Here is a 126,452-nt window from a genome sequence, read left to right as displayed (position 1 = left end):
GAGAGAGAGAGAGAGAGAGAGAGGAGAGAGAGAGAGGAGAGAGAGAGAGAGAGAGAGAGAGAGAGAGAGAGAGAGGAGGAGAGAGAGAGAGAGGAGAGGAGAGGAGAGAGAGAGAGAGAGAAGAGGGAGGGAGAGAGCCCCGATCGCGTGCTGAGTGCTCAGTGGTGACGGTTTGAGCCGAGGAGCCTGCCCTTGCGCCGTCTGTTCTGTCGCGATGGTTTTCTGGCGCGAACAAAGCACAATGGAGCTGTCATTCGGAGGAGAGTCTCGCTCCGTGACACCGCTATGGTGATTGGCGGTGACCGTCAGTCGGGGCTCTCCGGCCAATTTTCACACTCCTCCGCTCCAACCGTAATCAGATCAGTTACATAAGTGGTGCCTTTTCCACTTCAGAATCTAAAAAGCTCCGGCTATGCGAGCCACTCCGTTTTTTTTTCTGTCCATTGTATTATAATGCCAATGTCGGTTTGATCTCCTATTTATTCGAAATATCTTTTCGATTCATCGAAGGATTCGCCTTCGGTTCAGCGACTCCGGTGGCTTCCGCTGTTCATTCAGAGCCCAGCGTGGCTGGAACTGCCTGCCGTTCACTGCCTGAGCCTGCAATGACCGCCTGGCGAGCGGATTCAGCCACTTATGGACGCGTAATGTGCACTCACTCATTGTGCAGCGTGCAGTGTGCAATGTGCACGTAGCTATATAGGCTGCACGGATCGAACTGAGTCTTCCTTTTTGTTATGGTTGACAAAGCTCTCTGTGACTTGCGAGCAGGTTTTTTTCCGACGATGACCAACTTCACTGCGCAATTGCTCGTTATTTCGTAGCTGTCAGCATTTTTACACACTTGTCTCGCGTCATTAGGTTGCCTATTTGCTCAACTGTAAACGGTTAACCAATATTTTCACAGGGATTTAAGTGATTAAATTTCGCACGGCATGCTCCACTATAAGTCAATCGTTACAATGTTTTAGGATCGTTCAGGATGCCATATATCGCTCTTGTTTTCATATTTTTTGATTGACCTGCTCCGACCTACGACCAACTTTCTCAGCGGCAGTGGCAGTCCAGTCCCGTCTGTAAAGGCACAGGTGTGGTTCCACTGTCTAAGACCGTATTGTTTGGTGCGAATGTATGGAAATTGAGATAGATGCTCTATGCCCAGCAGTTCCATTGTGCTGTCGGAAGAAGCCAACAGTTCAGATGTTCCTTCGGTCATTGTGTGACTAGCGCTGTGGTCCTCCGCGTCGCACAGCTGGCTGATGTCAATGTTCCTGTTCTATCGCGTATTCATCCACTAACCATTCCACTATTGTTTTTCCGTCATTCCAACAGCGCCGCTTGGGCAGCTCCTGACTGGCAGCTGCCCCTGAGCTCGCCTCCTGCCTTAGGACACTGACCGTGTCATCGTGCCCTGCCAGTACTCTTCCTGTTTGTATGGAGAGCAGGTCTCACCGTGACCCGAACTTGTCTGGAATGAGTCTGCCTTCCTTCCTGAAGCTGAAGAGTGCTAGCCAAGCTGGCCTTCTTTGGTGGTCTTTATCCGATGAATCCGGAGAAATTCTTCGCCAGCGTCTTTCTTTGATGTTCGACGTTTCGAGGCGATTTGTGCTGTTGGTTTTGATTGATCTATCCTTAATAGAATCCATACTGCGATGTTAGGCGAAGTTCTGACCGGTTTGATGAATTCTTCAAACGTTTATCGGTCGTTGATAAAATTATTTAATGGCATGCAGGTATTTGGCCAATGTAGACTGTCCAATGTTCATGCGCTCATGGACGACAGCGGACAGTTCTTTGTCTGGGTATGTTAACTGTCATGATAAGACAAGCTCGACGTTTTGCGGACATCTCTGTGCTTTTCAGCGTGACATCGCTAATCGCTTTAATTATTTCCCTTAACGATGCACATACATCGTTCGAAGATCCGGTGCTGGGGCGAACATCAAAAACCGACATGCCTTGTAGTGCCTCTCTAGCGTCAGGAAGGTCGCGCCGCAGTGGATCGGAATGGCAATTCGCAAACGCATTAGTGATGTAGCTGAGCAGAAAGTTGCCGAACCTATCGCCAGTTTTGTCCGATATTTGACGGAATCCGCATCGGGTGTCGTGTACTGATATGATTTATGGTTGTAAGTCACACAGTCTATACGGCTGGACGAACGGAGTACAGCGCCATGGTCCGGGCTGGATGTATGTACGGTCCCGACCGGACGAGACCGAATGAATGCGGTTTCCGGTGCCACCGAGCATCAAGAACGGCACTCCAGTCGTTCTTGCACACACGATTTACTCGCCACGCTACGTGTGAATTTAGTGAACGTGCTGCACCGTGGCTGTCATAGTCCCTCTGTCGGGTGTCTGCACAGTGGGGAACAGCCCGGTTTGGCCATCACGGCCCGACGGCCACTCGGCGCCGCAAACGGCCGTTTGATGGCAGTTAGACCGGCCTTATTTGGTGTTTACGGCCGGTTGCTGCCAATGCCTGGCGGTGACCGTCTCGGTGGAGCTGGCGGCTGGAGCTGCATGCAGCGCTGGTAGCTAGTATGTAGCTGGTAGCTGGTAGCTGCGACTGTGCAGCGCGTGCAAGCTGGTAGCTGGTAGCTGCGCGGCTGTGCATCGCGTGGATTGGCCACGGGATAGGCTGAGGTCTCTGCCGCCTCTGAGGCCTCTGGGGCAGACTATGCTGTTCCGGGAAGAAATGGTCCAAGGGGGCTGGGGGTGGGGGATAGCTGGATGGAGCGTGAATGCCTACTGTTAACAGACCCTATCAATATAGATAGTAGTGTAGGATATGATGGTAAAAGCGCCTCTTGTTGAAGTTGCTGAGTTTACTTTGTAATCCAACTGTCCATTCCTATAATGTTGCGCCCCGCCTACCAGGCCATAGCTTCTACTCTACACCCGAGCACTGCGGAATAATACCAGACCTTTCTGTTGTAGAAATAGTTTTAAGTGTAGGCGATGCAGGGAACGCTGATGCCCTTTGTAGCACATGCCATTTCATTGATCATAAAATATCTGCTCTCTTGTTAGCCTCAATATATGTAGTTAGGCCAACAGTTATGAGCTAACCTCATACGTCTCTCTACCTTTTGCTGCCAAGCAATGCCAATATTGTTGACCCAGTGTCGAACTGTGCCAGCAGTCCGCTATCAATGACCCGGTCTCTGTTTCCAGGTTTGAAGGGCGAGCGTGGACCCCCGGGACCCCCGGTAAGTCCATTGACAGCTGTATATAAAGCGCCAATGACTGACGGTATCATATGTCGTCCCTCCCATTCAGACCCGCCGCTGCGTCCCCGCCGTCCTCTGCTCTCCTTCCCACGGACCGCTGCTGACGGCAGTCGTTACCCGCGTATGGCCCGACGTCACGAGACTCATTGTCCCGGAGTCACGTGCGCACCCCGCTCTACAGGGTCGGATGTCGGCGACCACCCAGAGCGGGGGAGGGGCCTTTGCTGGGTGTGGGATGAATGGAGCCAAGCCGGCCTGCTCTGGGGTAGTGGAGTGCGGAAAACCCAGGGGTCAAAATTAAGCTTGGGCTTCGTCCGCCGTCATGGCATTGTAGATATAGAGTGTACCGTCACTTTGTGATGCTTACCGTGTGTTCGTGATACCGTCACGCCGTTGTTCCGTGATAGTATGGCAGCGTAATTGGCTGACACCATGACATGTGATATCGTGATACCGAAACATTGTTATACCGCGAGGTCATGATGCTTTGATACCTTGATGCTGTCACACCGTGATAACGCGGCACTGTTCTATCATGACACTATGATACCGTCATGACTGACGATACTAGGTACCATGACACTACCCTACCACAATATTGTGTTACTTTGCTTTGTACTTTACTTTTTACTTGATAAAACTTGTATCTCTCTATTTTACTAAGAAAGCTGCTTTTCTTGATACTTTACTTTGTACCTACCACAATACTTTGTGGTAGCATCATTCAGTTATCACATTATACCGTGATACCGTGATAACGTAATATCGTGATATGTAACACCGTGATGGTACCTACGATGTGACTCTGATATCGTGATATGGGACACCCTGATATCGTTACGCCGTACCTAATATCGTGATAACGTTTATCGTAAAATTATGACATTGACATCGTGGCACAATGACATCTTTATACCGCGACATTAGACATTATGGTATAGTAAATCATGACATTACCATACCGAGTCATGAGACGGTAATATCGTGACTCTCATATCGTAACCCCCGTGATACCGCAATATCGTAATTTCGTGGCCCGTCTCTGATTGGTTGCAGGGTCCTCCGGGCGAGTCGATAGTGGGCGCCAGGGGCCCAGAGGGCCCGCGGGGGCCGCCGGGGCCCCCCGGCCCTCCCGGCCGAGAAGGGTCCGGCTTCGGCGATGACGAGGTAAGCGATTTAGAATTAGTTTAGCGGTGAGAACTGAGAGGTGCTACAGGTTAGGTACTGTGTGGGCTCTGTGCGTCTTTTCAGGTCAAAGATTAGGCCATTTAAGCGATTATTATCCAGTTGCTAAACGACACTTGCTTCAATGAGACAAGTTAAAAGACCTGATGAGCCCCTGTCAAATTTGAAGACGGTTCGCTTTGTGTTTCGTTTCTCATTTTTATCCATAATCGCTATCTCACTTCATCAACCTGTACAGCTGACACACAGTAAACCATGACCACGTGGTAGCTGGTTTTATTGTGCTTCTGTGCCCTCCACGGCCTCCTCGCCCCGTCCCGTCCTGGACCTCCCGTCCTCCAGGGCTGGCACTGCGCAGCCGCCCCGTTTCCCCTTCCTCTCCAGCCGAGCTGGGTTTGTGCTGGGGCGCGTCTAATGTCCCGTCTGAATGGCATCCACACGCCACGGTCGGGCGCAGGGGCCGCTGGTTTTCGGGGGGTCTATCGCCGCCCGCGGCCACCCACCCGCCCGGCCACCCAAGCTGCTGCAGCGGGGCCCATGGTGACGCCGGACCCGCCCCCACGGGCCTGTGGCGGGGGCACTCCTGGGAGAGAACGCCTGGGGATGGGCGGAGGGGTGTGACGTTTATTGAAATAACCTCGCGGTGGTGGGCGTTGTTGGTTTGTTCCGAAAGTATCATAAATAGCGTAGTCTATCACCCTTTGTTGGCGCCCACAGGGTACATTCCAGTTCGAAGATGCATGTGATCGCATGGCAAGAAATATGCATGTATAGGCGGTTGTCATGCACTAAAATTTGTAGAATATTGAAATAATGCTTGTTTTATTACTTGTGACCAACATGTGATCTTTGGTGACTCCAATCGTCCTGTGTACGGCAAAACTTGGTCTGTTCGAGTTTAAATGCAATCTGTGTGAGTCCAGACTCGGTCCGTGTGCGTCCAAACTCTGCCGGATGTGCGCTAAGTGGAGGATGACGGGCCTTATGATGGTTTTACGGCCCCACGGGGCCAGTGGCGTGGAGACGGGCTTTAACAGCCCCCGAAAAAAATGTAGACATCTGCCCTTCTCAACCAAAGTGGTATATATCTCTCCTCAGATCTTATCTGGATTTCCTCCATTAGACTGTACGTGCAGTATTTGATTTATAGTGGAAGCGATCCACATAGTGCGTCCTGACGGACGTGTTGAAAAATCCGGTTCTAAGAATGACGCTTGTGACACGGCGCTATTACAAGTGAAGTGTGAACATTGAACAACTTTTAGAAATCGGACCTTAGAGACACTGAAAGTGATAATGAAAAACTGGGGAAATTAATGCTGCACTCTGACACAGAGAATATATCTTTCGAATTGGCAGTAGTGATAACCAAATTTGGTTGCGTACCTTCGCAATGATGCCTTCATGCATTATCCGCACTTTGCATACGTCATTTACTTGCTGTGCTATAGAAACCCCGTCTCATGGGGATACGGTTTTCAACGACGGTACAGTTTACCAGCGAGCTCCGGCGGCATTTTTCTAGGTTAGTTGTGTTTATGCTGCCCATGAAATAGTGAGGTCGGATTTTCATGGTAGTCGGTGTCAAAACGCATTTGTCGTATGTCTGTTTAGAGTTGTCTAGACGATATAGCTGCTCAGGGAGCACAAGCACATCCAAAGTATTGCCTAAACGACCTACTTTGTGTATATATAGTCCACCAGTAAACATAGAGCGATCGGCTGTTCCTCTCACAATGTTCCGTGAAATCCTACCAGGTCATTCCACACATACCAGGCCATTCCAGGAGCACTTATCTATGTGAATGATCAACCATGGACGGCCGTGAAGCCGGTGAACTATGCTGCTAAAACGACCCAAAGTTGCATGCAAAAGTACAGTTATCTGTTATCAAAGTGCGTGTTACACACATGGCATCGTCACTCGTCAGTAATGTACGTTACCAGCCCACGGGACAGTGTGTGCGTGGCATGCTTTGAGTCTGAGCGAAAGGTGATGTAGCTATTTTTCTGTTCAAAATATATCAGCTGTTAACTCTTTGATGATGTCCTCACCAAAGTGCTTCGTGCACCTGTCTCAGGACGTTATTGCGACTGTTTATACATAGTGATCTATTCTTAATCTGTATATGTTAACCGACACTCCGATGTCGTTCGTGTTTCTATACCTGTCCACAGTGTGCCGCTGTATTGACCTCTGACCCCTGTCTGGGCCGCCTGTGCTGACCTCTGACCCCTGACCTGTTTGTTTGCCCCGGCAGAGTTTCCTGGCGCGCTCGGGTCTAACCGGGCCGCCGGGCCCACCTGGCCAGTGTTCCTGTAACGTCTCCCAGGTGGCGGCTCTGCTGTCCACCTACGAGTCAGTGCGCGGACCCGAGGGGCCGCCGGGACGCGACGGCGCGCCCGGCATGGCCGGCACCTCGGTCAGTATACCGGGGCGGCGGAACAGCGCCCTTTGGTAGATCACAGAGTTCAGCTGTACTCTGGTGACCGCACCATTCTTCGGTGTAATTTACTTCCCATGCTATGTGAAGACTGACCTGACGCGTCTCATCACACATGCGATTGTTCTTTACAAGCTTTTTATTCGCTCTTATCTTATCTCTTCTACTATGCGATATATTTCGCTTTGCCTTTCTTGCAAGTGTGCTGTATGTGTCACGTATGTCCATCCCCTCCCCAGGGTATGCCCGGTCCCCGCGGAGAGAGAGGACCGGAGGGCCCCATCGGCCTGAAGGGAGAGCGGGGAGACGCCGGACCCAGAGGAGCTGAGGGTCTTCAGGGGCTCAAAGGTAAATGCGTCTACCAACGCGGCGAGAGACACAGCTAGGCTTGCGAATGTATGAAGATTAGAGGACTTAAGGAGTTGAGCTGAGCCAGATGGATATCACAGTGCTTGCTGTTTTACTGTTGATTTATTTGTTGAATGTCGATCGGTGTCCGCGAGCTCCCTCACCTGTGCTGAATTCGCGAGCGCCCCGACTGTCGTGTGTTCGCGACCTCCTCCCCTGTCTGGTGACATGAGGTGCCGTGGGCTATCCTGTGTACCCTCCCCCTCCCCCCACTGTCCTGTGCTCGCGAGCGCCCCCGACTGCCCGCTGACGGATGTGCACCGCGTTTGTGTCAGGCGAGCCGGGTATGGACGGTGTACCGGGGTCTCCGGGTCTGCCAGGACCCCCTGGACCCCCCGGACTGGGCATCGGCAGCATGACGGCGGGCTTCGACGTGAGTACTGCGTCGGTAAAACTGGCAGGATCTGATATAATGGGACAAAGGAGGGCTGAGTTTACATTCACTGCGAGGGCTGTGAATGTAAACGAGTACAGCCAAAGTTACTTTGCTACTTTGTCCAAGGGTTACGTATGCTATTGGTGAGTCCTCTGACCTTGCATCTGATAAGTTTGGCTGAAGATAATCATTGTTTGCCCATTTTCAAGCGGCCATGGGGATCAAGAAGCATATTTAAGGTAAGCAGTGTAATTGTTCAAGGCTCAAGATTGTTTACGAATATCCAATCCTCTTCAAGTGGGTCTGGCGTTACCACGATATCACAGTGTCATAGCACCATTTATCTTTTGTGGGATGCACGCTGCACATTCCCCACAGCTGAGGCTCTAGCATTTGATGATTTGGGTTGCCGGTGTGACACACTGATTGCTGTCCTGTGTTGCCCCTTTGGTGACGCGTCTGTCTCTGTATTTACAGGCGGATGACGAGGAGATGTTTGGTTACGGCGGCAGCGGCAGTGGAGCCGGCTTTGGCAGGATCGGAGCCCCAGGACCCCCCGGTGAGCAGCATTGGCCACTGTGCCCCAGCACTGGAACGAACAACGAAGACTGGACGCTGCACACTTGACAAACGATTTGGCCGTGTAGAGATTAACCCTGAACACATAACCCTCGATAACGGTCTTTGGTCTATGCTTATGAAAGTCGGACGATTGCTGCGTTATTCGCTTTATTGCTGATGTTCCGCTGATAGCTTCGAAACTTCGGAGGTACCATATACCTACATATAAATGTACAATATAAATGTAGCCTGCTCCCTGACCCTGACGTCTCCCTGAAGACTGTTTGTTAGGTACTGGCTGACAGTTTCTTTTCATCGGGTAGCACGGATGTCTCGATTTTTTCATTGCCAAACAAATCGATCATTGTGTTCACACCCGCTACGTCTTTCAGCTATTAAATTAACCCGGCGGCCGCTGGGCCTCCGCGCCACCCGCCGGCCGCTGGGGGGGGGGATGGGGGCCCCCTTTACTTCTGCGACGATATCGTCGCAACGCGAAGAGATAGAGAAACGAAACACATCTTCCTGAATACCTAGCCGAGGTTGTGTCCAAATTTGGTGTCGATCCCATTTGAAATGACGTCACAGTGACGTCATAAGTGAAATTCTAGATTTGCGACTCTCATATTCCTCACGATACATCAGATATGTATATGGGACCGAATATAAAGGGTCGATTATTGGCCAGAAACTAGATGGAAGTGTAGTTAGATGTTTTAGGATGACAGCAGGTGCTGTCTAGTTCATTTACAGTTGAGTTTCATGCTCAGCGTCATCAGAAACGGTCCATATCGGAAAACGACAAAACTTTATGACGTCACTGTGACGTCAGCTTAGGTACTACAACCACCAAACTTTCCTCAAACATTGCCTAGGTATTCATTTGAAGCTATGCCAAGTTTCACGTTCGTAGCTCATCAGGTTTCGGAGATATTTCACAAAACGGAAAGGGGGCAACTTTATGCCCCCCCCCCCCCCCCAGCGGCTCGTGGGTTATATCTGTTGAATCCCACCTCTTCATGCACTGCGCAGGATCTTTGGCTCTATTCTTGCTTAGACACTGAGTTGACCTGCGCTGTGACCCTGCAGGTCCGGCTGGCCTGGACGGCATGCCGGGGGCGCCGGGCCTGATGGGCCTTCCGGGAGTCAAAGGAGACCGCGGAGCCACCGGAGCCACCGGGGAAAAGGGAGACAGGGTAAGTGGCGGGGGGATATAGGGTGAATGGCGGGGGAGACAGGGGAATGGCTGGGAAGGTAGGGTGAGTGGCGGGGGAGGGGGAGATAGGGTGAGTGGCAGGGGAGACCGGGAGAGTGACATGGGGGAGACAGGGTGAGTGACATGTAAAGGGATAGAGTGGTGGGACTGATCTCCAGTGAATCTCCAGTTATCAGCTGGAGTGACCGAGTGGATTGATTTATCGTAATTTATCAAATATAGATCGTTGTATAACGATGGCGATTTGAAGTAGTGTGCGTATGCGAGATGTGATTTCTTTGGCTGAAGATCGTCCATTGCTGACTTATTTTATCTCCCCTCTTCTACCTATAATCTCTCAGGGCCACGACGGCAGTCAGGGCCCTCCTGGCTTCAAAGGCGAGCCTGGTGAACCGGGTCGCGACGGCCGGCCGGGGGAGCCCGGCCCCAGCGGGTCACAGGGCGAAAGAGGTGAGAGAGACACACGACCCAGCGCGGCCTGCGCGGGACGACTGAAAGGAACAAATGGTGCGCCACCGGTTCTGAAATGACTTTCAAAGTCCCAGGGACCTGTTTTTCGCATTTCTTTAGTTTCATTGAATGTTGTACACATTTATTCAAAGAACATAATTTTCATAATAGAAATCGCTCTTTCCCAAATAAGACCTCCCTGAGATGCTTCCAGGTGCATACGAACATCAATTTCGACCACGAGTACCCATCCGTTATCAGTCTGACAAGCGGTCACTTCTGTAACCCTCTGACCGACTGAGGTCTCACTGCAGGTCCCGCCGGCCCGCCCGGCCCGCCGGGCCCGGCCGTGCCCCACGCGGCCGAGTGGGGCTGGGGGGATGAGGACGATGTCAGTGGCTCCGGCTCCGGCCACCGGCCACTGCCAGGTGAGTGGCGATGCAGGATGTGACAAACAATGAAATATCAGTATTGGTGACCTTTACATCATCAGTCAGTAGATAGGATTTTATAATTCTTGTATTGCACCAAGTTTTATAAGCTTCCGACAGCATCCGGTTGCTCAATGCGAATTCCGCTTCCGGTTGAAATAGAATGTCTTTGATCTTCTCGTAATATGCCTTGTATGCCAGATGACATCAGAGGTCAGCACAGAACAGCGTGTAGCCGCTCCTGACCTGTCCCATACAGCGTGTAACTGCTCTTGACCGGCCCCCTGCACCGTCTCAGGGCTGTCCAGTGTCGGTCCCATACTTGCAGTGTGTGATCGCTCCTGAACTGCCCTCTGTTGTCTGAGGACTGCGGCCAGTGTCGGCCCCGGTACAGTGTAACTGCTCCTGACCTGTCCAATACAGCGTGTAACTGATCATGTCCTGTCCCCTTCTGTGTGTGCCGCACAGAGGTGACCAGTGTCGGTGTCATACAGCGTGTCACTGCTCCTGACTCTGCCCTCTATCGTCTCAGGCCTGGCCAGTGTGGGTCCACCGGGCGCGCCGGGACCAGCCGGACCGCAGGGTCCGCCCGGACCGCCCGGTCCGCCCGGTCAGGGTCTGCCTGGTCCGGCCGGTATCGACGGCACGCCGGGTCTGCCCGGACCGGAGGGTCCGCCGGGACCACAGGGACCGCCCGGTCCTCCCGGCTCCGGGGAGGGCGGCGCGGGCATCAAGGTAAGGCGACACGGGGGGGGGGCAGGTTCGGGGGACGGGGGCGACTGTGTCTAGTTGTTGCATTGAAAGTGTGGTGCACTGTGAGTCTAAGTGCGCTCGAAACGCTATGTTCCTTGAGATAACCAGACTTTTTCAATAATGAAGTTTACAAACAGGTGTCAGCTGTTTACCACGCACACTGGAGAAACTGGTTGTGATGTTACCATATTGGTAATGTATACTTTTGTAAGGCAAGGGGGTGTGTGTTCTCTTTGGTATGTCGAGCGACGAGGGATATTACTGTGAGTTGTCTGATGTGTGATCTGTGATCATGATGTGATGTAATGTGATGAGTTGATCTGTGAGATGACCGTATACCCTCACCCCTATGAGTTGGCTGAGCTCTGTGAGATAATTATGCTCTGTGGGCTGAGTCACAATCACTGTGGGTTGATGGTGGCTCACCGTTAAGTAACTGTGATCTCACCACTGTGAGTGCGTTTACTGAGATCTGTGAGGTAACTGTGTGCTCTCCCCGCCGTGAGCGGGCTGAGTTCTGTGAGATGACCATGTGCTCTTCCCTCTCTGTCAGGGTGAGAAGGGAGACCGTGGCAGGCCCGGCCGGCCCGGCCGACCCGGTCCCATCGGAGAGCTCGGCATGCCCGGATGGCCGGTACGTAGTTATACCGCCTCGGGGCTGACCCCGGCCACCGACTGCGCATTGTGGCGCTCACTTCAGTCTGACGGATTTGTATATAAGCCAGTAAAATATCTAGAGAGGAAAATTAATTATCCGCTCTCATTAGATCTGTGATTTATATAGCCCCTGCAATTTTAACTCGGTATGTTGACTTTGTAACGGTATTTTCTTGTATGTTTCTCATGATATTTATCACAAAGCTCTCTCCCATACACACGCACGCAGTCAAGACGCAAAAAGGTAAGTATGCGAACAATTACTTGATAACCCTTAAACGACGAGAAGTCTCAGTACATAGCACTGTATCATGACAAACAATTAATTTATGTATTCGTGCGCTTAGTGCAGACCAGGCACATCTACCTCTGTCTATGAATGCAGTCGCTTAGAAACGTGCTTCTTGTGTGCGATATTTGTCTGACGAGTTTCTGTTCGTTCCAGGGTCGCCGAGGAGAGAAGGGCGTTGGTCTGCCGGGGCCCAAGGGAGAGCCGGGCGTAAGTACGACGACGATAGCGCCTATGTCCATTTCGTGTGCATTTCGCTGGTTAAGAGAAGCTTGGAGCAATTTATGGAGCTGTGGTATGCTGGAACGTCTTGGTCGGGGCTGCTGAACTGGCCAGTCATGACACCTGCGACTGATTGTCACCCGATATCTGTCTCAGGACTGCGGCTGTCTGGATGGCGGCGGCGGTGGCGGTGGAACGCGGGTGATCCCCCTGCCGGGACCCGCCGGTCCTCCCGGGCCCAAGGTACGGTGGTGGGCATGCAGGCTGAACGGCCAGACTGCGCCACTGCTGCAGTGTTAGGCCGACCGAGTCCGTTCGGCAGCGTTTAGTGATGTTACTGGCTACTGCAATGTTGAGCCTGATGAACCCGTTCGGCCGCGTATGGTGACCCATCATTGTCGCCGAACAGGCACGCGATACTAACCGCCGGCGTGTTCCCGCAGGGTGAGCCGGGGTCTCCGGGCCTGTCCATTGAAGGTCGACCGGGCCCCGCTGGCGAGAGCGGGCCGCCTGGCTTCGGACGACAGGGGCCCCCCGGTCGGCCCGGTATCGGAGTGCCAGGTATGTACGGGTGGCGACGGAGAACTCAGCTGGGCCCTGGGCACTGCAGTCTGCTGGCACATTACAACCGCGCTGTGGATATAGCGGCTGTAGTATGGGCAATAACTGCTGCGAGTAACAATGCAAAATGGAACTAACAGATCGATAATAGTCGAGTATCTGCATTGAAACTCAAAAATGAAACAAAAGAACTAGCAGTTTTGTATGGTACCTATGTGTCGTATCAGTAACAAAACATAACAAGTCGTGTTAAAAAAAAATGCTTAAAACACATAATGTAACTTATAATCACACAGACTGCATGATTTAAAGGGCATTTAATGACAGGATGATAGTGAGTCCGCCTTCACTAAGCACACTCTAAGCTAAGGGTCATTCGGAGCTATCTGTAACAATTGCATGATGCAGATAAAATTCGTCTTCGGATCCGTATCGAAAGGCGGGATTCCTTCACTATTGGGGGCATTTATAAAAACATGCTAATGAACGTTTGAAGTGTATTTGAGCGGTGTCTCGCATCTGCGCGTTGCCCATGCAAATGCGCATTGCACATGTGCTTTCTTGCGCAAATGTGGTGTGTGCAGCGTTTAATGTGTTTATAAGAATTACTCCGTTACGCTGTCTCATATTGCGGTGTTATTACACGCTCACAAGGATACCGACGCAGGCCAGTCAGCTCCATCACCGAGCTGCGCAACACGCTCGGAAGGGGTAGGTGCCGCCCGTGTCTGCCAGGGGAGGGGTGTGTGGTAGTTCCCTGGACCCTCACCGTGCTGGATAACTGACCTAACGACCGGTGTCTGCCCGGGACGGGGTGTGGTAGCTCCCTGGACCCTCACCCTGTGTCCGTGCTGGAGAACTGACCTGGAGAGCTGACCTCGCCCAGCTGCGCTACCTGTCCGGGCGGGAGGGTGGCAGTGCCGTTCTCACAGTCGCTGAGAATCTTGTCGATCTGCATGTCGTCATATTTGTCCTCGAGACATCCTAAATGTTATTATCATGGCGTGATGTCGTGAAATGTAGTCTTATAGTCGAAATTACCAAATCGTCTGTTTTATTTGGCGGTGTGGATGTACTTAATGCTGACTAACCTTTTATTTCTTTTTAAGCTTCTATGACGTCAATTTTGTCCTCGTTACGTTTCACATCATTACATGAATATCCGTTCCCACATAATTAATGGAAATGATGTGGGAAAGTATGCCTGTCAATCAGACCCCAGTTGTTTAAGTGCTTATTCGTAGGTCCAGTGTTTGAGTGCTGATTCGTAGGTGCAGAAGCAGGCGGGTTTGAGCCTTTTCGGTGCTCGGTATTTGCTACTTGTTGATGAGAAAGGTCTCGAATAGCAGCTGCATTTTGATGGCTTCTGACAATGTCTGTTCGTTCAGGCGGCCGGAGAAGAGGTAACGTATGAAAGCATAGGAAACAACGTCTAAAAGTTGTATAAACAACGAACCTCACCCAACGAACTGTCAACTATCAAATGTTGTTGCATGCACACGGTATAACTCGAACAAGTATTCAAGACGGGGCCGTTATGTCGTTTGGCTGGTATATCGAATTTCGAAGCTGTGATGAGCTATGTGCCAACTGACCGGAGCGGATTAGCAGTTCCGGGAGGAGCCCGTCGTTACCTATGACTATCTGCAATGCCAGTGTCTTAAACTTCTGCTGATCCATCCATAGCTACTGCTGCTGCTGCTGCTGGTGGTGACATCTGGTGGCGACCTTTGCAGGTCCGCCCGGCCCGCCGGGGCCGCCAGGCAAGCCGGCTCCTGTCGACAGCATCGGCGGACGGGAGCAGTATTCTTCTTCGCCGTCGGGGCCCCAGATTGTGCCCGGGGCAGTGACGTTCCCCGACACAGCAGCCATGCTGAGGGTAAGAGACCGAGCCGCCGAGGCATAAGGGATGCCTCGATACCCCCTGGGAGTGCATTGTGCATCATCGCAACGCTTGACATGGTCTATGTTTCCGCTGATAGATGTGAAAGCAATGCTAAAACGTGACGATAGCACCCTTGCAAGCTGTTTGTTCAGTCACTCAGTTGTGTGTCTTCCTGTAGTGATTTGTGAAAAGGTCATAAATGTTGACCTTTGCGTCTTTGACATTGGTACATAATCTTTTATAATCTACTGACGCAGCTGTTACCTATAACCTTCTAATGTATTCAAATCATTTGATCTGACGTGGTTATGAACTGTGACCTACTGGCGTGACTTTAACCATGTGACCTACTGACGGGCTCTTGCCCTGTGACCAGACGCTGCCGGTTTATGTGACCCACTAAAGCGGTCATGACATTTGACCTGCAGAGGTCGGAGGTCAGTCCGGTGGGCACTCTGGCGTTCATCATGGACGAGGAAGCCCTGCTGGTGCGCGTCTCCTCCGGGTGGCAGTACGTCTCGGTAAGTGCTGTCAGCGTTGGGGAAAGCTCATTCAAGCATACTTGATTTCCAAGGAAATTTACAATGACAATAGCCTACGAGGACCGCGTCTTGGTTGAAATAAATGTCTCGACGACGTACAGTTTGCTGTAGAGACCGAAGGCTGACTCTCAATGTAACACTAGTGGCACTAGCACTAGCACTCCTGCGCTTTTTTAAGTCGGTATGCCTGTATGTCCCGGTACCCGGTCGCTGTATGCCGGTGCTGCCACCTCTGACGGTGTCGCCGTGTCTGCAGCTGGGCTCTGTGGTGGCGTTCCAGCCGACGGAGGCGCCCACCACCACCACCCAGTCGCCGGCCTACAACCACAACTTCCAGTCGGACAACCAGGTGGCCAGCGACGGGCCCAGCGTGAGTTCCGCAGCGACCGCCGCTAGTCGGCGGCGCTAGTGGGCCGTCCTGTGGGCTATTACTGACGATAGATGGCTTCGGAGGACTGTAAGGGTCACCGCGCTGAATCTAGCTCATTTTTAGCGTTTGAACGTATTTTTCGAGTGTATGGCATCGGGTCGTATGTGTGCGTTTTTTACCAATGGCATCAATCGTATGACTAAACATACGTGAAAGGTGGCCGAAATCCTACATTTTGCGATATGTGAAAATAACAATGCAGTTATATCGCTAATATATGTTGTACCCTCACAGGGCTTTCCAAGCAGGGTAAGTTGGATTGAACTGTACAAGTGTACCGTAATGCAGAGCAACCTTAGTGCCTAGTGGTATTCAATATAAATGTTTTCTGAATCGTTCCCGTGAACTCGAAGGATTTTTTTCTCTCAAGTGGAGTGTTTTGTCTTCTTTCTTTTTTGTTGCATAACGCTGACTGTCAGTATTATATATAATTTGTACCCACCATATGCACATTTCTCATGTCATCCACGTAAGCCTGGCTAGGTTAGACGTTCCCATCATGACTAAGCCCCACTCTCCCTGTATGACTGACCGCCTGTCTCCGTCAGTTGCGGCTGGCTGCACTCAACGAGCCCTACCACGGCGACAAGATGGGACTGCGCGGCTTCGACTACGAGTGCTACCGGCAGGCGCGGCGGGCCAACTACCGCGGCACGTTCCGCGCGCTGCTCTCGTCGCGGACGCAGAACCTGGACAGCATCGTGGGCCCCGATTACCGAGCCCTGCCGGTGGTCAACACCAACGTGAGGACGGGGGAAGACTGGGTGGAGCTGTGAGGGATGCTCAGTGGGAACGGATTGAGTGGGTGGGACACAAAGGAGTTCAAGGGACACAAAAGACCTGCGAAGGTTGAAAGGAGGGATGTTAAATATGCTAGCATCGGAGATTGACATTCGATGCTTTGATTGCCCGTTTAGCTACAATGGAACAGGTAGGTGGAAAGAAAAGAGGAATGTTCATGCCACAGGCTAATGCTGTAAGAATGCTCACCACTCTTTTCAATTTCAGGGTGACTTGCTCTTCACGAGCTGGAAGGGCATTTTCAGCGGTGACGGCGGCATGTTCGCACACAACAAGCCGAACATCTTCAGCTTCGACGGAAAGAACGTTCTACGCGACAATACCTGGTAAACTGCCGCTGTCCCCTCGTATCTGACATTTTCAGGAATTCAGGAGAAATATTTGCACATTGTCATCACCTTTCGTGCAATAATTCGTGTTAACGTCATTACCAGCCCCACCTCTTATCAATTTAACATGTTACGACTCATTACTCAGACCTGTTCTCTGAACGCACTGCTCGACATTTCACGGTGCCCGTTGATTGCCTTCACGAATTCTTCTTTGATCAAATAATAGCCCTTCGCTAGCGTCTATTCGGTGCCGGTGCCCTGACCCCTCCCCCTCATTCGTACGCGCACAGGCCGCAGAAGATCGTGTTGCACGGCGCCAGAGCGCTCTGACCGCCCCCCCCCCCCCCCCCGCCTCCACGCACACAGGCCGCAGAAGATCGTGTGGCACGGCGCCACGCAGTACGGCGAGCGCAACATGGACGCCTACTGCGACGCCTGGCACTCGTCCTCGTCCAGCAAAGAGGGTATGGCCAGCAGCCTGCTCAAGGCGCGCCTGCTGCAGCAGGACAAGTACGCCTGCAACAACCGCTTCGTCGTGCTCTGCGTCGAGGTGGCCACCAGCCGGCGGCGCTCGCGGCGCAGCGTCGACGACACCAGCGAGCTTCTGACCGAGGAGCAGTACGCCGAGATGCTGCTCGAGTTTGATGCCAACGCGCACCTGTAGACGGTGGCCCTGGCTCTGTCTGCTGGCCGGGAGATGACGCCCTCCGAGTGAGCGCAGTCAGGCGGGCGATAGGTGACTGGTGACGTGGTATTAGTGATGTGACGTCATATGGAAAACATTGCGTCAGGAAGTAGCCCATGATACGCACCGTGCAGAAGTCCCAACGCAGGTGCGTGACATGTTTCAGTTTTCCTTTCTTGTAATCTCAAGACTGTTGTAATCTCAAGATACGGTTTGTTCTGACCTTTCCATCATGATTCTCCTTTCCCTTACTCTTTGTCTGCACGTCAACTGCATCTTTCTCCCCCTTCGCCTCCCTTTTAACCTCCTCTTTTCTCGTTCCGTTCTCTTTTCTTTCCCTCTTCCTGTTCAGTCTTTGTGATTTTGCGGTCCTTCGCGGGCCCCGTGGTCATAGAACGGTGCGAACGGGTCGGAGGAAGTCAGCGATCGTCCCGATGGCAATAACTCGGGACGCAGCGCACACTCGGACGTCTGCTTGAGGATCTTCTGTTTGGCTGGCGCTGTGTGTTTGCTGCCACTGCGCGTGGCCGTGGGTGAGCCGGACCGAGAGTTAGGCCAGGCCGGAGGGCCCGGCGGCCACCCGCGTTTTGTTCGGCAGGGCGTGTGTATGATCACTGCCAGCGCTTGTCAAGGTTGGTTTCTTTTCTGGGTGGGGTCGACAGGCCGCATTCCATGAATACGTAACACGTGATATGGCTCTCCGTGCGCGTCAGTTTGCTTTGCAGTGAAACGCTCCGTTTAGAACGGTGTGGTCTTTTGTTTACATTTGTGATAATTTATAACGCTTTTAGACTCCTTGAATATGTTTTTACCATTTCATTAGCTATTGCAAGCCCGAGCTTTGTGGGAGTGGTTTTATTTGATAAGATTCACCATTATTAGCGTTGTCCGTCATTGCGGTTTGCTGCAGTCATGATACGGTATGCTTGTGCCAAACTTAATTCGCTAGTCGTTTAAAGCGATTTTAGACATAAAAAACACAAAGTGCACCCGGAACTTTGCCTAATGTATTCGCTTGTTATGTGGCAGCTAGCAGCCCACAGAAATTTGAATAATCGCATTAAAAGCATCGGTAAGTCGCACCAGATGGAGGCGGAAACAGGCGCAGTGATGCGGTCGTATGGACGTTCTTCCATTCTGCGCCGGGTGTATTAGAGTTACGCTTGTACTTGTTTGTGCGTATGTGTGCGTGTGTTCTTTCCACATAATTGCGTAGAATGTTCAGCTTCGCTTCGCGTTTTGTGAAAATAAAATTAGCTAAATGTGTGATGTATTACGTTGTGTCGAAAGCCTTCCCGTTCAACCCGATAAATGCACGACTGATTGACCAGTTTTAACGTCTGACATGACAATGATGGTCCATCAAGACTGACAATGATAGAATAATCTGCTATTTATTAAAAAGCATGACGCATAAGTTAACATAGTCGTATTAGCAGCTCGTAAATGTTATCAGTGTGGGCAGGTAGTTGATACGAAACATCAGAGAGAACATGTGGCTGACAAATCAAACACAACAGTTCAACGATTCACCAATCATTTCGGTAAACAGAACGTGCGACTTTTTTCAACGTCTTATCAATCTAGAGTGGGTATGTACCGGTTCAGAGTGTCTTGTATCAGTCAGAGGCTAGCATGTTACAATTGTCCCAACAAGAATATGGCTGGTCATACATAAATCTACATGGGATGCATTTCTGTTAACTTTTGGATGCATGCATTCTTATAAAACAACGAAATCCTAAACACTCAATGAACTCACCACCTCCAACGACTGAGGGGCACATCTGAGATATCTAATTAACAGCATCAATCGACATTTTCAGAAACTCTTAACTTACTTCATACCCTGTTCATTTGTTCAACACTCCTCGTAGATAGAACTTATTCGTGGAATAAGCGACTGTTAAAATACAATCATCCTTAACGGAATTCGATAAGAAAACATTCGATCACAAGGAGCTTAGTTTTGTTTCTAAAAAGGTAGCTACATAGCGGCGAGATAAAAACCTAACACACCAGTGAACAGCAATAAGCACAAGCTTTCAGGTAACAACGTGCAGGCCAGTTAGTTGCCGTTTCACAAAGATGGAAGTTGTGATGCGATAGTAACAGAAACAGAAGACATGGTTACATAATAACATGTCACCATGTATCGCTTGTTTTGATATTACTACATCATGCGCTCTGCTCGCTGCTGAGAACAGCAGTGTTTCTCTCACCGTTATGTTCCCGAGATAATTTTCGGTCAAATATCAACACAAAATTTCGTTTCTTTTATCGGCTAAATGCACGCACTCTCAGACCAAGATTGCCAGTTTTGACACGACTGCTGGAAGGCGCCTTACTACAAAAAACGATCCTAGAAAACAACTAAGCGAAAACAATCCAGGTCCAGACTGCTGGATGCGAACGTACCACCTATCTTTATACCCGAACGTGTTTATCACAGCTCCATTGGTTGCAAAAGGAATGCGCAGTGCACTCACATTTTCATCAGCTATCTAAGCCTCGCGTCTTGCAGCTGGCATAGATGCCTACTTTATCAAAAGTACTTTCTGGAGTTACGATGCAAAGTTTCACCACTGGAAAAGCGTCATGGGTGCTGATGTATGTTAGCAAGGTTTCATATTATATCGGCAGCAACTTACATTTTACCACATTTAATCACAAATACTTACACTTTAGTATAGTTTTAAGCTGACATTAAAATACTAAATGAACTCCATTCGCTGTACCTGGATCTGTCCAGGAACTAGGTACAGCCAGAGTTCAGAGTTCACTGTGTGCAATAGAAATATCGCAATTTAACCATTCATTCAATGTACCCGAGCAATCAGTTTTGACAGGATCTGCCATCGCGATCGCTTACCACTAAAACAAACAAAAACGGATTTCCTGCATGCTTTCATAATTCTGTAGCAGCCTGCAGAATTTCATTAACGTTTCGCTCGACATCAAAATCCATCGCCCGTAATGGCACCAACAGTCCAGCTCTGACAACCCTGGTTTCCCGCATCAATCTATCAACTCCCCATTATGCCTGTACCCTGCATTAATGCTTCTTCTGCTCCAGCATCTCCTTGAACATGGCCATTCCCTCGGCGTTGCACTCCTGGTAGTAGGGCAGCGTCTGCTGCAGCCGCGTCTTCCAGGTGTGCAGGCGCTGGTAGGACTCGGTGCGGTAGTTGAACGCCTCCAGCCGGGAGACAGTAGCCAGCAGCGCCAGGTCGGCCAGGCTCAGCCGGTGGCCCACCACGAACTCGCCGCCAGACTCCTCCAGGAAGCGGTCCAGGTAGTCGAGCGACTGCTTCAGCACGTTGGCCTTGGCTTCGTCCGGCGCCGAGCCGCGGTGTATCACCGGGTCCTGGAAACGGAGGGATGGGACGCGTCAGGGCTAGACATGGCACCAGGACCTGGAGGCGGAGAGACGGGATGCGTCAGCGACAGACATGGCACCGGGTCCTGGAAGTGGAGAGATGGGGCGCGTCAGGAATGGACAATGGGACATGGCACCGGCTCCTGGAGGTGGTGAGGTGGGACGCGTCAGGGATGGACAATGGGACAAGTGGCACCGGGTCCTTGAGGCGGCGAGGTGGGGCGCGTCAGGGATGGACATGGAGGCGTCAGCACAAGGCAGGAAGCGTCAGCGACAGCGACAGACTTTTATTCCAAAGTGTCACTGACAAGACAGCCCACAGGACTCAAATGCAAACCCGTCTGACGCTATCATACAGTAATAGGTATAGCATTTTGTCCGACTATACCTTAACGGATCAGATCACTTTTTGCACGCAGAGCACGCTAAAAGGCACACCACCTTTTCGGCATAGAGGGCCTCTGTTTGCGATAGCGTGTATCGGTGTTGCAAGTGGCGTCTTGAAAAGATTCGTTAAGAAGTGGGATTGTTGAACCTTCTACAGTCAAAGGTTACAAGCTACTTAACGTAGCATCTCTGTGCAACTGACGAACACAAGAAACCATGTAAAATTCCGTGCTAAACCATGTTTGTGCACCTGTCTCACGCCTAACAATAAATAGTCAGAAGTGTATGAGCAAAACAATATTCACTGGTTTCTCTGTTCCCATTTCGGGATTATGCGGGAAGCAACTAGGAAGCTTCACGAGGGTGCGACTTTTGTATTGGTTCAGCCCGGACTTTTTATTCTTCCTCTGAAGACAGTAAACCAATGTTGTTTGTTGCCTCGGCTGTTGCGGGTAACAAGTCCTTCGGCTTCATCAGAAAGGAGACCAATGGGATCAATTTCTATTTCAAATCCACGTGACTTTCCCTTCCAGTTCCAACACAAGTGCATATAGTGGCATCGAAAACTCTGTCATTCTGTGCGGCCGTCTGAAGTTTTCTATCCGACTCGTCTTGGGGGAGGGGGGGGGGGGTCAGGTCCAGCGGACTACCGAGTGCCAGGTTTCAGCGGGGCCATGTACTGCGTTTCGGGTGCTGTATCAGTGCCTCGTGGCTGACGGCACGATCCCGGGCTCGCGAGATGCCCCATTGGTATGCAGCAATCTGCTTGGAACGCGGTTTGCAAATGAGCTGTTTTGTGAGTCTAATGCGGCGTCTGCCTCATGGACGAGAGCTGGAGGCAGCATGAGCCGACACTTGTATAGGGAAGGAGTTGCGCTTTCAGAGCGTACGTCGACGTCCTTCGTTTATTTCAGGAACTTTGACACCGTTGGACGATATTCGATATCACCAAATGAAACGATTCGCTACAAATTTTCAATTAAAATAATAGTAGAAAGATTTAGAGGAATATGAAGCCTTTCGCTATACAACATATAGAGCTATCATCTCTGAGTATGCAAGCTGGGACGTTAGTGGTAGACACAAATGTCACAATTTTACATGTCCCGGACTTATCCCGATTACAATAATCACGCCCGATAACAAACTTCTTTGAGCTAACGAGCAGCCCCATGTGCCTGGATAGACGACCACTGTTTGGGATTGAAATCTGAACGGCAGCAGCAAACACATGCAGCGAAGTGGACTGGCAAGCAATTGGCAACGAAGCTGGCAAACGGCTCTACTCTACTGCCACTACTGCTGTCGCGAAATCGTAGCGTAAGTCGAATATGAATGCACGGAGACTGATTTTACGTTCTGCTAATTCAATGACAAATATCAAATTACATAGGTATATTTAGTTCTCTGAAATAAACAGAGATACCCCATCTCAGCGCCCTTGCATCCGACAGGGAATAGGATGCATACTGCACTGTGTTGTCTTGACTCACAAAGTAGTCGAGGATGGCCCTGTTGAGCGTGCCGAGGTCGAACTGCAGCAGACGGTCGATGGTGGCGCGTCGCTGGTGGTCGGCCGCCGGGTACAGGTGGTCGAACGCCGGCCTGCCGTACACCGCCACCAGGTACTGCATGATGGCCCGACTGTGGATACAGAGATACAGGGACTTAGGAATAGGTACTGCATGATGGCCCGACTGTGGATACAGAGATACAGAGACTTAGGTACTGCATGATGGCCCGACTGTGGATAGACAGACACATGGTGGCCCGGGTGTGAATAGAAGACACGGACAGGACACTGTATGACACACAAACATAGGTACTGCATGATGTACGGCTGTGGACAGACAGGCAGACACGGGTGCACTCTGTAGTGACACACTTGACACACAAACACAGGTATTGCATTATCCCGACTGTGGACAGACAGACACAGGTACTGCATGATGACCCGGCTGTGGATAGAAGACACAGGTACCTACTGCATGATAGCCCGACTGAATAACGTAGACAACACAAGGCAGCAAACTGTATTAGCGTGACACCACACACCGTAGCAATGTGCGTTGTGCAATGCCTCTAAGTGACCATCTGAGCTGAGATAGGCGAACTGGGGTCCCTTGCTCACAATTACCGGTTTCGGCATCCGCAACATCGAGAAATGCCTTAAATCGAAAATATTGAATCTCAAAGTTACAGCACTTGGATTCAGAGGGGATAATGCATCTGAATGTCCCCTCTGACTTTGTGACGTCAGGGCAGATCTAGCGATTTTTAAATCTGATGTTAAAAGACAATTGTTGCTGTGGTGGTACATACTGCTTTGCACGCAACATCTGCTGCACTTTTAGGATGCCAAATTATTGCTTCCAAATGACGTTATAGGAATAGCGGAGGTCCCAAAAAATAAACAAAAGTTAAAGTGTAATACATTGACAGCAGGTGAATATTTTTCGGTGAAATTTTGTAGATATTCGTTTTTGCTCTTTCTGAACCGAGCGACATCATTTTTATGCCAATTCATCAACTTTTTTGAAGGTGGAAAGGTCCCTTTGACAGGCAATGGCACCACACCATATTATGTCTCACGGCTGTCAAATTTCCACAAGCAGAGCGATGACATGCATCGTGTATAAAATGTTGCTTTGTTAGTGCATCCTATGCTTCTATAAGATAGGGCGACCACTCCAAAATTTCAATTATTTGTTAGGTAGTTTTTTATTAAGACTAGAAGTTGAAGTTGTAAGTTGAAGGACACTTCCGGATGCTATATCTGGATGGTTCTGGATGAAGCCGTTGTAGCGCAGTGCAGTAGAGTGGATTCGTTGATATATTCAACTGTTATATCAACGGTCACAGCAGCAGACCAAGACGCTAGGCATTCCTTGCGTCAATAAATACCTATATGTAGATTGGACATTCACCACTAGGAGAAAAATAAACTGGTCAGAAAAGGCATTGACCGGATGTTCTCAAAATATACACGGAGACAGCATTGCGGCAGAGTGATGGGCACTGAGAAATTGGCTGCTATGCTCTGTTGCTGCCCGTTAACCCGCGCCCCGCTGGGCTATTCAGCCATACGCGCCCTGCTGGGGGCGGGGGGCAGATTCTGCCCCCCCCCCTGTCTAACTTCCGAACCGATGGTCGTAGAAAGACGGGGAAAACGGCAATCGAAAGCTCTCAACAAGGCGGATCTTAAGAGCCCAATTTTTTTTGCTTAAGTAGGTCAGAGGTCAGGTCAAGGTCAGGTCAAGGGTACAAAATGCAAGTTTCTACAGTATCGGCCTTGCACCGTAGTTGCCGAAGAATGGACTGAGACTGATTGCCCAAAACGTGTTCTTAGACTACCAAGACAATATTCGTTGCACACAATGTCATTCAAAGGTCAAGGTCAAGGTCAGGTCAGGTCAGGTCAGGTCACCAAAAACAAAATATAGAAAAGGGCATGTGCGACACATGTTTTATGGGTCATTTTACTCATGGAATTCAATAGGCACACTCAATAAGTGATATGGACCACCTCTGGATGAATTTCAGGTCGAGTTCAGGTCAAGGTCAGGTCAAGTGAGGTCAAATTTTGAAGTTGGTTGTTAAGGCCTAAAAAGGTGTCTATCCGATGCAGTTTTTCACGGCGAATCGAATGGTGCTTTTTTTGTTTCCGTACGAGGTCTAGAACTTCCAAAAAAAATCATTTTTCAAAAAATTTGTGTGTCGTGACGTCATAAAATTTTGAATAACTCCCACATTTTTGAACCGATTCTTCCCAAAATTGGTATGTAGGTGCACATAGACCACTTCTTTGACATATATTCCGGTTTTTTCGATAAACTCAAAATTTTGGATTTTATAAATATTTTCCCAAAAAAGTCAGTTTATTGGAAAAATTTTGGCCAAAATCCAAAATTTTCAAAAAACCGAGATAGCCATTTGATAGACAAAGTAGAATCACGTATAACCTTTTTTGTTACGTCTTGATTCCTTTAAAAATGAAGAAGTTAGCGGCGTTTGAAATTTTGCCGTTTTTGAGGCGAAAATGGCGAACATGACGTCACTAAAACGTCAATTTCTCAAAAATTTTCCGACGGATTTCGCTCAAATTTTCAGGGAACGTGTCAAATTGATGTATGATAAGGTACTGAAAGTTTGACGTCGCTGGCGTAACGCGTTTAGAAGGTATTGGCGAAAAACGGGAGGGGGGCAGATTCTGCCCCCCCCCCAGCGGGGCGCGGGTTAAGGCCTAGCCCATCCCAGGAAACTGCAATTAACAAAAACCTACCTGCCTACAAGCTTCATTTTACAAGAACATCAAAGAATAGAATTAACACCTTCAACTTTTCTTCAACGAAAAACAAAGAACAGCATCAAACTTTTCATCTGCCACCCATGAGATTCAGCGTCGATCAGCGAGCAGGAAGACACATCTCAGGTTGGTATACACTGTACAGTAGGTCTATTAAAAAAGTCCCCCGCACCAGTGGGCGCTGCCTCCGCTGAGCCGAACCCCCGTCTGCCCGTCCCATATCGCGCCGGGCTCAGGTCAGGTAGGGTCAGCGGGACCGCTCGGTCCGGCCCGCGGGCGGTGGACGGGCGGCCGGTAACGCTTTCCGCCAGCGAGCTGTAGAATCCAACAAACGGGACGGCCACCACTCAGCGCAGCGAAACCGGTGTTAAAGAATGGCAGTAGATGTTAATTGCCGCAATGATTATGAGATAGTCATTGCTAGCTCGTGCCCCACAGAAATGCCTAGACTCTCACGCCCTGTTGGAGGGGAAATGGGGATTGAGCATCATACTTATAACTCAGATTTGGGCATTTCAGTGGTATTCAAAGTAGCGTCAAAAGTAGCAAAAAGAAGAAAAAATACTTCAGCCAATTTTAGATCGGGTCAGAGCCAGAGGTCATGTCACCAGAGGTCATCGATGGTAAAATTTTGCTTGGACAGGGTGCGTTGCGCACACCGGTGCATTGGGTTTCCAATTTCCATGGAAACATCAACAGACTCGGAAGCTCGCAACGCTAGCGTGGAGCCGAATTCATATCAACCGCCGCAACAATGCAGCAGCGCAGCGCAGCGTGCTGCAGCGCGGGGCCGTGAAACGCCGCCCAGGGCTATCCATGTGTCAGGGCACTCCAACCCACGTGATGGGCTCGGCCCCAGCGGAGCATGAGGCCCAGGACTCCCGCCCAGAGCCATGTCCCCCCGCCCTCTAATTCCTGTCATCCTTCCCACTCTGAAATCAACGGAAGAGCCTAACCTAACACAACAATCAGCTCGTTTACCGCTATGTCTGAATAACATTGTCAGATTTAATTAAGGTCAACGGCTTAGCATGAACAACAACTGCCACCATCGGTATTATGAGGAAACCAATTGTTTTTCCACAAGAACGTACAAGTTTTTAGCTTAAAACTTGCATGAAATTAATTTTACCAGCCTCGTGTTCCTCTTATCAAAACGCTTCGAATGAATCACAAGTTGATCTTTAAACGTCATTTGAAAAATTTGGCCTATGTTCAAAGACATGACCTGACCAGAAATGGTCATGATGCATAGCAGGATATTAGATCCGATTCGTATCGTGGAACTTTACAAACACTTCAGATGATTTCATAACTTAAGCATGTCTATCAAAAATAATTATTACATGGCTCGTATGTAAGCTGCAGGTGTGTGATCATGCTTACGAGTATGTTGAACGCAACTGATAATGTTCTGTAGGCCACAATTTCTATATTTAATTTATCCTCCCGGATTTCATATTTTTATTAATGACGATGACGATATAATTGACGATTGTAAATGATCAGACATGATTGAGTTTTATTCACGATCGATGGCAACACAAGTCAAATTCCTAAAACCAGACGTTTCGAAAAGCTCTGGAAAGAGAAAAGCTCTGGAAGCAGCTCACATCTGTTTCCAAGATACAGTGAACGAAAAACCTGGATTCTTTACCTGGGCAAAAGCGGCTGCAATGATGGCACTAGGAAACAAAACGTAAACGATTTCTAAACGAAAGGTGATTGGCGAACTTTGAAAGACTCTGAGAAAAGGCGAGCGAATTAAACGTTCCGACATTTACATTGTGACCTGTAGGTACATTCATTATATAATTTAATTTTCAGCATATCAAAAGAACGCGACAAGAACAATAGCGTGATGAATGCTGTTCTCAATTTAGGTTTTTAATGTTGAACCAAAGAATGCATTTCGAAACCTGTGCCCGATGTGTCGACTTCGAACGATTTATACCGATTGTTTTTGATACTATGTGTTTTTAATTTAATTAATCACTAGTGTCCACTGACGAAGGCACCCTGTGGCCGAAACGTCTGGTTTTAGGAATTTGACTTGTGTTGCCATCGATCGTGAATAAAACTCAATAATTGACGATGTCGAGAAAAAACGCTTAGGAGATTTAACAGATACGTTCAGTATAAGGAAGGGTCAAGGGTGCTGGATTCCTTCCGTCCTTGCTATCCTAGGGAAAAACCAATCCGCATCGCCCCTAGTCTTCATGCTTCCCTCTCTGGACTGGAGGTCACCCCACCAGCCAACCTGTAGTTGATGTCAGATCCATTCCAGGACACATAGTATCCTCTTCGGGTGACCGTTTGGGAGACGGCCGGACCGTCCCAACAGGGCAATCTGGTCCCACGGGAAAAGTCTCGCTTCTGCAGATCACTGTCGCTGGCTCGCACAACCCAATTACTACACCAGAGCATAGTTAAATGTCATAGCTCTGCAAGGGCCTTTTCAGACCGAAAAAGATGGCTCCTAACAAACAAACAATTTTCTTATTCCGTATTGTATCCCATCAAGCACCACATGTTTTAAGAGTGTTTATTATGCGTTCCGTCCAAAAAAGCGCATCAGTTCAATTTTCTCCCATTGACTTGAGCGATCTCAAAATTGACCCGGCCTTTCTGTCAGCAATGTCAAACTTGCAAAGTAAACGTTTCAAATACATATTCTGTTGCCCATTGAAATCGCTGAAAGTTCTAAAGCGATCGGTTAGTCGGTATACATATGAAGAGCATAGGAACTTTCCTTGAGGGAAGGTCACTTGACGTAACCTGGTGTTATGACCTTGAATTGAAAGACTTGGGAGGAGAAAAATGGGTCATTTGAAATATTTAAATGCTAGATTTTAACAATAATTGCAAACTATCCCGGCCAAATAGTGAGTGAGAATGGAGCGATTCCCCAACCCCATGTTTAGCTACTATAATTGAGCTAGCTGCTAGAGCCTCGCGGAAAAAAACGAGCGCTTGCGTCGTTAGGTGATGCAGCAACTGGTACCCCATTTTAAAATATCAGTGACTCCTTTGGGCAGGTCAAGGGCCCCAAGGCATTGGATCGGTTTTTGGTAAATAGATTCGCAAAAATGGTCGCAGTATCGTCATTTCGATACAATCGTGTTTTCTGTTCTCAGACGCGTCAATTTATATGCTTTTTTGCTCAGGTGAAGCAGTTTAGGATGTTTACCTCAGGTCAATGTCATGTTACGGCAACACAGGTCACGAAGCTGTTGAAAGGAGGACATGTTGCATAACATTTGAGTCGGCAAGTCTTACAAGTCCATTGATGGCTGTCCCGACTGGCTAGCTCATTTTGATCGGGAGTTATTGACAAAGCACTCCTATGAGCCTAGTTACGTCATAAATGACGTCACGCAAGGTGAACAATGCAAAAGTGAAGCATTAGACCTTGCCAAGAATGTAGGAAGCACGATTTCATGTGCTTGAGGTATAGTTTCAGATCATTTCCGACGGCAAATTAATAGTTAACATATTTCCCCATTATGCTTATATGACACTAAGTGCATTGCGGATTTGCATCATTTTATAACCGACAATCATGCAGAGGTTTACTTAACCCTCGCCGGACCTATTGGTTTTCTACATACGCGCCGGCCGAGGGGGGAGGAGGCGGGTACGACCCCCCCCCCCCTCACCGTTTCGCCCCTGGTGGAGCTAGCGCGTCGCGGAAAAAACGAGCGTGTGCGCCGTTACGAGACGCAGAGATTGGTACCCGATTTTAAGGTCCTAGTTCAACCGGTGACCTCTGAGATCAGGTCAAGTGCCCCAAGGTACGGTTCAGTTTTGTTGAATAACTTCGCAATAAACGGATGCAGAGCCGAGATTTTGGCAGCATCGTGTTTGCCTCGGTCAGGCGCGTCGAATGATATACTTTTTGTTTGGGTCAGGTCAACTTAGAGTGTTGACCTCAGGTCACGGTCAGGTCAGCGCCCCCAGGTCACGAAGTTGGTCGAAAGAGGTCATGTCGCATATCATTCGATTTGGCAGGTCTTCCTGAGTCCATTGGTGGCTTTCCCGACTCGCTAGCTCAATTTGATCGGGAGTTATTGACGAAAATCTAATATGACCTTGATGACGTCATAAATGACGTCACGCAAGGTCAACATTGCAAAAGTGACGCATCTAACCTTGCAAGGAGTGCATCAAATCACGATTATGTGTGCTTGAGATAGTTGGAGATTGTTCCCGGCGCCAGAATAGCAATTTTCATTTTTCCCCATTGACTTATAATGACCTGACAGGTCATTATGACTTATAATGACCTGACTTGTCGGCTGTCAGGTCATTGACTTAAATGACCTGACCTCATATGACCGTTAGGAAAAAACCGAGATATTCAAGTTGTGGGACTCGTAATGGATACTACATAGATCTTGCAGGTTTCATTTCCCTGTGAAAGCTCCTCTGGCAGTGAGGGCGTTGCGAAGTTGCGACATCTGAAGACCGTGCAGAGGTTTACTTATGACGTCATAGGTCAGTGACCTGACCTGACCCGAAAATGCGGTTGGTGTCAAAAGATCCGGCTTGAATCAAGGGTCAGGTATGCCACGTTTTAGCTCTCTACCGCCAGCGTGTTTGGAGCTATCGCGAAAAAACCCTATGGGGGGGGGGCGGCACCCGCCCCCCCCCCTCGGCCGGCGAGGGTTAAGACGTCATAGTTAAGTGACCTGACTTGAAAACGTGGCTGATGTCAAATGATCCGGCTTGAATCAAATGTGAGGCATATGAAATGTCAGTCTTCTATCATCAGTGTGCTTTGAGCTACCGCAAAAAATACATGGTGGCGGCATCCACCCCTTCTTTTCGGCCGGCGAGGGTTAAATCTCGCTTCGAATTATTGCAGATAATGATGCGACCGAAAACAAAGCATTTATCTGTGTCTAGAACGGCCGCTGACTTGTTGGACAAGACCCCCAATCTTAATTCGCTAGATGGGAATAAAATACTCGGTATGTGATACATATATACCCCTCGATTTGCCCTCGCGCTAAGTCTTATTCTAATCATCACTGTGGCTTTTTTATCCGAGATGATGTCGCCGCTAAACGGGTTGTTTTGTTTGCTTGCTTGCGTTGAATGGTATGTAGTCATTACGGATTATTGAAGGATTATGATAAAATAGGAATGTGGCAAGGGAGGATATGCACTGAAGGTGTTTAATTTAGATCACAAAGGCATCATTTCCCGCATCGTGCAGAGTCACTATCTTCACCTCCTCTGCACTGCGGCATCTCTGCGCCCCACACGCGGCATCCTCACTCCACAGCCGGCCGCCGCCAACTGACCCACTCGCCGGGCGCCGCGACCTGACCCGTGTCGCTGCCGCGGTCTGCGCAATAGAGTCGGGGCTGGAATCCGGGGGTTCGGCCGGCCGGCCGCCTCTGGAGCGGGGGACTTTTTTAGTAGACCTACTGTACACCCTCCCAGAACAAAACCCGAGCGATCCGTGCAACAACCCGCAAACCGGGACGCTGGACGGTCCGTAAATCAACCACACACTGCGTGGTGCTTTGGGAGGGAATCGGCTCACCACGACTCTCTGACTCACTCAGTCTGACTCACTCTGACTCGGACTGACTCGCCCTAACTGACTCATTCCGACCATTTCATGCAGCCCGACCCCTCACATGTGCCGACGAACCCTCTATGGGTTTGGCTGCAGGACCTTCGGCTTCGTCCGTGTTTTGTTGTCGACACTGAGGGACATGGCTGCACAGAACCGATGTTGAAGTTTTTATAACGCTTGATCGGGTTCCCATATCATGGTTCATACTTCATAGCTATGAGCACCTGCAAAGTGCAATCTCAGCGTTTTTCCTTTCTAATGTTTGTTTATTGTTTATTTTTAACAGTGTTAAGCCTGGATCACAAATACTGTCGTCCGTATTCCACGCCCTTCTTGGGGTCGATCCTAGATTTAAGCGTCATGATACCAGACATCTGAACGCTTTCTTCCAAGTCGGCTCATGGACTACGTACATGATAAGGACTATGGAGCATATTGTAAAAACATTACAGAATGGCGATAGATGTGATTTTTGTGATTTTTTTTTTTTAATTGAAAGATATGTTACTAAAGGCTGCGGCCCATAAGCACCTCTTTCTAGCAGATCCGCGAAAAAAATTGAGTCATGTTTGTCGCCGGTCCCGTAGCTCAGTTGGTAGAGCGTTGGACTCCGCGTGGTGAGAGCACGCGTTCCCGGTTATAACAGCCTGGGTTCGAAGCGCGACGGGCGCTCGACATTTATGGGCCTCCTGACAGGTATGGTTGCGGTTGGTGGCAGGCCGTAGCCAGGCGAAGTCAGTGAGGGGACCGGCCGTGCGCGGCTATGTGCGCACGTTAAACTTTGGACTCTAAATTCTGCCATAGAACTGGAATTGCGCGATCGGAGGGTAGAGGGCAGGGTCACCGCAACAAGCTTCGCTTAGCGGTGGCTCTGTCCTTGTGAATCCTTCCTATCAAAAGTTTCGGACTAAATTTATATATAAAAAAAATGTTTAACCGATGAAGCAGGGCGCTGGCTGATGTACCTATGCAAGTAAGTAACCGAAAAGGCAAGTACGAGTGACGTAACAACAAACAATAACAAAGTGCACAGTACACAACTTGCATATTTCCGACCATCGCTGTCTGCTTTGGATAGTGAGGAGGGGGAGGGACGGGAGGGTGCAGAATGTACCTCGATTGTCACCCCGGGAGCCGCCGTTTGATTGTTATTTCACGCCACCCTCCCATGCACACCCCGGCTGTTCGGCCCCGCCCGGTGGGGGTGACGGCGGCGACACGTCCCAGACGCGTCTGTCAATCTCTCGGGGCTGCCGACTGACCGCTGGGGTCGCCGGGTTCAGTGTTCAGCGCTGGACCACCAGGTCCAGGGCTGGGTCCAGGCTAGAGATGTCAATCGGATACCAACTTTTGTCTTTTTGGTATACCGATAACAAACCGATACTAACTTGGTATTTGGTATTTCCCGTAGCTCAGTTGGTTAGAGCGTTGGACTCCGCGTGGTGAGAGCACGCGTTCCCGGTTATGACAGTCCGGGTTCGAAGCGCGACGGGCGTTCGATATTTATGGGCCTCCTGACAGGTATGGTTGCGGTTGGTGGCAGGCCGTAGCCAGGCGAAGTCAGCGAGGGGACCGGCCGTGCGCGGCTTTGTGCGCACGTTAAACTTTGGACTCTAAATTCTGCCATAGAATCGGAATTGCGCGATCGGAGGGTAGAGGGCAGGGTCATCGCAACAAGCTTCGCTTAGCGGTGGCTCTGTCCTTGTGAATCCTTCCCATCAAAAGGTTCGGACTAAATTTATAAAAAAAAAATTCAATCCTATTCCTAATGTGTTTGGTATTTTGTTGGTATCTTTAACCCTCACTAATATAAGCGAAATTGGTAAAAGGTTGCTATTTCCCTCATGTTCCCGAGTCGATTTGGTTTCGGTATTTCGCCACGGTTTTGGTTGGTATTTGGTTTGGTATCGGTATTCCAATTGTCCGTAATTCACGTCACTAGTCCAGGCTCACCGCCGCCACACACACCGGCCGCGGTCCCGGCCACGGGGAGCCACGGAGATGGAAAGGAAGCTCACTTTTTCTGCTCAACCAATACACAAATCGGATGGCAATAAGTGTGCGAATGAATGAATGTTATATGTGCAGTTTCATTGTGCATTGGGTTCCTTAGGAAAGCTGCGTCCTACGGTCCTACCTGGGCGAAGCCCGCGGGCAATATTCTTGCAAACAACACAGCTCTTGTTGCTTCTCTTTTTAATGTCACCTTCCCAAATATTGATTCGGGGATGCACACATATGTTGTGAGTAGTGATGTTCGGTCTGTTCGGTGCCCCTGGAACAGACCGCTTCACTGTGCCGCGAGGCCGGGTCGCTCAGTTACTGCGGGAGCTGTCCCCGCACAAGGCCTGTGGCCCAGACGGCCTTAGCGCTCGCATTCTGCGTGAATGTGCTGATGAGGTAGCCGTCCCACTTGAAATCATTTGTGAGATGTCTGTTTCTTGTGGGTACTTCCCATCCTATTGGAGACAGGCTAATGTTGTTAGCATTCATAAGAAAGGTTCCAAGAAAATCCCTGACAATTACCGACCCGTTTCCTTGCTCTCAATTTGCTCAAAAGTCCTAGAGAAGGTAGTTTTGGAGAACCTCCTGCCGGTCTGTCTTCCTGCCATCCCCGCCAACCAGCATGGATTCCTGCCAGGCCGCTCATGTGTCACTAACCTGTCCTGCTTCCTTGATCACTGCTGGTCTTCCATTTCCAAAGGTAAACAGACAGATGCCATTTACACCGACTTTTCGTCCGCCTTCACGTCTGTAAACCATGTCCTACTTCTTCATAAACTCCGCTCATCCTTTCACATCACTGGCACTGCTCACTCCTGGCTTACATCCTATCTCAGCGATCGCATGCAGCGCGTTGTATTGAACGGCAAGCATTCGGCGTGGACTGCTGTGCAGTCAGGCGTGCCCGAAGGCAGCATTTTGGGACCTTTGTTGTTCGCGTGCTTTGTTGCTGACATCCCGAAGTGTATGGAGACTGGCTGCCTGTTATATGCAGATGATGTCAAGCTGTTTCACCGAGTGGGGTCCGATGATGATGTTGCTTTACTTCAGGCGGACTTAGACAAGCTTCACGACTGGTGTAAAACATGGAAACTAAAACTCAATCCGGTTAAATGTCAAACGATCACTTTCACCCTTAGGACAACTCCCATTCAGTCGACATACAGAGTTAATGGTCATGTGCTTAATCGTTGTCAGGAGGTGCGCGATTTAGGCATCCTTTTGGACGCTAGGCTTACGTTTTCGCAGCATGTTGATACCACCATACGGAAATGTAACAAGATGTTAGGCCTAATAATGCGCAGTGTACAGTTGCCTCGATGTCCCCGGCGGGTCAAATTCAATCGAACTGCGCTGCTTGCCGCCTACAAAGCTCACGTCCGCTCAATTGCTGAGTACGGCAGCGTTGTCTGGAGCGGTGCAGCAAAGACCCATCTTGTGCGGCTCGAGCGAATGCAGCATCGTTTTTTGATGTGGCTGGCATCAAACTCCGACGGAGACGGCTCCAGTCTTGATTACGTGTGTCTCCTGAACCGCTTTGGTTTGTGCTCGATTAAGTCCCGCTTTGTACAGACCGATCTTTCATTTCTAGTCAATGTGTATCGCAATAGGATTGACTGCCCTTACCTGATGGCAATCTTCGGACTAGCAGTCCCCAACAGACGCTCTCGACAGACAGGGCTGTTCCACGTACCTTTCGGTCGCGTGAACACTGTGAAGTCAGGGTTCACTGTCCGTATCCCTGTGCTATGTAACCGCTTCTTGCAACATACACCCACCGCTGACATGTTGGCATCATCGTGCTCCGTTTTATCGGACATCCGTGAGTTTGCTCGTTCTCAGGGAACGTACATGTAATGTGTTGTCATCGTTGTGTGCATGTGTTGTGTTGTGTTACCAAGTTTAAATTGACTGCCACTGTAAATGGGCTGCAAGGCCTGTAGTCGGTTAATGCAAATACAGAATACAGAATACAGAACACAGAATGTTCAAAGTCTCCGTTTGCTGTCTACAGAATATCCTAGAGAGAGGAAACAGTTGTTCTGCTACCAGATAGGTACCAATTTCTGTTGATTTAGTACACCACCATATTGTGCAATGCGGCGTTCACGCGTATCACCTCACCGAATGGGAAAGTGACGTCTGGTGGAGCGCACACACAGTGCGGAGGAGTGGTGGCACTGGCGAAAGGTAGCCGCTGGTCAACAGCCACCTCCATGGCCACCCGTCCCCGCCTCTAGCAGCCTGTCACCGCTCTTATCAACCTGTACCCGCCTTCTCCCGCCTATACTCGCCACTGCAGCCGTCTGTCCCCGCCTTTGCCAGCTCATCCCCGCCCCTAGCCGTCTGTCCCCGCCTCTAGCCGCTGGTTCCGCCTCTGCCCTGTCCCCGCCTTCTCCTGCATATCTTTATCATTGCAGCCGCCTGTCCCCGCCTTTAGCAGCCTGTCCTCTAGCCGCCAGTCCCCGCCTTCTCCCGCCTGTCCTTGCCACTGCAGCCGCCTCTCCCACTCCCCGCAAGCTCGACTTGATCCAGGCCAGTGTCGAGGTCTGAAGCCTGACTATACTCATCTTCCCATTCATGATACAGCAGACGGTAGCGCCTACGGCACTGTCCCACCACCAGCACCAGGACTGGCACTAGCACCAGCACTGATACCGACCCCAGCACTGATACCGACACCAGCACCAGCACCGATACCAACACCAGCGCACCCCACTGCAGGCGCGCTACCCGGAAACCTGCTCAATATTCATGCGACAGGACGCCGGAGCCCGACCGTCCGAGCCTGGCTTTCTAAATGGAGGAGTGGCTGGCTCTGCGGCCAGCGCCTGGTGATGAGGCCGTTTATCAGTCGGACTGGCCTTCGACCCGCCAGACAGACCCAGTTGCATCATTCTGATGCACACCATCGCACTGTAGGGCGTTCAAGAAGTACTTTGATATTGACAAATGTTGCAAGTGAATATGTGATTTTTAATTATTGCCTCTTAGGTTGATGTTATGCACCTGAAAGTGCGGAAACTGTTGGTTAGTTACGCAAAGTGAGCAGCGTTAAGCGCACTGCGCTCGATCTGAGCTCCACGCAGCTGAGTCGGCGATCCTGACAGGATCGCTGTGGCGTGGTGGGGGGCGAGACCGCGGCTCCAGCCACCACGGCATGGACACGTGGTTAACCGGTGGAGAAGCTACTGGGCTGTGTTACCACCCCACTGCTGCTGGTCGTTAAGTCAGCCTCAGCTGGTACAGCTGGTATAGCTGGTATAGCTGTCCACAGAGGGGTGGTCGTGTTCGAGAAACCCGAGACTGGAGAGAGAGAGAGAGAGAGAGAGAGAGAGAGAGAGAGAGAGAGAGAGAGAGAGAGAGAGAGAGAGAGAGAGAGAGAGAGAGAGAGAGAGTCACTCACTGTGCAGAGCAGGTGCTGGTGTTCCGCCCCCCCCCCCCCCAGTATACGGAACAGGTGCTGGTTGTCTGTCCCTTAGTATACAGAACAGGTGCCTTGTCTGTCCCTCACCATTCACTGCATTTGACGGGTGAGCATCGTCCGTACCTCACTGTACGGGAGCGGTACTAAGCGTCAGTCCCTCACTAAACAGAACAGGCGCCGGTATTCACTCCCTCACTATACAGAACAGGCGCCGGTGTTCATTCCCTTACATACTATACAGAACAGGCTCCGGTGTGCATTCCCTTACATACTATACAGAACAGGCTCCGGTGTGCATTCCCTCACTATACAGAACAGGTGCTGCCGGTGCCGGTGTTCATTCCCTCACTATACAGAACAGGTGCCGGTATTCATTCCCTCACTACACAGAACAGGTGCCGGTATTCGTTCCCTCACTATACAGAACAGGTGCCGGTATTCATTCCCTCACTACACAGAACAGGTGCCGGTATTCGTTCCCTCACTATACAGAACAGGTGCCGGTATTCATTCCCTCACTACATAGAACAGGTGCCGGTATTCATTCCCTTACTATACAGAACAGGTGCTGCCGCTGGTCGTCCTTGCCTCGTCAAAGGCCGGGACTGGTCGTCAGCGGCCGCAGGCGCCCCTCGATACGGCACTATTGGCGCCCCCAGCAGCGCCCCTCGATACGGCACTATTGGCGCCCCCAGCAGCACCTGTGGCGAACCAGAACCGAACGAATCACGCTGAGACGTGACAGCTAATTAATAATGGAAATATAACTTTGAAGATAAACGACGCCTCGGCGCGGCTGTGGGGAATAATCGCACATTCCCTAAATGGTGCGACCATTAGGTCTGGCGGCCGTCGCGCGGCCGGCGTGTGGCGGCACCGCGCAGCCCATATCCATACAATGACGGCGCCGCGGCCGCGTGCCACCGCCGAGGTGAACAGCCCGTCCGAAGGCCGACCCGTTGGCGTGTGCATGGAGGGCTGCTCAGACGGACACTCGGCACCGCTCTCCGCCTGTCCATGGCAACATCCGGCCGTGCATTAGCCCGGGCAGAGACGTCAGTGGACTATCGGCGCGTTCGGTATGGGGAGCGCCAGGCAAGGAGAGGGCGATGAAGGACCCGTGCGGCTGTGCTGGCCCGGTGTGGGATAAATGGATGGCCATTGAAATTACGGACCGAAAGGCCGAAACTAGATTTCGTTTTCAATTAGAGTGAAAACAGTAGTAGTTTTTGTTCCTCATTCATAGCGATTCCCGTTCTCCGACGGCTTTTACGTTTCACATCCGCAAGTCGCAACATTTTAGTTCACTTTTTACCAAGAAAAAATGCACCCAACTCTTCTTCAATTTGTTTCCGGCCCAATCAATACCACACCACCCATGACTGGCAGCAATGACACTGGAACTGAACGGTGAACGCCCCTCGTGCCCTGGTGCCGTTCCGCGCTGTCCAGGTACCGCGGCCCCGCAGCCGTGTGCAGGCAGCTCGGGCGGCGCGGCGCGAGCGGCCAGGGACGCGTGTCGTCGCCAATCGGACCGCCATCGAGGCTGGCCACGGTGCATTCCAGCGGCTTTGGCGCCGCGGCGCGAGCTTTGCCTGCGCCGCGCTGGAATTTCCCGGTCGGTATACATACATTGAGGGGCACACGAGCAGAGGCCAGGAGGTGGCGCACACAAACCTATCCACAGGTTAGGTAGGTCCGAAAGCTGAAAATATCAACGATTTTTTTGGGAAAAGCAAGTGGTTAACCCACGAGCCGCCGCGCTGGGGGGCATAAAGTTACCCCCCTCTACGTTTTGTGAAATATCTCCGAAACCTGATGAGCTACGAACGTGAAACTTAGCATAGCTTCAAATGAATACCTAGGCAATGTTTGAGGAAAGTTTGGTGGTTGCAGCACCTAAGATGACGTCACAGTGACGTCATAAAGTTTTGCCGTTTTCCGATATGGACCGTTTCTGACGACGCTGAGCATGAAACTAACTGTTAATGAACTAGACAGCACCTGCTGTCATCCTAAAACATTTAACTACACTTCCATCTAGTTTCTGACCAATAATCGGTCCTTTATATTCGGTCCCATATATCTGATGTGTCGTGAGGAATATGAGAGTCGCAAATCTATAATTTCACTTATGACGTCACTGTGACGTCATTTCAAATGGGATCAACACCAAATTTAGACACAACCTCGGCTAGGTATTCAGAAAGATGTGTGCAAAGTTTCGCTTCTCTATCTCTTCGCGTTGCGATGATATCGTCGCAGAAGTAAAGGGGGGCAACTATATGCCCCCCCCCCCCAGCGGCCGGCGGGTGGCGCGGAGGCCCAGCGGCCGCCGGGTTAAATGGAACTTGGCTTGCCGTATAGTAGTTTTAAAGCTTTTCAGTACAAAATAAAATGACAAAATAATACAAAGCATGCTAGTTTAAAGAATTTCCAATGACACTATAATTCAACATCAAGCGCATCTTTCGACTGTTATTTATGTCCGTCAATTCACTTCTTGTCTTTTTCTGCACAGCGAAATATCCAAAACTACTTTGGAAAGTGCGTCGTACCGCCGAAGTTATAAACGTTGTTTCATTTTCTCTTCTTATCTTCTCCTTTCTAAATATATTCAGCGTTACTGTTAATTGTTATGTTTGTCACACGTAAAAAATAGAACTGAACTTAACTCCGCCACTGAAGTCGGATGGATGCGCTGATGTACAATTCAGCCAGATATTCATCAGTGACCGATCAGGCACTGCTCACTCACTGGCTCCGGTCAGCCATCAGTCGCCTGTATGGCGGACACCGCCAGACCCGCCAGAACTGAGGATTTATCACCGTATCGGTAATCGACGTGTAACGCCGACTGGGAAATGACTCGGTGGAGTCATACATAAACATTCGCTCGCCGGCCATGGGTTTGTGCGTGAGGCGAGAGTCTCGATTCCTCGCCGAGAATAGAATGTCTATCTACCAAACACCGTCAGGTTTTCTACTTTCGCCGCGGGCGGCAGTGTGCGTAATGTGAATATTTGACTGCGATGGGCTATATATGCTGACTAAATGAAAAGTTTTCGCGTCGTATGTATATGAGGGATGTGGTCGGATCCAGGTGGGGGCCGCTGCAGGTCACTGACCCGTCTTCGCTGAGGGCTGACCGGAAGACGAGACTGCTGCCGCGGATAGCGTACGGGTGCCGTAGAATGACTAGAGGTTAGTAGAAATATTGTTTATGTTTGTTTCATCCTTATCACAAGCAAGGTAGATACGTGAAGGGTGACGCCATCAGATCCTCCAGCATAACGGGCTCCTAGGAGCCCATTTTGAGCAGTTTCATGGCGCTAATCGAGACAGAACGTGTCCGGTGTCCATTGGCTGGGAGCAGGTTGTGCTTCTAGTGAAGAAGGCACTCTTTTCCATTTTGTCCACCTAAATTGCTCCGGGGAGCGGAGACATAAATTGTTCCCATCTTTGCGAGTGCATTCGCAAAAGTCCACTTGAATACTCATGAACCTCATACTGACTCCAGAGTCTTTAATATGCGACATGAGCCGAAAAAGAATATCAAAAAATGATTGATCATCTATTTTAATCAATTATCAATATGAAGAGGCAAGGCAATATCAAAACGAAGTTTTATCAAACATTTACGACATATTCTCTGTAGATTCCGAAATATACTACTGTCACATGGCATGGGGCATATGCTGTTTGATTTTGATGTTCACATTGATAATCAATCGATGCAGGGGTCACCAAGGTTGGCATACCAGAGGCATTATATCGTCCATGGTCCTTGGAATCTATGTAAACATTGCCAAACCAACAGTTCCAGAAAGGCATCAAGCACCATATGTGCATCTGCATATGCTCCACTTCTGCATATGCATCGTGCAATGCGCATATGAAGGAAGATAGAGATGAATCATGAGGAATGAATCATAAAACCACCAAAAACTACAGGTTTCAAGCTCTGCAGTCATACTACGACCGTCATTAGATTAGACTCTACTTTTTCACATTCCAGGCGAGTTCCAGGGGCGCAGTAGCAGATGTTCAGGAGCGGATCGGTACGTGCCACTGCTTCTGCCGGTACACTGTGCAGTGTGCAGGATCGCGAGGTTGTGCAGTGTGCAGTATCTTGTCGCTAGCCGCCTGCAGAGTTATCAGCATCCCAGTAGCACTCTGTGAACCATCATTGACATCGAGGGATGTCGGCGCCGCCGCTATCCCCGGCCCCCTGGACCAACTCCTGCCACCCGGGACTCTGAGTCACCCGCTGCCCGACTCGCTCGGACTCCGAGTCACCACTCCCCGCCTGAAGTCGGCAGCCGTGACTCCGGAGTCCTTGACAGGCGGGCGCGCGGCGGGCGCCGGGGGGCTGCAGTCGGGCGGCATCCATCACCGGACGCCTGCTGCCAGCGCGAGCGGCCGCTCCTCGCGGCGCGGTCGGTCCCTGCACGGCTGCGGGCGACAGCCTTCAGCGGGCAGCACCGCGCCGGCATGCCACAGCCGCGCCCTCAGCGCCGGGCTATACACTGGCTAACAGAGGCTGAACAGTCTGTGATTGTATATTGAGTTTAGTTTGTGTGAATGTCAATCTTGATTTTACGGGTTAAGCTATAACCAACGAAGAATTGCTAATGATGAATGGTTTTGGAGTATTTCACTGCAACATAGTCAAGATGTTGCATTGAAACTGAGACACATCAAAGTGATCGAGTATTATTAACTAGAATTGCCGTCAGTGCCAACAAACAGCATACGTTTTAGATCTGGGGACACTTGACACAAGGTAATTTCATCCTAACTAGGGAGATACTTTACGTTTAGATGTTTTGTTGGGGTCATGTTTCAGAGTGTTTTTGACTTCTATAGTTTTCTAGCCAGGTGAATGTAGAGTTAGATCACCACGTGCTAAATGAAAGAGGGTTAAGTCCAAGAGCCGAGAGGAACAGCAGGTCCCTGCTCTACTGCTGCTGGTAGAACACAATGTCAGGTGCAGCCCAAGTGAATGGCGCCAACCGCCAGGGGACCCAGGGTGTACGAGAGCTTATCAAAACCATCAGAGTGGCCTAGTTTGATCGTTAGTGAGATCCAAGGCCAGGTCATCAAAGGTCATCAAACGTCAAAAACCGAGTTGCCAACGGCACAACGATCACTACTTTACCGTAGTGTGACAAAGAAACGTTGTATTAAATGGAAACAGCTCTCCTCTGTAAAAGCTTGTGGATTAATCGTGCGCCAGGGTAAGTTCTGATTTGCGCACTCTCCCGTGCGCCTCAAAATCCCCCGCGCAACTCCAAGTCCCCCCGTGCGTCTCATCGCCCAGCGTGGGGGCCCGAGGGGCCCTTGCCAACCTCTCGGTGCCCAGTGCCCTTTGAGCCTCTCCGTGCGGCCTGCGGCCCATCGCGCCTCTCCCTGCCGTCTGCGTCCCATCGCGCCTCTCCGAGCTGCCGTCGGCAGTGCGCGCGCCGCGCCGCGCGGCGCCGATGGTGCGCCGCTGAGCTGAGGGCGGCGCCGAGGTCAGGCGCCGCGGTCGACTGTGTATATTGATGTAGTGCCACTCTCGGCAGCCCAAGGCCATTGCTTGCCATGCACAGAGCTCGTGTAAATAAGCCGGTGGCGACAAGTCCGTCGCGCTGCCGGCTGAATCAATGTTTGCTGAGGAGACACAGTGTCCCGAGGACGCCCGGTTGGCGAGGTGGGGACAGGAGGGGAGGGGAGAACAAATGGACTCCGATCGGACCACCAGAGCCCGGGTGATAGGACGCCCTGGACCGCTTACACCACGCTAGATACGCATGTGAAAGCGAGCCGAACTCTCTTGAGTGCTGGTTCAACAGCTAGTGGAAGGGTAAGTGTGTGACTGTGTGAACTGCGAGCGACGCGACTGTGTGAACTGCGAGCGACGCCTTCCGTGTCGACAATGGAGCAAAGCACCGAAAGTAATGAAGTGAGAAAGTGGGCCCCCCAGAAGGGATTTCACAGATTACCCTGAAATCATGATTGTGGATGAGAGATATGGTGGTAATTAGATAGCGTGCGATATTTATTGCTCCCTTCACTCCAACCGCAGAAGTGTCATCATTCAAACGGAAAAATAAACGATTTTAGGCACTCTCCAGTATGTTTATTGTTAAAAGCAGCACAGTATGTTTGGAACGAAAAAAAAAACTTATAAAGCGAAACTCCTCAGCTAAAATAAATGCCCTGCGCACGAATCCTTTCAAACACTCAAACTACGGGATATAACAAGTTTGGGAGTGACGCTCCTATATGTATCTCAGCGTCAATTTAGGCGCTTTTACGCATAACAGTCGACCTGGCACGCGGCTTCAACACTCTCCATCCCCCTCCCCCATCCATTGCCGTGCTGGCGGTGGAAGTCGCGGCGGATGATGAAAGGGCGAACCGCCGCGCCGCCGAGTGCCGTCGCTGATTGGACCATTGTCCGCCAATCTTTCTCTACTTGCCGTCGTGACCCGAGCCCACACGGCAGCAAAGCAGAAAAAGACAGACGGCTTTAGGTCTGCGATGGACCACTCTCCTCTTGGAAGCCCGTCTCCTTCGACCCCACCTGATGCAACGTCCGAACATTCAACGTCCAGCACTCGGAGACGAATGTATGACTATCAAGAGGCTGTTGGCCTTGGTGGCACCTGTCTACCGGCAGCGGGCATCTGACAACCCAGAGGGTATGAGATCCAGAGATCCCACGAGCACACCACTCGTTAGTCGTTTTGACAGGGTCCCGGAGGTCAGGTGGAAGGTCTGGTCGCGGCAGTGGACGGGCACTCACTCTTTCAGAAAGAACGCTACTACCTCAACGGTCACCACAACGAAAAGTGTCCTCATCAACCTCACCACGAGGGCTATTCCACCAAGGTATCTTTCGCGCATCAACCCAGGAGTTATCGACCGATTCCAGCACTGCTGCAGTTCGCCTCCGCCTGTTCTGTTGCCGCCTCCGCCTTCGCCCATTCCGCAACCACCGCCGCCTCCGCCCGTCCTGCCGCCTCCGCCCGTCGCCGCCGCCGCCTCCAAGGTCCGTCGTTTGCAGGCATCCCTGTGACGGCGTTCATTAGGCATGCAGCTCAGGTGGCAGCCATGTCCGCCTCGGCTCCAGGTGCGCCGACCTTGGCGTCTCATTCGCACGCATGTACAATGCGCCGCCGCTGGGCGGAGTCGCGCGGCCGCGGAGGCGGCGGCCGTGCAGCGAGCGGCGCGCGTGTGCGCGCGGCCGCACCTTCCGTCAGCCGCTCTGAGGCGAGCCGAATGTGGGGTCATGGCCGCTCGGCGTCCCAAGAGGCCGGATCCTGTTCGAAGGACAGGGCACATCTGGGTACATCTGGGCCCGCCCCGGGTACAGCGCGACACTCCCTGGGTGCGCCCCAAGCACAATTGACTGCGATATATCTCAGCTATCACACCACCTCCATCACTCAGGACCACTGCGCCTTTTATGCATAGTCAAAGCGAGCGGCTTAAATGCGCTCAGGATGTGAATGCAACGGCTGCAGCTGCGACAACGGCTGGGGTTGTAACTTTGGCTGGGCGGGAACTGCGGCTTAGACTGTGACTGTGGCTGTGACAGAGCTGCACTTACGACCGCAGTTGATATCGAACGCTATTGTCCTCACACAGACCCCACACGTTTTACCTAATGAGTCCATCAGACGTTTGACTAGATGAGACAGCGATACTGCACGCGGCACAGAGACCAAGGGAATGCATCACACCTGACATTAACACGGTAACCTGAGCCAGCCACAGGCACAGCGCGAATACATCTGAAACTGATACGACACACAGCCACAGACAGTGAGCGACTGCACCTGACATTGATACTGCAGGAAGACACGAGCATCCAGCGACAACATCGCACGGCGATACTGCAACGCAGAAGGCGTTGAACAATAAAACGTAATAATAAACGTTTTAACGTTTTTGCCCAAGTCCATTTACTATGGGCAAGTGGACTTTGGGAAACGGCCCCAATATTCCCGAACTTGCAAGACGAATGCACTGATCCCGACCACAAACCCCTCAAAAACTGAACTACTTAAACTACTACTAAAACTGAAGCATTACCCATAACTACTACACCAATTTCAAAACAAGTCTATTTTGACTCACTTGAAGATTACAACCACTTTCAGGACAACTTTGGCCCTCGCATCATTTCACTCACGGTGTTACTACACTGGACGAGCGAAGAGGAAGGAAGTCGTTGAGCGACAAATGGTTTATGAAGAGCCAATTGCTGCAGATTTTACGACCGACGCGTGCCTGCGGAACACAGCAGCAGTAAACCGGGGCGGGTGCGGTGTATCTCTGGCCCTGAGGGAGGCTGTGGGTGGGAGAATGCAGGCAGAGGGGTAGCAGCCAGGGAGTGACAGCGGGCACTGAGGCGGCACACAGCAGAGACGACAGTCGATAGGGAGGCAATGGCACAGGAGGCAAGATGGAACGGCTCATTGATTCACACCAATGATGCAGGGTGCAGGGTTAATCGTGGAGCTTTCACGGTCACGAAGAACACTGCGCACAAAGCACACAAAACAAAACATCTTCACCGGCACTTATTGAACGATATACGCCAACATTCATCGTGAAGAGTAACACATAACATATACCACCCAAATACCACCTAGCAAACGGACACTCAACACCTCATTTCGAAACGCACCAATTGCAAACAATCACAATCACCGATGCATAACTCACAAACACCACTCGGAATATATCCAGTGCGAGCAACACTACACTACAATCACAAAAACACTGAAAACACCTCCCCACCATATACCCCACCTAACAAAAACAACACACAAACACCCCAGCACAAGATACCACACATACTTTCCAAACTCTACAATTCCCCGCTTTTCACCAAAATCCGCCCAGTCGGATGTCCTGAAGCGCTGCGGGGCCCACTGGGGCCGACTCGGTGCCCGCACTGACTGCCCGGACCGGCGCCACCCTGCCGCAGCGGAGGTCGGACGTCGAATGTGCGGCGGCCGAGGGCGCGGCCGGCGGCCGGGGCCCCGCGCCTCACTCCCGCCCGCCCGCCCGGCGGCATGACAGCAGCGGCGGCGGTAGCGGCAGCGGCGGCGGTAGCGGTTAGTGCGGCCGGAGAAGTGCGGCAGGGGTCCAGCAGGGGTTCAGTTCAGCAGGAGCCGTAAATAAAAAACATGCCCCAGGTCACAATTCATAATTGCTAATTCCCTGGTTGTGAATGTTAAACGTCCCATGCTTGGGAGTCCTCTCAAGCCCCTGTATATACCTGTCCATGGAGGTGGTGAAACTGCTGGAGGAGGAAGTACCTCTATGCAGCAAGAGAAGTGAGTAGTGAATATTGTGAAATCAGGAAGTGTTCCCATACTAGTTTTATGTAAATTATGGGTGGGCGTTTTTTAATCCGCGCCCCACTGGGGGGGGGGGGGGGCTATTCATATTTCCGTGACCTGTGATGACCTGACGGCTGACCCTGACCTGAAAATCAAAGTACAAGTTTGGTACCCTCAGGATATCTAAAGCATCTGTTCACGAGTGTGTAAACCAAAAATCAGACTGATCTGACTAGTAAGACGGCGGCCAGAGCCCAAAATGTGAACAAGCCAAAATGCTAATATTTTTTTACTTTGACCTGACCTGTGACGTCATCGGTGACCTCGAGGTCAATGAAATTAGGTTTCGCTAGAGTTTTTCCGGGGATATCAGACGCCGTTTGAATTTTGACGATCGGCCCAGCAGTTTCGGAGTTAGGAGGGGGCTATGAAGAGCCCCCCCCCCCCCCCCAGTAGGGCGCGTTATACGCAGACCCCAGTGAGGCGCGGGTTAAAGAGCATTTTCCATGTTGGAACAGTGGATACTAAGGTTAACTGTTCCTGTCCTGTTCTTTTTAGTGATGGTGAAGTCATTGTTAGATTCCAGACAGGGATGGGTTTTCATTTTTTTTTTTTGCTCTCAATGTTTTGTCCCTTTAGTTTTTTTTCAGGGAGTTAGCCTGAACCTTATGAATGGAAGCCGGAAGGATTTACAAGGACAGAGCCCCCCCCCCCCCCGCCCCCTCCCGGCTAAACAGCTTGCTGCGTTGGCCGTGCCATGCCATCTACTCTCTGATCGCGCAATTGCTGGTCTATAGCAGAACTTTAAGTCCGAATTCCGAAATAGTAAACACACTCATGGCCGCGTGTGTATACGGCCGGACTTTGGTTTGGTTATACGGTGGTACTTTGGTTAAAAAGTCGGGAGTCGGGACGCGACCGACTCCCGACTCCGCAGCCTTGCTTGTAACTTTATACCTGTTGGCTCATTAAATCCATTTTTGTCATGTTGTCCTTATTTTCCAGTGTGTCCTCATCTGCAATTCCTGTACCTACCTCCTCATGGAGGTGGTGAAAGTGCTGCAGGACAAGGCATCTCTGCGCAGCAGAGGTGAGTCGTTAGCACCATGTGATCATGACCTCAAGCAGGTGGACTGTTCTAAAACTGATTGTTCTCTGGGTAATAGGCATTGCATTTAATTGCGACACATGTTGCTGGTAAATGCTCACTGTTATATGCTTGAAACACTACTTATTGCTCGTTTTTAACTTTATTTCCTAAACAGCACTGATCTTTTTTGTGCTCTGATACTAATGTCATTACGAACTCCCCAGCTCGCTTCCTGAGAGTAACGATCCTGATGATCCTCCACCTACCGAAGCGGAGCAACCCAGCAGTGGCAATGGAGGCGTTGGATTCCTTGCAGGTACTGTCTCTTCCCCTCCCCAGCCCAGCCACCAGTACTATATTTGCACTAATGCGAATGAAGCCCACCTGTCAAACCCCCGTGTTAATAAAAATAATTACACGTGTCAACCCATCGACGTGTTAAGTAATCGAGTGGTATCAGTTTAAAGTTTTGACATTCAGAAATATATACTGACGGTTCCCAGCTAGATCATCCTTATTAAAGCCCTAATGTAGAGTCTGCCGTCTGCCGAACGCATCGTCTGTACCCTTAGGGCAAGTGTGCCCGCCGGTACATCGAGCATCGATTGCCGATTGCGCGTTATGTCTTGTGCCCTAGCTTGCGCGTTATATGTGCTTTCTAAATATATAGGCCCGGAGCCGAGATGGTTCCAAGGCCCCACGAGCGGTTAGCCTAAGCCGCGCCGAACCGCTAGAGATCATAGATGGACTGAGGGTTGTTTTTAATGTATTTTATCCTGTATTGCTTGCATCGGTTTTTAAAATGCCATGTTTGCGTTTGTGTCTCCCCCATACCATTACCCACGGTCAATAAACGAATGAACGAATGAATGAATGAATGAATGAATGAATGAATGAATGAATGAATGAATGAATGAATGAATGAATGAATGAATGCGAAAAACCACAGGGGAATCCTTTGGGCCCACCCTCCAACGGGTCGCGGGTTAACATGATTTCAAAAAGAAAAAAGTGATGCTCAAAACCAGTCCAAGATGTCGAGATCGAAAAAATGTTGATCGCGAATGCTGTGGAGGGATGGCGGAATCGCTAGTGAAGGACTTCCAACGTACGGCTTACGTTATCGGAAAGACGAAGATGCAGCTGCTGCCTCCTGCCAGCTCCTGCACAAAGTGACCCAGACGCCCGTTCCAATCAAGCGGCCAGGTTTGAAGGAGAAAAAAAAAACGAGATGTCACATCAGAAGCACATCAGAAGCACTGCAGAATTTCGCTACGCTTCCGGCATTAGAAAGCCTCTACGGTACATCGTGACTAGACGAGAAGGCAATCGATTTGCTTTGTTCGCCGCTGGTTACCCCATGTCTAGTGCTCCAACGCATTTCGGTAGACCACACGTTCCTAATTGTGCCCACCTTCGATCCACCTAAGCCCTCGCGAGAAGGCTCCTACATGATAAACTATTTCGCTTCTACCCGAAAACAGCGTCGGTAGACTGGCCGCGCTTTGTGGTCTTGCAGTACACGAGAAGGATAGTACGTATGTGCACACGAATTCCCTGTCGGGGCTCCGGAGGACAAAGACGTCACTGCAGCGCGGCAGCTGATTCGGGAAGCAAGCGGCCGACCGAGGCCCTGTCCGACAGGACTGGACTGCAGATGGCGGCTGGTGGTTCCCAGCTCCATGCCCAAACAGGACGGGAATTCATGTGGCACGCGCATGCTGGCATGCAGAAAAAAACGCTGCTGCGGGCGCAAGGTGCCATAACGGCGATATGCGGAAAAGGGTCGCATATTGTTAATTCCAAACTTTGGACCATTTTGATCCGTCAATTATTGAGGCACTGGGAGTGGGACAAAAAGCTTGTGTCAGGTCTTCGGCAGGGCATCATATTTTCAATCATTGTGTATATGCATTGCGGTGCCAAATATATTCACATCCACATGCGTAAGTTTATATACACATGGGGCTGTAGATGCAACCCCTGTCAAAGCACAACCCCAATAGATATAGATGCAACCCCTAGAAACAATAAATACAAAAAACCAAAACCTAAAAACTTGGCACTGCCCTTCCAAGTCTGGTGCTTCTCCGTGGCTGCGTTCGTGCACTCTGCGGCTCACCGCCTCGCCCTTGGCCACACTAGCTGCTGTCACTCCGAAGCTGAAGAGCGCTGTGGGAGAGGCATCAGGAGTGATTGAGTTCATCCGAGGTTCACCCAAGCGTTTGGCCATGCTCGAAAAAGAGCAGGAGGAAGCACAGGCCTGCTCCTTCTGCAAAACCCGGTGGACATGCAACGAGAGAAGTCTTCATTCTCCCGTGTCCAACTGGTCTCCGATCATGGCCACACTGGCGGCCATCGAACAGGACCCAGCCATGCCCACGGAGCCAGCCGCCTAAGCCCGTGACTACAAGCGCGCCATGGAGGACTTTAAGTTTTTCTTTCTCGTCCGTCTCGGCCTGCGGTTGTACCAGCTGGTGACGCCCACAATCAGAGCCATCCAGGCCAAGGGGCAGCATCGGCGAGGTCCTCAAGAAAGTGGAGCTCCTGAAGACAGCAGAGCTGGCCCAGAGTCAGAACGTGCCGTTCCGACAGCTGTGGCTCGACTGTGTGGCGGAGGCGGAGGAGCTGAGCCCGGAGGAGCCCCGTCTCAAGCGGGCCATCAGGAAGCCGGCCAAGCTGCGGGAGACCGGAGATGTCAGCCAGCCGAAAACGCCAGAAGATGCCTAACGGTCGCGGCTATGGATGGGCTGGCTACCTCCCCCATCACGGTTTCTTTGATGGAGATGACGCGGTCCTGCGAGGAGTGGAGGCGGCACTGGCGAGACGTGGCGGAGGGACGACGGGTGGATCGGGTTGACCTCGACCTGCACTTCATGCATGACATGGGTCGGAGGCCTGCCACGCTGCAGCAACCCGCAAAGATGCTTCCAGAGCTGGAAGATCTGATCCCGGAGGCGGCCCAGCTGGTGCAACTGGCGTTGACCACGCCAGTCACAAGCTGCATGGCAGAACGGTCGTTGGGTCGTTCAGTCTGATGAGACGACTGGAAATTTCTCTCCGCACATCTACCGGCCAGGCTCGTTTTAACCATCTGGCGATCTGTGCAACGTACGGACGCGAGCTGCTGGCGCTGAACCGCAGTGTTCTGATGCGCGAGTTTGTGAGCACGAGTGCTCAGCGCCTAAACGTGTTGGGTACCTGTGGTGCGAGCGGCCGCCCCGACCGCCAGCGCCCAGCCTAGTCTTTTTTTCGGGTGTTTCTTGTTCATCCCCTGCAGCGGGCGCTAAACCGCAGCGCCCTGATGGCTCGATGAGCGAGTTTGTGAGCACCGAGTAGGAGCATTCAACGTCTTAAAGTTTCGGCACGGTGAGAGTGGCCGCTTCAACCGCCAGCCTGGTCCTTTTTTTATCGAAAGTTTGATTTATTCCTGAGTGGACGCGGCCGTGGTGATAACCTTTCTGTAATCTGTATTTCTGCCATTTGGCAATCGGCTTTCATGAATACATGTAATGATTGATGTGACTTATTATTATGCTGTTCGAAATACTGAATATGAAAAGCTGAATGGGACTAAAAAAAACAAGATTACCTATTACGAGCGCACTATATTGAAGTCGACATAAAAGAAAACTAATGAGCCAAATGAATGTAAGCTAGTTCTCATTTCTGGCTTACGTTCTCTTCCGAGGCTCCAACGGAAGCAAAGTGCAACTCCAATCTGTGAAAAAGTTATTCCCTTGTTCACAGCTCTTCTGGACTCGAAAGCGCTTCAGTCACCCACTTGATGCTTGATGAGGGGATGAAAATTGACTCTTGATCTTGTTCAGCCGCATGAATGCCTCTTCCATAGGGCAAAACAACGATATGCCCGTGGTATGATGAAATTTACATACATGCCACTAAGCAACCAACTGTTGGAACTTCATCAATTTAAGTTTTCACGACGGAATAGCGGGTACCTAACAGCTATCTGTTTGGTCCGTTGATGCTTCAGGAATTTTAGTAGATCTTTATAGTAGGTTTTCCACCTTTCCAAGGAGTGAGCCGCTACTTTGCTGTTTTTCTACTAAATATTACATAAATTTATTTCCTCTAAAGGTTTACCACTCACGTTAACCTAAGTCGTAAGCACTTTTATAAAATTCTCACATCTGTATAATGCTAGTACACTGGTTAGAAAATATACTGAGCTGCCAGCTGCGGGTGACCGAGCTCTCCCAATTCCACGCTGGCTTGGCCATAGGCGCGGGAGCCGGGGGGCAGTGGGGGCAGCTTGCCCCCCCCCCCCCCCCAACTGTGGGGCCGTGGGGGCGGTGCCCCCACAGCTTTGAGACGGAATACCACACTTTTTTGCAATTGCTTTTTTGTTGAAAAAGCCGAGGGGTGAAAAATAAGTGGCCTAAAACCGGTGAGAAAACTAGATTTGGGGGTACCCTAGGTTGATCTCTATTATGGTGTGCCCCCCCCCCCCCCAGTCGGAAAGTAGTTCCTGCGCCCCTGGGCTTGGCTTTGGAACCACAGCAGACGGCGGAGGTCTGAATGTCACTGCTAAGGCGGCGGCGGATTTGTTATGCCCAGGCGCCACCAGGGTGCGCGCAGTGTCGGGCCGGTGAAACAGAAGCCGGGTACCTACTAGTAGTATCTACTAGTAGTAGGTAGTTGCCAGACTGATTTGATCCCTCATAGTCGAAAGATGGGCTACTAGAACGAGCAATTGATTTGTTTGTAAACAAATAAGCGAGTTGATGGCGGAAATCGCCCGGATTATAACTTTTAAAAATAATTTGAAGGCAAAAAGACTTCAATTGTAAGAATTCTAAGGCCTAAATGGTTGGTACTTTCCAGGTATCAAATAGGTTCCACCGAGAAAGTCCCATCGTGAAAGTGGCCAATATGAACGAACAAAACGACAACCATGCCCCAGCCCGAACAGTTCCCTGAGTTGTCCCTGGTCTGGACCAAACTGACAACGGATCCGCCAAAATTGTCGCCGTACGAAGTTTCCATGCGTCCCTGCGAAGGGCTATAAGAGGCTGCAAGACCCTCCTGGACTCCACAGGACACACTGCGGATTGGACTTCTCAGGCGACCATGCGAACTGCCTCCACACGACCTGCGGGGTCTGCGGGCACCGCTGCTGTGCCAGACAGATGACTAATAAACACACCGCCACGGTGTTTGGTCGGGGCGGAGAGCTGCCACCGCCGTCCTTGGCCGGTCATCAAACCCAGGCGCCGGCCCTGGGCAGCTCATTGGACCCAACTGTTCAGATTGGGCGTCCGATTGGCCACCACATCCAGATGGTGAATTACATACATCAATTGAAGCGAGGTATCGTACGTCTTTGAGATTGCCCAGAGACGTACGCGTTTATTAAATATGACAAGCGGACTGCGCGTTATATAAGTTCAATGATGTTTGATGCAGCGATTCAAGTTTCCTTGTTTCCGGCCGAACAAGGTGATTTTGGGCCTTTGGAAGAAGAGACGAGACATTTGCAAACGGCTCACCGGTCAAAAGCACCATGGTAACATGGTTCATACCATTTCGACATTATTCAGTGTAACGTCGTATAGAGCGTATAGAGGTGGCTGAGGCCCCAATCCGAATGGGGCAGTCACCTCACCAACTGCACCATGGGAAAGGCTGCTGTCTGCTGTCCAATCTACACTGACGAGCAGCCTGTCACAAAAAGACAGGGTTTCTAAGATGGGTGTGGATATGATTCCTATAGATCTGGCACAAGGCCCTATATAGAAGGTATGCTCATTAGGCCGAAGCAGCGATTTCCGTGACGTCACAGGTACGAAGGGTCGGACGGCTGTAATGCAATCCTATGGAAAATGACCCAACTTTAGGGCTCTCCCACATAGCTGACAAACTCGACACTAAGGTAAAAATTATATCACATAAAACCTCGAATCAAGACGAACAAGAAACCTATCTGACGTTTTTACGTATTACTAACGGCTTAGACTCTATTCAAGTATATTCAGAGCTCTGCATTACCTCACTTTTTCTGCCGTCAATGCCACTACAAATGTCTAGTCGGCGCACGTGCGCTTGTCGAGCGGGGACCACCAGTCGGGCGATTCAGAGCTGCCGCCCAATCAGAACGCCGCAATGCCGTGACGTCATTGGTCGCACACGACACGTTACGGAGATAGGGATGAGACAGCCCTGGATCTGGCACGTGGATAGTCATCTGAATAGATGTTGACCTGTTACGCCACAAGAACCAATCAAAAGACACCTGAATCGTATAGAACGGAATGCTGCATTGTGAATATTGGAGTAGCTGTGGGGGCATCTCACATTCTCACACAGCCACACAAACCTCGTTGACATTTTTATTTGACCTATGACGTCACAGACGTATAAAGATGAAATAGTAATGGTTTACGATGACGGAAACGTTGAGTATCCATGACAGGTTGGATGATGATGTAAATAATAAACCAAATTATTACAAATGCATTCAAATATATTCAAAAAGACACACAAAGCTTTCGGTTCATGGAACCTTGATCACTGTGTAAATGAAACATTTCATGATGACGTGATGACGGAACCATTTCATCACTCGTATAAACGACTCTGGTCATGTCAAAGAGAAGGTCATGCCCATATTTAGTCAGGGAGAGAAGGAAGGAAAAGTATCATAGACATTACCCTAGACTAATTGCTAGTATAAATGCTGAAAATAATGTGTCGTCATCATAGTCGCTATATTTGTAGTCTTTTAAAAGGCTATATCTCTGGCAGTTTTCGAGACATTTTGTTGATTTTTGGCATGTGTTAAGGCAATAAGATGCTTTCTGTCATGCATTCACTTTTAATTCTTGTAGTGCTCTTTGTATGTAAGGCATGTAGGTGATTGGTAAATTCCTTTTTAATGACCTCCTTACAAATTATTTATGTTTTTGATGTATTTAGCTTGATACAAATTTTCGGCCACGGGCCTTGATCACATATCAGTTTAAACACAGACACGAAAAACACACAGACACCAATGCAGTTACAGTTTTGCCAGTTTTTTTTCTTTCAGTTTCTGTACAACTTCGCGTGATAAAAAAGCACAATATACCTACAGTTCTAAGGAATATGTTAGATGGGCCCAATAAAAACGATCATAGACAACCTAATAGGTCAAAAATTAACTTTAAATTCGTTTTCGTATTCGATTCATTCATCTACTTTTCAACGTTCACTCATGTACATGCACATAAAACCCGATAACTACATAATGTACCACGATGATACATTTCGATTCAGTTGCGGCTTTAGCTTTCGGATTTGTAGCGACTCACTTATCTTTCGGTGTGGATGGTCGCCGGTTTTTTGAATGATTTCCACCGTTAGAGGAATTTCACCCCTTTGAAGTTCTAATTCTCTGTGAGCCGATCTAAAGTGATCACCAATGGGTGTGTCTCGGGTCTTGTTCTTGGCGCTTACGACATGCTCATTAAAACGTAGCCTAATAGGCCGTTTTGTCTCGCCCACATATGTTACTTCTTCTCCACCTTTCTGGCAGACGCTACATGTGATTCTATACACTACACCTGCGGTTAGGCACTTCCCTTTCAATCCCGACTCACAAGTATTGCAAACTCGCGACCCTGCTGGGCACTTGGGATGGGAGAGGGCAGAACGTGTGAGGCGGCTTTTCAATGTGTTCTTGCTTTGCCAGGCTACTCGCAAGTTTAAATCAGTTTTTCTCACGATGGCATTGACTTTGGCACAGACGGTCTCGTCGATATATGGTAGAGTCAGGTACAGGGACCCGCAGTTGCTACTGTACACATATATTACCAATTTAGAATTGCGCCATTATTTGCTAAGTGCTGGCCATTGGATAAAGGAAATGTAGCGCAAAGTATGGAGGAATAACACATGTTTGCTCCTAGGACCTACGTTTTGTATAATTCCTCTTACCGCAACAGATATTCTTCCAAAACTACAATCGTGCTATTTTTCCGCGCCAGTTGCCTCCCCAGAGCCCGTCCTTGGTATCGCCTATAGCTTCCGTTCCCGCTACGTGAATGAAAGTCACGTGACTACTACAGGTTTGCGCTCAGTACTAACACACCTAGCCCGAGGGCCGGTCCGTAGTGGGGAGGGGTAGAACGCCAGAGCTCCAGCGCAGTGGAGATGGTGGTGGCCCGTATCATAAAGAGGCGACCGTAAGCAGAACTACAGTTGCCGCAGTATAAGATTGTGATCAAGTTTTCTTTTAATGTATTGATTGACAAGAAAGTGCAATGCTTATCCGATATAATAAAACGGTGTCCAAGGCCTTGGAAGAACTATAAAACATATTCAGCAACGTATAAATTTCTGATAGAGGCCATGACCTTTCACCTTGCCTCCGGGGAGGACCGCTCAGGAAGCCACATACCGAACGAATCAAGGCCTCGCAGCGCGGCGGCAGAGGAGGTGGATAAACCATCGCCAGATCTTTCGGTTACTTGTGTTTCCAGAAGAAGGAGGGGGGGGGGTGGAGGGTGAGGGCTGTTTTCAACCCACTCATCAATTTTTTCCTTATTAACTTATAGCTTACCGAAAAAATGCAACACAATGGTGGCCGTCACGAGATGTAGCGAAGAGTGCCTCAGCCACACCGGTTTTGAGTAAACTTTAAGCATTGGAATTCAGGCCAGTGATCCTGAAGCATTATTTTATTTTTGTCGTGCATAAGCTGGGATGACGTGGTCCAAGATAATTGCGAAGAAACGGTTTTAGTTTCAGAACATTTATGAGGCTATAATATAGTCGCGCCAAATAGTATACGTTTGTTGCAAAATGCCAAGTACGACATTTTGCAACAAACGTTGACGTGCTATCCAGATGATGGAATTTATTTGACACAAGAAGTCAAAAGGCCTGGCTAGTGGCTACACTATGCGTTTTCTGCGTGCGTTTTTTGCGGGCTTGCGTTTTTTGCCTAATATCGTTCTAGAAAAAGTTAAAAATAATATTTTTACATTAGTTATATGCAGAAGTTAATAACTACAATTAAATATAAAGAAACCTCACAAAAACGTAATATCGTTTATTTTTCTAGAACGATATTACGCAAAACCCGCAAGCACGCAAAAAACGCACGCAGAAAACGCACGCAGAAAACGCATAGTGTAGCCAGGCCTAAAAAGTGGCATCGTTAGTCATCCTGCATGCCTATAAATCGATTCGTCACCTTGGTTCGAGCTCAATAGTTCTTTTCGCGGATGATCGGTTTCGTTTTCTTTCTTTCTTTTCTTTTTTTTTTTGGGGGGGGGGGGCAGTTTATGAGCCAGTAACCACCCTCCCCAGTCCCCCAAACAATTGTTGACAAATACTGTGATGGCCTAAAAAATGCCCTCAATTGTGTTACGTAGGGGAGAATGAGGTAAGTTGAGCCGCATTTTGTTTTTCGTTAGCTACAGGCTAACTTACTGATCATTTTTCTGCGTTTACGGGTTGGACGGACAGAGTGGTCATTTGCGCATGTAATGGTGGCCAGAAATGTTTCATACCGCTTATTTTTGTACTGAAAAGGCTACGTCAAAAATCATCTTGCACGTTGCTCATCTTACCCCATGGACAGGGTAAGTTGAGACACGTCGTGGGGAAAGTTGAGCATGGATAGAAAAAGCGAGCCTCTTCTTTTCCCGGGCGCGGCGAAGAGTGGGCTCGCTCTTTTATTTACTCCATGGCATACATACTTATGGCAAAGTGTTTTTCCTCCATCAAAAACTGACTGTTTTAAGCCTTCCAATAACTCGTCAAGTTTTCTATCACGGAAGAAATCATTTTATCTTTCAGATAATCTGCAAATCACTTACAACTTGTGTAATCAACAAAGAAAAACAATTTCCTACCATTTTTATTCAGCAGAAACAAGCGCAGCTCAGTTTGGTTTTCGACAGCGGAGACAACAATGGCTTATCCGGCTCATCTTCCCCTGGTGAAAATGGCTCATCCTGCCCCACCCGTGGCCATTTTCGATTAATGACACCCGCTAAGGAAAATAACCATGCACCGCAGATAACAACCATCTCATTTTAAAGGCAAAACATGTCTTAGTTATCAGGGGCGATACCACATGTTACCGGGTGCTGAGCGTGAGCACGTTGCCGTCTCACGTGAAAGACTGCAGCATCGTAAGCGAACGGCACATGGAAGCTAAAGTCAATTAGCGCCATAGGAGCTGAGAAACATGGGGTGGCTAAACTTGCCCATTGGCTCATCTTACCTCACTCTCCCCTATTTGGGGCTCTCAACTTTGATTTGTTAAAGTTATTTGTTCATTATGAAAGCTGTCAAATTTGCCGTATCATTTAACTTTTAGTGAGTTTGTATTTCACACTTATCTAAAATGAGCAATTTTGTCACCGGCTTCTTTTATGAATGGAATTGGATGGTCGCATGAATGAACGGATGAATAGCTCCATTTGAGCATCAGCTGAAATCAATCCTAAAATCTAATCTACCAGTCTGCAACGAAAGTGTTTAAAAACCAGTGCAAGTTAGGTGCAGTTTCTAATCTATGCCGTTTTTTATTAAGTGTCTCATAGCTCCTTAATCTTGAGCCGCTTCTCTCACGATTCATTTTATGTGGTGCTTACATTGTTCAAGAAGTTATAGTATTCGAGCTCGTTGGTCTTAAAAACTGCTATCGAAGTAAATTAAAGTGTTTCGGGCTTCGGCACTTAAAAACGAATCGATATTTAACCCTCACCCATTTAGTCATTTCTTTTCAGCGTCTTACATGTAGCGGAGGGGCGTAGAAACCCTCAGCCATTCGGCCCTTGAAAAAAAGAGCCAGAGCTTCGCTGAAAATAAAAAAGAGCGAGCTGCTCGTGACGAGAGAAATCCGATGATTTGAGGGTCCTGGTCATCGCTGACGAGAGAAAGCTAATTATTTTTATGTCCTGGTCAATGCTGAGATCCTAGGTCACTGGTTGACCTCCCAGATCAGTTTAATTACCCAAAAGCACGGAAAATTGAGTCCGGCTAGAATTTCTACAAGTGAAGTTCGCTAGGACTTGGCTTGCTTTTGACTCCAAATTTGCACTTGCTTTGATCAAAGACGATGTATCAAAGCATTTGGGGTAGGACGGGTCACGCCAGATTACCCATTAGGCGTTCTGCCGGCTATCCATAGAATGTTAACCAGCACTTACAGCCTTGCAACATATTGCATAAGCACTATAACTGATACCTAAGTATGCCTAGTTTTCAAATGCTAAAATGGGTGCTAAATTTCAAACCAACACTTCCTAAAAACCACAGTAAAAAGGTGTAAATTTAAGGAAGTTAACCGAGATCATTTCAAGTGAATGACCAACCTGAGTTTCACGTCACCTTGGCACCCACAACAATCAATGAGACAAACATTAGATAGTATATTTCACATGTTGTCACTTTGCTAATCACGAAACGACTATGGAAACACACAGAAGATGTGCGCTGACTTTCAATTGCTATTCTGGCCTGACATGATCTTGAGAAAAATAATCACAGATTAAAGGTAAATTGGTTCAGGGATTTAAAATTCTCAGACAAGATGCAAAAAATGATAAGGGCTATTTAATTTTCCGGGAAGTTGTAAAATTGTTTAACTCCAGGGCACCAAAGAATCGTCGCAATCCTTCGCTTTGCCGCGATTTATTGGTGAAAAACAGGGGATGCGGTCTACTAACCTCTTCTTATATGTGTGGTGACGGCTAATATTCATTTTATCTGTGTTGATGAATATGCAACAATTTCTACATGAACTGAGACCAGTCCATATGAGTATGTTTTTCTCACGGACAATGACAATATAAAAACAATGCGAATAAAACCAAACGTTTCGGACAACAACGTGCCTTCGTCAGTGGAGAAAAATAAGTGTATAGGTTTAACATCGATGAGAACTATATGCGGCACCGTCTCGGTCTGGCCAGCCGGGTTGCCGATAAAATACACAAATGTTTATAAGCGTCCATGATGTGCTTAAAAACTGCTGAAAATATATCTTAAAAAAATAAAGATAACTACTTCATCAATTTTATCGAATGAAAACATGTATGCCTAATTACTTATTTCTTGCCACTGACGGAGGCACTTTTTTGTGCGAAACGTCTGGTTTTATTCGTATTGTTATTGTATTGTCTTTCCCTGTGAGAAAAAAGGATAACTCTTCAGTTAGTAACCATAACAGCGAAACGGCTTAATGTAACACAATTCACTGTGTATACGAAACCTATAAGTCCCTAAAAATAATCCTATTTCCAACCTTTAAAAAGATACAGCTTATACAGCTTAAGCATACAATTTTTTCTGCATTCAGATAATATTCATTTATCTCCACAGAATATGGTAAATTAGTGCTGCTGAAGTTCGCTTTCGAAGCGTCTCCTCCAGGCATTCCACAGCTCTCGTGCCATTTTGGATCACGGAACATCGCTGGGCGCAGGACAGGTCGTCTGCGAGCTTGGACGGACCACGTGACCACCTCCTTCCCTCCCCCTCACTCCCGTCCCCTTCCCCAGCAGGGCGTCCGATCTAACAGCGCCTCAGGCAGTCGGCTCGGTCCGACCCTCCCTGGTCGAGCCACGGGCCGGCGCCGCCTGAGTTTGTGCCGGGTGCAAAACTGGAGCAGTAACTAGCGCCGGAACTAGTAGTCAGCACGACCATCGTCAGATGGCAGGAGTAAATGGAATAAGCGGTTCCAGGTTTCAGAAGGAATGGGGTAGGAAAAAGCGCTGAAAACAATGTTTTGCTGATATAGCCATAAAAAGTTCACTGAATTAGGAGAGCAGCACATCAGTTTAAAGCCCTTCTGATGGTGGTTTTAATAAGCACACAATCATTTCCCAATTCGCCTCCAACGGTGTCACAGGCCAAGAATATGCTGAAATACTAGTGTGTACAGAAGCAACTGCGGGTCCCTGTACCCGTCTAGCTGCTGTACTTGCTGCTTTTTGTGGTGCCGGTGCTCTCCATTTGTCGTCGGATGTGTCTCTGCTCGGGTAGCCTCTCGTTGCAGCCTCCGCACCAACTGTTTACTGTAGACAACCTAATTTTTGACCTATTAGGTTGTCTATGATCGTTTTTATTGGGCCCATCTAACATATTCCTTAGAACTGTAGGTATATTGTGCTTTTTTATCACGCGAAGTTGTACAGAAACTGAAAGAAAAAAAACTGGCAAAACTGTAACTGCATTGGTGTCTGTGTGTTTTTCGTGTCTGTGTTTAAACTGATATGTGATCAAGGCCCGTGGCCGAAAATTTGTATCAAGCTAAATACATCAAAAACATAAATAATTTGTAAGGAGGTCATTAAAAAGGAATTTACCAATTGTCATGCATTCAGTTCTTTTTTATTTTCCCAAACAAAAAAGTACCTCAAGCAAACCCAATTATGAGTTTGAAAACATCAGGATCTTGACATTATTACGGAGCGAGCGAAGCGAGCGGAGTCTTACGTAGAATAACGGAAATTTCTGAGTATGAGCGGCCCGGCGGCCGGCCGGCCGTGGTCTTACTTATAGGTTGTCGATGCGCAATAAACATTCTGGAATGGAATGGAAAATGGTCACGATTCTGCGACGCTTATATCTCAGCAACCACTTGACCGATTTACATGCGGTAATTTTTGTAGGGTAGCTTCATTCCTTCTACCAAGTATTGGACTATTCCCGATGCATGTGGGTGACCCCTTATGCACGTGCCACGTGCAAAACGAATAGGTGTCACTTTTGTAATAGTTGCAATATCTCGATAACTACTGGGCCGATTGCGCTGAAAGTTGGCATGTAGATAGGCACCCACTAGGCAATGCATATCCATGTGCCAGAGTTGGGGTGCACACGTGCTTTATATGCACGTGCAGGGGTCGCACACGTGCGACCCCTGCACGTGCACACGTGCAGGGGTCGATTTCAGATCTCGAGAACGGCTGGACCGATTGCGCTCAAATTTGGTACACGGTTACGGAGCAGTTACTAGGGTGCCGTGCACAAGTCAGTTGGGACCCATTTTACACGTGCGCACGTGCAGGGTGCCGCTTCCAGATCTCGAGAACGGCTGAGCCAATTGTGCTCAAATTTGGCACATCGCTAGAGACCGGTTAGTAGGGTGCCGTGCAAAAGTTAGTTGGAGGTACCCCCCTCGCAATTTCGCACGTGCAAGGCCCACCTTCTCGCTCGCTCCGTTAATCGCCCCAAAAGGCGTTATACTGGTAGCAGTTTCCTACAGTAGTTCCCTTTTCTGTGCTTTTGTGTACTTACCTACTAACTACTGTGCAATTCCAGAGTTTCTTGATTGATATTTGCTGTAGTTCTTCCGTCAACAATTTTTCGACCGAGAAGGGACGAAAATGACCTCAGTTTGACCACTGTAAGTCGTGGCCTTAGATGACCTAGGAGCCATTTTTTAGGAAATGCGTAAAATTAATGTCTGGAAGGTACTGAAAACGGCGAGTCAAAACTGGCGGCCGTTTCTGAGCTACCAGCGAAAGCCACTGTCAGCTCCCGCGAGGTCGGAGCTCAGCTATGGGAGTCTTGGTAGCTGCGTGCTCCATAGAACGGAGTGGTGGAAGCGCTGTCCTTGCTGGCTAGCGAGTGAACTGACAGAAAAGGATGTCTGTTTTTCACTATTGCATCGGAAAGAGCAGAACACAACCCAGGTTTTTCATTGAGTTACTTTGTCCTGGATATTGTACGTGACGGCGAAGCACCTGCCGCGTTTCATTCGCCGTACAGTGCGCCGCAGTGCATTTTATAAGCCGCACAGTGCGCCGCTGTGCATTTAATTAGCTCAAATGCGCAGCAGGGCATTTCATTGGCTACGCCCCGCGCCACGCCACTGCTCTTCCGTCATGATCCATGTACAGTCTGTCTTAAAAGTACCGCGCAAAGTGACGATGTATCCATCAAGCCTGACCGTGGAAGGGCCTGCTATAATTTGAAAGTCACTCAACCAATTGACCAGGGGAATGGACGAGGATGTCAGTTGCTGCGGTGACTCAAATTTAGGAGGTTCTTCCTCGGTCAGGCTTGATGGATCCACCATTACTTTGCGCGGTACTTTTAAGACAGACTGTACACAAAGTAGTGTTTCAGGGCGGTCCGCTGACTATTCCTTGACTTTGAATATTAATATCTTTTGCAAACGATATCAGAACAAAATATCGTCAAAAGAGACTCGATTTTACGTTGCAGGAACAAACAACTAGCATACACATTCAGCAAGAGGCTATGAAATCAAATGGGAGTACAGTTAACCCTAGAACGCCTAGGGGGGGGTTGTATCAACCCCCCCCCCCCTGAGGTTTTTTTCGAAGTGCACGCTAAACGGCTTGTCGTAGCGGGCTGAAATTTTCAATACCCTCTGGGGCAACATTTGCGCATCTTTTGCCAAAAAAAAATTGATCGGGTCATGTCAGGTCACGGAGTTATGACGTCATAAGAGGTACAGCCTCCGGCCGACAGTTACCAAACGTGTGCGCCGAATCCCTAGGTTTTCTGCCGGTGATACCCACATTGTTTGATGGATCATGATGAAACTTCCCATGCATGTTGGGGCAAGCATTGGCTATCGTGTGGTGCAAGAAAATTGACCGGGTCAGGTCAGGTCACGGAGCTATGACGTCACAAAAGGAACAGCGTCCGGTACTATTTTTGAAAAGCGCCCGAACCACTATTTTGCTAATTCTTGTCACCTCAATGGGAATATGCAGCAATATTAGCTTCTATAGGGAGCAAATGGACCTCCCAAATCCAAAAATACAATCAAATTTCAAAAATTTAAATTTTGATTTTTCGAATTTCTGCCGCCGACTGTGACCTTGCCGACTTCCGGCGCTCCCAACGCGCCATTTTTAGAGCTAGGGAAACGAAATACATACCAAACGATAGAGAATTGATCAAGGAACACGATAGTGAAGGTTTCAAGTCGATATCTCCCACCGTTTTGCCGCAATCGCCGCGGAAAGTTGAAAAAGTTTGATTTTTTCGGAAAATTTGACCTTTGACCGGTCATAAGTAGGTCAAATGTTGACCTAGGACCAAAAAATATACCACCAATCGCGAGATCTCGTTGAGAGCAATCCGTTGGTTTTTCTGCTAAGCTCTACGACCTTCCGTTTCGAAACGCCAGGGGGGGGGGTCGTAACAACCCCCCCCCCCTGGTCGTTCGTGTTATGAGAAATGGCCTGGTCGTGCGAGGGTTAATAGCGTGAGTGTCTGGAGACCAATAATTCTGGCACCTACCTTTCCCAGAGAACAAATCCGTTGTCCTGAAGCGTTGGCACCATGTGCTGGGGATTTAACTGAAAAAAAGTAAAACAAAAATATGACCAAATAATGCTGAAATAAATTAGCAATGGCCAAAATTGCAGACGCATACCATGATCACAAGCTCACAAGCACATGGCGTTAAGATCGTCTAACATATGTCTGGTATCGTTATCACAAGGAACAGGATTGTACCTATTTAACTTTTTATATTTATTTTGGCCCCAGCTCTCAACGGGTATCCACCATTCATTAGTCAAGCATATCGTCAATAACAAATCGCGTTTTCATTTGTCTCGCACTCCAGAGACACATACGGTAGTACACGTGTTGGTTTGCACATTTCGTGCTTCATTTCAGTGGCGAAAATAAAACCCTTTATATAACCCGCGCCCTGCCGGGAGAGGGGTATATGAACACCCTGTCGCAGTGTTTTTCGCGAATATCTAAACAGACGGCACTGTTTCTGGCACATCTTCTAATAATCTACCTATTTCGCACAGGTTGCAAAATTTTAACAAATTAAATTTAAACGCCTTTATCAAAACTTATTAGTGAAAAATGTTGCATACCTATCGTGACCTGAGATGGCCTCAGGAACATAAGGAGAGAGAGAAAGAGAGAGAGAGAGAGAGAGGGGGGGGCACGGGAGCCATTTCCCGGTTTAGTGTGTCATGTTTGCCTGTAACCCAAGTTTTTTAAATGACGTACGTCAGAAAAGGCGCCTTTCAATTCTACCCCATTGACTTATCATGGAGAGATCGCAAATTGACCTAACCTTAGGTCACAGATGTCAAAATTATGTGGCATTATACATTCTGTATTTTGTTGCCTTCATGAATTGCTTAAAGTTTCAAAGTGATCTCTCACTCGTAGCTATGGCAAGCATTATAGCTTATTTTGAGGTGAGGTCACGTGACCTCACCTGGTGACCTGACCTTGAGAGACCCTGGTCTGAAATTTTACTAACATGTGTAAAAAAGACGCATGATGAGGCATGCCAAAAATGGCGGCGCGGATTTTGGGATATTCGTGAAAAGTCGCAGGGGGCTTTCACTGTTCAAACATCCCCCCCCCCCCCCAGCAGGGCGCGGGTTAATGTCATTACTCATAAAGTCGACGACGACGATAACATCACCTCTTCCACGACGGATTCGAAACCGCTCACAAATAGAAACATCAAGAAAATAAACAACAGCAGTCCCTCGCATGACAAATTACATCAAATCACACAAAAATAGACTTCTGCAGATAAAGGTCTATCTCACAACCTAAAACTGGGATAAGTTCACTAAACAAGCTTCTAACAATATGCGAGCCGAGGCCACCGCTCACCTTGACAAACCAGGCCATCATGTGCTCCATCTTCCTCTGGATGTCCATCTTCTTCAGGTCCACCCGCAGGTTCATCTCCTTGATGCACATGAGCACGGCTCGGCAGGAGGACGACATCGGGCTGTACATCAGCTCCGGGTTCATGGCCGATGCTGCAGACACGGACCAACCATCAATGCAAAATAGATACAGACAACTGTAAAATTGACAAATACAAAATGAAGCGTAATTATAATGAAAAATTATGGAAATGGACATTTGACAATCATTATCAATAATTAATTAAACTTCTGAACATGAAACGCTATCTTCAATTGGTTACGGGACACCTCAAACCTAGACCAAAAGTCAAAACGCTTTGTTTCTGTTCCACCATTGTGGAGTCAGCCAATTTCTTGGCTTTACTAATAAGATTACTTATAACATTTTTAGCCCCGACGACGAAAAGTTCACCGAAAAAGTCAGGCAGAGCGTGTCCGCATACTGGGTAGACAGGTGCAGACAGGTGATGTGCTACAGACGTCACATGAAGGCTATTTAACCCTCGCCCTTTTGTAGGGGTCGAATGGACCCCACCTCGGTTTTTCACGAATAACTCGTGTAAAAAACGGCCGATTGCGACGAAACTTTCAGTACCCCCTCTAATTGATCCATTGTACACCTACGGCTACCCTGAAAATTTCATGGCCATGACCCAAATGACCTTTGACCTGTGACCTACTTTTCGAGACCATGTTTGGCCGGAATCGCGATTCGGGACATGCCGGCTCGCATTAGCCGCGCGTTTGCAGTCTTTTCGTGGTTTCAAGCGTTCAAACATGTGATATGATGTTGCTCCCATGCATAAGGTCACCTGAAGGTCAGGTCAGGTCAATGACATTTGATGACCTCGGTTCACTTTTAAGTTTTATATGTTGTTATGCTACTTTTTTACCTGAATTCGAATTTCTCAACCATTTGAATGTTTACGAAGTAGTTTTGATGCCTTCGTAACATGTTACGAAGCTGACAGAGGCGGTTTACACCTACGAATACCCAACAGGACCCCTACTGGTTGACCTGACATGACCCGACTTGACCTAAATCAGCTAAATGTATGAAGACATCATCTGGATCAAAACTAACTGATATTCGTGATCAGCACCCCGACAAACCCCATAGTCTACATCGTTCTATAGTCTGTTCCATATCAAGCTTGCAGTCGGAGTTTCTTTGGCAGATCGCTCCTCCGCTCAAGAATTTGCGTCTTAAAATGTAAGAGCTGTATATACAGAAATCACGCACTGCTTTCAGCAGGGCACTTCGGCTGCAAGCTTGAAACGGAACAGAGTATAACACGTCCAGATTTTCCCGACTTTTGGGTCATTGACCTGACCTGGAAGGTCAAACCAATGACCTAGCATCTTAAAAATGGGAATCATTGGCCTCCTCTCGTACCCCCCCCCCCATACGACACACGTCCCAGAGACTCGTTGTGACGGCAGCATATGATGACTCCGACTCCGGCTCCTGGCTCGTCGCCAAACCTCGGGGCGACTGCCATTCACCCTCTGCATATACACGTCAATCGTTTCGATGAATCGGACACTAATTTGAAAGAATGCCGGATGTCGCATATATCCATGTTCCAATAGCGTCCTTCAGAGCGATTTCATCAGCGAACTGCGGTTTTACATGTCGGATATGGGCACGAACTCGCCGCGGTGATCGAAATCAGCATCGCATTACTTTCGCCACGGTTTCCTTCTTTCTTAGCTGCTGACAGGGAAGGCCCGGGCGGCCCGTGAGCCAGAGCTGGAAAAATCATGGCGTGTTCACTGTGCCCATACTTCAGCCACTGCACTTGGAAACTCTGCGGACTGCCTACTGCCTACTGCTACCTATTGCTGCCTACTGCTGCCCTCTGCTACTGCTGCTGGTGAGAGCTGTGCAGGTATGCACGTCGTATACGCGTAGCACCCGCGTTATTTGCCTATGGATGTAACATAATATGTGTAATGGCAGCTTCACGGCAGTGAAGTGATGGAGCTCGCAGCCGGTGGTCCTGTGAACTCGGATCGCGTATGTGCCGCACGCATGCCGAACGGCCTCGCTATACCTGCGAGGCATCTCGCCGCCTACTTAGGCTACTCACATGTTGTATTTATTAGTGTTTAGTTTCTCGCCGTACAACCAATGCTAAATAAGTATGATGATGATGATGGATTAGATTGCATTTGCAAAGTAGGGGAGAGTGGGGTAAGATGCCCAGGGTTTTGCATTGTTATATATTATTTGAAAATGACGATCGGAAAGCAAAAACTTGGAGTTTCAACGGAAGCCGGCGTCATTTTTCTCCAAAAATGTCACTTCGTGCCTGAACTATGATAACTGTTTTGCTATTAAGCATTTTCCTGAAGAAGTGAAAGGGGGCATCTTACCCCACAGGGTGGGAGAGACGCCTCCTGGCGTTGGGGAAGATGCCCCCCTACACTACGAGTATAAGTGACATAAATGGGCACGTGAATCGCCTGAACGAATCAATATCCCTTTGAGCCTGCAGTAGACACTAAACGTCATCGCAATGGCCCTCAAAAGTAGTCGCAAGGGGCTTCAGAGGTCATCGTTAGGGCCATCATAGCCCAGCGCGGCCAAACAAGCCTCCGTGGTGGCGTTCGGAGACCGCTGTGGGGCCCTTTTAGGTCTTCATGATGCTTGAGGGCCCTCGAGCCCATCGTGGGGACTTCAGATGCCAGCGCGGCCCGTGGAGCCAACGTGGGAGCCCTCAAAGGATGTCGTGAGGGGCTTTGGAGCTAATAATGGGGCCCACAGAGGCCGTCGTGAGGGCTCTCAGAGTCAGATGCCGCCCAAAAAGTCGCTGTGTGGGCCGAGAAACCAGTACAATTTGTTAGCCATAAAAATACACCCTGAAACAAACTGTTTCACACAGTACACGCATGGTAATGTATCACGACCATAGCAAGGGACATAAAAATTATTTACCTTCTTTGATATTTACAATGTTTTGACTACAAAACATCTTTTAAAGTTGTTTTAAAGCAGCAAACAAAAAACATGCTATCACAGCCAGCCGTTGCCCGACTGAGCTTCGCAAATTTGTGTGCAGTTAACAAGGCAGGCTTCCGCTTTACGCCAAGAACATTAATTTCCAGGTTCGATTCTTTCTTTCGCCGCTAGAGGGGGTGGGGCGTCTTTCCCCACCCTGGGCATCTTACTCCACTCTCCCCTACATGCACAAATGTTAAGGATGTTCATTTCAATGTCAAGAGGTTATGTGTCGCGAGAGTGTCTCGGGTCTGCCGCGACACCAGCTCATAGTCGGCTTTCGCGGTTCCGCCCGAGTGTCGGCGGAAGCTGCAGAGGTCATCGCGCAGCTGCTTGGTGACTTTGCCCTGCCGGTATTTTTCCTCGACCACTGTGACATGCCAGCGGCGAAGCTGCTTTCCCATCAGAAACTGAACCTCCTCCCCAAAGATTTCCGCTACTGCCTCTGACTGCTGTGATGGATAGACCAGCAGGCCGGGGAAGAGGGCGTCACTTTTGGCCTGGGTGGTGAGATACGGCCGCAGCCGTTCCAGGTAGAACTTTGTCAGTTCCACCTCTGGGGGGAGGAAGACGGCGGTGGCGGGACCATACATCGCCGCCTCTTTGCCCGCCAGCCTGACGGCGGCGTAGGACCCGCTCGGTTGGCGCCGCGCATTCTCGAATTCAGCGACGGTCAGCTGTGAATAGACCTGGGTCCGCTGTCCGTGCATCAGCCCCGCGGTAACGAAAAGAACCTGCCTAAAGGTGGGAGCTAGGCTCTCCGGGTCGACTAGGGCCGCCGTCTCCCCAGTCCCCTCCAGGGCGTCTCGCATCTGGGTCATCCAACGGATCGCCGAGCGCCGCGCCTCCACCCGGCGTTTTGTGCCGATGTCGGCCTCTAGCTCGAGCTGGCGCTCGGCGACCCGTTTGACACGTTCGGCGCGTTTTTTTTCGGGCGTGCGCTCACCTCCTCGCCTTTCAGTGTCTCGGTGACGATATTGACGAGCCCGCTCCACTCCATCGCCAAATCGTCACCGAGCACAAATACTCGACGGGGGATGATGGACAACACATATTTTATCGCGTTCAGCATGTGAGCTGTCCCGCTGTGGTGCAGAAAGGTGGTGCTCAACACCTTTCGAACTTTCTCAACGTTTGTGGGCGACCCGAGCAGGTAACGGAAATCGAACGACTCGAGTCCGTCTATGTCGGTGAGCAGGTCTGCCTTGACCAGCAGTGACTTGAGGTGATATTGGTAGTTGCGGCGGGTTGCCTGGGGCATACCCTCAGCCATGATTTCGACGGTCATATGAGGGCAATGCTTGCCGATTCGCGAAATGGATTTGCCCAGAACGCGTTCAGCTTGGGACACAAACCGCGTCCCGACTCCCGCCCGAGGTACCGGTGCTGGCGGAGGCGCGAGCTCCACCAGCAGTTTCGGGGTCACAGCTCGGGGCGCGACGTGGTGACCGCGACGGTGACGGTGGCGGTGACGGTTTCGTCTGTATGACACGCGGAAAGCCGGTGGTCGCTGCGGTGCCCTTGGATGTCGACACAGTTTTGTACGCGCTGCTTAGCACCGTGTCGGTCGTCGATGTTACGTTTTCGCCTTTGTGCGCCTTTGTGTTTTTTACGTGCCGCTGCACGCACTTTCGCAGGCCGTATTTCTCGGTTTTTCGTATGACTGTGTCACAGGAGCATGTGATCTGCTCCTCGGCCATCGGCGCCTGCCACGTCTGGACCTCGGCTAGCGCCTTGCGCTCGAGGTCCAGGGGGCAGGACCGGCAGAAACGGACATGATGCGATAGCGATCGTCTGCTGAAACCCCTTGATGATTTAGGGCACCACAGCCATCCCCGTTTTACCGTCCAGTCCGACGGGGGCACTCAGTCTGTGACTGGCCCGGCCTCGGCGGGACTGGTGCCGGCGGGAGGACCCGCCTCACGGGGAGGCGCTCGGCGTGAGTTTTGTGGAGGACTTTTGCTCTTTGAGCACTCGGACGACGCATCCGAGTCGTGAAAGTTAGGGTCTCTCTCTGTGTCATCAAAGACGACCCAGTCAAACCGTTTGGCCTCGTCATAATCCATCAAATGAGTGTGTGCGAGAGAAAAGGTCGGTGGACCATCAGAGTCGTCCGACTCGCTATCGGTCTCGCGGGTCACCGGGGGAGGGAGTCCCGATGGTCCCGGCTGGTCAAGGTTGGGGGCGGAATCGCCGGTCTCAGAGTCGCGTCTCCTCCTTGTGTCAGCACTAAGAAGTAAGATCGCCGTCACATGCATGACGAACGGTCAAAATGAAAGCCGTTGTGCTATGAACAACAAACAATGAACAGATGATCCTATCAACTGTGTCAACAGATAACGCGTCAGCCGCCTGGGCCCGGCCACCAGCGCGGCGCTGCCCACAGCCACTGCAGTGGGCGGGGCACATCTATCACACTGCAGCTAGACCACGAAGACAACCATGACTCATGTCCTACCAATTCCAACAACGGTAACCGGTACAACACACATCGTATTATCCTAATCCATGTCAGGTGAGGCTCAGCTGTCATCACACTCCCTAGCAGATCAAAGGCCCCTCTGAGCACCACTTCACGGTCGATGGGAGGATGGCACGCAATGTTGCATACCGCACCGCATGCCCGCCCGGGCGGAAACGGATTCGCCAGTCAAGCGTAGGGTGATTGCAAACGGCTCAGAACCATGGCTTGGCTACCGCCGGCAAGACAGAGGTCGAACCGAGTTCCAGAAAAGCTCCGTCATTTGCAAATCGCAAACGTGCATTGCGCGCATTTGCATCTCTTCATTTGTTCGCTGCATGCAATAATGAACACGGTACTCCACCCCCGTGACTGAGCCGAAGCACCTGTTCATATGGGCTGAAACACATAGCACACTTACTTGATTGTTGGACCTGTGATTGTTGGACTCAGTGCTTTTCTTCCTCAACACCACCGCTTCTACTAAATGACGATTTGGCAGCACAAGAGCAGCACTGGTTAGTTCCAAGGCGCAGTTCCAGCACAAATCCTGCTCAGCCGTCCAATTGAAACAGCGGCTGACGGCGTCACCACCGCCCTGCAAGACCAGCTCCGACTAGCGTCAACTAGCTCGTTACGACTGCAGCGGTCACTGATCAGCCCCGAGCAACACTGTCGCACGCGGCTGACTCGATCTGACTCGCGCGGCCCGCACCCACCAGCGCCGCTGCCGGCCGGCCGCCCGCCTGCCGTGATAGCGGCGCGCTGACGTCACTCCCAGCTCGATCACGTGACCGGGCGGCCCGCGGAATGCGGCGCGCTGGAAGCTGGGGATGAGGTGCAGGGTGCAGGGGGCAGCCCGGTTGTCGCAATGTCGCCGTGTGTTGCGATGCGATGCTCTGATAAAGCTTCATTGGCCCAGGATCTCGCTCTCGCTGGTCGTGAGCGGGTTGACCTGTCCGGGGGGAGGGGCACCTAAGCTGTCTCACTCACGGGGAGGGAGCCTGCTGAGGCCATGTCTGTTGCGAGATGGGAAAGGCAGGCATGCAACATGTTATCACTAGGCTTGACTGGGGTTGAACCAGCTAGGAGAGGAAAGGATTTGCATTTCCTCGCAAGGCTGTGTGAGGTTTGTCCCGTTGTAGGGGAGAGTGGGGCACATCCGTGCAAAAAATGGATAAACCCATATATCTGTTCTTTGGTTAGTGCAATGGCAAAATTGCTGATTGTAGTATGGAAAGGAACTATTGCAGATAGTTTTCCTCTTTAAAAGTTATCCTCTAAAATTATTGCTTCCATTAGAAAAAATGACTTTTAACCCTATTAGTGGCAGGCTCCTGGTATACCCCTATTAGTGGCAGGGGGGGGGGCTGTTTACGACCCCCCCTTGATATCTCGAGATCTAACGGGCCGATTTTCAAAATTCAAACGGCATTCGATTTCGCTCAACGTGATCTACATTTCTAAAAAATAAAAATTAAAAAATGTCAACAGGGGGGGTAGAGGGGGGTAAAAACGGGCAAATTGCAGATACATTTTAGACTGTTTATCACGGCCAGGTTTCTGAACCAATCCTAACGCAACTTTTGCCGATCGATAGAGAATGAACCAGGAATTCACATGGATCCTAAAAATATGCATTTTCAAAAATCATAGGCGGATACAGATCATTGAGATTGGGGGTACACAAAAAGTATAGTAAATAAGGTTTTTGTTGGTACTGCTTCTAAAAAGGGTGGTAATGGTCTTGTTATGTTACAATTTTCTTATGAGAGAACGACTACAATTGTATTGGTCATGCATAGGCGGTGTCAGGGCACCTATGTTGGGAGGTAAAACATAACCCCCCTTTTTGGACGCCTGGATCCGCCTATTATAGCAAAAACGTGTCAAAAGAGGATGCACAATAACTGTATATGTTATCACATGATACCTTTCATTCACTGTTCGTAAAACTGGTGCAGCATCATGATCTTCGCCCAAATGACTCGCTTCACGAATAGGACCCCCAATTCCCAGTGCTCTGGAGCCGCCCCTGATAAAGTTATGAACTTGAAATTTTCAGGGAATAAGCCCAATTTAGTTTTAGGAAAAGTCAGAAAATTTCAGCATCGTAGCTTCAGCGGTTTCGGAGATATTCCCGAAAAACCTGAGGGGTGGATAAAAACAACCCCCCCTGCCACTAATAGGGTTAATAACTCTGAACATTTGCACGAAACTGCCCCACCTATGGGGCACATTCGTTCAAGAGGTGGGGCACTTCCGTTCACCCTGCAAAGTTCGAGAAATTACCGGGCATTACCAGAAATTTACCAAAGGAAATTGGCAGGGGGTCATTTCACTTGATTCCTTTCGACAAGAATGCATTGCACAACATATGTAGAAAGAATGGGCTGGCCAACAAGAATGTGCCAACTGCCGGCCTCCGTGACCTCGCCAAGTTCGCGTGAATTGCTCGTCACGACGTCGCAAGCAGTCGAGACTGAGTCAGGCGAGCGTCATTAGAGAAACCTACTACAGATAAAGTCATAAATCGCAAAAACTAAAAAAAAATATGCACGAATGTGCCCCCAGGCAGTGCGTACACGAACCTGCCCCACAACGTTATTAGTAATATATTTCAAAATTTCTTTTTGAAAAAAATGACACTTTTTCAACAAACAGGTTTGCAGCAGTTCCGTGAATAGAGTGAGCTTCTTCACCCCCAATTTTGAAAAGCTGAACTACATTTCCGAGTCAGGATCACGAAAATGGATAATATGAGAAAAGTTTGGAAAGCTCACGAATATTACAAATTTGCGTTTTTATCAAGCATGACAGCAGGTACAGTGTTGTCTTCTACGGTGAACGAAGGGCGGCAATGATAGACATATTTCCATAATTTACCTTGAGCTCGTGCAGTCACTCGTGTTCCCATAAACTGCTGAAAACGAATGTGCCCCATGCACGAATGTGCCCCACTCTCCCCTACTTTCTTGTGACTTCAAAAGCTCCCCCATTCTGAACCTATTTACGAACTGCTCTGCCACCCATTATACGGTGATCCAAGGCTTCTGGTAACAAAATACCTAGGTTTTACTGAATACAATAACTAGCTAGGTAACCATTAAAATACCTAGCTAGCAAATTTACAGACGACGATAACCTCTGTCGAAACGAATTCCAGATGAAAAGCTACGTAAAATCGAGGTTGAGTTGTTTTGAATAGCTGTTTGGCGGTGGATCATTTGGGGGCGCACACAAGAAGCACTCGAAGAAACTTATAAAAGGACATTGTTTTATATACAACAGTTGTTGGATATTGTTTTGGCTTAGATTTAAAGGGAGAATATGACCTTTTCCCACATAAGCTGAGTTAAGGTCATTTTCTGAAAGAAATAAAGAAATTAAAATGCAAATTAAAACAATTTTACTCACACCTGGTGAGGCTAGCGAGGACTGAAGAGCACTTCTAATGCTTCAGGTATATACTCAGTAGTCACTGGGCTGGAGAATACCTGTATCTGGTTTGTACCTATGTATGGTTTGGGTATTTTGTTTTGAAGCTGACTGCTTGTTTTGCTTTTACGTTGATACCTACGAGCGCAAGCAGCCCATGTTCTGTTGATCTATGCCTATGGATGTTCGTTTTGTAGCCGACTTTGTATTGTCCCGGCCTTGACGTCCACAGGAATGAAAGACAGACTGCCTAAGAAGGTTATCCAATGACCAGTCTTGCTTGCCAACTTTGCCAAAAGCGTGATCAAGTTCTGGTATAGATAGTTAGCCTGTTCGACAGTTAATTTTTAATTTCTTATAAAGCTAGTCTCTAAACAAACTTCATTTTCCCATTTTTTTAACACTGCTAACGTATATTTCAGCATCCAAAAAAATGAACCGCCGTCGAAAAGCCTAGGTCCTTGTGGCATGTGGCCCGGGCTATGCTCCCTGCGGCTCGTAAACAGCTCTAAGAGTGCACTGCGGCCGGCTCGCTGAGCCTTGCGACGCCAAGCACGGAGTGGCGCTGGAACCGCCCCGGCGCGGTGCAGGGGACGCACTCACACTGACACATCCACCGTTACGCTCTAAGACCACACGTCGCAGATCCCAGCGTCCGTGCTGCGCCGTTCAGACCGTCCGTTCGTCGCTCACTGTCCCGCCTGCCCGCCAGCTCTGCGGGCCCGCGGTTCAAAATTACCGCCGACAAACACAAGACATGCAGACAAAACTACCGCTGACGCCCGGCTCGCCGAGCTTAGCGACACGAAATCGCCACCACACACTCTACAACATATCACAAACACAAGAATGAACAGCTCGAGTCGCCGGCGCGGCCCACAGAAACTCGGAGGTCACGACGCCCGCGCACCGCCGGCGCAGCACGCGCTCACTCCCACTCGCTCTCACCCAGTCTCTCACACTTCCCGTGCGGCTCAGTGAGGTACAAAACGACCGGGACGGCGACGATGGCGGCTTTGATGGTGGCGGCCATCACACTGGCCCCATTTTGTTCCTCAGTTCGCTCACTTTGAGCCAAGCTGCTCCTGATGAGCGTCCTGGCAGGGCCGCCGCCAGCTCCCCGATGTCGCGGAACCTTTTGGAGGGGTTCGCCGCGAAGTCGGCGACCACCGCCAGCTCCTCGGCCCTCCACCACGACCTTTGTCGGCCGTGGTGGCCGTGGTATCGGCCGGCCGTCGTCCTCAGCTGGCGCCGCGTTCGGGACGTTGAGGGGACGTTGAGCAGCTGGCGTCGCGTGGGGTTGATGGCGTCCGGGGCGTCATCGTCATCGGATCTCTCCTCTCGCCCCACATCGGCCTGGAAGAAATAAAGTATGAATGGGTATACATTTTGAAGGCACCGTAACCATCGATAACTGTTAGTAATAGGGTGTCCCAAACATCGATAACTGTTAGTAATAGGGTGTCCCAAAAGTTCGTTGACACAGTGGCACCATGTTTTTTTTCTGTATTTTGGAAGCAATTGATAATTCCCAGATGAATCATTTCTCGCTTCGCCTTTTCCCTGCCGCACGCTGTAGTTTTAGCATTGGATGACGGCCCAGTTAGCAGACATGTGCATGGATCCGAGAGCTGGATCTATGATCTCAGTGGATCTCTCAACAAAATAGAGGGGTTGGATCTATGATCAGAGTGGATATCTCGACAAAATTCAGGGGTTGGATCTATGATCCGAATGGATCTCTCGACAAAATTTAGGGGTAGGATCTATGATCTCTGTGGATCTAGCGGGCAAAAATTTGTGGAGGACCTATGATCTGTATGGATCTCACGACAACATGTAGCCAATGAAACCCGTATCCTACAAAATTGTACACCTTTCAAACTCAGCCCTGCAATGACCGTGGTGCAGTTAATCTGGGTAGGTATTCTCCTAAGGTAAGACACTCTCCTTGGCACAATGCTTTATATAGGCCTCGGCGAGATCGTTAGCCCTCTTACTCCCGCTAGAAGGTGCTAATGCAGTGCACGCGAAGCCGACTCGTAGCACCGCAGTTCTATCGCTCGGCAGCGGAACTGTCCCAGGGTATATTGAGTGATGGGTAGGACGAACTTTGGTAGGAATTTCTAGTATAACTACTAGCAAACCTACTATATGTGGTCGGGACTAGCAAAAAGTCAGTTCAAACTAGAATATGGTAGCGCTTATGGTGGGCAGTCGTGACGCGCACGTGACGTTCATTTCTTAAATTTCTTAACAGGTTTTGGGGGCAGATTAGTGGGCAGCTACATTCAATTAGCTATTAATAATTGATTATGCAAACCAAGGCCCAAAATACAAGGTTGCACGGACTAATTTCTACTAAACCTACCAGAATATAGTTTCACGGTTGAATATTTAAATAATTAATCAATCAAAACTTCTTCATTATTATCTCGTAAATATTTATAAGAAATTTTATAAATAAACTTTTAATTTTCTTGCCATTTACGGGCAAAATAACTTTCTAGTATTGGGTCAACATAGTGGTGTAGCAGTAGGAGCTATATCTGGCAAAACCCCAATACCTACATACAGCAGAAAAGCAGCCACCAGGTGTCGCCACAGTCGCCCCACAGATGTCGCGCGCGTCGCTTATAGCCACACTACCGATTTCCATAAGGACGCATATGTACAGATATGTAAGGGAAAGTCGCCCTTAAAGGGACTATCCCACCTTTAAAGGGACTATCCCACCTTCTAAAATGTTGTTAAAACCAGTTAAATTGTGCCCGACTTTATAGATTGGATCACCAGGAACACGGTTCTGGCATTTATTTTTCATTAAACATCTTAGGCTTCCCATATTCCAAACACAAACTTTCAAATATGTGACGTCACAGCCCAAAATTACCTCCTTCCCCAGACCACATTAATGTCATAAAGCTGATTCTTTTTACTCTGTAGGCACCACAACAAAGTTCAGACCAAGTTTTAAGCGATTTTTCAACGAACAAACCCATCTAAATCAGAATGACTAAACGAGGTGACGTCACACTAACGGTCGCTCCATGTTGAAGATAGGGCCTTGCGCAAGGCCCATTTTCAAATGAAGGGAACGAATTTCTTCAACACCAAGAGGCCGCGGGGGTTGCAACCTAGATAGATAGTGGTTTCTGAACCTCGCCGCAAACTTGGCTATCTCAACTCAAACCCCATGTTAAAGGTGGGATAGTCCCTTTAACATGGGGTTTGAGTTGAGATAGCCAAGTTTGCGGCGAGGTTCAGAAACCACTATCTATCTAGGTTGCAACCCCCGCGGCCTCTTGGTGTTGAAGAAATTCGTTCCCTTCATTTGAAAATGGGCCTTGTACAAGGCCCTATCTTCAACATGGAGCGACCGTTAGTGTGACGTCACCTCGTTTAGTCATTCTGATTTAAATGGGTTTGTTCGTTGAAAAATCGCTTAAAACTTGGTCTGAACTTTGTTGTGGTGCCTACAGAGTAAAAAGAATCAGCTTTATGACAGTAATGTGGCCTGGGGAAGGAGGTAATTTTTGGGCTGTGACGTCACATATTTGAAAGTTTGTGTTTGGAATATGGGAAGCCTAAGATGTTTAAAGGTAGTGTGCCAGCTTTCTTGGACCATATGGAGTTAATGACCCGGATAAGGAGAACCGGATTTTTAGAACTTATCCATACCTTCAAAACTTATGGAAACGTCTTAAATTCTTCAAATTTTGAGTACCCCAGTGCGAAATTCGCCCCGACGGGTTGTCGGTCGTACCCCAACCACATTTCACACCACTATGAACAATAAATGCACACTAAAATCGCTATTACCGATAGGCTCATCCAATCAAGTTTCGATAAACCCGTTCATCATCATCTGCGGTTTCGAACACGCCTGTTAGGTGGCTTCTGATGCTCGTCGAGGTCGGAATTTCCAAATACGCGTGGTGCGTCGGGCCGCGCGCTCTGACTTCGGCCAAGAAAAATGCGTCAGCTGATCATTGTCATTTCTGCCACTTGCGTGTGGTGTAATGGGGTCATAACTTAAGAGACGGCTGTTTCATATCAATTATTTTACATAAAATCATATTTCAGACCACAAATTAATGTTCGACAGCCAAAGTTAAGAAACAATACCAATACAGGCTTACAGTTTAAGGCTCGACATTGTGTTGTCTACGATTAGACAGCTGATAACTCATTCTTGTACGTCGTATGGTCGTAACACTATAATGACCTTTGCTTATTGTCACAAGTGCGCCGCATTCGCGATTGTTGCCCGACGCCTGTTTGCAGGTGAGCCCACTACAGTTGTTATACATATCTAAAAACCGATAAACTTTTAGGCGAAAAAGGCACTATTCCAGGCCCATTTTTGATTTTTTTGCGATATTAGGTAAAAACAGAATCTTCTTATCCTAGGAAAAATAAAACGGGAAATCTTTCAAAGGTGGCACACTACCTTTAATGAAGAATTAATGCCAGAAACGTGTTCCTGGTCATCCAATCTATAAAGTCGGGCACAATTTAACCGGTTTTAACAACATTTTAGAAGGTGGGATAGTCCCTTTAAGGATTACGCTTACATCCTTTGCTTATAAGGTCGATGTTTGAAAATTGGGAGGGGCTCGGCTATTTTCGACCACGGATATGGCTTCATCACATGATGAGGAACATGAAGATAAGCGTTTAATGTGTCATAACAGCACCCAAGTATTTTTAATCATTTTTCAAAAATAGCCGTTCTGCCGTATCTTTCAGTGCAAGGTGCCGTCGGTCATCCCCGACGTTACGTCACGCCGGGGATTGCCAGATTTTCCTACTAGACTTCGACGCCCCCTGATGCAAACATTCAAGAATCTACATTCTACATCATTCAATTCTAGCCAAAATCACGCGGCGCTCCCAGGATTAGAACTCACGACCCTCGGATCCGTAGCCCGATACGCTACCGTCTGCGCTACCGATGACCGCGCGCCGACGATCGGAGAGGCGGATCGCGGGTGCTGGCGTGCAGAGAAATCTTAACCCTGTACTCCGTAGAAGATCGGCTGGGTTTCGTGGAAAATGGTAGATAAATTGTCGAAAGAAAATTCATCGATCTATCATTTGAGACTAAGAACCATTGATTCCTTCAAAGGTTGACCGAGATATCGCTCGCCGAAAACAGGCCATTTAACATGTAAACCCTATGGGCTGGTAGGAAATGTACGCCGTGGAGCAGCAGTGCTACCAACTGACTTCGGCGGGGGCCGGAACTGTCCGTCCAGCTTCAGGTGGCGCCTCTGGGAGCAATGTTGGCCGCTTCTTTGCCGCTCTTTTGAAAGCTAGGAGAGGTGCGGCTCCCGGATCTGTCGGGAGCGGGACTCATAAGCGGCGGAACGGGTAGGGCACCGGGGCACCGTGGCCGTGCCCCCCTTGATTTTGACATTTTAACAGCCCTATGGGCGTTGCATGGAAAGAATGGGACCAAAAGTCAGCAGTGCTCCCTTAATTGAAGGTGTTCCGCCGCCGCTGGAGTGGGTCCCATCTACTATCATAGCTGGAGGTCCACACATTGCGTTCACGGTCTTCACGATGATTTTCTACAAGGTGCGACTAAAAACAGACAAAAAGATTAATAGCAAGTTGAAGGTATTATAAAAATGTATATAATAGGCTGACAGGAAAAAAGATCCACCTTCAATGCAAGATTCCTTACGTCACCTTTATAAATGACGTACGTTTACAATTTGGTAGTCTTGTATTGTATTGGCTTTTGCTGGGCACCAGAATGTTAATATAGATATGAAAGTTTATAATGCTCTACTTTGTTGTTATTACTCTTGAAAATATATGAAATAATTTACAATAATATTATTTAGAAATTTATATAGCATTTGCATTAGAAATCACGCTTCAATTTAATTGAAAACATGCTTTAAATGATTTATTAACCTCCTTGACATACCGTAATGATATCGTAACAGGGTATAATTTTCGTCCGAAGTCGGCTGGAATTTTTTTTTGTTGGTGAAACTCGTGGCTGTGTGGCGTCTATTTTTTCGGCTGGATATTTTATTGCAGCGGCCGGCTGGTATTTTTTGGTAAAACTGGCCTATGAACCAAAAAATCGCACCCGTGACCTCTCCTTATGACCCTGAGGTCATATCAGGTCATGAAAGCTCTTAAGGTTTTCTTTAAACAATTACTTGTGATGGAGACATGCTAGAGCAATGAAAAGACCTCAGATGTGTTCAGCTTGACGATACGGATCGATTGATATGTAACATGACCGTTTCCGGCCAGGTCATGACCTAGACCTGATATATTTTTTAAGACCGTTCAAGGTCAGATGATAAATCATTCAGATTCATATTCAGATTCTTTATTTACGACAAATCCATAAAGCATGGGTTTTCATTGCCACTCGTCATTTTGATAAAATAAGAATGGTACAGGCTTATAGGCAGTATTGACAGGCCAAGATCCACTTACTCTACCCACAACCATTTTGCTCTCTCAAGAGATGCCGTCGCAGGCAGCGCCTAAAGCCTCTCGCGTCGACACGGAACGGCAGACGATCGTAGTCTCTGACAGCGTCATAGCACAGGCGTCGACGTCCCGCCTCAGGCGTATCCCGGGCAACGCATGGTGGCCTACAGTACGCGTCTGGTACGTGTGCTCTGCTGTGTGCCCAATCGTGCTCGCAATAGCTTCTGGTCTTCCTGTAGTGACGACAGAATGCACTTGGAATGCAGCATGCAAATCCGATGATACTTGACAAGGTGGTGTGGATATCCAGCCAATGCAAGTCGCGAAGTACATCGTGAATGTGATCAAATTTTCGGCGGCCGCTGATGACTCGGGCGCCAAAATTCAGCAGTTTTTGAATTCTGTTCAGCTTTGTTTCCCCACAATTTCCGTACACTGACATGCAGTACCTAATGACCGAGTTCACGAGAGCTTGAACGATGATTGACAGAGAGTCGGCAGGCATGACATGCTTTGCATGCAACAACCCAATCAGTATCCCAGTGCATTTGGCGGTCAGATGATCTACGTGAGCTGTGAAGCTCATGTGGCTGTCCATAATAACTCCTAGTTAACTACTCTCGAGTCAGGTATGATAGCGCCCATGACTGATTGCGATTGGTGGCAGTCCTCGCAACATAGCTGGAGTACCAAGCACTAGAACCTGTGTTTTGTCCGCGTTGAGTTTCATACAGTTGGTACAAAACCATGCATACAGACGGTCGACAGCTTGTTCAATACCATCAATGATCTGTGGTAGATCACTCTTCGTGCCACTGACAAGCAGCTGAGTGTCATCTGCGAACTGCACGACATGGATGTTTTCGGGGAGGTACAGACTCATGTCGTTTACTAGTGCAGCCGAGTGATCCGCCCTGAAAACACCAATGGTGTTGGGCTTCACTCTAGATCGCAAGTGCTCGCCTCTTGTGCCACCGGGCGTCTGCACCTGCTGCGTGTGACCGCTTAGATAGTCCGCGAACCGCTCTGTATCTACACCGTACAGCGCGAGTTTGTCCAGGAGTTGCTGGTGCGGCACCACATCGAAGCATTTGGACAGGTCTAGCAGGACCAGCACAGATATCTCTCCGGCATCCATTGCCCGGAGGACGCGGTCAGATATCACACTGAGGGCCGTTTCAGTGCTGTGACCGCTTCTGTAGCCATGCTGGGTGTTTGACAAGAGTCTGTTCGCCTCAAGGTATTGCACAAGCTGGCGCTGAACAACTCTCAGTAATTTTCATCGCTGCAGGCAGGATAGAGATTGGCCGCGTATTGGTTGGTTTCGAGAGTCCGCTCCCCTTCGGAATCGGCGTCACTAGTGCGTGTTTCCATTGGACGCGTCTCGACGAGACATGAAAATGTGCGTAAAATAAGACGAGGGATTTAGTCTTACTTCGTTTGTGCGCCTTTATGGTGTGCTGCACAAGGTCCCTTGTCGCCTGAAATCGTTGGGCGATCAAGACACTCGGCGTGCTCCAGCGTTGCGCCGGAACAATAGCGCAGCCAAGAACTCAGTGCTGCGGCGCGTAGATGGGCGGTGGGGACCTTGGTGTAAAACGTCTCCCGTATGACGTCCATGTCCTGTTGAAAAAAAAATGGAAAAATCAGTTTGTAACAGGATTGCTAATCCATTTATAAAGATTTATTGGGGATGGGATATAGTGAGCATCAAGTGGATAGCTTCTGCTTTTTTTAAACTAAAACTGGAGGATTCGTTTTTACCTCTCCCACCGCCAGCGCGGCGCGGGTGGATACGTAATAGGGTATACGTAATACCTATACTTAAGTGGTTTAGGTTGGTTTAGCATACTTGTAAGATCACATTAAATTTAGCGAAGATAAACACGTTATTGCGATATCACTACCGCTCGCTTTTCAACCTCCAGGCCGTACTCCTCCAAATGATTTACATTAGTGTGCATAAGTGTGTACCAACATAAGCATTGAAAAGTGCACATAAGTGTGCTTATACATCTCCTCACCTTCACCACCTTCTCGGGGTCGGCCACAATGTGGCGCCAGTCCGGCGTGTCGCTGTCCGGCCCCAGAGCCATGCCGGCCTCTCTGACCACCGTGGTTAATACGGCGGCATATTGTTTGTTGATGTCCGCCGCCTTGGAAAGGCAAAAGGAATACAGGATATGAAGGAAAGGTGGAAACGGGCTTATGGGTACTTTACGAAAGGATTGGTTTGCAGGTTATTTAATTTCTTCCATTTGTTCGTTTCGCGACTTTCAAAGCGATTAATTCCAAAAAATGGCAAATAGGCTAAAACAATAAAACATCGGTGATGTGAGACAGCGTGCGATAATATTTTTTGGTTCGGTGCTCACTTTCACCACCCGGTGGTCAAAGGCAGGCCGGTAAGCTGGCATAAAGGTGGCGGCGGGGCCGGGTGGAGCAGCGGGGCCGGGCGCTGCCGGCGGAGCTGTGGCGGTGGCGGCTGGGCCGGGCGCTGCCAGCGGAGCTGTGGCGGTGGCGGCGGCAGCCCTCGGCTCGGCTCCCCGCCATAGCAGGAGCCCCAGAGCTGCCGCGGCCTCCGGTGTCCTGGCTACGCATCGCCGTAAATAAATAACCATTAAACATTTTCTCATTCAGACCTCAAATATCGAACATATTATTATATCCGTTATTATTATATTACGGTTATTATATTGTCATATTATCCGTCCATGAAGAAAGCTCAAGAAAATATTCTACTTTCAACATGCTGTGTTGAATTGAGATGGTGCTGTGCGTGCTTAACTGCTTAGCCGTACGGGACACGTCACTTACCACGCTCGTGTTATTTCTACGTTTCAGGTAGTCCCTCGGTAGGCCCGGATGATGGCGCTTTACATGGGCGCCCAGCGCGGCGCTCGCTTTCCGCCAGGTGTCAGAGCGAGCCTTGTAGTCGCAGGCGGGCGCCGGACATGTCAGTGTTCTGTAATGACGCAATTAAGTAAGAAATATGTTTTCCCAAAACATGCTTATTGGAGAGTTCAGGACAAACTGGTGATCTTAACCCGCGCCGTGCTGGTGGTGGGCGTTTTTCATGGAGTGCTAGGAGCGTTTTTGCGCCCACCTCTCTTCAGTCAGCCTCTGAGCGTCTTAGAGACATGCGCCAAAAATGTGGAGAGTCGCGTTGCCGTTTTGAGTCATCTGCGAATATTCTGAAAGGGGAGGGCGAGAAAGTAAAAACGTCCTACCACGGCGTGGGTTAAAGCTCTGGGCAAACCCTGGGCGGAGACAAATTCATGTTGCGAAAGAGACATTGTGTTTGGTGACGCCATCATGTGCCTAATACTGACATCTCTGCTTCAGATTTACCTACTTCATTTTTAAGTTTTCTGTGCACGTCGTTTGTTTATTGGATCTTAGAGTAGATGTAAGCATTCTTACGTCTCGTTCTTAGGCCCCTCACGGAGCACCAGGACATCCGGGAAATGCTCCCGGAGGGCGACGACGTAGGAGGTGTGGGCCGTCTCGTTTTCGCTCTTGGTATAGAAGATATGCTTGCGCAGCTGCTCTCTGTTTTTTATCGAGCCGCAGCTGCACATGACGTAGCCTTCCAGGGTCACTGAAACAATCCATCATGGCATGAAGTTGCAACGCCCAAAATAAATATTTACCGAGCATACGACCTAAAAATACTGTATATTCATCGAGCATACGAGCCAAAAAAAAAAATATTGTGACTTCCTAGGCAATAAATAAACACATGAAGTGTTTTTAAGTTAAAAAGGCTATTGGACATTACCCAGCCTTTTATTTATATCTTTCCAAGTGACGCGTTGTGAGCAGTCGCAAGAAAACTCGTTAGCGTGATGGAACAACTGCTTCACTAGGCTGGTGATGATGAATGATCGGGTGAAAAAAGATCATTATGAGTTAAATTGAACGCACTGGCTTTTGACATTGGAAACGGTGTGCCTAAATCAAAGTTTACCCCAATCTGTGTCGTCAGCTTCAAGTCCAGTAGAGGACGCCTCTGGGTCTGCGCCCGGCTGAGCCTGCTCCGGGTCGCCCTGCAGCTGGTCTTGCAGGAATCTTCTCACGTCCTCTGGCATGTGCCCGTCGGTCCACACTAGGCAATTGCCCTAAAATGAGCCAAATCAAAAATTAATAAAATTAGACTTAAGGGTTATCTACCACACAGACAGGGGCGAAGCCAGATTACTTGGATACTTTGGATGGGATGGGGCACAGTGGTCCGATGGGTTCCCCTTGCAAGCGGGCCCTTTTGCAGTTGGGCTTCTCTTTCATGGTCTTAGAACTAGAGGAAAAGTGGAAAATTTGTTGTAAAAATTTGATGTTTTTGCCTGAGGAGTGTGCATAAAATGCACGGTATTTTACAAGTGAGCGAGGCAAGCGTGCGAGTTCATTGGGAACAATGGAGTAAATTTACATACGAGCAGCGGTGTAACTTTCTAATTGTATGGGGTTGCAGGAGCATCCCCAATCCCCATCCCCTGAAAGTGAACCCCCGTCACGTCGAAGTGCACCCCCATAAGCTTAGCGGCGCCCCACACGCCGCCCGACATCGATAACCTCTTGTGCAGATGGCGACATACGCGGCGGAACGGGGGGCATCGTGCTCCCTTGATTCTGGCATTTTAACATTAGCCCTATTCGAATCCAATCCAATTCCAGATCTGGGCGTTCTTCTGGACCAAAGGCTTACGTTTGGAGATCATGTTGAGTACACCGTATGCATAGCTAACAGAGCGTTAGGTCTACTTATGCGGACATTTGCGACAGGAAAACGTGGACACTCGCTTGACATGTCAAAACACAGCCATTTTATCAACGTACTACGCCAACGTCCGCTCAATACTGGAGTACGTACTGCAGTGTAGTGTGGAGTGGAGCGGCGCGGACACATGCAGCGGATTGAACGTGTGCAGGAGAAGTTTCTGGTTTGGCTCTGTGCCCGCTCCCATGTACGCGGGGTGTCGTTTGTTTATCGTGACCTCACTGAACACTTGAAGGTGAACACCCTAGCCGCCCGACACGAGCAGCACATTATGTTTCTCCGAAACATTTATCGACGGTAACTCGAGGACCAATAAGCGCAAAAACGGACTGTTACAACCAGGAACGCGTGCTCTCACCACGCGGAGTCCAACGCTCTACGAACCAGGGGTAGCCAGTAACAGTTGGTACCATTAGGCCAAATGGGCGCTCAAAAACTACTACCCCGTAGGATTTGCATGTTAAATTGACCTTTTTCGGGCGAGCCCCACACGTAAGCTAAAAGATAAAGTGCCAATATTATTGTGGGGAAAGGTAGCCTCACGCTTCCTCTACAACCTTTTTATCTAGCGTTTTTCGATGCGGAGGTCATAACAGGTCCAAAAAGTATTGGGCGCTGCCCGAGGTACCAAAAGCCCCTCCATGAGAGCACAAGTTCCTGCGCATGCGCACATAGCCTCAACCCTGTACTAGCGTAAGTCAGCGATACTGCTCACGGACTCGATCAGCCAATTAGCGTCCCCGATTACATAAATAGATGTCGCCAACGTCACGTAAATCCAGCTTGCGAACCCATTTTAGTATGAAACAGCTGCGCCATTTCTGCCTTCCATTAACTCCTTCCATCTTAGTATCAACTATGCGCTTTTCATTTAACTTTATACTAAGTGTTAAACTATGGTTAGTATGTTATTTCTCGTACATACATATGATTTAAAAATAACTGCTTTATGAGTTTGGCTTTACTCTTCAGAACCGAATACTCTATTTTTCCATATTCGAAAAATATATAGCCTACCATGTAACTCATCCAGGTAAAATGGGCGCTTTCCGTGTCGTTGGTGTACCCGTTCTTCTACATACCCTGCTACCGACTGGGCTACGGGACCGGCATTCGCAGCACATGATACGTTTTTTTTTTCAAAATACTTTTTGAGCTTAGAATGATTGTGGTGACGCTAATTTTATAATAAGTATTTCTTTGATAAAAAAGATCAGCTTGGGAAATACACGTATCATGGTCGTGAAGAAGTCACGAGAAATTGCCAAAATTGAATTTTAAGATTTTGTTGAATGTCAACGCGCGATGTGTTAACGCCCCTCCCCCTCCCCCTCTCAGCAGCTCACAGGTTAAAGTCCGGAGCCTCGGGCGTTCTGGCGGACTTGCTGGGCTGCCCGTCTTTCCTCCCACGCCGCATCCAGTTTGCCGTTCAGGTATCTGAGGCGTAGGTGGAGTCGCGCATCAGGTTTCAGCTTTGGCTTCACATTGGCTTCTTTTCACCAAGCAAGGCTATAGAACTCCTAGTCCTAGCCCCAGGGTCATAGTCGTCAACAGTAAAATGAAGGGAACATACAGATGCTGTTTCCGGATGATAAAAGTCTTTTCTAGCACACCTGTGCACCCAGGCTGCTCGGATGGCTGCATCTTTAGGGAATCGAAAGAAAGACAGTCCAAGGTCTGCACGTTTCTTTTCTTTCCGAGTCCATGAGCCACAGGCAGGCGTGCACCGTGAGCAGCGCCACCGGGAATGTGGCGTCAGCTGATTGATGCGTGTGCTGCTTTTGAACAGTTGCGTACGGTACATATCGTTCACATTAAAAATTAACCAATGTTTCAAATTCTATTATTATAAATTGACACTTTATATTATTACATTGTGTCAAAATATAATCATTATAATGTGTTATTCAATGTACAGGGTGTCCGGAAAGTCCTGGCGCTTCTTTTGGACCCCGTGTAACGCGCGCTGTGATTATTGGACATTCAGCCAATCATCACAGACATGACCCCTCGTTGATTGCTCAGCCAGGGGTCGTGTAAATATGACCTTGAAATCGTTTTCAGTGATGGGTAGATGGGCGAAGATGCGCCTTGTCGCTGAATGCCTGCGCGCGGCGGCCGGGTGCGACTTGAACGAGGCGCGAGTTGCAGCGCGATGCGGCGTTTTTCGATGAATGGTTTAGCAGGTAAAGGTTTATTTCGACTCGGGAATTCCTTAAAAAATATCCTCAGACCGTTTCGAACGCGATATGGGAACGGAGCAGCATTTCAACGCGGCAATCGAAGAAAGTGCGGGGGTCTGATGGACAAAAATGTCCCATCATCTTCGTCAATGTCGAATAAATGAATAACAGGCTGGCCCACGAGGGGTTCCTGGACAGCCACATCAACCCGAGGGTCAAGACGACATGCCCTAAGGGTCACTTCGCATTTCAACAGCACAGAGCACCCTCCAACAACGCCGCCGCCATTCAAGCTAAACTGACAGAGGAGCTTGCCGGGCCAGATCACCGTGGCGAAATGAGATTAGGCCGCCTTATTCTCCTAACCTGACCCGCTCGACTAAGGCGTGCTACGCGTTTTGTAGAACAGGATCTAGGCCATTTCTCACCCCAACCTGGAGTCGCTGAAGACTCGCATCATGACAGCATGGGAGGACCTGGAAATGCCCCGCATCGTCAAAACCCGCAGACGCTTCCTCCCCTACGTCGAGGCCGTCGTCGGCGCCGACGGTGGTTACATTGAATGAGCACGTAGCGGAAGCATGTGGCTTGGTGTCCCTGGTCATTGTTTTGATCCATTGATTAGTATCTATGAACCAATGGCATTTGTTTTAGAAAATGTTGAAAAGCGCCAGAACTATCCGGACACCCTGTATAATCAAGTAGCTATCAAAAGGCTTAAATTATAAATTGAGTCTTTACCAGTAAATAGAAATAGCATATTATCCGCGTAGTAAAGCATAGGCGTATTTGTGAGAAAATGGATAGAATTGAATTAGGCAGAGTCGCTTTCCTGGTTGATCTAATTTTGGCATCGCTTCTTATTTTACATCCGCAACTATACCTATATTCCTGATGCCGAATATCCAGCGGCAGGCATAGACACAACACTTACGGCAGGGACTTTGATGCAAAACCGCTTCTGTAAATAAAATAACTCTGAAATGGTGCTGGTTGTCCACCTATTATCTCCAGTGTAAATGAAGGCCGAGAGAACGCGCTTTCTGAAAGTTTTAATTATATGACATCCCGGCGTACTGTACGTCGTCGTGAGCGACGTTTCACGGCCGCTGCTAGCACCCTCCCACCACACGCAGCGAAATCGGTTTCCACCATTAGAGTTCAGTGGTTTCCACATACATTTAAGAACTCGGACGCTCCAATATTGAATGACGTTAGCTGGTCTCTAAACCCAATGCAGTGACTTGTCTCAGACTTAACCTGACATCGACGTGACTTGTTGACCTACTGATGGAGAATGCACCAAAAAAATCTGTCTCGACCATCCATTCGGAAGTTTGATGAGGAGCCAAAAATCTGCATCCCTCCCAGCGATTCGTATATTCATCTCAATGCTTCAAGAAGTCCGGGTTAAAAATATGCGCACAAAACACACATTAACGACTTTAAAACGGAAACAAGCTTCACCACTCACACGCAAAACTGAGGCGAAACTTGAGCTGTCATTAATTGTATAAATGATAATGTGAATTTACCACGAGCACAGAGTAGTAACCAACAGCGCAGAACCAACATGCTCGGTCCGAACTCAGCTCTGCAAATATCAGTTCTCACCGCGCCAAACAGTCTCACAAACGGCAAATAACCGAGGTTACCACGATCACGAATGTGAATGATCATTGATCACCAATACCATAAAAGTCTTGCGGCACGCCGCCGCCGGCTCCCGCCACAGCCAGCACAGCGGCGCAGCACACAAAGCAGGGCCACGCTAAAGTCTTGCGGCACGCCACCGCCGGCTCCCGCCACAGCCAGCACAGCGGCGCAGCACACAAAGCGAGGCCACGCTAAAGTCTTGCGGCACGGCGCCGCCGGCTCCCGCCACAGCCAGCGCAGCACACAAAGCGAGGCCACGCTAAAGTCTTGCGGCACGCCGCCGCCGGCTCCCGCCACAGTCAGCGCAGCGGCGCAGCACACAAAGCGAGGCCACGCTAAAGTCTTGCGGCACGCCGCCGCCGGCTCCTGCCACAGCCAGCACAGCGGCGCAGCACACAAAGCGAGGCCACGCTTAAGTCTTGCGGCACGCCGCCGCCGGCTCCCGCCACAGTCAGCGCAGCGGCGCAGCACACAAAGCGAGGCCACGCTAAAGTCTTGCGGCACGCCGCCGCCGGCTCCCGCCACAGCCAGCACAGCGGCGCAGCACACAAAGCGAGGCCACGCTAAAGTCTTGCGGCACGCCGCCGCCGGCTCCCGCCACAGCCAGCACAGCGGCGCAGCACACAAAGCGAGGCCACGCTAAAGTCTTGCGGCACGGCGCCGCCGGCTCCCGCCACAGTCAGCGCAGCGGCGCAGCACACAAAGCGAGGCCACGCTAAAGTCTTGTGGCACGCCGTCGCCGGCTCCCGCCACAGCCAGCGCAGCGGCGCAGCACACAAAGCGAGGCCACGCTAAAGTCTTGCGGCACGCCGCCGCCGGCTCCCGCCACAGTCAGCGCAGCGGCGCAGCACACAAAGCGAGGCCACGCTAAAGTCTTGTGGCACGCCGTCGCCGGCTCCCGCCACAGCCAGCGCAGCGGCGCAGCACACAAAGCGAGGCCACGCTAAAGTCTTGTGGCACGCCGTCGCCGGCTCCCGCCACAGTCAGCGCAGCGGCGCAGCACACAAAGCGAGGCCACGCTAAAGTCTTGCGGCACGCCGCCGCTGGCTCCCGCCACAGTCAGCGCAGCGGCGCAGCACACAAAGCGAGGCCACGCTAAAGTCTTGTGGCACGCCGTCGCCGGCTCCCGCCACAGCCAGCGCAGCGGCGCAGCACACAAAGCGAGGCCACGCTAAAGTCTTGTGGCACGCCGTCGCCGGCTCCCGCCACAGCCAGCGCAGCGGCGCAGCACACAAAGCGAGGCCACGCTAAAGTCTTGCGGCACGCCGCCGCCGGCTCCTGCCACAGCCAGCACAGCGGCGCAGCACACAAAGCGAGACCACGCTAAAGTCTTGCGGCACGCCGCCGCCGGCTCCTGCCACAGTCAGCGCAGCGGCGCAGCACACAAAGCGAGGCCACGCTAAAGTCTTGCGGCACGCCGCCGCCGGCTCCCGCCACAGCCAGCGCAGCACACAAAGCGAGGCCACGCTAAAGTCTTGTGGCACGCCGCCGCCGGCTTCCGCCACAGCCGGCGCGGCACACAAAGCAGGGCCACGCTGAAGTCTAATCACCAGGATGCACGTACAGGCGCGCACGCTTGGCCTCCCGGCTGCAGGTAGGCTGCTCCTTTCGGAGACGTTCTCTGTCGCCGATGAGGCGCCGGATCTCACGTACCCGCAGCTGCGTCCTAGTCATAGCGTACTTCCTCAGTACGTATGGATGCAGCTGCGGGAACTTCAGCGCAGCAGCCTCGGCAAGTCGCCTAACGACGCCGGGGCCGCGGTCGACATCTCCTCCGTGCATCGTGGTGAACAGCACCTCCAGCTGCTCAACCTCATCGAGCCACCGCGCGCTGGGCACCGTGAGGCCGCCGCGGCTGAGGGTGTCAATCCAGGCGTAGCGCTCGTCACGGGGTACCTCGCTGGCATCGGACGTGATCTTGCCGAGCGTGCTGTCCACTGTGGCGCACTTAGCGGCCACGTACCCCGCGACGTACGCCAGCGCCTGCCTGGAGAGACTGGCGACACCGGTTGCTCCAGAGGGAAGGCTTGCAGGTGGCGGGGCGGCGCCGGCGCTGGCTGCGGGTCCCGGACACGGCTGGCGGGCGGTCACCAGGTTCTCCACCGCGGTGACGTCCGCGTCCGGCACCTCTGGCTCCACTGGCGGCTCGTGGTCCAGGTCCAGCGTCGTGGCGCTCAGGTAAGTCGGCTCCTTCTCCTCCAGCAGTACTGAGGCCCCGGACTCGCGCGGGTCATCGTGGGTTGCGGCGGCCACTGTCGGCGCAGCTCCTATGAGGAGCAGGCGGAGGCGGTTCTTGGCCTCCACTGCCGTGGGGTTGGTGTTCGCCGCACCCATGCCTCTCAACTGAAATAGAAACAGTGGTTGGTAAAATACCTAAAAAAAGACTCGATTAGGTGGGCATTAAAGGTGCGGGGTATAACTTAACCACTGTGACAACAGGTCTAATATTTATTGTTTTTTTACCATTACCGGGTCACCCAGTGAAATCAAAGAAGTGAAACAAAACATAGTTTATCAGAGTGAGGTAATTAAAGTCTATTATAACACAAAAGAGGTGAGTGTGAGTGGGTAACACTTAATATATATAAAAAAGACCAATGTCTTCATTACGAGTAAACCATGAATGTTTATTGTTTAAGGATAGAAAAAATGCCGTCAAAGTACTTATATACACAACCCAGATATGTAGTAAGCTACACATTCGGGCGAGACGTATTAAAACAATCAAATTAAAATAAATTTCAAGGCTAGATACAATACCAGGACAAAGGGCTTTGCGTGATAGTCTATGTGCATATTGCTCTTAATGTTTAGGTACCTGCATAAAAAAAGAAAGAAAGAAAGAAAAGAATCGCCCGTGTTTTATTTGAGTTGCATCAAAATGTGTGACTGATGTTAGAATGCTTACCTGCGAGAAGAAGTTTTCGACGCAGTCCTGATTGAGCCGGGAGGTCAGTAGGTAGCTGAGCCCGTGATGCCGCTGCACAGCGCTGTACAGGCCGCGCAGAGCGGTGGAGGACATCACGAAGCCCTTCTGAAAGGGCAGCATCGAGTTGCTGCCGACCACGCGCGCGTCTCGCATCACCTTCGTGAACTTGAGGAGGCAGGAGTACTGGTCCTCGATGGTATGGGCCAGCCCAAACGCCGACCGGTGTAGTTTGCCGTCCGACACGTGGCGGGAGTTGAACGTGTCGAAGGCTTGGTCGACGAGGGCGATGAACTCCGCCTCCTTCCGGTACCGGTCACCGAAGATGTGCGAGACCGCATTGGCCACGCGCTCACTGAGGAGCTGGGCGGCCAGGTACACGCGCTGGCATTCCTGACCCCGCACCTGCGACACACGGGGAACCAAAGGAGTAATAAATAATGACGTTGGTTGACTTTTTGTTGGTCAACATTCAGGCTCACTGAAGGGTCAAATTTCGTAAATTTTTAACTTGTTTCCAATGACGAGATAAATTTTTGACTACAGTTAACACACACTATAATGTGCTACACTATCACAGCTTTGCATCAAATGTAAAAAGACATTGCTTTTCAGCGTCACGGAATTAATCATCCAAGTTGATGGCACATATCATTCATAATGCTGCTGGTTATGGTAATTAACATTGATAACTTGCTCACCGTGATGTGCTTCCACTTCAGAAAGTGGCATAGCCGAAACTCAGAGTTATCTTTCTCCAGAAGGTTGCAAAAGACCTTCTTGTCGATGACAGGGCCGCCTGGCAGCTGGAGGCCTTGCCGGAGAATGTGATTGCGGAGAAGCTTTAGGAGGTGTGGCACGTCCGCGAAGGTGAAGATTTTTCTGCAGAGTGAAACGGAACGAAGTTGCCGTCAGCTAGCATTTACACGGAAATTAAGCTACAATTTTAGTGGTTTTCGAAAGGCTGAATGCCGGTACCAAGGCCATCAAGACAATCGTTGCCAGCGGCATGACATACATGACATATTTGGTTTCAATGCAACATGAATGAAGAGTTGCTGTGGCTACATAAACTTGCTACACAACATCGAAATATAAGCTTATTTATGGTCTCCCTAGAAATTAGTGTCCGAAGTTAAAAACCGATGAATAAGAAAGTTAGAAAAGTTGACTTACCGGCTGGGGTCGCACGGATGGGCAAAGAATCCGCGATGATGTGGCATGAACATGATATTTCTGAATTTACCTGGACAAAACTAATCAGTAATAGCTCACCTCCACTCTCCGCCCTGCGTGGCTACATCAGGCGAGGTACCATGCAGAAGGGCGCTGGTCGGCACCGCAGACGAAGCGGCGCTGGCGGGGACCGCAGACGAAGCGGCGCTGGTCGGCACCGCAGACGAAGCGGCGCTGGCGGGGACCGCAGACGAAGCGGCGCTGGCGGGGGCCGCAGACGAAGCGGCGCTGGTCGGCACCGCAGACGAAGCGGCGCTGGTCGGCACCGCAGACGAAGCGGCGCTGGCGGGGACCGCAGACGAAGCGGCGCTGGCGGGGGCCGCAGACGAAGCGGCGCTGGTCGGCACCGCAGACGAAGCGGCGCTGGCGGGGGCCGCAGACGAAGCGGCGCTGGCGGGGGCCGCAGACGAAGCGGCGCTGGTCGGCACCGCAGACGAAGCGGCGCTGGCGGGCGTAGAGGACCAGGAGTAGGTCAAGGTCTCCGGGTGACTGAGGAGACGAACAGGAGTGGATTGAACATGTGATTTAATGGTTGTGAACAGCATTGAAATGTACCCATTTCAGAGCAGAAACGCATACTAATTGGTGCGTGATGATGTTTGTAATGTGATGGTGTGTGGAACGGTGATATGATGATGTGCTGAGCATATACCCGTTGGTCATTAGAGGGTAGTGATTGATTAGGATATTGCAATCCCTGTGAAAGGAGGAAAATGGATTAAAACATATTTGCAAATGTACACAAAATTACCCTCCCACCTTCAAAAAAGTTAATGAATTGGCATGACAGTGATGTCGCTCGGTTCAGAAAAAGCGAAAAAGAATATCTACCAAATTTCACTGAAAAATATTCACCGGTTTTCAAGATATTAGACTTTTACTTTTGTTTACTTTTTGGGATCTCCGCTGTTCCTAGCGACTTTATTTGGAAGCAATAGTTTGGCAGCTGAAAGTGCGGCACTTGCTGCGCGCAAAGCAGCATATACCACCGCATGCTATCAAACGTTTTAGTCAAAACATTTAAAAATCGTTAGATCTGCGCGCTGACGTCACACATTCAGAGGGGTATCAAATGCATTAGCCCCTCTGAATCCAAAGTGCTGCAACTTTGAAATTAGATATTTTCGATTTGAGGCATTTCTCGATGTTGTGAGTGCTCAAACCAGTAATTGTGAGCCAGGGACCCCATTTTGGCTATCTCAACTCAAATCTAATGTTAAGGTGGGAGGGTCCCTTTAACAAAGATGTCAAAGGTGAAGGTCTCGAAATAAATAACGAGTGAGTATGAAATGTCATAATTCTTTCATTCAACGTCATTTATTAAGTTGTCTAAATAAATATCAATGGATAATGAAATACATTTCATACTCATTTGTTATTTATTTGATGTCTTCCATGTCTTGTACTAATTGAGTTCAGTTAGTTCCAGCTTCCAACAAGGACTCTGCAGGGGTCAGCCTGTCGCTCGTTTGTTTACAGCCCTATCCTGATTTGCAATATTTTTGACCACACTTTCATTAGGGTACTGGGTAGCATAGTATGTCTGAAAGGTGGCCAAAAAGATGGCAAATCAGGATAGGGCTGTAAAACAAGTGAGCAACAGGGTGACCCCTGCATGTGCAGAAGTGAAAGGATTTAGATTACTTCCAGATATGTGGAAAGGACCTTACTGACTAGTGACTGGGTAAGATACATAACCATTCCATAAGGGTACCTACTGGGTAGCATAGTATGTCTGAAAGGGGGGCCAAAAAGATCAGATGGCAAAGCATAGAAATGTGTCCCAAATAAAGAAATCAACAATTGACAGTGAAAGGCAAAGCTCTATGATATAAACACTATCAATGGCAAACATTGGCAGCACTACCAAGTGCTTATCAGTTGCTGGTAATCCTCACCAGACAATGCTGACATGCAGAGCATTTTCAGATCCGGAATGGCGCTGGCTCTCCTGGAAGAAAACAAAATAGTCATTAATTGATGTTGAAAGAAAGCAAAGTAATCATTAGGTATTAGGTAATTATTAGGTACGTAATAGTTATCATTTGGCCGGACGGCAACCATCATAAGGATTATAAGGAGGCACATTTATTTTTTATAAATTTAGTCCGAACCTTTTGAATGGAAGGATTCTCAAGGACAGAGCCACCGCTAAGCAGAGCTCGTTGCGATGGCTCTGCCCTCTACCCTCCGATCGTGCAATTCCTGGTGCATGGCAGAATTTAGAGTCAGAAGTTTAACTACGCACATAGCCGCGCACGGCCGGTCCCCTCACTGACTTCGCCTGGCTACGGCCTGCCACCAACCGCAACCATACCCGCCAGGAGGCTCATAAACATCGAGCGCCCGTCGCGCTTCGAACCCGGACCGTCATACCGGGACACGAGCTCTCACCTCGCGGAGTCCAACGCTCTACCGACTGAGCTACAGGACCAGCTTTATTTATGAGTTTGTTTAGGTCAGGTTTGGTTTGGTTTGGTTTGGTTTTGTTTGATTTGATTTGGTTTGGTAACTGGTTAGGCTAGAAAGGACTAAGGAGTATCTCCAAGTAGCGCGGACCCAAAATGCAGAGTGAGATATACCTAGTGGCTACAGTTTTTGCGCACTCTCCGTAGAAGCCTGCCCAAACGGTCTGAGGAATATTCCCTGGGATTCTCTTAGCAGACATCACCCGAGCTGCCATATCCAGTTAGGTAGGTTGGTAGGTTGTAGGTTGGTAGGTTAGGTTGTAGGTTGGTAGGTTAGGTTGTAGGTTGGTAGGTTGTAGGTTGTAGGTAAGGTAAGGTCAGGTTAGATATGTTTTGTTATATATTTAACCATGAAAAGACAATTGTTGCGCAAGTGAGACATAGATATGGCAGCTCGGGTGACGTCTGCAAAGAGAGTACCTGATCCCCGATGAAAAAACGAAACCGCCCATCCGAACGCAGCATGTGTCTGCCCCAACCAGATCTTGTCGAACCCTGCCACGTTTTGCAGACTGGATCGCTCCCAAAAATAGCAGAATCGTTGTCATTTTTAGCACATGTGACAAAAATAGCATATGATAAAAATGACTGATTGACCAAACCTCCCAGACTGATACAAATTCCTGTGAATCTGCACAGCACAAGAGTAAATTCACACTGCAAACATCAATGGAGAGCCCAGCTATGAGCCAACACATCAGTCAAGTAATCTCACCTGAACAATTTTCATCTGCGACCTGCCATAGGAAATACACTTATGACACAGGTATCGTCCAGCAAGCTTGCCAGGGTCACCCATTCCCAGGGCCTGAATGACGGACTTCGAAACGTACTTGGAACCAATCTTGTTCAATTTTGGCACTTCCGACTCACTTGAAATCAGTGCGTGCCCCCCATATGCACAACGCCGTCTTCTGCCGTCAATATTCATCTTGAAATTTAGAAGCCAAGGCGTACAAGCGCTCAAATCTCGGGCAACATGGCGTCCAAATGGCGTCGGCGACGGAAGTGACGCACGTCGCCATTTCTAATATACGGTTTATAACAAAAACGAGATAGTTTTCGACAAATTTAGCCATTTTCCGTAAAACCATATGCTTAATGAGGTATATCAATCGAAAGTCAATACGCTAATCTATCTCAATCAACAACTTGTAGAGGCCAGCTCCCTCCCATTTTTCAACTACCTCTTTACCATAGTGCCTTTTTTCATTCAGACATTGAAGCCTTTAGGGGCGAATTTCGCCTTTTTCCGTAGAACCTTAAGCTTAATGAAAATTAACATCTAACAGACAATTAAATACTGGTGCTAATTTTAATTTTTATAGAGGCCAGCTCACTCTAGATTTTTTATAGGAACGCTCTGTCTAAGGGCCATCACTTCTTATCAAGCACAAAATGGCACTTTGAAAAGCGATAATTTAATGTTTTTCTGTTGTTTTCCAAAAAGTTCATATCAAGAGAATGCAAAAATCAATTTCATTTCTAAAAACATCAGAATTAAGTAGGTTCACTGCCTAGATACTGAGATATCCGAGGCTTCCTGAAGGCATGATGTCATACCGTGAAATTACAAATTTCTTGGCAAGAACGAATTTTAATGAGGATAACTAAAAATATGTCTTTATTAAATCGCGAAACATAAGTAATAGCAAAGTATTAGGAAAATCTGTAAAGTAGTTACGTAGCAAGTATCTTGCAAATCATGCTAGCACTAGTTGTCAAGACCTGAACCCGTTGCCTTCATGTTGAAGGAATTTTTCGGTGTTACCTAGTGTTTTTATATACCTTGGCCACAGGTTGCCACAGCAGTTTGCTGGCATCCTCTGGCATCCTCGAGACTTCTGATGACTTTTCTGTGGGAAGAAAGAAAAGTTAGCAGGTGCCAGCTTATGTTTGAATGATGCAAACATGTTTTTAGGATTATTATGGTTGTGTTTCACGGCTGCTGCCGTTAGCACTTAGCAGATATCAATTAACTCCGTACTTTTATATCCAACACTGCCAAAATCTGTGATGTCAGCCCATGAAATGAGATAGCAGTGTGATGCTAGCATCCGAGAAACTCAGCCTATGACTATAATTGCTTCTTTTAGCAAATTTCAATGTTTTTGGGTCAAAACTTTTTCATGGTTGAAGACATTTTGCAGAACTACTAACAAAATAATGTTCAGTGCAGGAATGTGCCTAGTTTCTTGTCCATATAATATTTGATAGCTGTAAAACTGGTGGCCACTGGCCACCGCCTCTCCTTGGTTGCAAAAAGAAGTTTCGGACACCTCTTTGACTACCCATTTTTCTACATTTACTGAGTTCCTTATATGAGCAACTTAGCACTCCTAAGTTAAAACTGTTCATATATGTGTTCATATATGTTCATATATGTGTGGAAAATATTGAAGCAAAACATCTACTGCATCATCTAAAAAGAATGCCTAAGGTAGCACCAGTGAAAAAAGTAGATCGAGATTATCTCTCCAAAATGGGTTTCCCATAGTTTACAGAGTACTGGTTACTTTAAGATCGAGTGATTTCGAAAACCTGCTTCAATTTCCATATCCTGGAAACAAAATACTTGAAGTAAAAGGACATCCTGACTGGTGGTGAACCCAACATTGCGTACATGTCTCGCGGGTTTTAACGGTAGGTTTTGCACATAGAAAATTTAAAGTACTTCAGGGTATATCTTCGTCGTCTTAACCCGCGCCCCACTGGGGGGGGGGCTATTTACAACCCCCCCTCCCGTTTTTCCGCAATAACTTCCAAACCGCTTGACGGATCGACGCCAAACTTTCAGTACCTTTGGCTGCATCAATTTGACACCTTGTGTCAAAATTTGAACTTCGTAGCTACCATAGGTCGGCCGGAAATGACGTCAGAGTGACGTCATGTTCGTCCGAATTCGACGCAAAACATTGAACCACGGCAATCGCTCCCAAGAGCTCAGTTTTTAAGCTAGATCCAATTTCTTTGCATGAAAGGACTCGGAATTGACCGCGTTATCAAACTGCCATCTCGGATTTTCAAAATTTTGAAAATTTTATATAATATTCAAAATTTATATTTTATATTTTTTTCAAAAAGTTTTTGACTTTTCGAGAAAAAAAAACGGAATATATGTGACAGAACGCATGATTATGACTAACTCTAGCAAGTTTTAGCTAAATATCTTCAAAAATGGCCAAGTTATACGCATTATTGCAAAAAATTCACAACTATTAATTTTCAAATCAATTTTTCAGTACGTATTTGACATCGTACACTAATATAAATGGCACCATCGTGTTCCTGAGCTCAAACTGCATCCAATAGACACCTTTTTTGTTGAGAAATTTTAACTTCAAAATTTGACCTTTTTTTACCTGAAAGTGACCTGACCTAAGCTAACTTCGACTCAAAATGACCTCAAATAACACAGACGACATTAAATTCGAAATTTATGGCCTAAATGGACCATAACACATGTGTCACGTGACCGACGCATGATATAATATTTCCGTGACCTGTGATGACCTGACCCTGACCTGAAAATCAAAGTACAAGTTTGGTACCCTCAAGGTATCTAGAGCATCTGTTCACGAGTGTGGAAACCAAAAATGAGCATGATCTGACTTGTAAGACGGCGGCCAGAGCCCAAAATGTGAACAAGCCAAAATGCTAATAATTTTTACTTTGACCTGACCTGTGACGTCATCGGTGACCTCGAGGTCAATGAAATTAGGTTTCGCTTTACAGTTTTTGCGGGGCTATCAGACGCCGTTTGAATTTTGACGATCTGCCCAGTAGTTTCGGAGTTAGGAGGGGGGGGGCTATGAATAGCCCCCCCCCCCCCAGTAGGGCGTGTTATACACAGACCCCAGTGGGGCGCGGGTTAAGCTGTAAAAGTGTTGAAGATGCGATCGACTTGTTGGTTCACAAGCCGGCCATGATGGTGCACAATGGCTTCATCGTAGATCGATTAGTTTCTGAGATATAACCGGAAATGTAAAAGTGCAAAACATACCGCTTAATCTCGCGAGAGCCGTACCTAAGTGAAAAGCAATCGTACATTTTACCTGTGACGTGCTGTTAATAAAAATAGGTACCATATGAAGTTATCAAATTAAGGCCTAATCAACCGAATCAAAATAATCAAAATAATGCCAATGAAGTTTTCAAAACAAGGCCTGAGTTTTGAAAAAAAAAAAAACGTAAACAACCAACAGACAATCACTAGATAAAGACCATCAAGGCATAAAACCAAATTTTATCATTATATGGGCAGTTATCACCACGCTATGTGTGGATCGCTTATGGTCGTAAAATCTAAATGCATACATACATATATACGTATTAAATAAATAGTACCTACCGCAACTCGTGTAACAACCCTGCTAGGTACCAATCAAAACAATAGTACCATAAAATGGCCAGAAATACTGCGCCGGTGCGCCAGAATAATTTGCTACACCGCTTGAACCTCAGCGACCAATCAGCTCTCGACCATCCCAGTGACGTCATCTTGGCAGCATTTGGTAACAATTTCCCTGCCTATAGCAAGGTAAAGGGACGGACCCCCCCCCCCCCCCCCCGGGCGCGGCACGCCTCAGGGACGATCACGCGAATCGTGGTGAAGCCCCTGTGGCAGGACTCTGCCACAGACTTAATGGTCCCACCTAGGTCCTAAGTACACTAGGTAATGCAAAAGACGTGGGTCAGAACAAATAGCGCATTGAAAGACGTCGTGAAGTTCTGGCGCCGGTCATACTCGTGAGAAGTTAATTGGAAACTAAGGCAACTTGATCAGTTTTCTGGCTGTTGTAAGCTCAAACGTTTAACCCGGCAGTTGCTGGGGTATTTCGCCACCCACCGTTTGCTGGGGGGGGGGGGGCGTTAAACGCCCCCAGCCGATAACTCGAGAACCAATAGGCGCAGCGAAACGCACGAGGCGGCAAACGAAAGAGCGCGACGAGACGCTTCAGATGACTACTTTTGAAGTTGAATTTTGAGGTCACAGGTCGGGTCAAGGTCAGGTCAAACACCTGAAATCGGGCTTTCAGTAGCATGGACTTCAGAACTTCGCAATGGGCGCCTCTCGCCATAAACTCTGTCAAAACGGTGCACAATCCATCTTAAAAGGCCTACAAGAGTGTCAGCTTCATATAGGGGTCAGTCAAGCATAGGTCAGGGTCAAGGTCAGGTCAACCGGGTAGGCACATATCCCCGAAAATCAAAACTGATATTCGCAGCCTGTGACACATGTTTTATAGGTAATTTGGGGCGTAGAACACGATGATGACATTCATTTTATCATATGTGTACGTGTTTGGCTCAAAAAGTTCAATTTAAGAAATTCATTTATCATGGTCGTGAAGTAGTCACGAAAAATTGCCAAGATTCAGTTCAAGATTTTGGAAAATGCGGAACGATAATCAATAATCGAAGATAGCCATTTGATTGATCATGGTATTGGCAGTCTAATGGCATTTACGGCATGTCTGTATGTCTATTCTGTGATTTTATATGATTTTTTGAACATATGCCGTTTTTGGTCGAAAACTCAGAAATCATGACGTCACTAAAACCTCGATATCTCAAAAATTTTCCGACTGATTTTTTTGAAACTTTGTCACAATAAACTTCAATCAATTCCCTACAGGTACCGAAAATTTGGCGCGCCATTTTTATGCTATGGCCCGGCGAAAAAAAGTGGGGGCGTTTAACGCCCCCCCAGCAAATCGCGGGTTGTGAATTATACGTCAATAAAAAACATCGTTAAGAGGGTTCAGGCTTTACAGCAGCGTTGTCGCCAGGTACTCTGGTGCCGAGATCGGCTGTTTCAAGGTGTGTTACCTCCTTCGTCGTAACTGGCTCGATCTTGCAGAGCACTTCGTTGATTTTGTTGACACCCATCTGGAAGTAGAGCCGATGGCCCTCAGGAATTGGCATCATTCCGGCGCAGCTCCTGTATCAGCGTGTGGAACTCGCCGGACTCATCTCACTAGAGGTGGCAAAATGTGGACCCGAGGACCCGGTCCAAAGAACCAGTCTGGACCCATATGGGTCCAGACCGGTTCCTGGAAATTTTCTGACGGGTCCAACCGGGTCCTACCATAAACTATACATCTTGCACACTACACATTATTGCAAAATATGAAGTGAATGAAGTGAATGTTTCTTTGCACACAAGCTCATGAGTATTCCCAGTGGGAAATAGGCTGTTATACATGATGCAACTAATGATGTCTACAAGTAATTTGTATTAATTGACTTTTGGGGACCGGGTCCAACTGGTTCCGATTCCAACTAAGACCGGGTCCGACTGGTTCCAGAAATGTCCAGCCGGGTCTGGTTCGAGTCTGGTTCCCAAAATTTTCATCTTTTGCCACCTCTACATCTCACCGTAACACCGAGCAGGGGCGCCGCCACCACTACGTACAGTACGTACACTGTACGTAGTGCAATTTTTGACTAGGAAATCCACTACGTACAGTACGTACTGCTCAAAATAAGAAAAAGTTAATTTATTTTATATAAAAAAATTTAATCACGTTTTTTTGAAAAGTTTTTTAATTGAAAAAAAATCACCAAACTTCAGTTTGTTTTGACCAGTTTTGACATACCAAAATTACATTTGTCATTTTGAACTGCTAAAAAAATAAGGTACGCTCTTGTTGCCATAACAACTAGGAAGCTTGGCGGCTTGGCTCAACCTGGGCTCAAGCATGGCTCAAGGCTCAACCAAGGTATCCGCCGAATCTTCAAGAGAATCTTGAACCTGCTTGAACCCTTGTCTTGAACAAAGGCATGCTCAACCATGGGTCGGGAATGCACCGCGCCGAGCAAGCGCCGAGCGTGGTGTAGAGTTTTAGGGCCTTGGTGTAGAGGCCTTTTGTGAGTGATTGGTTGCTCATAATGATATAGGGCTTGGGTGGTAGCAAGGTCAGCAAGGTGGTAGTGATCTCAGATCTGCAGAGTAGAAGAGTGGAGTGCTAGAAGTTGTTTATTTCGACGCGTCCGTTGACTGCTGTAAGGAGAATGAAGGAACGGAAGCTGCAGGGTCAAATGACCACTTTCTCAGACTGCCAGCTAAGAAATGGTAAGGAGTAAGGACTGCTTACCGGGCTCAGAGGTACGTACGGTTCTTCTCCAATCCAAAGGCTAGGCTAGGCTAGGCTAGGTGTAGAAGAAAAAAGTAGGTAGCGGGAAATTCTTATTCACCCTGACTAACCACGTTTTTTCTACCGTTTTTGGCCGTTTTTGCCAATTTTATCGTAGCTAAGCAGGATGAATAAGAATTTTCCGGTACTTTTTTTCTTCTGCACCTAGCCTTCTGCTGCTCCAGGAAACGGAGAGCCAAAACTGCACCGTGATCTGTAGTTTGCGAGACTCCGTATCACTCATGTATGATTTTATGCAATATTTCCGACCTTCCTCCCATTGGCTTTCCATAGTAAACGTTCTGAAACTTTCGTCACCCTGCGCGACCTGAAGATATGCACTAAGAGAGAGGTCTAAAATTTTGGCCTGGTTACTTTTTAGTGCATTGAAATCGATCGTGGGGCTGCGCATTGTAGTCCGGAAAATTTCGTGTTTATTGAAACACCCATAAGAAGAACGTGAATTTATCGCGTGTGATACTTCTTTCTACTCCGAGTCACTGGTGGTGGACGGTGGTCATTTGACCGTTTGAGACACGGTCAAGTCAGGGTGGGGGGGTAATGCCTGGACTCCAATGAGTTAGGTAAATGAGATAGTTGGCTTAACTAAATTTGTTCCCCACCTAAATGTGATCCGCGCTCAACACAACTCTTCTCATCTCACTCTACCGTATGCACTTCTTGATCATGTAAAATATATACTTGTACATATGTATGTATCATTTTGTTCGCATTTTAACGCGAATCCCATTGCTCCTTTAACCGGTTCCCGCTCTCCTCCGGATCCCATCGATCCTGTCCCTCAGGCACTCTGATGATGCAGTCGAGCCGACGAATTCTGCTGGTCCGACACAATCCTCTGCCGAGCCGACACTGTCCGGGCAGCCCGCAAAACCGACACTGTCCGGGCAGCCCGCAAAACCGACACTGTCCGGGCAGCCCGCCGAGCCGACACTGTCTGGGCAGCCCGCCGAGCCGACACTGTCCGGGCAGCCCGCCGAGCCGACACGGTCTGGGCAGCTCGCCGAGCCGACACTGTCCGGGCAGCCCGCCGAGCCGACACTGTCCGGGCAGCACGCCGAGCCGACACTGTCTGGGCAGCCCGCCGAGCCGACACTGTCTGGGCAGCCCGCCGAGCCGACACGCTCTGGGCAGCCCACCGAGCCGACACTGTCCGGGCAGCCCGCCGAGCCGACACTGTCCGGGCAGCCCGCCGAGCCAACACGCTCCGGGCAGCCCGCCGAGCCGACACTGTCTGGGCAGCTCGCCGAGCCGACACTGTCTGGGCAGCCCGCCGAGCCGACACGGCCAGGGCAGCTCGCCGAGCCGACACGTCCCGCTCCAGTCCACGGGCATCTCTCCGCTGAGCTGAGCCGACACGGTCTGAGCTGAGCTGACCCGACATAGTGTAAGTGCAACTGTAACTACATACATTATTCTGCAGACTGCAATCGGTTCGAAGCCAAGGGAGGGACGGCAGGGACAGCCGATTTTCCCTTGGTCAGCTGGGTGTTTATTAGATCATTCGTTTTACTCATTTTGTATTATTTTTAATGAAAATGTTGACTTCTCGACAATCAGTGGGACGAATCCGGAGAGTTTTCAGGTTTTGGTGATGTTATAAATAGGCACCTTGGAACTTGGGAAAATTTTCATCCCACCCTGGGTGTCGTGCCTGAGCCTACCACTAACCTGCATGCGGGTGTACGTAGTGCTCATAAAAGCGTGGCGGCGCCGCTGACACCGAGCGAACCCACGGCCTCCGTCCGCTGTCGCTTGCGTTGACATCAAGTTGATACGCACACTACGAACCCTCTTTGACAACGCAACAGCAAAACTGTAGGTAGACCGTAGATTATGCTCGGCAATCCATTTATTGCAGCTCAAGAGATTAGACAGCGCGATACGCACAATTGCCGCTGCTGCTTGGCACGCAGAACCCGATCGGAACGGAGCACACAAAAAAAAAACGTAGAAACCGAAAACCAGCTGAAATTGAAAAACGTGGCTAGTGTTATAAGCTTGCTGAAAAAATATGGTACCTTCGAAAAGAGCGAAACCGGTAAATGCGGCTGAATTCCATAGCAATAAATTATGCTCCCTACTTATTACGGTACATCACGCAAGTGGCTGTTGTATAGCATCTGCACTAGGCCGATATGGTCCACCCAACCAGTGAATCGCGTATGCCTCTCTTGTCAGTTTTTTGTGGGCTATTACGAACTTTTTCATTGCATGTTAAACGTCATTTAGTATCTGTATTAGTGATGTCAATTTACGAACACCTTTATACCGATACCAAGCCAAACACCAACAATAACCATGGAAGAATACCGAATCCGAACCAACTTGGTAAACTCAAGAAAATACCAACTATTTACCACATTCACAGCCTGTTTTACATTAGGGACGGTTCACAATACCAGCAAAATACCAAATGCCTTAAAATACCAAATACCAATTTGGTATCGGTTTGGTATCGGTATACCAAAAAGTTGGTATCTGATTGACATCTCTAATCTGAATTGAATGATTAGACCCCTTCCAAACATGAATGCCCCTGACATCAAATCACAGTTTTTAATCAGTTTTGCTGTAGGTATAGACGTATCCCTTGTTGTCCCTTTCCAGCGACACCTTGCCGTTGTGGAAGTTTTTGCGGACTGGTCTTTGCGTCGTGGTGGTTGTGGTCGTCCTCCGCGGCGGAGGAGCTGTCGCCGCTGACACGGGTGTCAGCGGCTCGCTGCTGTCGTAGCTGAGGCTGAACGAGCTGAAGCTTTTCTTTTCGGTCACGGGACGAGAGGCGGCGCGGGCGGGCTGCTGGTAGCGCTCAGTTGGCGCAGGCTGTGCCGGCGGCTGGCTGCTGGGCGTGCTGTCCACGTGAGTGCTGCTAATCACCTGGAAGCCGCCGGCGCCGGCCGTGTACTCGACGCGGTACTCTTTGCCGTCGTCGCCGACGAACTGGTACGAGCCGCGCCGCTCGCCGTCGCCGCTGGTGGTCTCCTTGAAGAGGACGCCGTCTTCCTGGGCGTAGGCCACGTCCAGGCCGCCGTCGGCCCGGAGCCGGCGCGTGTCGGCCAGGATGGCCGCTGTGGATGGGTCGCCCTGGAACGCCGGCTCGGCGGCTCCCAGCAGCGTCAGCGCGCTCACCACCAACAGGCGAAACATGACGGAGCCGCTGCTGGGGAGGGCTGAAGAGTCAAGACGGGACGCAGAGGTAGGTGTGCCACTGGGACGGGCCGAACCCGATCTTATACCGGCGGCCGGCGGCCTTGCGCTCTGTGCCATTCGGTGGGTGGCCTCAGCCAGGGCGTGGCGCGTGCTTCCGCCATACTTCCGCGGTCGGTACCCTATGTGTCCGCGACAACTGGTTATGTTATCGGCGACGCCATTTCTCCATGCAGGTGACAGCGTGCGCAAGCATGATGATAAACAAGGACGCGCCAAGACAGGCTAGTTTTTGGTGACACGACAGGCACAGAGCACACTCCAGTCCCCAATGCTTAAAAACTTAACCTCTTTATCAGACGTACCTGGTTTCGGAATCACTCACAGGATTGCACAATGCGTAAGACCGGATCACTTACATAGACGTATCCCTTGTTGTTAGACTTCTTCAGCGCTTTTTCAAAAAGCTCAAAAAGTATGAAAAAGGCGCTGAAGAAGTCTTTGATAGACGAAACCGGTCCGCTTATCCATTTCTAATTGCTTTTTGAAAATATCCGTAGACTACTGGCTCTTAACCACATAACCATGTTTCACATCACGGTCACTGTATTCGTCCACAACCCCTTTTTCTGCCATCATCTCTCGTTCTTTCCATTCATTTTTCACATGCCGTACACACGTCCTATATATTGTCCGTCTCCGAATATATCGAACTCGCTACAGTACCCCCACGTGACCGAGGTTCCGGCCTGGAACCTACCGAGGTTCCGCCCCGGAACCTACCGAGGTTCCGCCCCGGAACCCAACAACTGAAAGGTTCTGACTCAGATCCCAACACAACAACAATACACATTACACATGGGCATGTCTACCCTAAACCTAGTCAATATGATACACTTTTCATATGCACAGACAACGCCGTTCCTATATCCCTCGCCCGCACATGGGGGGGGGGGGGTGGTTGCCAACCCCCCCAGGTAGTCTTTCTGCTCTGCACTCGACATTTTTAGAGCTAGAAGGCTGATTTTTCGTATAGCTGCTCCTCTATCCGTTCTTGATGTCCACTGAAAATTTCAAGTTTCTGTGATTTTTGGTTTCGGAGATATGACCTTGTTTTTCAGGTCATGTCATGACCCAAATGGCCAATTCTCAACATCTTGCGTTTGCCATGGGCCTTGTGGGCTTTTAACACCCTGATTTCGGCCTTTTTTGCCAGTCTTACCTCCCACCTATCATGGAGCATGTTGTTCGACGATGTACAGGGGTCAAGGTCAGGGTCAAGGTCAACCTAGGTCATCTAAGATAATTGCGTTTTAGGCAAGCTGAATTTACTTTTTGTGAAGTTTTTTGACTGCATTTTTGGTAAAAGCTTCTCAGATCATGATTTCATGTAATATGGACCCAAAAACAATCGGTGCACACATCAGTATACACACAGACACACACAGACATACAAACACATATAATTGACCTTGACCTAACTTGACCTGAAATGACCTCAGCAGCAAAATTATGGTCGGGTAGTGTGACAAAGAGGTTCTAGCTGGCTTGGCACCAGAAAACAGCATCGTCATCGGTATTTAATAAGCAGCGCACTTGATATCCAACGGTGACCCAAAACAGCAACATTTTTTAGTTTGACCTGACCTGGAAGGTCAATGACTGACCTGAGGAGGTAAAACTGGGTATCATTGGATTCGTCTCTTCCCAAAGAATCTTTTTGGTCTTTACCGCTAAGCTCTATCTCCAACAGGAACGAAATGGCGCGGGGGGGTGGCAACCACCCCCCCCCCCCCATGTGCGTTCTAGGATGGGAAAATGGCATGTGCGGGCGAGGGATATACACCGAAGAATACACTTTAAAAACGATAGTTTACCCTGATTATCATGTCTCATACTTAACTGGCGGCCGAAACGCACGACCTGACCGCGTTTGTACGAGTAACACCTCTGGAGGAGGCCGTCCGCTTCTGCCTAGAGGGTTCACGGGCAGCGTATTCGCCAATTGTGTTACACGAATCGGCCGACCAATAGCGTGCCTCTTGAGTGACGTCAGCGTGGCGTCATACGTTCGATCCTCGCCCTTGGTGGCGTCTATTGAAGCTAGGTTTTAAATTAACGACATTTAAGCTTCCTAGAGTATGTTGTCGCCGTGGCGAAGTGTTTATAGTATCTGACTGGTGTTTCAGAGGTAGGTGGTTCGAATCCACTCGGCGACTTCAATTTTCGTGTCATCTGTCATTGTGCGTTTCTTTTTTTATACATTTGCAACGGCGTGCACCTAAGAAATCAGACGTAGGCATTCTTATGAATATGTTGCATAAGATAAATATTTGCAGTCCAACCGATTGGTTCCGTTTCGGTATTTTCCAATGGTCTTTGTTTGTATTTGGTTTGGTATCGGTGTTCTGATTTTCTGTGATTGACATCACTAATGCTTAGTGCATACTATGCGAACGTAGCGAATGGAAAGACAAATGGTGCTGGGCGATGGCCATTGATCAATATTTCTCACTGCCAATGGGTGATAGCACGCAGCATATGACAGGGGCGGCGCTGACCTTTTGAAAGTAGGTGGGCACTTGGCAAGGTAAAGTACCTAAAAGTAGCGAAAACTAAGATGAAAAGTAAAAATCGCACGCTGGTTAGCAGGCTATTGGATAGTTTTTCGTGTAAGAATCACCATGCACAAAAAAGTTCGGCATAGCTGTTAGCGTAATCACGGGACGAGATATCAGTTTCCAGCAGTCAAAGAGCGTCATCTATAGGAGCTATGCCCAAACTATAACTTTTACATTTAAGCCGCCAGAGGGATACCTAAGTCCCCTTACTTGGAATCTAGTTAAAGGGACTATCCCACCTTCTAAAATGTTGTTAAAACCAGTTAAATTGTGCCCGACTTTATAGATTGGATGACCAGGAACACGGTTCTGGCATTTATTTTTCATTAAACATCTTAGGCTTCCCATATTCCAAACACAAACTTTCAAATATGTGACGTCACAGCCCAAAATTAACTCCTTCCCCAGGCCACATTACTGTCATAAAGCTGATTCTTTTTACTCTGTAGGCACCACAACAAAGCTCAGACCAGGTTTTAAGCGATTTTTCAACGAACAAACTCATTTAAATCAGAATGAGTAAAAGAGGTGACGTCACACTAACGGTCGCTCCATGTTAAAGATAGGGCCTTGTACAAGGCCCATTTTCAAATGAAGGGAACGAATTTCTTCAACACCAAGAGGCCGCGGGGGTTGCAACCTAGATAGATAGTGGTTTCTGAACCTCGCCGCAAACTTGGCTATCTCAACTCAAACCCCATGTTAAATGTGGGATAGTCCCTTTAAAGTCAAAAAGATTTATATTAGACGTTTATGAAGATAACTTGGGACTGGTTGTCAAGTTGCATGCTCACGGCGGGCTGTCATCAATTTATCTCTATGCATGTCTTATCTGATCGATGGAATAATACAGGAATCGGTTGTCATTCGAGTGTGTTTCATAATAGCTCTTCCGACTTTGACGAATATCGACAGTGCCGTAACAAAATTGGTAGTTCAGGTATAGACTGCAACTGCAGTTCTTTTGCTACTTATTCCTTAATCAGATGAATACTTGTCAGAGATTTATTGGGCGTACGATATTGGCGTGCGAACGAAGGGGCCAAAAATGCGTGTCTACGACCGACTTCTTATGAGAAAAGAACCGCTAAAGCAAGAATCAACCTACCGACCTTTTGTTCACCACACCGAGACTCTAACCACTCGGCTACGACGACACATGCATATTCGTTACCCATATACAATTGCAAAAAAGTCTCAACTCAAATCTAGCCTCAATGCATGCATTGTGGCGGTGGATGGCTATGACGTCGCACTAGAGATGTCGCTAGTTGGTGGGCCGATTCGTGTAATACAATTGGCGAATACGCTCACGGGCACTGTTTGGCCTGGAGAGCTGGTCCCCTGTAATGGGGGTGCACCGTTCCCTGGCTGCAGGAAGCCCGATTGGAGCAGGTGGGATGGAGGGGAGCTTGAAGAACTGGATGGTTCCGCTGGTTGACAGCAGGCCTACTGCGTCGCCATATGCGGGTGGGGTGACCCTGTGTAGGCGTGTGCGAACTGATTATATTTGAATGACAGGGTTTTAGACGGTTGTGATGGGCTGTGGTTTCCACGACTTCTCCCTCACGCGCTATGACATACCTAGGTCCAGTTGCGGCTTTGTCTACAATACGGTAAGGTCCTGACCATCGAGAGGACAGCTTTTGCGACTCTCCAGCTTTCACGGCTTTTTGTCTCAACCAGACTCGATCCCCTGGCGCATAGATGTGCTCGACGATGCGCTTGTCATGCCGAAGTTATTTTTGTTGTGAGAGCTCACACTGGCTGTGAGCAGCTGTTGATCTGAGCAATTTAGGGTGCGCTGCACTATACAGCTAACGCTAGCCGGGATAGCTACGGTAGCCGTCCGAGCTGCCGCAGCCTATACTACATAGTAAGACAGCCTGTGCAAGCCTGCTGGTCGTCTTCGCTGTCTTGAGTTTTCTTGGCTACCTGAATTTTGCTCCCGATGGGCTACAAGAGCCCAAGGCCCTATATACCAGGTAGGGTCCCGGTCGTCCGGCGATTCGACCTGATCGTGACGTCAGCTTGTGACGTCATCTGGGGGCAAGTCTAGAAGCCCCGTTTGAGTCCCATGAAAATGGGCGATTTTTGAAGCGCTGTAGAACAGACTCTGCTGGAGCTAGCACAAAACTAAGTACATCATCGGAAAGACGAGACATTTTTCTTCGAATTATCTAAGAGTAGTTTTTCACTAAACCCATTAGTTTTTCCGAAAATGCGTAAAAAAGCCCCATGCCTCCGCAGCCTCCCTTCCGCCGGCCGCTGCGCCGCCGCGGTAGTGTAGTGATTAGGATGCTTGCACCGTGATCCAAAGATCGTGCGTTCCAATCCAGGCGCGGGTAGGACTTAAATTGAAATTGCAAGCAGAATCCGTGTTTTTTTTCTTTAAAAATCACTTAAATTACAGCTAACCGTTCATAAAAGTATCGATAACAATTGACAAAGCCAAAATATAGATTACATTCTTATAAAACAAATTCAAATATGGCGGCCGTTGCGCTAGGCCCCGCCCCCAACTCCGCCCCTTCGTGTGACGTCATCTGAGCTATTGGACACACAGGGAGATATGGGACGACATGGGCCTGCCTACAGCCCTAGTCGGGGGCTCTCTTACTACCTCGACAGTCGGCATGTCATACTTGCAGATAACAGCGCTATCAGATACATAGCTCCAGGCCACAACGGAACCCAGGGGCTCATCACGACTTTTTGAGGGATGCATTGAGGCTGCTCGATTTCGAGTTCGAGATGCGGCATCGTCCGGGGCCGAAATACCGCACGTGGATGGACTGAGCCGTTTGTCTTGGAGGGCAATGAAAAAATGGCAAAGCCAAAAAGTGACCGCGGTTATCGACCTCGACTCGTGCACTCGGTCGGTTTGTACAGTCATTGAGATGGGAATCAAACCGCTGTGTGCCGAGGAGCTGCGAGCAGAGCAGCTCAAGGATGAGCAGTTTGAGCCGATTATACGATACTTAAATGCATTCTAAAGGTACTGATTACATGCATAGGCAGGACGTGGGCACGCGCAAGGCACGCGCTTCATGATCTGAAGATGTGCTACACTACCGCGTAACTTCTTCGTTTTCCCCCAAATAAATATTAATTATTCTCCCTCGTTTTTAAATTAAAGTGGCCGAAATCCAACGAGGAACGCAGATTTGGGGGTAGGTGGGTATTGGCGACCCGAATCAAGCAGTTTGTGACGGCGCCCTGGAAAAATGTCCATAGAAGTTCTGAAACCGTGGTGACGCCGCTGGATCTGGGTTAAAGGAAGGAGGGTATGAGTTGAGCTTCCCTCAACCAGTCAATGCTAACAAGTGTATTCTTGGTGTTGTCGCTTTGCTGTAAGGCGACCGTTGCTGTACTTGGTTGTCAAGGTCAGGTGAGAGGTTTAACGCACATGGCCTGCCGCCAGAGGCGATGTCGGCCGAGTTGGATCTCCTTTCAGTGTTGTGGTAGCTGGGCGCTGTTATGGGGCGATTATCCGCCAATACCAGTCGGTGTACTGTGGCTGTCGTTGGCTGACCAGCGCTGAGCCCTTCGAAGGAGAAGCCGGGCACTGGGGAGAGGCTGGGCTGTCACGGAACTTGGCCGGCCGCTCTCCTGGTTTGCAGCCTGCCGGTCGCGTTGTGCTCCCAGGTGCCTCCGCCACCGAGGGAGGTGGCCGGCCGTCTGGGCGGCACGGGAGGCGGCTCCACGGAGTTGGCTGACGCGGCGTTGAAGCTCTGGATGATTTGTTTGCTCGAATGTTTGAATGGACGGATTGACAGAGCCGGAGCCCATGCTAAGCAGAGCTTGTTGCGTAGACCCCCCGACCCTTACCGTCCGATCCAGGGGGGCGACACGGCTATTCGCGCAATGTATTCATTTATGGGCCGCGCGGGGCCTCGCGATGACGCGGCTGGAGGCAACTGCTCAGCGCGCTAGGATACTTCTGGCGGGGCCGGGCGCTGAACGGTGTGCAATGAATGGGTTATGGTCGGTAGGGTGTCTCGAAAAATAAAGTTGACATGCCTATAGCCCAAAACATTTGCAATCGAGTCTGCTGGTTTCGAAAATCGCAATTAAAAAATTATGAGCCATTGTCTTCAACAAGCGCAGTCGCGATTTCCAAAAGCTTGCACCTACTTTTCGGGCGTTGCAGTCTCCATTGGTTTTGCTTGGTGTTAGTGGCAGTAATAATACGGTGGTTTTCACGAAAGTCTCAGGCAGAGTTCGTGGGTGAAGAGTTTAACCCGCGCGGGGCTGGGGTCTCCAGCCGAACGCGCGGGGCTGGGGGGGGGTAAATTTTACCCCCCCTGTTATCTCCCAAACTAATGGTCCGATTTGGAAAATTCAAACGCCAATCGAAAGCTCTCATCACGAACTACTAAAAACATGTACTTAATTTAAAGTTTGAGGTCAAGGTCAAGGTCAGGTCAAGGGTACAAATTGCAAGTTTCTACAGTATCGGCCTTGCACCGTAGTTGCCGAAGAATGGAGTCATGGACTGAGACTGATCGCCCAAAACGTGTTCTTAGGCTACCAAGACAATATTCGTTGCATACAATATCATTCAGAGGTCAAGGTCAAGGTCAGGTCAGGTCAGGTCAGGTCACCAAAAAACAAAATATAGAAAAGGGCATGTGCGACACATGTTTTATGGGTCATTTTACTCATAGAATTCAATAGGCACACTCAATAAGTGATATGAACCACCTCTGGATGAATTTCAGGTCGAGGTCAGGTCAAGGTCAGGTCAAGTGAGGTCAAATTTTGAAGTTGGTTGTTAAGGCCTAAAAAGGTGTCTATCTGATGCAGTTTTTCACGGCGAATCGAATGGTGCTATTTTTGTTTCCGTACGAGGTCTAGAACTTCCAAAAAAGTCATTTTTCAAAAAATTTGTGTGTCGTGACGTCATAAAATTTTGAATAACTCCCACATTTTTGAACCGATTCTTCTAACATTTGGTATGTAGGTGCACATAGACCACTTCTCTGACATATATTCCGGTTTTTTCGATAGACTCAAAATTTTGGATTTTATAATGATTTTCCCAAAAAAGTCAGTTTTTTGAAAAAAAATTAGGCCAAAATCCAAAATTTTCAAAAAACCGAGATAGCCATTTGATAGACAAAGTAAAATTACGTATAACCTTTTTTGTTACGTCTTGATTCCTTTAAAAATGAAGATGTTAGCGGCGTTTGAACTTTTGCCGTTTTTGAGGCGAAAATGGCGAACATGACGTCACTAAAACGTCAATTTCTCAAAAATTTTCCGACGGATTTCGCTCAAATTTTCAGGGAACGTGTCAAATTGATGTAAGAAAAGGTACTGAAAGTTTGGCGGCGCTGCGCGCCGCCGTTTTTGAGATATCGCAAAAATTCGCGAGGGGGGGTAAAATTTACCCCCCCCAGCCCCGCGCGGGTTAAGCGTAGTTTCAGGTCGGTAGTTAATTGACTTTATTTAGTGTAGACGTTGTCGATACACTTTTTAAAGTCACGCCTGTAATGCGACCTTCGCTTCAGCGCAGCTTAACTCTGGACAAACCACGTCCGGCACCAGCCCATAATCTCAGTCGGAACTCGGACCAGACACGCTAGCGCCACAGACGCCTAGACGACACTCGAGCCCCTCGAGCCCGACCGCGGCAGCAGCACAGTGATAACTTTCGTCTGCTCTAACCATAATCATAGTACCCAAGCCACAATTGTGAGCCGTCTCGTGTCCAGAGCCTACTTGCCACTTGGCGAGGACGAGAACGACTCACCGCCTGGAGGCTTGGTGAGTTTCACCTCGAGGGGCTGCGGCCGCCAGTGTTGATTGAACTCTCGTGATGGTGTCGACTGTCGATGTATGCATTGGTGGTGAAGTTACTCATTCATTCTCAGGCCATGGCAAAGCCCGGTCCAAGTACCCGTAACCAGACCGTGGTCCCGGTCCTGAATGTCCACCCAGCAGAGCTTCCTCCAGCTCCAATGGTCTCTTACACTGGCGGATCTGCAGGGAGGGGGCATTTAGGGCTATGCCCCCTCAAAGGCCTAAAGTGGCCTGTTCGCCCCCCCCCCCCCAACGACAATGAAACATAGTTCAATTAGTGCGTGGCCCAGGAGCCGAGTTAAACAGGGGGTGTTTTATCAACTCCCGGCCCGCAAAGGTTGCGCCAAGCACCGATCCGGAGCGGGTTAGCTGGTCGACAAAAGCAATGTGAAGTGTTTATACAAAGTGATATAAAGGCATGGGTCGGGTGGGTTACCATTTCTATATTTTTTCTTTTTAATTAAAAAAAATGTTTATCGTGTCAGGGCTGTGACGAAAAATAAGTGGCCTAAATCCGATGAGAAAATAGGATTTGGGGTTACGCTAGGTTTGGCTCCTACATCGAGTTGCCCCCCCCCCCCCAAAAAAAAAAATGCAAATCTGGATCCGCTAGTCTTCCTCGCACGCAGCTTCCGTGGAGAAGCGATGTTCTCCGATGATTCCTGAAGCAGAGGAATGCTGCTAACGCAGAAGAGTGTCGCAGAAGCGTGTCGGCCATGACGGCCGATATCATTGTCAGCCGTGCGAAGTCAAGGCTCGACCTCCCACTTATCCGGACAAAAAAATTGGAATGGAGTGCGCTCAAGAGCAAGACAGAAACGTAGAAAACGCCATATATCATGTGTGTTGGCATTCTTACTGCATTTTACCTCGTCAGCGACATGGATATTAGCTTTTAGCATAACCTACTGTCAGCAGGATGATTGACCTGTGCACTGATCACTCCATGCAGGTAGCAAATTTTTGGATACCTACAGGGTGTCCCATAAGTTCGTTCTCACCTTTTATTTGCATGTAAAACATAGTACATTGCGTTTTGATATGAGTATAACCCCTAAATGTGCTCCCCATTTCATAAGCAAACACATGAATACATGCTGCGACATGCCAACCGGCATGTTTGGCAGCATAGCAGGCTTGAAGTTAGCCCAGACTGACTTGGCATGCGCCGTGAGCTCCTCAATGCTGGAACACCGCTTCGCTTCGACGAGCCTCGATTTCAATATTCCCAACACATTTTTATGAAATTTGGATCTGATGAGTTGCCTGGGATGTGATCTTGCCACACACGCCTATCACAGTCTCCTGGCACTGCTTTTATGCTTTGCTTGACCTGTGCACTGATGCACTGTCTTGCTTGAAGATGGGCCTACGACCTCCCGGATGCCATTTTCTACTAAAAAAATGTGGTCATACTTGCGGTTCAAGTTAAGCTAGAAAGCTGAAACTCCTCCTAGATCTTCTTGGAGAAGCATTCTGCGTCCCAAGACTGTTTCTGGAGCATCATTCGCAACGTGATCAGTGTCTGGACGCATATTACCCCACATTACCGTGACCCTGGCCTTTTGCATAGGAATAAAGCTGGATGACACAAAAGCCTTTTCCGTCGCCCATATGGGACCGTTTTGGGGTTTGGACGGGTGTTTTATCTCGAGCACGGACTAGGTAGTCCAGATGACCACATTGATGTCATCGACCCTTCAGTTTTTTTAGCCTCAGGCATAACGAAACACATGTTTGGCCATTTTAAGACGTTTTTGACTGTTTTGAGCCCTCCGGTAAGTAGAGCTTAAGTCACCTTGAGTTAGGTACCCCGAAATGATACTCTAAGACAGCTGGTAATACATCCTGAAAAGCCTGTTTACCAACTTTCTAACGCTAAGACCTTTTTGACGGCCATTTTGGCGCCACACAGTTTTGGCCACATGGCTCACTCGTGAAAGCTGACAAAAAGAGAGCATAAACTTGCAGCGATTGACTCCCGACAAATCATCGGCGTCACTTGTTGACTGTGCGTCCAGTTAGGGACAGACATTGGCTACATACTGGATGGCCTCAATCACCCTCAACCGTCGTGAATGGCCCAGTGCGGTCTAAATACCGAGACGTTCCCGTATCGGAGACCTCTATGTTGCGGCGCAAGCCGTCTCCAAAGGAAGTGAACTCTCTGGCAAAAAATATTTTGTCTAGACGAATTAGTTACCGAGGAGCACATTCACAGTTGCCATGGCAACCCCAAAAGCTCAGTTACAAAATAAATTAAGCGTGGCTTTAAATTAGAGAGCCTCTTAAAGAAAAATTTAGGTGAGAAGGAACTTATGGGACACCCTGTATGTTGCGCTAGGAAAGTGTTTTAGTAAATGTTTAGACAACAAATGTATTGATTCATTGAAAGATCGCAAGCTGAAGCGAGAACGCATTTATACGGTTTGTGTGAAAATAACACCGAAGAAAGCCTATGGAGACTGCAACGCCTGAAATTGTCAGGAAAGGGTTACAATAGACGAGGTGCGCTGGTTCTTAACATTAAATGAAAATTTTTTAATCATCATTTCATGTCATAATAAGGCTAGATGCAAGTGGTTTTTACTGTAGGAAGTGAATTAATTTTTTTGACCCCACTTTCGAGACACCCTAATGGTCGGGCAGACAGAGATGAGGCATTGAATTTGAATTGACATCAGCAATCGGGTGGGGAAGGAAAACGTTTCTAATCGAGCTTGGGATGGGGGAAAGCCGAAAATATCACGATCGGCTCATAGCTCCGACAGGGCCGGGTGCTGTACCATGTGTAGTATATTTAGGCGGGCAGACAGAGATGAGTTATTGGATTTAAATTCACCTTACCATCGGTTTCTGGTGAGGTTTGAAGGCGTCTTTAGTCAAGCTCGGAGTGGGGCAACGGCCACTGGCGGATCCAGGGGAAGGCATTTGGGGCAAATGTCTTCCCCAACAACCAGGGCAGCGCCCGAAATCGATTTTCGAGAATAAATGAAAACTTCACAACTTTTCTGAGGAAATGTTGGCTAATCACACCGCACAGCAGTGCGCAAGGAATCGAAATCCGAGTTTTTAAATTAATTCCGAGAAACCTTTTTGGGGTAAGCCCCCGCAGTGTCCAATACCGCTTCCTGGATCCGCCAGTTGTGAATAAGTCACGGTCGATACCGAGCTTCGGCGGGACCAGGCGCTGTACACGTTGTTCTTTGAATGAAGAGGTAGACAGACACCTAGCCCCACATCCTACTGCTATGCCCGTGCTTCTGTGGGTGAAGCACTAAAGCATCACGGAATCCCAGAGGAGCTGCGAGTCGACGAGGTGGCCGCTTTGGCCGCCGGGTACTGCAGCTCCCTGGAGTTGCCTGGGACCGATGGCAAAACAACAGCTCCGGCGGTGCCCCTATGGGCCGTAGTAATTAGTGAATTCCCGTAATGTTGAGATCATATCCTCAATGATCTCCATTACCATTTTATATTCCTAAACAATATGACAGACCAATTATGCTTGCCTACGTTCAGGCATTACCTCTGATGGTCATACGCCCAGTACAACATGTGTTGTCTGTCAAACAACAATCGACGACGGGATCCCTTCTCATCATCTCTTAAGCCATCGGTTGTCATTTCACCCACCCCGTTTCCCTTAAAATAGACGGTCAGATTCGGCCTGGGTCCTTACGACCCCTCTAAATTCGCCAGAGACGGGATCGGATCGCCGTTATTGCACCCGTCCTTAAATACTATGACAGCTTCGACCACGGACGTCGGACGGGGTGATCGTTCCACGAATGTACGCACCATCCAGGCCTAGGATGCATCGAGGTTTAAAAGGATGCAGTCTGTAGATCAATCAACAAACAATGGTGGTATGCAACAACCACTTTAAAATATCTCCCTGGCTCCCGCAACGTTCCAACGCCCCTCCGTTATGCTGCATTCGCCCTGTGTGTCCGCCGAGCCGGCTTGCCTCCAATGACGTCATCGGCCGGCCGGCGGCGTTCAAGGTCAAACGGCTGGTGTCCTTACCTGGAGTTCTATAGCCTTGGTCCGATAGCGCAATTCCGGGTAACTGGAGAATTTAGATGCCAAAGTTTAACGTGCCCTTCAAAGCGGCGCGGTACATCACTTTTATGCCAATTCATTAACTTTTTGGAAGGTGGGAGGGTCCCTTTAACTTGGTTCGAAAACGGTGTATCTCATTTTACATGCACATTCTTCACTTAGGTATTCGTTCATCCCCACCACAGGCATCTTGCTAGTTTTATGGAATGCCAAAAAGGATGACCTTCCACAGCAACCCTCCTTAATTACTTGTAGTGATGGAACCGCCCTCCTTTCAACCTTATTCTTTTCTTGTTAATAAGGATTTCTTCAGCTCGGAAATGCCTCATGCACACAGCTGAGGTGCTGTGTAGCACTGTTACCCCAGCTGCTATCTTCCACCTCTCTCGTAGTCGAACTTCGGATGGGAATCTAACAAAGAAAAAATTGACAAGGCTGGCATTGAAGTCATGACATTACAGCCTCCAATATAAACACAAATTTTTAGCCTTTCCTGATATATCTATCAAATACCAAAAGCAAACATTTAGGGGTATACATGGATACTGTTTCCACAATACAAAATTTGGCAGCAATGATGAATTATTTATGATTTGTCAACTCTGATGTATTCTAATAGTTTGAATACAACCATACAAAGACGTGCTTCTATTCAAATAGGTTATGTTTTTTGCATGCCACACCACTTAAAGATTTAAACTGAGTGGAAACAGTGCTTCGGTTACACATTCACCAGACACTCACTTGAAAACAGTAGTTTTCCGTGACGACACTCCACATATCACACAATTTTGTGGCATCTTGAATCTTGATTATCATTAAAAAAAAGCACACGACAAAAATTGAATTTCCTCCGCTCGCGGCGCCGGAATGGGTGCAATTATGTTTTAGGGCCTTGGGCGCAATGCAATCTCGACGCACGCTGTTTACTTTTCAAGGTTTTCAATAAAAACAAGTCGACAGATACAGAAACTTCGGAAAAGGCAGAAACGTCACAGGTTTTAAGTGCAAATACCAATACATTGTGGCACTTATTTGCACAGATGTCAAAATCAAACTCAAATTTATTTGCGATGAAGTAATTGCTGGAGAAACGGTTTTCACGGCACTGACTTTCAAAGAACGTCCATCAAGATAGCTATCTCAACTCAATTCTAATGTTAAGGTAGGACAGTCCCTTTAAGATGAATGCCGCGCAAAAGATGATGCAGCCAAGGCTATAGAATTCCGATGCAGCGCTCTCAATCTCATTGTGTTCCTCGGCTTCTTCTCGAACAGTTAGGGTGTCTTTGTTCTCGGCGCGAGGTTTCTTCTGGATGGTTTATGTAGCCGTCATCCACTTCACAGTCCGGCGTGTCTGTTCTCCGGTCTCTCGTTTACGGCTGAATCTGGCTGGCCTTGTCAGAGGTCGCAGAAGATAGCCCAGCACCCATCGCGGGAGACGCTCTAGCGGTCCCGATGATGCGGTGCAGGGCGTGCTCGTCTGGTACTGGGATGTTGGGCCCGTCCTTGACTTAGCGACAGAAAACCAGTCCGCACCGACTGAAAACGGACGCCACCTTGGTGCCGCCGCTCGTTCGTCTAACTTGTAGAAGCTGGTTGTGAGCAGTGAGGAACTCGTTGATATACAGCGGTGCCTCTCGGCGTCCGCCAGGACGGCTCGAGAACATGTTGAAGCGGGCATCGTAGAGGAAGTCCCTCACGCTCCGCTTGACGAATTTTACAATTACCTTGTCCCGATGCAGTCGGTGCGCTGCGTGGATGTCGGACCTCGTCAGGCTCAAGTCTGGGATTCTCGCATTGAGAAGCATCACAATCTTCTTCTCTAAGTCCTCGTTCGCTTCTCTGCGTCCGAAGACTTCGCAGGTGCAGATTAGGGTGGAAAGCCTCCTGTAAAGCCTGAAACAGACTCTTTTCGCAGCCAGGAACTCGCATGCGAGAGCCTATTCAAATGCATGGAAGCACGCTCGCATCAATCGCACGCACCTCCCGCAAGCGATTGATGCGAGAAGAGTTATAATGTATTTGAATAGGCTCTCGCATGCGATTTCGTGACCACGGAAAGTCTGTTTCAGCCTCTAGGGTCCATGCTCTCCACCTGTGCCCTCAGGACTGAGTTGAGCTGTGTCTGACAGGCCAGCTGCTCGTTAAGACGTCTGATTTCCTTTTCTCTGTCCTTTGCTTCGGCTTCCAGATCTTCCAAACGTCTCTCGACTTTGTCAAACTTCAGTTCAAACGGTTCAGGTGTTTTGTACATGGCTGAAGCCTGAAACTTCTTGTGCCTCACTGTTGTTTCACTGGTAGCGGAAAACGAAAGAGAAATTTTGCGAACTTTATTACAATACCAACAGGTGTAATCGCCAATGGCTGCCATGAGCCGACTGCAGTAGCGAAACGTCCAACGTCAAAGCGAGTGGTTGCGTGCCGACCTCTGGCTTTGCTACAAAACAATGGCATTAAAAAACGCGTGTCTATATCACAGATCACAAGCGCTACTGGTAGAGCTCGGCGACACTGGTAGACCTCGTTGACAAGGCGCGCCAGCTTGCCGCGGAACTCCCGACGGGCATCGCCGCCACGCTCCAGTGACCGCATCTCAGTCATGATAATGTTGCCCCAGTGGACACACTCGGGGTCAAACTGGGTGCGCCTACGCCGCATCTCCTCTAGTTCGGCGACCAGCTGCCCGTCGACGTCGGTCGCTCGTCTGCGCTTCCCACCGGCACCAAGGTGCATTGAGGTGCAAGGTGTTCGTGCATTGAGGGCTAAATAATATAAACGGCTTTTAGAGACCGGTAACATGATACCAGGTGGGTTCGATAGGGATTTTTTACGTTCCCCATACTGGCCCCGGATGACGTCACTGGGTTGCTCCCGTCGCGGCCGGCCTATGTATAGTGCATTAGTAGGGGAGGGTGGCCGTATTGCGCCACGTTAAGCGAAACTGGCCTCAGCTTGGAATACAAAGACAGCACAGGAGTTGCTTTCACATTATATTCAGAAACCTTTTTCCTACATTTTTAGACACCAATTTATCGCATACTTCAATCCATTAGCGATCTTTTTTAGAAAGTGTTGCAAAGGGCGCAATTGTCGAACCCCCTCCATAAATGCGCCCACACCATGGCGCATTTGAATATAAATGCGCCCACCGCAAATACATGCATTAGCAATGGGCTGTAAATATAAGAGTGATGAGAAGGCAATGCGTTGTATGATGTGTCGTGAATATCATTCATTTACTGTTTTTTATTATAAATTTTACTAGAAGTGCGCTGTGGCGGGTGACCTCAAATTGCTTGTGGGTTTGTGATATGCCTAAGCCTTTCGAATATTAGCCATTTATTTCAGTTTTCAGCAATCTTTGATTTCAAACCTCAACTTGTGTTCGCTTTAGTGTTCAGTCAAACATAAGCATTAAATGATTTACTTTTTATTCAGAAACGGAACATAACTTTGAAGAAAACACGAGCCATGACCAACTCTAGGTGTCAAGGGCTGTCTAGACTTGGTGCCTAGGGTGCCTACTTGCAGAAGTCGCAGATGGAGACTGCGGCTGATCCTCCCGAGCACTCTTCGTGACAACATTTTCTACACTTTGTGCACTGGAGCCACGCCTCATTTTGGCGGCTTACCCCTTCGCCACAGAACATACATACATCTTCGGCTGAAGCGTATACGTCTTGGGTTGATCCCACACTTTTCCTGACCTTTTTCGCTCCACCCTTAGCACGTATGAGCTGAGATTCTGTGTCTAGTTGGATGAAGATGTCATCGATGTACCTTTTATAGATGTGTGGCCTACCTGATCCCAGTTTTCGATGCAGGTCTGGTTAAATGTAGCAGCAGCATTTGTCCTGAAAGTCTTTTCCAATGGATTCTAGTTTTCTTATCGCCTTCTTTTCTTGGATCGATACTCTACTGAAGGTATAATTCATGATAGCAAGTAAAAACACATTCCAAGTTACATACATTTTTTTCGGACCGGTTTCGATATACTCCCTATATCATCCTCAGCGAGACTATGCTGCGCAAGATACAATTATAAGTTAGGACATTGCAACATGACAAAGACGTTAGATATTAGGTCACCATATTGGTAGATATAACAGTGCAAAATTATAGAACACCAGTGAAACAATTCTACACTACAGATGACGAAATTCGATTCAAACTTTAAGTGACACAGCGACACAAAAATAACAATGGTACACGTGAAAGACGAAACATGGTGACTTATTGGATAAGACTTAATCAGGACAAATGCTGCTGTTACATTTAACCAGATCTGCATCGAAAACAACTTGCTTCCCAAGTTTACGAATGATCCCAGTTTGTCAAGCTTCAACCGAGCACATGTACGCGTTGGCAAACAACACCCCAAGTGGGGACCCCATCGCGACTCCATCCACCTGTTTGTAGAGACTGCCGTCAGGTGCTCGGAATGGCGCCTCTGTCGTACATGCCAGAAGAAGTTGGCGAAGGATGTTTTGTGACAGGTTTGGAGCTGCGAGGTTCTCATTTTCGTAGACGTATTTCAGAATTATATCTACGGTAGCTTGCACTGGTACGTTCGTGAACAGGTTCTGGACATCTAGTGACGCTAGTAGTCCTCGTGGCTCGTAACACCTGAGTACGGTCAAAAACTCGTCTGTTGACTTGAGGGTATTGCTTGTCGAGATATAGGGTGCTATCAAATGATTCAATGTTTTTGCGATCTCATATGTTGGAGGAGTCGGTATTTGTGATATTATAGGCCTGATAGGATTACCTTCTTTATGTATCTTTATGGAAACGTGAAAATACATAAAGAAGGTAATCCTATCAGGCCTATAATATCACAAATACCGACTCCAACATATGAGATCGCAAAAACATTGAATCATTTGATAGCGCCCTATATCCCGACAAGCAATACCCTCAAGTCAACAGACGAGTTTTTGACCGTACTCAGGTGTCACGAGCTCATCTCAGGAGGCACACTGCTGAGTGCTGATACCAGTACATGCGTAGGTAATATACCTATAGGCAATAGGCATGTCTTTTAAGGCATCATATTGGACCTTCCTGCCCCCCCCCCCCCGCTCAGTAACTTTGACTGCCGGGGATCGGGCCGGCCATCAGTAGCAGCGGAACATCCTCAATTAAGGAGGGAGGGGGGCACTGCCGACTTTTGGCCCCATTCTTTCCATGCAACGCCCATAGGGCTAATGTTAAAATGCAAAAATCAAAGGGGGGCACGGTGCCCCGGTGCCCTCCCCGTTCCGCCGCCTATGCCGGCCATGAGTCCCCCCACCCGGCTCAAACTGAAAGTCTGGATCCACCCTGGTGCCATGTCGTAGCTATAGCGGCACATGCAATGCAAATGGTAGAAGACAGCAGTAGTTTCCCCTACCAAAGTGGTGGTTTTCTACCACAGATGCTCGTCGAGGTCGGAATTTCCAAATACGCGTCAATGACAAACGAATAGCTCTTTGACATTTTATATTGTCACAAACATCAAATGCCTGCACCATACACATCAACGGTCTCTCATCACCGGCTAGGGATGATTGGCTAAGCCACGAGAAGTCAAAATATAAATGAACAGTTTGTTTGAGTCGCTTTGGGACAACCGTGGGACCTCAATTGATATGGGACGGTACCTACTGAAAGAGAATCTGGCTATCCGTGACTGCGGTGAGCACCATATGCTCCTCTCTTCTTCACCGCAGGCGCCGCTTCTTAGCTTGTCTGGCTGCGGCACAGCTCTGGGACTGTCCGTTTTTGCTTCGAACTTGGGTCACCGAGCTATGCAGGGCTTCCCAGAAGCCTCGCTTATGTGGTACCAGATGAGGGACCAGCTTGGTCATGATCCCATCGATGCGCCCCAGCTCCACGGTCTGTGATGGGGACTTCACAGTTAGCTGCTCATGCACATCGGAACTGGTTTTCATCAGCGAAAATACCACCCAGTTTTCCTCATGAAGGCTGCTTTTTGTGAAGATTTCCTCTGATCCTCGTTGGAATTTTATCACCTTGAAGTCGGCCAAGTACGGTCTCTCGTTGTTGTCTGCCAACCTTTTCAGAGCGTGCCGGCTGATCTCGTCTTCGGTGCCAACTATGTTCACCCCCGGTTCCATCCTGATGGCCTTGGGTCCGGCGGCAGACGTAGCGGCTTCATAGTCCGCAAAATCTTCCACTACTCCCTTCCGTCGAAGATTTTTGGAGATCGCCTGGTGAACGGAGTCGGCGGCCATCGACGTGTGGCCGGGTTCAAAAAACTTCAACGTGACGCTCTCCGTTGCGGTGCGGTTTCCCGGCTGTGAACAGTTTTAAGAAGCGTAGATGACAGAACCCACGACTTATTTTGTCCGGCTCAGTTATCAAGCCAAATGGTCACATGCTTGACGTCCCGGCAAACAGTCGAAAGATACAGTCGGTAGGCCGCTGCGACGTCGTCAGCCCCTCTTCCCGTCACACCGTCATGCCACAGTACGCAAGCGCTGTACATGCAGCGGTCCTGTTTCGCGGCCCGTCTGGCCTCTTTTTCAGATGGCATGCTTGGAGCGAACGTTTCGTTGTAGCATGATAGTCTTGGGGTAAATATACAAATATACCTCCTACGACATACCGTCTGCCCTGTAGGCGAGGTTAATTGAACCCACTACACGATGTGCGGACACACAGACTCACAGACAGACGGATTCTGTCTGTGTAAACTACGTCTGGAGTAAACTAGCCGAGTAAACTACGTAATAAAACAAAACCATTTCCTTTCCACGATTTTTGTTGAGCCGTTAACAATTCGAGAGCCGTTAACAATTCGAGTCCTGTCAACACCAAGATTAAATAAGCACGTAGCTATCACAGGCTCAGTCTCGGTGTACAGTCCTTGATGGGAAGTTGGGGCAGCATGAATACCTTCATCATGTCAGCAGTTAAGTAGATAGTCCCCGGCTCCCACTCCTTTTCGGCGTCCTCTCGGTACTTCTGTCGGGCCTCCGTTGCGTCATCGATGTGCCGGAGTTCTATAGCCTTGGTCGTGGTCAGGGGGGCGACACGGCTATTCGCGCAATGTATTAATTTATGGGCCGCGCGGGGCCTCGCTATGACGCGGCTGGAGGCAACTGCTCAGCGCGCTAGGATACTTCTGGCGGGGCGGGGCGCTGAACGGTTTGCAATGAATGGGTTATGGTCGGGCAGACAGAGATGAGGTATTGAATTTGAATTGACATCAGCAATCGGGTGGGGAAGGAGAACGTTTCTAATCGAGCTTGGGATGGGGAAAGCCGAAAATATCGCGATCGGCTCATAGCTCAGACAGGGCCGGGTGCCGTACCAACTACCATGTGTTGTATATTTAGGCGGGCAGACAGAGATGAGTTATTGAATTTAAATTCACCTTACCATCGGTTTCTGATGGGGTTTGAAGACGTTTTTAGTCGAGCTCGGAGTGGGGCAACCCACTGGCGGATACAGGGGAAGGCATTTGGGGCAAATGTCTTCCCCCACATTGGCAGCGCCCGAAATCGCTTTTCGAGAATCAAAGAAAACTTCACAACTTTTCTGAGGAAATGTTGGTTAATCACACTGCACAGCAGTGCGCAAGGAATCGAAATCCGAGTTTTTTTTTTAATTAATTCCGAGAAACCTTTTTGGGGTAAGCCCCCGCAGTGTCCAAGACCGCTTCCTGGATCCGCCAGTTGTGAATAAGTCACGGTCGATACCGAGCTTCGGCGGGACCAGGCGCTGTATACGTTGTTCTTTCAATGAAGAGGTGGACAGACACCTAGCCCCACATTAGGGTGTGTCATTTTGGGCACTTTTTTCGCAAAACATGGTGCTCCACTGATTTTATCGTGCCCCAGACACGTAGAAACCGTGTGACATTTTTTATTTCCCCCAAATATTAACACCCATGCGGCGCCGACCGCCGACACTTTGGCCTATCTCTCAGCATTAGCGACCTCAGCGCCCCTAGCGGCAATGTTTTGAACTAACACGCCCGCTATATGCTTTGTGAGCTTACGATCATCATTAAATGCATTTTACCGAAATGACGCCTTGCTGTTGGCTTGTCTGGCACTCAGAATGTTGGTGAAAATGTGATGTTATGCATCTTAAAGCAGGAAATAGTTCTGTGTTAATGTATATTGCATAGTACTACCCCCGATCCCCGTCCTGGTCTGACGGGATACGTACGAGCGCATGTTTATAGTGCCTGCTATTAGGTGTCACATGTTTTTTTTTTGTAGCGTCGTTCACTGCATAGACCCCGGGGAACAGGGGGGGGGGGGCAGTGGGGGCGCTTGCCCCCCCCCCTCCAACTTGAGAGCCGAGTGGGCGCCGCCCCCTCAACATTGATGCAACGATGAAGGATCTCTGCTCACTTTTATGGACCTACATGTCTGTTTTTATATAAACA

General features: G+C 49.0%; 3 protein-coding genes and 2 long non-coding RNA genes across 7 annotated transcripts; 1 reads left to right on the top strand and 4 right to left on the bottom strand.

Annotated features, from left to right (window-relative positions):
• Window positions 1-6,691: 6,691 nt before the first annotated feature.
• On the top strand, window positions 6,692-18,734 carry LOC122386019 (collagen alpha-1(I) chain-like). Its single transcript, XM_043374800.1, has 18 exons — window positions 6,692-6,841; window positions 7,102-7,210; window positions 7,546-7,643; window positions 8,124-8,205; window positions 9,297-9,403; window positions 9,765-9,873; window positions 10,188-10,301; window positions 10,837-11,039; window positions 11,611-11,691; window positions 12,160-12,213; window positions 12,382-12,468; window positions 12,669-12,786; window positions 14,523-14,665; window positions 15,100-15,192; window positions 15,470-15,583; window positions 16,192-16,386; window positions 16,652-16,770; window positions 17,143-18,734. The coding sequence occupies exons 1-18, from the start codon at window positions 6,827-6,829 to the stop codon at window positions 17,438-17,440; spliced, it is 2,139 nt and encodes a 712-aa protein (XP_043230735.1). The 5' UTR covers window positions 6,692-6,826; the 3' UTR covers window positions 17,441-18,734.
• Window positions 18,735-18,817: 83 nt separating this feature from the next.
• LOC122386020 (glutathione S-transferase D4-like) lies at window positions 18,818-70,871 on the bottom strand. 2 transcript variants are annotated; one of them, XM_043374802.1, is made up of 5 exons: window positions 70,520-70,871; window positions 64,593-64,744; window positions 63,234-63,292; window positions 22,721-22,871; window positions 18,818-20,828 (listed from the first exon to the last, which is right to left on the bottom strand). In XM_043374802.1, the coding sequence occupies exons 2-5, from the start codon at window positions 64,734-64,736 to the stop codon at window positions 20,517-20,519; spliced, it is 666 nt and encodes a 221-aa protein (XP_043230737.1). In that variant the 5' UTR covers window positions 64,737-64,744; window positions 70,520-70,871; the 3' UTR covers window positions 18,818-20,516. The 2 variants fall into 2 exon arrangements, with proteins under 2 accessions (XP_043230737.1, XP_043230738.1); XM_043374803.1 differs by lacking the exons at window positions 63,234-63,292; window positions 64,593-64,744; window positions 70,520-70,871 and adding an exon at window positions 44,740-45,559 and having other exon boundaries at window positions 18,837-20,828.
• Window positions 70,872-73,988: 3,117 nt separating this feature from the next.
• Window positions 73,989-82,182, bottom strand: LOC122386021. The gene is made up of 3 exons (XR_006257312.1): window positions 82,026-82,182; window positions 81,437-81,624; window positions 73,989-74,892 (listed from the first exon to the last, which is right to left on the bottom strand). It is a non-coding gene; the product is annotated as an uncharacterized LOC122386021 (long non-coding RNA).
• A 10,920-nt stretch (window positions 82,183-93,102) lies between these two features.
• LOC122386022 lies at window positions 93,103-96,250 on the bottom strand. 2 transcript variants are annotated; one of them, XR_006257314.1, is made up of 3 exons: window positions 95,963-96,250; window positions 94,678-94,730; window positions 93,103-93,223 (listed from the first exon to the last, which is right to left on the bottom strand). It is a non-coding gene; the product is annotated as an uncharacterized LOC122386022 (long non-coding RNA). The 2 variants fall into 2 exon arrangements; XR_006257313.1 differs by having other exon boundaries at window positions 93,112-93,476.
• An 8,374-nt stretch (window positions 96,251-104,624) lies between these two features.
• On the bottom strand, window positions 104,625-105,595 carry LOC122386018 (cuticle protein 2-like). The gene has a single exon (XM_043374799.1). The coding sequence runs from the start codon at window positions 105,552-105,554 to the stop codon at window positions 104,967-104,969; it is 588 nt and encodes a 195-aa protein (XP_043230734.1). The 5' UTR covers window positions 105,555-105,595; the 3' UTR covers window positions 104,625-104,966.
• Window positions 105,596-126,452: the final 20,857 nt, after the last annotated feature.

This window comes from Amphibalanus amphitrite, unplaced genomic scaffold (assembly GCF_019059575.1).
Source record: "Amphibalanus amphitrite isolate SeventyFive unplaced genomic scaffold, NRLGWU_Aamphi_draft 000237F_arrow, whole genome shotgun sequence".
NCBI classification, from domain to species: Eukaryota; Metazoa; Arthropoda; class Thecostraca; order Balanomorpha; family Balanidae; genus Amphibalanus; species Amphibalanus amphitrite.
This window is presented reverse-complemented; position numbering and strand designations above follow the sequence as displayed.

What these genes read in the sequence shown, in the direction of transcription:
- LOC122386020 (XM_043374803.1), bottom strand. Translation starts at nt 45,026, where the DNA reads ATGAGCCGTTCCATCTTGCCTCCTGTGCCATTGCCTCCCTATCGACTG. An exon ending in TCGTCCAGTGTAGTAACACC is followed by an intron (nt 22,872 to 44,739) that starts GTGAGTGAAATG and finishes CTGTATCCACAG; the next exon opens with TCGGGCCATCATGCAGTACC. An exon ending in GGGCCATCCTCGACTACTTT is followed by an intron (nt 20,829 to 22,720) that starts GTGAGTCAAGAC and finishes CTCCGTTTCCAG; the next exon opens with GACCCGGTGATACACCGCGG.
- LOC122386018 (XM_043374799.1), bottom strand. Translation starts at nt 105,554, where the DNA reads ATGTTTCGCCTGTTGGTGGTGAGCGCGCTGACGCTGCTGGGAGCCGCC.
- LOC122386019 (XM_043374800.1), top strand. An exon ending in CGGGTCACAGGGCGAAAGAG is followed by an intron (nt 9,874 to 10,187) that starts GTGAGAGAGACA and finishes GTCTCACTGCAG; the next exon opens with GTCCCGCCGGCCCGCCCGGC. An exon ending in GTTCTACGCGACAATACCTG is followed by an intron (nt 16,771 to 17,142) that starts GTAAACTGCCGC and finishes CCACGCACACAG; the next exon opens with GCCGCAGAAGATCGTGTGGC.